Source organism: Salmo trutta, chromosome 36 (genome assembly GCF_901001165.1).
Source record: "Salmo trutta chromosome 36, fSalTru1.1, whole genome shotgun sequence".
NCBI classification, from domain to species: domain Eukaryota; kingdom Metazoa; phylum Chordata; class Actinopteri; order Salmoniformes; family Salmonidae; genus Salmo; species Salmo trutta.
In genome coordinates, this window is record NC_042992.1 from 28553238 (window position 1) to 28697416 (window position 144179).

General features: G+C 42.7%; 3 protein-coding genes across 9 annotated transcripts; 2 read left to right on the forward strand and 1 right to left on the reverse strand.

Moving 5' to 3' along the window:
• Nucleotides 1-22574: 22574 nt before the first annotated feature.
• On the forward strand, nucleotides 22575-68783 carry LOC115175784 (transcriptional repressor p66-beta-like). Of its 4 annotated transcripts, none has more exons than XM_029735296.1 (11): nucleotides 22575-22895; nucleotides 60176-60563; nucleotides 60864-61032; nucleotides 61227-61358; nucleotides 62015-62143; nucleotides 62839-63006; nucleotides 63312-63693; nucleotides 64254-64456; nucleotides 65034-65135; nucleotides 65442-65685; nucleotides 68602-68783. In XM_029735296.1, exons 2-11 carry the CDS (start codon nucleotides 60184-60186, stop codon nucleotides 68736-68738), a joined length of 2046 nt encoding a protein of 681 aa, XP_029591156.1. In that variant the 5' UTR covers nucleotides 22575-22895; nucleotides 60176-60183; the 3' UTR covers nucleotides 68739-68783. The 4 variants fall into 4 exon arrangements, with proteins under 4 accessions (XP_029591156.1, XP_029591157.1, XP_029591158.1 ...); XM_029735297.1 differs by having other exon boundaries at nucleotides 65442-65661; XM_029735298.1 differs by having other exon boundaries at nucleotides 22576-22895; nucleotides 60903-61032.
• Nucleotides 68784-74018: 5235 nt separating this feature from the next.
• On the forward strand, nucleotides 74019-81329 carry LOC115175785 (DNA-directed RNA polymerase III subunit RPC7-like). 4 transcript variants are annotated; one of them, XM_029735301.1, is made up of 8 exons: nucleotides 74019-74657; nucleotides 74770-74912; nucleotides 75264-75393; nucleotides 76115-76183; nucleotides 76561-76617; nucleotides 79036-79106; nucleotides 79250-79369; nucleotides 80155-81329. In XM_029735301.1, exons 2-8 carry the CDS (start codon nucleotides 74793-74795, stop codon nucleotides 80239-80241), a joined length of 654 nt encoding a protein of 217 aa, XP_029591161.1. In that variant the 5' UTR covers nucleotides 74019-74657; nucleotides 74770-74792; the 3' UTR covers nucleotides 80242-81329. The 4 variants fall into 4 exon arrangements, with proteins under 4 accessions (XP_029591161.1, XP_029591162.1, XP_029591163.1 ...); XM_029735302.1 differs by having other exon boundaries at nucleotides 74019-74362; XM_029735304.1 differs by lacking the exon at nucleotides 74019-74657 and adding an exon at nucleotides 75070-75086 and having other exon boundaries at nucleotides 74833-74912.
• A 50974-nt stretch (nucleotides 81330-132303) lies between these two features.
• On the reverse strand, nucleotides 132304-136365 carry LOC115175786 (thioredoxin-interacting protein). The gene is made up of 6 exons (XM_029735305.1): nucleotides 135895-136365; nucleotides 135261-135336; nucleotides 135008-135155; nucleotides 134175-134534; nucleotides 133581-133883; nucleotides 132304-133468 (listed from the first exon to the last, which is right to left on the reverse strand). Exons 1-6 carry the CDS (start codon nucleotides 136148-136150, stop codon nucleotides 133421-133423), a joined length of 1191 nt encoding a protein of 396 aa, XP_029591165.1. The 5' UTR covers nucleotides 136151-136365; the 3' UTR covers nucleotides 132304-133420.
• Nucleotides 136366-144179: the final 7814 nt, after the last annotated feature.

The window sequence follows — 144179 nt, forward strand, 5'->3', positions numbered from 1 at the left end:
TTGTTAACACTGACCCAGCCATGCTCTGAGCTTTTCAACCACTTCAGCGGACAAATGTTGACATCGTTTTATGCTTGTGAACTATTTTATCTGACTGTAGAGATGTCAGGTAAATATGTATTTTTTTCCTGACTTCATTAAGACATCAGGGAAATATGTAATGTTTTAGTTGTTATTTGAATGGTGAGATTACATACACTACATTCACAGTGAGGACGGAATGTGTCAAACTCCTGCCTTTATCTGTAAGACTATGTGCTAGCAAGACAACCCTCAATCTATCAAATCAAATCAAATGTTATTAATCACATGCTTGGTAAACAACAGGTTTGGACTAACAGTGAAATGCTTACTTATGGGCCCTTCCTAAAAATGCAGCGAGAAAGAAAATAGAGAACTAATAGAAAAGTAAAACACGTAATATGGTCAAACGCCCAACCCCAACCCGAGCACGCCGTTCTGCCATCTCTGGTCTTTTGGCCATCCCACCCCTACGGGAGGGTAGCTCCCGCTCAGCCCCATCCAAACTCTTCTCTGTCCTGGCACCCCAATGGTGGAGCCAGCTTCCCCCTGAAGCTAGGACAGCAGAGTCCCTGCCCATCTTCCCGAAAGCACCTGATACCCTACCTCTTCAAAGAATATCTAAATGAATCCCCCTCCTCCCCTCGACCACCCCACATTATTTAAAAAAAAAATTACTTTCCTGAACCAGAACTTGACTCCCCTGTCCCCTTTCTAGCTCAGACTTTGCTGATAACTACTTTATTGAGGAAATGTGTACTTACCATGCCTGTGATATGTGGTTGTCCCACCTAGCTATCTTAAGATGAATGCACTAACCGTAAGTCACGTTGGATAAGAGCGTCTGCTAAATTACTCAAATGTAAATGTAACGTTTTTATAATAAAAGTAATAATAAATACACAATGAGTAACTTGGCAATACTGTATACATGGGGCACCAGTATCCAGTCGAAGTGAAGTGCAGGGGAACAAGGTAATTGAGGTAGATACAGTGCCTTGCAAAATTATTCATCCCCCTTTGCATTTTTCCTATTTTGTTGCATTACAACTGGTAATTTAAATAGATTTTTATTGGGATTTCATGTAATGGACATACACAAAATAGTCCAAATTGGTGAAGTGAAATGAAAAAAATTACTTGTTTCAACAAAAAAATATATATATTTAAACGGAAAAGTGGTGCGTGCATATATATTCACCCCCTTTGCTCTGACGCCCCTAAATAAGATCTGGTGCAACCAATTACCTTCAGAAGTCACATAATTAGTTAAATAAAGTCCACCTTTGTGCAATCTAAGTGTCACATGATCTCAGTATATGTCACGCCCTGACCTGAGAGAGCCTTTTTATGTCTCTATTTAGGTTTGGTCAGGGTGTGATTTGGGTGGGCATTCTATGTCCTTTTTTCTATGTTTTTGTATTTCTTTGTTTTGGCCTGGTATGGCTCTCAATCAGGGACAGCTGTACATCGTTGTCGTTGATTGGGAGTCATACTTAGGCAGCCTGTTTTCCTTTGGGGTTTTGTGGGTAGTTGTTTTCTGTCTTGTGTGTGTTCACCTGGCAGAACTGTTGGCTTTTCGTTTTCTTGTTTGTTTTAAAGTGTTTCATTAAATATAATTATGACCACTTACCACACTGAATCTTGGTCCCCTCTTCCAGACGATCGTTACAGTATATATAAGTTGAGGAGAAGTACAGATCAGGGTTGGGTTATAAAACATATCCGAAATGTTGAACATCCCACGGAGCACCATTAAATCCATTATTAAAAAATGGAAAGAATATGGCACCACAACAAACCTGCCAAGAGAGGGCAGCCCACCAAAACTCATGGACCAGGCAAGGAGGGCATTAATCAGAGAGGCAACAAAGAGACCAAAGGTAACCCTGAAGGAGCTGCAAAGCTCCACAGCGGAGATTGGAGTATCTGTCCATAGGACCACTTTAAGCCGTACACTCCACAGAGCTGGGCTTTATGGAAGAGTGGCCATAAAAAAAATAAAAAATAAGCAAACACATTTGGTGTTTGTCAAAAGGCATGTGGGAGACTCCCCAAACATATGGAAGAAGGTACTCTGGTCAGATGAGACTAAAATTGACCTTTTTGGCCATCAAGGAAAACGTTATGTCTGGCGCAAACCCAACACCTCTCATCACTCCGAGAACACCATCCCCACAGTGACGCATGGTGGTGGCAGTTTTTAATCGGCAGGGACTGGAAAACTGGTCAGAATTGAAGGAATAATGAATGCCGCTAAATACAGGGAAATTCTGTTCCAGTCTTTCAGAGATGGAGGTTCACCTTCCAGCAAGAGGACAATGACCCTAAGCATACTGTTGAAGCAACAATCAAGTTGTTTAAGGGGAAACATTTACATTTCTTATGATGGCCTAGTCAAAACTCAGACCTCAATCCAATTGAGAATCTGTGGTATGACTTAAAGATTGCTGTACACTAGCGGAACCCATCCAACTTGAAATAGCTGGAGCAGTTTTGCCTTGAAGAATGGGCAAAAATCCCAGTGGCTAGATGTGCCAAGCTTATGAAGACATACCCCAAGAGACTTGCAGCTGTAATTGCTGCAAAATGTGGCTCTACAAAGTATTGACTTTGAGGGGGTGAATAGTTATGCAAGTTTTCAGTTTTTTGTCTTATTTCTTTTTTGTTTCACAATAGAAAATATGTTGCATCTTCAAAGTTGTAGGCATGTTGTGTAAATCAAATGATACAAACCCCCCAAAATCTATTTTAATTCCAGGTTGTAAGGCAACAAAATAGGAAAGATGCCAAGGGGGGTGTATACTTTCGCAAGCCACTGTATGTACATATAACTGGAATAAAATGACAGGTAATAAACAGTAGCAGCAGCATATGTGATGAGTCAAAAAAGGGTCTATCTTTTGGCACTAACAGAATCTATATACAGAATCTGAGAATTGCAATAAAGCATAAAGATTCACTGTATAAATATAGTTCTACCCCAGGTTGTATTCTTTACCCTTCAGCTCAGCTGCCTGTGGTATGGATATGAATTCCATTCCAATAATGATTGACAGCATGGCTTGGCTACCTGCATTACTTTATTCCTTGACAGACAGTCACTGCACTGCAGTGATCAAACTTTCTGAAATAGACGGGTTAGCTGACAACATCACAAAAACGATGAGCACGCTTCAATGGTGCAGAAGTCCATGTGTTGTTGTGATTCTGGATGGCCAGATAGCTAGCAACAATGACAAAAATCTGCCATGTGGGGAATCGTAGGTGGCTAGTTTCCGATAGTTTTATCTTGTCCTTGTTACCATGTCTTGTTTTGAGGTGTTTTGACTTATGTCACATCTATGCTAATATGTCTAAAATTCACTAACTACAGTAGCTAACCAACAACTGTAACAATGTATTTGAGAGACAAGTGTACATTGTACAAATGTATTTCTGTTTTCAATAAACATTGGAGATTAAATACAGTTTACATGTTGTCTGTTTTGCCCTATAGTTGAGCACGTGTCGGTTTTGTCGCCTGGCACCTACTACTATACCCCGTTCAAAGGCACTTAAATCTTTTGTCTTGCCCATTCACCCTCTGAATGGCACACATACACAATCCATGTCTCAATTGTCTCAAGGCTTAAAAATCCTTCTTTAACATGTCTCCTCCCCTGCATCTACACTGATTTAAGTGAATTTAACAAGTGACATCAATAAGGGATCATAGCTTTCACCTGGATTCACCTGGTCAGTCTACGTTATGGTAAGAACACTCAGTGTATTTGTACACTCAGTGTATTTACATAATTGTGTCACCCATTAATATTCCAACCCTATCAATATCCTGTTATTTGCCATAGATTTGAATAAGGCCGTTATGATTGTCGTCATTTCTCTTTTCCACGCTGTTTCCCATCACCATAAATCTCTACAGAGAAGAAGATGGAACTACACAGTATAAGGGTATCTGTGGAAGAGGGTGAGATAGTTACGTTTAGGCTTATATAGTAGGCTGCTGTATCTCCGGTATCTTCCATTCACTCACTCATGGTGCACCATTCAATTTCATACCACCACAGATAGATTGCTATTGAATTTAAAGAAAGATTCACCCATTTGAAATGTTATATCGTATTTGTTCATCTCGGAGCGATGTTCTATTGATTCCCGGGGTCCTTTAATATTTTCATGTATATCTGAGCTATTCACCGTTCAAGCAGGCAGAAATATAGCCATATGACACGTTTTGTGTCATATCAGAGATGCACCAATACGATATAACATTCTAAATGGGTGAATCTTTCCTTAAAGTCCTCAGCAGTCTTACTTTCTCATGGAAGATGCATGTGGATTTATGCAGCTTTAAGATGCATGTAGGCTGTAGCTTTAATAAAAATGGGGATCAATACCTGGTTTCGCTTTACAATTCCAATAACGCAAAAATATGTATTATTTTTAGATTACAGTATAGGAACCCTTTCAGCAGTCAGCACACTTAAAGCTTTTGGTTGTTTGTGCTATATTGGTTCAAATAATGTAGGTGTACGTTCCCTGACAGAACCTGTATGTAACTTATTATTTCTTGGAATAGGAAGAATGCATCATTCCAATCCATGTACTGTAATTCTAATGAATGACTTCAATTGCAAGTGATGAACTAATTGGGGTTTAAAGACAGCCCTCTATCTCCCATGGCTATTGAATACTTGGGTTCCTGAGTGGTGCAGCAGTCTATGGCACTGCATCTCAGTGCAAGAGGCATCACTACAGTCCCTGGTTCAAATCCAGGCTGTATCACATCTGACCATGATTGAGAGTCCCATAGGGCATTGGGTCCTATAAGGAAATATCCAACCAACAACTTTGATAGTGTCCACCTGTACTAGTATCATCTATTAAAGGTATGAGATTGAATCATACTTAAAATTAATTATATGGGTGCCTTTAAGGGAGAGTGGGGTGAGTTGAGTCACCCTTGTTTCTAGGAAACCGTACACAAAATGTATAATTTGTTCAAATATTTAGGAAGAGGTCATCATTTCATGGAGTCTGTGAAGGAATAAACCACATGGAAAAAGTGGAAAGCATGTTAGATACAAAAAAACAAATGTATGTGCTAGAGGTTTGCTTGTGTCTAAACCAAAGTAAATAATACAAAAAATGTTCTATACTGTAAATCGGTTGGGATCTCTATAAGCTTCAATATGAGCTAAAATTGTCAAAATGTTTGCCTTAGGGTTAGTTGAGCCAATGTTTGAGCCAATGACAAGTTGAGCAAAGTGAAGTGTTTTCTTCCCAGGCATAATGCAAGGCATTGTCGCTAGGATATGAGGTAACAACACGACCTGGCCTATGTTAAAAGTGTTTTTAAAAAGTACAAAGTTTGTGAGGTGTTAAGCCTGTGTTAAGATTTTGCCTAAAATGATTAAAAGACAAAAAAAAGCGATTGTGATTGGATTGAATTTGAGAAATAAAGATATAAAAATAAATAAAGAGAGTTGCACACTATACAGTATATATAAACTCGCAGTAAATGCATCACTGTGCCTTCTTAATGCTTTTTATTAGGGAAATAAAGATATCCTGTTGGGGCTAGGGGGCAGTATTTGCACGGCCGGATAAAAAACTTACCCGATTTAAACTGGTTACTACTCTTGCCCAGAAATGAGAATAGGCATATAATTAGTAGATTTGGATAGAAAACACTCTAAAGTTTCTAAAACTGTTTGAATGGTGTCTGTGACTATAACAGAACTCATATGGCAGGCCAAAACCTGAGAAGATTCCATACAGGAAGTGCCCTGTCTGACAATTTGTTCTCCTTCTGTGGCATCTCTATCGAAAATACAGCATCTCTGCTGTAACGTGACATTTTCTAAGGCTTCCATTGGCTCTCAGAAGGCGCCAGAAAGTGTAATGGAGTGTCGGCAGTCTCTGTGCTAAGTACAGCAGCTCTGTTTGTTACTGGTCAGGCTGAGGACAGTGACACTGGAGATGCGTGTTCATGAGAATTCTCCATGTTTTTCTTTCAGCCTTTGAATGAATACAACGTCACCCGGTTGTAATATTATCGCTATTTTACGAGAAAAATCACATAAAAATGTATTTTAAACAGCGTTTGACATGCTTCAAAGTACGGTAATGGAATATTTTGAATTTTTTTGTCACGAAATGCGCGTCACCCTTCGGATAGTTACCTGAACGCATGAACAAAAGGGCGGTATTTGGATATAACTATGGATTATTTGGAACCAAAACAACATTTGTTGTTGAAGTAGAAGTCCTGGGAGTGCATTCTGACGAAGAACAGCAAAGGTAATCCAATTTTTCTTATAGTAAATCTGAGTTTGGTGAGGGCCAAACTTGGTGTGTGTCAAATTAGCTAGCCGTGATGGCCGAGCTATCTACTCAGAAAATTGCAAAATGTGCTTTCGCCGAAAAGCTATTTTAAAATCTGACACCGCGATTGCATAAAGGAGTTCTGTATCTATAATTCTTAAAATAATTGTTATGTATTTTGTGAACGTTAATGAGTGAGTAATTTAGTAAATTCACCGGAAGTTTGCGGTGGGTATGCTAGTTCTGAACAAAACATGCTAATGTAAAAAGCTGTTTTTTTATATAAATATGAACTTGATTGAACAAAACATGCATGTGTTGTATAACATAATGTCCTAGGAGTGTCATCTGATGAAGATCATCAAAGGTTAGTGCTGCATTTATCTGTGGTTTTGGTTTTTGTGACATATATGCTTGCTTTGAAAATGGCTGTGTGATTATTTTTGGCAGGGTACTCTCCTGACATAATCTAATGTTTTGCTTTTGCTGTAAAGCCTTTTTGAAATCGGACAATGTGGTTAGATTAACGAGAGTCTTGTCTTTAAAATGGTGTAAAATAGTCATATGTTTGAGAAATTGAAGTTATAGCATTTATGAGGTATTTGTATTTCGCGCCACGCGATTCCACTGGCTGTTGACTAGGGTGTGACGCAAGCATCCCACCTTGCCCAGGGAGGATATATATGGTTTTAAAAGGGTAGTGGTAATATTTAATTTAGTACAGGCGGCTGAACATACCCTGTCCAACGGCTCAATTTACCCCTTACCCGGGCAAGTTGTGCCAAGAGACCACTTTTTTGGGGGACAATATGTGTTTTCAAAACTGTAATGTTTACATGAATTCTGATTATTTCCAGTAATACACAACATCCTGGAATATATGTAGACATCTTTGTTAGAAAGAATACTACATTTTCCTTGACCGAGATATGCTGAACGTAAAAAATGGCTCAACTTACCCGACTCTCCCCTACTTCCCAAATACGGACCTTGTGCCCCTGGCTATTCTGTATTCTGCCCCACTGTCAATTCACTGAAACCAGCAGGGGTAGGTTATCAGCACTATGGGAACAATGCAGCAAAGCATCCACAGCCATCAGTACCTGCCATCAGAAGACTCCGCTGGTGCTGAGCTTGCAGGTTTACAATTAAACGTGAATACCATTCAAAAAGGCATGAGCGCAAAAGGCCCCTCTGCGCGACTGCTACAGGTTGTTCTGTTACTAAACTGAGTATTTCAAGTAGTTTAGACACGAGACAGTCAATAAAGACGAATTAATTCATATGGGATGTTTCACTATATGGGAATTCAGTTTATCGATCTTTTCTACATGCAGCCTGCCGCTGTGCATGGAACTCAAGGCATGGATAATGTTCCTAAGGTTTTGACAGGCCGGCAATTATATAGCAGACAAAAACATACGTAGGCTATGTGAGAGATACATTTTTGTTAGTGTCCACTCCTTACGGGTTCCTATTCAATGTTTCAAACTCCCCAAAAATATTTAGATGTTAGGAAATGCAACCCAAGAGACAAATGACTGAAGGATTTTATGATTATCAAGAAGCATGCTTACCCAATTAGTTTGGCATGACACAGTTGAAAAATGAAAGAATTCCAAAAATCCAATGCTCTGCCTCAAGCCCCATCAATTCACTCCTCTTCCAAAAACCGTGAGAATGCCTTTTTTTCAGAACTGTTTGGCTAGTCCTTATGTTTCCATCTCCCAAAAATATGAAAAAAGCTCTCACTCTCAAGTGGCGGTGGTCACTGATCGCTCAAATCCTAGTCCTGACAATTCCTAGTCCTGGCAAGTGTCACGGTATTCCTCAGCTGTCCAAACTGACGCGAGTCAAAATATTGAGTTCATGCATGTACAATATAGTGCACTTCCCAACAGCGCACACTGTAGGGTAGGCTACTAAAAACACCGAAAGAGCGTGCGCATTGCACTGCGACAAAGACCAACCTGCCAGCATAGAGAGAGAGAGGAGCTGTCCGGACACCAAGTACTGAAGCGAAACTTTTTAACCATATCGCGCAAACATGATAAAGCACCTCCAAATGTTAATCCATATACATCGAAATTCACTATAACAAATAAAAAACATTAAATGAAGCTCTCAATTCATATGCTAATAATATGGGATTAATATTCACATAGCATCACAGCTCAATTTTCTTATCAGGAGCAGAGAAAAACGAAAGAAGTCATGCATCCTGACGGTTCATTCATTCTGTAAGAAATTGTCAAATCTATTGGCAAAGACGTATAGACTCCAGTACAGTCCGCTATTCGAGTCTTATCTCACCAACACATGCCGCCTCCCCCTCCCCATCACACCGGCATCGTCACGCACCAATGGCATCTCTTCAATTCTGAGGCGACAATTCCCACCTGACCTCTCAATATTTCACTGCATTAGAGACAACAGGACCGCCTGCGGTAGCCAAATCACCCTGAAAATCCATAATTTCATGTCTCTCAGAGGCAATTATTCTATTTTAGGAACTTTTTTATCACCCTTTTGGTGACAGGAAATATTAAGAACTCTTTCAATCTAGAAAAAGGTGTGAATAAGGCACCTAGTAGACGTTGCCGTTTGACAAGATCTAAGACCTGTTTACCCTTCCCAAATTCCAACCACTGCCATTAGCGTTACATTTTTCATGAATTTTTAAGAAATGTTAGATTTTTTGTTGTTGACATTTTGACATTACAGAGTATTTGGTGTAGATCGTTGACCCCAAAAATTACACAATAATAAAATGTGAAGAAATCCAAGGGGGTGAATACTTATGATACCCACTGTATGGGCCTATATAAAATTGTCCAATTGTGGTTGTTCACTTATGTTATTATGTGTGTGCGCATTCATACATGTGTGCCTGCACAACTTTACAGTATGTCAGAGAGTTTGATGCTACTTGCCACACCCATGAGCTAACTAGAAACAGAAATGAAATATATTAATGTTATAATCATAGAGAAGTTATTTAAATAGATGGGGAGATATTCGACGCAACAAACTCACACCAGGCACACTGGCAACGTGTGGCACAGATGTCATTGTCCTGATTAAAAAGTGATTTCCTTAAAGAGCACTCTTTCATTTTCCATTTGTCCTGTAGGTCAAAGGAGTTCTACTGCTGTAAGGTGATTAAACCAAATGGCTCCCGTGGACAAGACAGCCTGATTAGTAATAATTGCTGTCATCTAAGTTCGAAGGTTGATGATTAATAAAGGCCTTTTATGTCATGTCCAGTGCGCCGAGTTCCCACAGAAAAAAACATCCACAGTTAGACATTTTGTTCGAAAGCAAATGCACGGAATGCGGTAGATGTCAACTATAGAGATGATTTATCATGACAACCAGCGGTGTAAAGTACTTAAGTAAAAATACTTTGAAGTACTACTTAAGTCGTTTTTGGGGTATCTGTACGTTACTTTTCTATTTATATTTTTGACTACTTTTACTTTTACTTCACTACATTCCTAAAGAAAATAATATACTTTCTACTCCATACATTTTCCCTGACACCCAAAAGTACTCATTACATGATAAATGCTTAGCAAGACAGGAAAAATGGTCCAATTGTAACGATCGTCGTATGTAGTGGACCAAGGCGCAGCAGGTTGAGTGGTCATTCTACTTTTATTAGAACACTTAAATGACAAAACCACGAACAAACACACAGTATTACAGGCTAAACACAGCAGTGCAAAAACAACTTCCCACAAAGGACAGGTGAAAACAGGGCTACCTTAGTATGACTCCCAATCAGCAACAACGATGTACAGCTGTTCCTGATTGAGAGCCATACCAGGCCAACACAAAGAAATACACAACATAGACAGAGCATAGAAATACAAAACATAGAACATAACCAAAAACCCCGGAATACTCTAAACAAACATCCCTCTACATAAACACATATCCCAACAAACCCAGAACCACATAAAACAAACACCCCCCTGCCACGTCCTGACCAAACAAATAACCACTTTACTGGTCAGGACGTGACACCAATTCACGCACTTCTCAAGAGAACAAATCAAATCAAATCAAATTTATTTATTTATATAGCCCTTCGTATATCAGCTGAAATCTCAAAGTGCTGTACAGAAACCCAGCCTAAAACCCCAAACAGCAAGCAATGCATGTGAAAGAGGCACGGTGGCTAGGAAAAACTCCCTAGGAAAAACTCCCTAGAAAGGCCAAAAACCTAGGAAGAAACCTAGAGAGGAACCAGGCTATGAGGGGTGGCCAGTCCTCTTCTGGCTGTGCCGGGTGGATATTATAACAGAACATGGTCAAGATGTTAAAATGTTCATAAATGACCAGCATGGTCAAATAATAATAATCATTGTAGTTGTCGAGGGTGCAACAAGCACGTCCGGTGAACAGGTCAGGGTTCCGTAGCCGCAGGCAGAACAGTTGAAACTGGAGCAGCAGCATGGCTAGGTGGACTGGGGACAGCAAGGAGTCATCATGCCAGGTAGTCCCGAGGCATGGTCCTAGGGCTCAGGTCCTCCGAGAGAAAGAAAGAAAGAGAGAAAGAGAGAATTAGAGAGAGCATATTTAAATTCACACAGGACACCGGATAAGACAAGAGAATACTCCAGATGAAACAGACTGACCCTAGCCCCCCGGCACATAAACTACTGCAGCATAAATACTGGAGGCTGAGACAGGAGGGATCAGAAGACACTGTGGCCCCATCCGATGATACCCCCGGACAGGGCCAAACAGGAAGGATATAACCCCACCCACTTTGCCAAAGCACAGCCCCCACACCACTAGAGGGATGTCTACAACCACCAACTTACCGTCCGAAGACAACAAGTGGCCATTCATACTGCTTCTGATCTGGCAGACTCACTAAATACAAATGCATAGTTTGTAAATTATGTCTGAGTGATGGAGTGTACCCCTGGCTATCCATTTTAGAAACAAGAAATGGTGCCACCTGCTTTGCTTAATATAAGGTATTTGAAAGGATTCATACTTTTACTTTTGATACTTAAGTATATTTCAGCAATTACATTTACTATTTATACTAAAGTATATTTAGAACCAAACTCTTTTTGACTTTTACTCAAGTAGTATTTTACTGGGTGACTTTCACTTTTACTTGAGTAACTTTCTATTAAGGTATCTTTACTTTTACTCAAGTATGACAATTGGATACTTTTTCAACCACTGATACCAACAACTTTCATCTTGAGAGTAGAGAAGAGTAGGGTCCACTGCACACACAATTAAAATGCTTCTTTAGATTTTCATTACTGACGTATCAATTAAAATAGTCAATGTGACTTTCGGCTGGGCCTTTCTCAAGGGAAGCTTTGGAAGTGCACCATAGATGCAGGAAGTAGGGGTGCTGAGGGTGATGCTGCACCCCCAGATAAATCCGAATACAAAATAAATAAATAAAACATTTAGAGAATGTTGTTTTTCTTCACAAAATTTGTGCACTTACCTCCCCCACCCCTAAACATCTTCCTGCTGCCATGATGTGCACCTTACTCTCCTCTATAGGCTACTCTCAGCGTTTATTAGCAGACTTGACTGCTTTTGAAATATACAGTCAAAATGGTTTTGTAACCCTACAGAGGTATATGTAGGCCTAGTGAAGGATTATGGAAGTTGGGAAAATGTTTGTTCTTCTTTGTTTTTCTACTTAGATCTGATAGATGGGTATTTCATGAGTGCAATAGTTTTTTTTTTAAATTAACGTTTATTAATTAAACTTTTATTCACTTAACTCTATTTGTCCATTGCGAAATAGACATTTGTATTTATGCTGTTTTATGCTTTTTTTCAACACCCAAGACACTACATATAGCCTACACTGAAACGAGAGGCTGGAAAGAGCCACAGCTGTAAATCTAAATGTAATGCAGGCCTAATCTCTCTGCTCTCTCATCTGAAAAGACAGGACAAGTGAAGGAGCATGGGGGAAGCCTACAGAGACTGCTTTATTGTGACTTGAGTAAGAGACTATTGAGATTCACCCATAGGGTTGACTAGGGAATGAAGAAAGCCAAAGGACAATACTGACCTCTGCTGTTAAGATTTATAAGGTGCAGCTGGGTGAATGCTCTTTTAAAAAAAAATCTCACATCGTGACACCAGGGCCCTGTTCAAATACCTTTTTTCTTTTTTTTAAGGGGCAAGTCCAATTCCTCACACATTTTTTTGTTTAATGGATAGGACAAAAGTAGAGAGGAAAGAGGAGATTGTGCTGAAATAGCAGTGGACCTGATGACTAAAATGTAAATGAATTCAAACCCATGATGCAGCAGTACACAAATTCCTATAAAGTGTATCCTTCACTGGTCTGTAAGTGGATAGGTAAACAATTATTTTAATATGTCAGATTAGCAATTACATTGAGGAAATTAGGCTGCATTATTACATTATTAATCAAACAGAGCCCAGATATAGTTAAAGGTAGGCACCAAGTTCCAATGTTTCATTTATCTTTCATTTCATATTCATACCAGGCCTCAGATATGTTTTGACCATTTTCATACATACAGTGCCTAGTGACAGTGCTCAATCCCTTGCACAATATTCCCATTTAGTTGCCTTACATTTGTAAATTCATGACATTTGTATTTCTTTTCAGCATTTTCTTTCTCCACACTCGCAGATTCTCTTCATGTAAGTTATTTTTTATTCACAGTGGTATTTAAAAATATATATACATTATTTCACCTTTATTTAACCAAGTAGGCTAGTTGAGAACAAGTACTCATTTACAACTGCGACCTGGCAAAGATAAAGCAAAGCAGTGCAGCACAAACAACAACACAGAGTTACACATGGAATAAACAAACATACAGTCAATAAAACAATAGAAAAAGTCTATATACAGTGTGTGCAAATGAGGTAGGATAACGGAGGTAAGGCAATAAATAGGCCATAGTGGTGAAATAATTACAATATAGCAATTAAACACTGGAGTGATTGATGTGCAGAAGATGAGTGTACAAGAAGAGATACTGGGGTGCAAAGGAGGAAAATAAATAAAATAGATAACAGTATGGGGATGAGGTAGATAGATGGGCTAATTAAAGATGGGCTATGAACAGGTGCAGTGATATGTGAGCTGCTCTGACAGCTGGTGCTTAAAGCTAGTGAGGGAGATATGAGTCTCCAGCTTCAGTGATTTTTGCAGTTCGTTCCAGTCATTGGCAGCAGAGAACTGGTATGGTGACTGCTATGGTGACCAGTGAGCTGACATAAGGCGGGGCTTTACCTAGCAAAGACTTATAGATGACCTGGAGCCAGTGGGTTTGGCGACGAATATGAAGCGAGGGCCAGCCAACGAGAGCATACAGGTCGCAGTGGTGGGTAATATATGGGGCTTTGGTGACAAAACGGATGGCACTGTGATAGACTGCATCCAATTTGCTGAGTAGAGTGTTGGAGGCCATTTTGTGAATGACATCGCCAAAGTCAAGGATCGGTAGAAATGGTCGGTGATCTGTTTGTTAACTTGGCTTTCGAAGATCTTAGAAAGGCAGCGTAGGATAGATATAGGTCTGTAGCAGTTTGGGTCTAGGGGGATGACCGCGGCAGCTTTCCAATCTTTGGGAATCTCAGACGATACGAAAGAGAGAATGAACAGGCTAGTAATAGGGGTTGCAACAATTTCGGCTGATAATTTTAGAAAGAGAGGGTCCAGATTGTCTAGCCCGGCTGATTTGTAGGGGTCCAGATATTGCAGCTCTTTCAGAACATCAGCTATATGAATTTGGGTGAAGGAGAAATGGGGGAGGCTTGGGCAAGTTGCTGTGGGGGGTGCAGGGCTGTTGACCGGGGTAGGGGCAGCCAGGTGGAAAGCATGGCCAGCTGTAGAAAAATGCTTATTGAAATTCTCAATTATCGCTGATTTATCGGTGGTGACAGTGTTTCCTAGCCTCAGTGCAGTGGGCAGCTGGGAGGCGGTGCTCTTATTCTCCATGGACTTTACAGTGTCCCAGAACTTTAGGGTCGCAAGCAACTCCTTTAGTTTGTGTTGCAGTCCATCCCTGCAGACAGGGTTATGTAACCCTCACAAGCTCACAATGTATGCACACTGTTTGTTTACATAACTTCAGCCTTGTGTGTCAGACTACAAGTAGATCCTTGGTCACATGCCCTGTGCTATTGATAGCGTGTAATCCTCTGTTTCACACTGAAAGATTATTTCATACTTTGGCATTCCTTGTGATATAGAAAAGAATAGTAGAAATATGTTTCCCAAACCACATCATCCTCCAGGATATTACAGCAGTTAGAGTATGCAATTATTTTGGAGTACATCGTTAGATGTAACTTAGATTCTGCCACTCATATTTAAGGTGATAAAGAGGGTGCAATAATCCCCAGTGTTTCTTTAGGGGTTAGTTGTAATGGACCTCTAATTACAATTAAAGGGACAGTAGCTCCGGCTGAATTTTACCACTGATTTGGTGTGAATGAATGAATGAAACCACTCGTACACGCATACACAGAGCAATGGGTGCAAGAACTGAGAGTCCACGAGAGCTGTGATAGGGTAAGGCAGTTGTACTAAGCTCACGAAGCATTTTAATTCTTATTATTACATTCTTCAAGAATCAATGGTCATATCATTCATTTAAATAAGCATTGCACAGCAGGAAATACCCCAGTGTCCCCTTTAATCATGTAAAACTTAATATATAGTATATCAAATTCTAAAAGCACGTGGCCTTATTGTATAAGTATACGTTTATATGTACGTATGTACGTACTATTTATAAGTAATGCTTTATTTTACAGCCCAGCTTTTACCAGGTAGTTAGAAAGCATCTGTAATAATGGTAATAACATAATAATGACATAGACTGACTAGGCGACACTTCGGTTTCTTTGAGATGCAGTGGCACAATACAGGGTCGATAGCTTGCTTGATATGTGGAATGAAGTGTGTATCATTGTTTTCTCTTGATATTAATGTTGCATAACAGTCTGAGGACATCCATATTCATGTCCAAACATTACACAGTAGACTATTAATTAGTGGATCACATTGGTAAGGAGGAGAAGACTGGAACAGTAGTGGATACAGCTTCAACCACCAATGGTGTTCTAGAAGTGGACATCTTGTGAAAATCTCCCTGTGACGCATTTGCACAAACACACCTACAATATGGAGGACAGGACCATCCACACATCCTGCTGAATACAGGTTGAGTATCCCAAACTCACTCCAAACTCACTCCACACACACACACACACACACACACACACACACACACACACACACACACACACACACACACACACACAAAATGAGAAATGTAGATTATGTGTGCTACTGATTGAACTCAGCCAATAGCTCCTGAAGAGGAAGATCACCATGGTTGGCGCAGTTAGAAAGAACAAGCCTGAGCTCCCCCTGCACTCCTCGCAACAAGGGGAGGGAGGCCTTCTCATCAAAGTTTGCCTTCACCCCCACCACCACTCTAGTTGCGTACCTCCCAAAGAGGAACAAGAATGTTGTTCTCCTAAGCACACTGCACAAAACGGCTGAGATCAGTGATTGTGAGGGCAGGAAGCCAGCCATCATCCTGGACTACAACCACAACAAAGAGGCGTGGACAACCTGGACAAGGTGATTGGAACTTACAGCTGCAGGAGGATGACTGCCCGCTGGCCCCTGGTCATCTTCCATAACATCATTGATGTGTCCTCATACAATGCCTTTGTGATATGGAACAAGATAAACCCTACCTGGATGCCTGATAAGCAGAACAAGAGGAGGGTGTTCCTGGAGCAGTTGGGAAAGGCACTTGTAACCCCACACATTCAAAGAAGGGAGCACCTCCCCCGCACAGCAGGCTCTGCAGCGCCTGTGAAAGCTGTTCAGGTGGCTGAATCTTGTCCTGATCCACCTGAGGCTGTAGCTGGGGCAGGCAAGAGGAGGAGATGCCAATTCTGCCCCCCAAAGAAGGACTGTAAAACAAATACTATGTGCTGCACATGTGATAAATACATATGGAAAGTCCATGCACACACACTTGCATACTGTCATACATGTGCTACTGTAATTAGAGTTGATTGATTTATGCTCTTAACGTTTTAGTTTTTTATCTATTATCTTATTTTATTCTTATTTATTGTTGTAGTGTATACACCTTGTGGGTGGGGGCAATGGTTCAAAAAATGGGAGAAGACTAGTATGTTGTAGTTGAATTCCTCATTGTACAGTATATAAGAATATATCACTATGTTGCCAAAAATGTTCAAGACTTATTGTTTCCCTTCAATAAAATGCATTCAAAACTACTCTCTGCACATTTCTGCTACTTTCTTAGGCTATACAAATACTATCTCTTGCAAAAAATGTATGTTTACACCTATGCAGTACATTTAGCAATAATAATACTAATAATAAACCTCTACTTTAGTAAAGAAAACAATTATGACAGGTGTGTTGTAATAAAAACGAGTGGTGTCCACTGATTAAATGCAGTCTTTCTGCACTGTGAAGAGGGAAAACCCAGATATTCACAAAGTTTGTTTCTTCATGCAAATTCGATTTGGGGTTTAAAATTCAACTAAGTTGCTTTATTTTAGGGGTTTAGTGAAGGCGGGTCATTTTTGACCATTAGGATAAGCGGAGGATGGAGAATGTTAAGACTACACAAGGGTTAAAGGAATTTATGTAAAGGAATGCAATGCCAGAATATAGCCACTAAATGGAGAACTCACCTGGAATCTTCTCATATGAGTTCATGTATTTGAATCCCCAAATCGACCACCTAGTCCCTAGCAATGGGTTGCTACATATCATTGGTCCCTAGCCACTCCTGTAAATCTGAAAGGATCAGATGGGTTTGAGACAATATGATAATTGCATCACCTTACTCTGGGTGGAATTTTCAGCACAGTGCATACAGTACATTTATTCAATGATTTTAGGTCTACAAGAGTGCCTAGGGGTAAGGAGATAAGAGTTGATTTGGAAGCCAGCAATCCAGAGGTCAACAGTCTTTGTTGTCAGACCTACAGTATGAGGCGAATGCTTTCAGTGTCAATCAGCAAGACAATTGGACTATTGTGTCAATGTGAGTTATACTATCTTCTCTTCAGGTATAAAGTTTATTTGCTATTTTATATTTCCTATGTGTGCATGTGCGTGTGTGTCTATGCATCTGTGTCTGTCTGTTTGTCTACTGTATCTACTAACTGTCTGGAACACCACTTGTTCCTCTCTCTAATATCTGACAGTCTCACCAAAGTGTTTGCTACCTTATCCATATTTTGTAGTATGGGTTTTAAATCAGGAGTTAAACCTCGTAATCTACTTAGAGTCAGTATTTAATGTGGGCTCCATGTTGACACACCCAACTTAGAGGGGGCAGGATTATAGATTGAATTTGGGCAACCATAATGAAGTGTTTTTTTGGCAGACTGGACCGGGGCCAGTTGAAACCCACATCCACCCTCAGATCTCCCTCTGTGTGAGTTTTTTCCCTTTCTACCCTATTGTAGGTTGAAGAGAGGTTAATGTCGGATTAGGCCAAACATCACATCTAATTGTGGTGTAAAAACATATCTCCGTGTCAGCTGGAGCGATGCAAGGGTTTAAAGCCGTTCGAAACATTTCGTCAAACGGGTGTTAAAGAGCGATGACAAAACCCAACTTGGATCTACAGAGGGTCTTGCTAAAACAGTCACTGCAGCCGCTGCCAAGAAAATCTGTCTGTCAATTAGATGTGAAAAAATACCTATGAAGGGCTGAGAAAGCAGATATTTTTAACCACATTCTTTTAGACTCCCCATCTCAATCTAATATTCAGCGGGAAAAACGACCTGACGTTATTGGTGGCCCAGTGTAACTGTATTGGTGGCCCAGTGTAAGCATGATTTGTACCTGCATGGTAAAGCAACTGCCAGACAACCATGTGAGTGGCAGAATGTACCTGTACTGACTGCAATTCTCATCAGCAATCAATCAAGGTTGGAGATCACACAGTTGTTCTTTTCCAGGCATGCCAATCGCCTATTAGCCAATGACCCAAACTATTTTATTGGAATGTCAGGGGAATCTCCAGTTGTGTAAACAATGAATGTGGCTGGGATTCAATGCAAGGTGCTGCACTATAACAGACGTTAAAAGGTCATTTAAAAGGGGATTGTCGGCTGTATAGTTCCCTTAGATTGAATCCCGGCCTACGTCTTCCGAATTGTTGGGAAGGGCAAGGGTTGTGTTCATTAGACACCGAACTGACCAATGAAGAAGAAAATTGACTAAAATAGGGAGGGACTTCCGGTACTTGTCCATTAACAATCGCTTATAAAATGTTCCCCAAATTAACATGACCTAGGTTACACTACTGTGTATCTCCCTCTGTATCTGCAGTGTTTTGAGCGGTCCCTCACCCATTTAACTGTAATTTCCTGTCATGTACTCAAGAACCCCCATTTCATAACCCGTAATCCCCACATCATGTGATGGAGAGCTTTGGCGTCAATGGTCATGTGTCCTTTCATATGGGATCAGGAGTCACTCAGTGTCTCTGATGAAAATACTTTGAATATGTGTTCTTCCTCCCTTCATTTGAGGAGTCACTGATCTGACATGACTGCGAAGGTGTAAGTTCTGTGCAGCCATGTAAAACAAGACTTCCCCTCTCTTCCTTTTCACACCAAAATGGCCAACCATTAGAGAACATATTGTTGAACCACAGTGGACATGTGTGAAATTGATCTCTAATCTATTTAATACCTAAATCCAGTGAATGATCCGCATTGTAGGAATTCACCACTGAATTATCAGGCCAGCTTCACAGAGTAAGTAAAGTGTTGGTGTTTTTCAAGAAGGATTTGCAGGGAAATGTGAAGCTTTACAAACAGCATTTGTTGGGCCAATAGTTGACAAATGCAATATTCAAAAGGAAAGGGTTATAAGATTCATATCTAAATGACACTGTTGGCTTAAGCAATGTGCATTAACGCACTGAGATTAAATAATGCACGTCAGACAGCATCCTCTCTCAAAGCAAGGTACAATGAATCATAGGATATGCAGTACAGTGCGGTTGGTGGACTACTGCAGTGTTGCAACCCTCCAGATAACGTATCTGTTTTCTGTTGATCTCTTGTCCAGTTGCAGTGCCCACCTTCACATGAATGATTCAGAGCAGGCCCCGGAGAAGAACACTCTGACTGTCACGCTTTGTGCCCTGCATGGTCCTCTGACAGTACAGCGGTTGCATGGATGTTAACGGAGACATTCGGCGCAGGGGACTATGTCGCATTCCGTTCCTACTGGTATGTTGTACATACAGTTGAAGTCGGAAGTTTACATACACTTAGGTTGGAGTCATTAAAACTCATTTTTCAACCACTCCACAAATTTCTTGTTAACAAACTATAGTTTTGGCAAGTCGGTTAGGACATCTACTTTGTGCATGACACAAGTAATTTTTCCAACAATTGTTTACAGACATATTAATTCACTGTGTCACAATTCCTGTGGGTCAGAAGTGTACATACACTAAGATGACTGTGCCTTCAAGACATCAGTCAGGAAGTTAAAGCTTGGTCACAAATGGGTCTTCCATATGGACATTGACCCCAAGCATACTTCCAAAGTTGTGGCAAAATGGCTTAAGGACAACAAAGTCCTTAAGTATTGGAGTGGCCATCACAAAGCCCTGACCTCAATCCTATAGATATTTTGTGGGCAGAACTGAAAAAGCGCGTGCAAGGAAGAAGGCCTACAAACCTGACTCAGTTACACCAACTCTGTCAGGAGAAATGGGGCAAAATTCACCCAACTTATTGTGGGAAGCTTGTGGAAGGCTACCTGTAAAGTTTGACCCAAGTTAAACAATTTAAAGTCAATGCTACCAAATACTAATTGATTGTATGTAAACTTTTGACCCGCTGGGAATGTGATGAAATAAATAAAAGCTGAAATAAATCATTCTCTCTACTATTTTTCTGACATTACACATTCTGAAAATAAAGTGGTGATCCTAACTGACCTGTCACGACTCCCGCCGAAGTCAGCTCCTCTCCTTGTTTGGGCGGCGTTCGGCGGTCGACGTCACCGGCTTTCTAGCCATCGGCCCTCCATTTTTCATTTATCCATTTGTTTTGTCTTGTTCCCTGCACACCTGGTTTTCATTCCCCAATCACACTGCATGTATTTATTCCTCTATTCCCCCTCATGTCTTTGTGTGAAATTGTTTTGTGTTACGTGTCAATTTTGACACGCCAGACTGGTGTTCGTATATTCCGTGTTTTGTCACGAGGTATGTTTATTTGTTTGAACATAATTATTGTGACTGTTTGCGCGTTTTGCACTTTTGCAAATTGGCTGGAGGTTTCTCCTGCCTCAATAAAGTGTGCGCCTGTTCACAACTCTCTGCTCTCCTGCACCTGACTCCGCTACCAGTACGCACACCATTGACATGACCAAAGATAGGGAATTTTTACTAGGATTAAATATCAGAAATTGTGAAAAACTGAGTTTAAATGTATTTGGCTAAGGTGTATGTAAACTTCCGACTTCAACTGTACATACCATTGCACAACCCACTGCCTCATGTATAATACAAACTTTAATTAAGTAGTCGTGGAGGGAAATTACCACTCTAGAACACAAAGCAGGCTCACGAAAATGGCTTGACTTCCTGTCTTTGTGGGGTATTTTTGGGCAGCAGTGGTAGGTCACTTCTGGGAAAGGCTCTGAATGTGTTTCAATAATACAATACAATACAGTTAGAGAGATGACCAGGTGACTGTACTGTACATGTTGTATATTGACTGTATGGTTACATGTGTTGGCCAAGTGCCAAGCGAGGGTTTCTTTGCATGCCGCTAGAGGGCTCAGTTATCGCTGTTGCAAAACATTGTAATGATTTTAACAGTGAATATCAACACAATCGCGATTAATATAGCGTAAACTGCGGCTCTGTAAGCCTGCATAGGGTTGCAAAGCTACCGATCATATATACCAAAGTTACCGGAATCTTCAGTAATTTTGGTAATTAACAGAAAATCTATAGAAATCTATCGTAACATTGGTAATTTATACTTGAATAACTTTTATAAAACGTATTCCATATAGCACTCATGTTTATGTGTCCATATTGTCCATGAGTTTAAAGAGCGGCACTATTTTAAATTACCTCTGCAAGTTGTCCAACTATTGACTTTTTCACAACTGCCACTATTTTGACTCTAAAACATTGACAACAAACACATATTTACATAGTAAAATAAATGAAAGTGTGTAAAAAATATAAAGGATATTTAATGCTGAAAGCCTCATATTAAGAATCAATGGTATTTACAAAATGTATGGTTTATATTTAGGATAATATTTTACAGCTTTGTCACTGATAATTTTTAACTATCATTTTATTTATTTATTTCATATATTTTACATGTGATATGACCAGAGAGAGGGCCCGAGATAATTACAGACACCTGTACTAATCTGACGTACCCAAAAGGGACACTACATGTCATGTGCTAGATTACATAAAATCCTTGAAAGATACCAAAATTCTGGTAGTTTACTGGTAAACTTCGAAAGTTTCCAGTAATATACACTCACTTTTTTTTGTAAAGAACAATATCGCTTGCCTTTTACGCACGACCTAAAGTGGAGTTCAACAATACTTCGATCCAAATCCATGCTTTAACAATCCTATTTTTGTTCCAAAGATGCATATTGAGACATTTACTTCGATTAGGCTATAGTTTGTTAAGTAGGTCAGGCATCTTATTGTTCGTGCCTCAACGCAGAGAGGCTATACATTATTGATCGTGTCATCGTTCATCCATTCGCTATCACAATAATCGATCTTATTTCTATTGTAGCCTAAAGGATACAGATGTGACATGATATTGTCTATGAATATGCATTATACGTAGGCCTTGTATATAGACTATATATTATTTTAGACAATTCCTAAATTGTTTTAAACATGTTACAATTTAAAAATAGATAAATGATATAACAAATTGATTTATCTTATTTACGCTTTTACGCATATGATTTACTGCGGTATAGACAGACTATCAAGCGTTTGATCGGGTGTTCTTCTTGGTAGAAAAGCGATTCTACAAGTTACGAAAATACTAGAGCAGTAGAAAGGGCATTGTTCCTCGGAGATCCAGTCGATGGCCATCGCTGAATGAAGAGGGACTTAACACGGTTGTCCACTCTTTATCTGTCAATGTAGTACGCTTGCCTTGTGCTGCGGACACGGCGCCCATAACAACCCATTTAGTTCCCATAATTTAAGTGCTTTTTGTCCCCTCCCCTCTAGACATAGACAAAAACACACACCTTATAATAATAGGGGCGCGCCTCCGACACAGCCGACGACCAATAACCCGTCTGTCTGGGCTGAGACCAAGGGGATGAGCGCTCGTTTAGGCCCAATCAGAGCTTTTGTGTTGCCTGCCGGTGCCTGGTCGTGAGGAGCTACTGCAGCGCTTCAGGATCGGAAAGAGAACCCTGAGCTTGTGGAACCTGAGGGGTAAAGGCGAGTCAGGTGAGTCCGAGGATATGGATGAGGCCTAGCTAAAATGGAATATCATTTTTGAAATTGCGGCGGCAGGATTTGGATTCTTACGGATGGTAGATTGAACTCTACTTGGAGTAGTAATAATCACATCCAACGTTATGGGGGTGACTCGGGGGTAAATGTGGCGCAAAGACAAACAATACCATAGCATGGTTCGTATATTGATGCAAGTTTATTTGCAAGCCATCAACAACCAACGGTTCAAAGTGACTAATCAAGGTCTGGGATAATTTGATAGGTATTTTTTTATACATGTCGCGCATTGTCATAAAGAATTCATGTTAAAGAAACGAACATTTTTAGAGAAATATCAAAGATGCGGGCAATAGCAACATTGTAGTGAATGTCTCAAATCCGTTTCATTGTTTCATCTCGCGTCTCTAGGGGTTAACTCGTATTGGCGGAGAATGCGCTGTGTGCGCCCGGCAGGCTACACAAGCAGTGCATGTGCACACGGTGAAATCCTCTAAATATACACACATTTTTCGCTTTTAAACCCCATTGTATTAAGATTTCCCGTGTGTACGACCAATGTAGCGGTACTTGTAGACACAAGACCAAGCGGTAGTTTCACAGAGCTGTGTGGAGAGCGCAGAGAGTAGCCAAAGCTAGTGTGCATTGTAGTTGATGGCTGTACAATTAGGGAAAAAAATCCGAAAATGCATCAGCCATGTATGTAAGTGAGGACGTGCTCTCAACTGGTTCCATATGCACGCAAATGGCTGCCTGACGCTGGACATGTAAGACTTCAAATTTAATTCACGCGAATGCATGTATTGATTGTGACCAACGGGCAGCCACTGATAAACGGCAGTAGATGCCTAGATGACGTTAGGAAAAAAGAAACGCACATTAGTTAATATGTGCTGGCTATTATTCTCGGTGCAGCAGAAAAGTCAATAGTGAGAGAGCGCCTAATTTATTTATATAGGTAGTTTGGGTAGAGCCAAGGCTACTGAACCGGGACAAGCCGAACTGTCTGATACTCATGCGGCTTTGGCAACATTTCGGGGTCCATATGTAGAGTCTTGCCAGGCAGCTGTTGGAAGAGACTAAATTGCAATTGTTCCCAATGAGAATAGTCCTAAACCATTAGATTAGCCTATCGATGGTTAACAGATTGCCAAAAGACTGAGATTGAATTACATTTCAATTATTCTACTCTTCCCTCATTGAATTACTTTCTAAGAATGAATCTGACCGCGGGAGCTCTAAGTGTCTATATAGGTCTAAATACAGGCTACAGTTTACGGAACAATGTAAGGAAAAGTCTCAGCGGAATTGAAGACTGCTGTTAGTTGGAACACAGGTGGGCCCATTCTGAACGACGGAGGGCCCATTCCCAAAAGTTTCAAATATACCCTATGTCTGTTCAATTTTGGGGTCTCAACTTCAGAATTACGCAGGGGTATTCAGGCGCAATGTCAAGTTATTTTTTAGTTAAAACTTCAGCCAAGAGGAAGTATTTTCTTTCAATCATATATGGAAATCAGAGATGCATAACCAACTGTATCTTTACCAACCCAAGATATGCAGGAATGAAGGATAAACACATCTAAACATGTATCCTTCAGACAACAAGACCCACGATGAAGATTTTATTTGTTTACTTACTTTTCCCTTTTTCTTTATAAGACTACAATACATTTGAGATGTATTTCAACCTGTGCTTTGCCACCCACCAGACACTAAATTCTACCATAAAAAAAATATAGAAGTACAGTACTTTCTGAGCCCTAGAAAGTCCACTGCTCATTTCTGTCTACCTTTCTCTCTCCCTTTCTCTATGAATGAAAGTCTGCAGTCTATGAATGGTAGTCCCTGGTGTTGAACACTGTCTAGCAGTATGAATGAACGGTTACGGCACTGCTTTGTCAATGATGGAACAGCCATGGCCATGTCCTCCAATGTGTATCACTCTACCATCCATCTGCTCCTTCCCACACTGTATTCGTATGGAGAGACCTATGGCCCTGATCACACTCAACTACGTGGGGTAGAAGAGGAATCCATTACAAATGTCTTATCATTTTTTGGGGTGGCTTTAGCATATTTGTGAATGCTGTCCCTGATATAGAGCATCGGTAGTTCATAATCAAGGAGGGTTTACTCAGTTTAGGTAGTATGTGACACACAATGTTTTTAATTTATTTGCGGTTCTTTAACACAATTGATGTGCTCCAGCAGACTGTAGCTGCCCATGAAGGGATTTCACAGTGTGCACACTTTTAATTTCCATGGTGCCTTATCGCAACTGACTGCCTGGCGTAGCAATGCCCATCAGGCCTCCGTCACTCATCCTCCTGCATTTTTGATGCGACGTTGTGCCAAGATTCAACTCTGACAAATTCCCATCGTACAGATTCACTTCCACAAAGAAAGGTCAAGCTAATGCCTTGATAAACGTTACACTGTTTGGTTTCTGTAGATGTGTATCATGAATGCAGTATTTCAGATCTATCACAAATCATGGCTAAGCCAGTCCCCTTGGCTCAATGGAACTTACAGATGCCATTTTTATAATCCGTTAAAACTATCAGCCTCTGCATCTCATTTAAGGATAAGCAACTGCTTCCTCTCCTGGGAACAAATCTGTTCCAAACAAACATGGCTTATAAAAAGATTTTAGGCCTATATCAGACAAACTGGACAGTTTATGTAGGCTTTATCATTTTTGGAGGGAAAGATCACAACAGAACTCAATGTATGTGGCCTTGGCTCTGCTTCAGGATCATTGACCTTGGTCAAAAGAAAAAAGGTTAGAAAATAGACAGGCTTCCCTTTAAACACCCCCTTTGTTCAAAACACAACAAAGTGACAGGCTCTAAATAAGCGACCAGTGCACCTGCGGTTGGGTAACAATAGACCAGGTGCCCTCCACTGATGTACTTCGGATGCAGCCACAACGACCCCTGATGAAAGGAGCATGTTGTGGTGGAGTCTCTTGAATGTTGACTATCCTATTATTGATCTCATGACCTTTTATAGGAAAGGTATTTTTCTCACGTGGTGTGGGGAAAAGTACAATGTTGATTGCACTCACCCATTGATTCAGACACTCAGTGCTTGTTTCAAGAGACCCTCACTTTTGGTGTGTGTGTGATGACCCTACCACTGAGTTGGCATGTCCAGATTGACTCAATGGCCCTGGGTTTGGCAGGAGACTGGAACTCTCACAGATAAAGCCTGTGTGCCTTGACACCAGCTATTCACCAGCTGTTGGTTCCTGTACCACTGCACATTGACTTGGTACCAGTACCCCATTGTATATAACCTCGTTAGTTATTTTATTTTTCTTATTTTTACTTTTTCCAGAACTATTTTCTTACTTTAAAAACTAATCTGCATTGTTGGTTAAGGGCTTGTAAGTAAGCATTTCACGTTAAGGTCTACCTGTTGTATTCAGCGCAGGTGACAAATAGAATGTGATTTGATTCTATACAAAAGCAGAGTCATGACAACACCATTACCTCAGACTTTCCTACGACAGTGTACAGGAAGCTCCCCTGCAAAATATCAACAGAGATTGTGCCACTTATTGTTCTGGAGAAGCTATGGTCCAGCGGCTTTCCCACTTAAGTTTTTATCAGAGATGATTTTATGAAGGGGTAGGGTGAAGGCGGTAGCCTTAATTTTTTATTTAAAGGATGTCAAATTTGCAGTTGAGTCAGTCAGCTTTGGTACAACTAGCTTTGCTATGTTATTGTCCAGCATTCAAGTAGGCCTATGTTATTTAAGCTCAAACACATTTGCAGTGCAAAAGGATTGTCATACCCAGCACACAGCCTGTGATATCTTCTGAAAGCTGCTGTGTCCAATGAAATGCCTTCCTTGTGTTTTCAGTCGTGGAAGAGGGATCCTTAGAGGGACCCCATTTTAAAATCTATGCTCATTTAGAGGTCCATACATACTTGAAATTAAGATATAAACGCTCTCTGTTTGAGGGGAGCGAAATCTGTATAATTGCATCTTAATCAGGAAAATGAAGTTGATTTAAGAATCCGCCCAAGTGAAAATCCTTTGAGGGGGAGAAGCCTTGTCGTCAGTAGCTTATTGATTGATATGTGCGATGTTAATGAATGAATGTGAAGTGTAGCGATAAACAAGGAATCCATCTCGCATAGCAACGTGTGTAAAACGAAAGGAGAGTGCAGAAAAATGTCCTCGCAGGCTTCTCATTTCTTTCTGACATGTCCAGTAACAATGTTTTTCAAACAATAACGCAGTTGATTCACAATGCGATTGTGCACATTGCAGCCTGTACGGTAAACTTAGTATTGAGAAGATCACTGTAATGCCGTGTTGGTTTTAGCCATTTTCTCGCTGTCCACAGGTCATGAAAGGTCAGCACAGCCAGTGATGTCCCCTTATTTGCATATATAGTTTATGGTTCAACCTTTAACCTATGCTGTCCCTTGAAATAATTAGAATTGAAACCAGTCCCGGTTCAAGTTGGTGAGTATCAATGAAAAAGACTTCAGTTTTAGTGAGAGCCAGGGCATTCCCAAAGAGGAGTTTCGAGGCATGCATTGGGGGATACCCTTGCTTGTAATGTGGTTTCTTTTCAGTGTAAGTCCTGAACCAAAAATGTGTAGGTTATATGAAATCCCCAACAGCTGCAGGCTATACATACTCACACATAGCCATTGGTTTACCGAAAACCATTGTTTGAATCTGGAAGTGAGATGGGAAAGTAATTGGCTAGACTTTCCCACAGATATTACACAGGTATTGCATTGGCCTATTTGTTGTCAGTCAAAGAAAAAGGTACCTTTTACTACTCACCTTGGAACGCCCCTTTTAACGGGGCCTTAGCCAGCAAACCCAGAAGAAGAGTATCAATTTAATTCAATAGCAGCATGGGATGTAATTGGTTTGCGAATGGGTCTCAAGAATGCTTGGTTTTGCATGTTAAGTGTGTATGTTTGGCGTCACGGCCTTGTTAACACCTGAATGGGGGTGGCTTTGTTGTTCAGTGGGCTTCACGCGAGGCTGATTAAACCCTGTGCAGAAACAATCAGCCCAGATGAATGGCTCCCTGCGACGCTTAATTAGCGGGCCTCGCCAACGTTTTTGCTCGATAAGCAAAACGCAGCTGTGGAACTCATGTGGAACACGTGGTCGCCAAGCATCACCGGGTCCCAGATGACTCATACCCTTTCAGACAACTGCATACCACCCTGCATCTCACTGCTGGCTTGCCTCAAAAGTAAGCAGGGTTGGTCCTGGTCAGTCCCTGAATGGGAGACCAGATGCTGCTGGAAGTGGTGTTGGAGGGCCAGTAGGAGGCACTCTTTCCTCTGGTCCCAAAAAATTATCTCCCAGTGCCCCAGGGAACTGATTGGGGATATTACCCTGTGTAGGGTGCGGTCTTTCGGATGGGACATGAAATGGGTGTCCTGACTCTCTGTGGTCACTAAAGATCCCATGGCACTTCTCGTAAGAGTAGGGGTGTTAACCCCGGCGTCCTGGCTAAATTCATACCATCGTGGTCACCTAATCATCCCCAGCTTCCAATTGGCTCATTCATCCCCCCTCCTCTCCCATGTAACTATTCCCCAGGTTGTTGCTGTAAATAAGAATGTTTTCTAAGTCAACTTATCTGGTAAAATAAGGCATAAATAAAATAAACTGTGCCTACCCGAACCTTGCTGTGCTGGAATATATATTTTGTTTTCACATTGTCCTTTCCAGCACAGTTCCAGCAAAGATGGTGGATGTGTAACCAGTTCAGCCCAGCACAGTTCAGCTCAAATGTGTGAACAGGGTAGCCTATAATTGGTTCGATCAGACAAAGTGAGACCTTTTTGAATGACTCCTTTCATAAGAACATTTTTGGTCCACGGGGGTCCTAATGCCACTGTGTGCTCTTGTGTCGAACCTCTGCCATTGTGTCAGTGACCATAAAGGTTAAATGCGTATGGCACCATGGTGGCTAATTGGCACCGTTGTTCTGGATGAGTAGTTTCGCCTCCCAGTAGGCTTTCACATCATCCCCATTTCTGGGTGTTCCCGTGTTTGATTAATTGTGTTTTTTGTTTGTTAAGAGCTTAAAATGAATTCACTGCAAAGGTAGGCTGGGAGGTGTGCATGAAGGGGATGAGTTGGGAAAATGGAAGGCTGATGGACTGAAGGAGAAGTGGTGTCTATGCATGGTCTGGTTATCATTTGCATGACACTCAAATTAAGATGGATTGACAGTGGGAAGAACATGGAGGGATAACAACAAGGTTACATGGAAATTCTACTTTTTACATGACCATGTATAAAATACTGCTTTATAGACTTGTAGCATCCCCATGTAGATGAGGGGAAGAGACAATTATGCAACAGTACCCCCTCAGACTTGGGTTGATGAAGAGGGGGGGTGATGTGTAGGTAGGTTTTGTATGCAGGAATTGCTATATTGGACTCAGATTCTTAAGTGGCACTACATATTGACATAAGTAACTCTTCCCACCTGTCAATGAGAAGGTGTTTCCCTTCTTTTATCACTTCCCAGATCCGGCAGGGAGTAGAATCTCACATTTTCTTGTGGTAGATTGTGTGGCTGGTGTGCTACACTACTGTAACTCTCCTTTTGTTGCACTGTGTACGTTTAACATCTTAAAAAAATAATAATAATAATTTGAAAATGACTTGGACGTAGTTACGTCCTACAAAATCATTTCAATTTCATCGTGTGCCACGTCTTGTTAAATGAAGTGAATTTAATTGTCACTTTCCACAATGTTTTTTTTTGTCCACCAAAATATACCTTTCACACAAATCATACCACTTTGACGCTGTGACCTTTTGTGGAACGTGTATCCTGCCACGGCTTTGGCCTTTTCCCGCTCTTTTGACCTTTTTTCCCCAATGTTGAACTTTTCCCAATGTTGACAGTCAGGACGTGTCCTGGCTGTCATGTGTATCAATCCCTGTCATCCAAACACTGTCCCCTTCACTGATTTGTAGAGATGTCTGTGCTCTTATGAGTCAGCCAGAAAAGGAAAGTAGTTGTAACAGAATTGTTAACAGTGAACACCAGTCCAGTACACTTATACTGTAGTTTTCATTTCTTTGCTCTCTGTGTCCTAGTGTAAAGAGAACTAAGGCCAAGGAGAAGGAGAATCTGTCAATAACTGTGCTGTTGTCTATGGCGTCCATCTCAGACTCTCCTTCAGGACAGAGTTTCTCAACGTACAGTGCATTCATAAAGTATTCACACCCCTTGACTTTTTCCAGTTTTTTATGTTAGACATATTTCTAAAATGGATTAAATTAAACAAAATCCTCATCAATGTACACACAATACCCCAAAATGACAAAGCGATTTTTGCAAATTTATTAAAAACAGAAATACCTTATTTACATTAATATTCAGACCCTTTGCTATGAGACTTGAAATTGAGCTCAGGTGCATCCTGTTTGATTGGAGTCCACCTGGGGTAAATTCAATTGATTGGAAATGATTTGGAAAGGCACACACCTGTCTAATTTAAGGTCCCACAGTTGACAGTGCATGTCAGAGCAAAAACCAAGCCATGAGGTTGAAGGAATTGTCCGTAGAGCTCCAAGACAGGATTGTGTCGAGGCACAGATCTGGGGAAGGGTACCAAAAAATGTCTGCAGCATTGAAGATCCCCAAGATCACAGTGGCCTCCATCATTCTTAAATGGAAGAAGATTGGAACCACCAAGATCCTTCCTAGTGCTGGATGCCCGGCAAAACTAAGCAATCGGGGGAGAAGGGCCTTGGTCAGGGAGGTGACCAAGAACCCGATGGTCACTCTGACAGAGCTCTTGCGTTCCTCTGTGGAGATGGTTGTCCTTCTGGAAGGTTCTCCCATCTCTGCAGCACTCCACCACTACACCAGCAATAACATCTGCTAAACGCATCTGTGACCAATAAAATTTGATATGAGTGGCCAGACAGAAGTCACTTCTCAGTAAAAGGCACATGACAGGCCACTTGGAGTGGACTAAAGGACTGTCACTAAAGGACTGTCAGACCATGAGAAACAAGATTATCTGGTCTGATGAAACCAAGATTAAAGTCTCTTTGGCCTGAATGCCAAGCGTCACGTCTGTAGTAAACCTGGCACCATCCCTACGGTGAAGCATGGTGGTGGCAGCAGCAGCATGCTGTGGGGATGTTTTTCAGCGGCATGGACTGGGAGACTAGTCAGGATCGAGGCAAAGATGAACAGAGCAAAGTACAGAGAGATCCTTGATGAAAACCTGTGTTGGAAGATTCACCTTCCAACAGGACAACGACACTAAGCACACAGCCAAGACAACTCAGGAATGGCTTCGGGACAAGTCTCAATGTCCTTGAGTGGCCCAGCCAGAGCCCGGACTTGAACCTGATCGAGCATCTCTGGAGAGACTGAAAATAGCTTTGCAGCGACACTCCCCATTCAATCTGACAGAGCTTGAGAGGATCTGCAGAGAAGAATGGGAGAAACTCCCCAAATACAGATGTACCAAGCTTGTAGCGTCATACTCACGAAGACTCCAGGCCGTAATCGCTGTCAAAGGTGCTTCAGCAAAGTACTGAGTAAAGGGTCTGAATACTTATATAAATGTAGTATTTCAGTTTTTTAATTCTTTATAATCTAGCTTTGTCACTATGGGGTGTTTTGTGTAGATTGATGAGGGGGGGAAAAAACTATTGAATCATTTTTAGAATAAGGCTATAACTTAACAAAATATGGAAGGCAAGGAGTCTGAATACTTTCAGAATGCACAATATGTGTTTGATTCCAGCACTAGCCCACCTGATTCAACTAGTCAATTCAGCCGTTGATTCATTGAATCAGGTGTGCTGATGAGTGGTGGAATGGAACAAATATGTGCAATGGTTGGGGCTCCCTGAGGACCAGGTCTGGAAACACTGTCTTCATGTGACTATATGTCCTTTACCTGTGCTACTCACTAATGCTAACGATAATACAGGGCTATGTCCTTGTTGTCTTTTAACCACAGCCCTCTCCCTCTCTCATATAAGCATGTTTATGCACTGGAACAGATTGCTATTCTGCCCCTTGAGATATTTCCTCATCATTGTCCTTTATGGCAGCATCAGCCGACCATGATGAGAACTACAGTTTTGCCTTCTGCGATAGGGCACCTTTGTGTGGTGGTGGCCAGACCTCAAATCTATTTTGTTTGTACAGTTAGGGGCGTCAGCCCACAGAAGGCATCGGAAACGAGCAAGATGTTTTCAGACGCTCCGTCTTTGTAGCTCCCTTCTCTCTTCCTGTAACCTATTTTCACCTGGCCCTGTATAGTGGGATCTTGTTTTGTCCTTTTGTGTATGTGTGTGAGTGGATACCAGTGAAGGCTCAGAGGAGGAAGGGGAGGAACATCCTCCTCAGTGAATTTAATACAAATTTTAAATTGTAAAACATTTAAAGTTATCATTTTTAGATAACTATACTAAATATAATTACTTGTCACCAAATAATTGATTAAAACACATTATTTTGCAATGAAGGTCTACAGTAGCCTCAACAGCACTCTGGAGGGTAGCACCATGGAGTAGCCGGAGGACAGCAAGCGTCCCTCTAAGTACATTGACTTCGATACAAATCCTAGGAGGCTTATGGTTCTCATCCCCTTCCATAGTAATTATGACAACTTCCAGAGGATGTCCTCCAGCCTATTAGAGCTCTTGCAGCATGAACTGACATGTTGTCCACCCAATCAAAGGATCAGAGAATGAATCTAGTACTGAAAGCGTAAGATACAGCTAGCTAGCACTGCAGTGTATAAATTGTGGTGAGGTAGTTGACTCAGAGAGTAAGACAATAGGTGAACAGTTTTGAACAAATTATTTTCTTCCAAAATAAAGGACAAGCTAGAGATTATTATTATTATTATTATTATTTTTTTTTTACACTTTTACTTACTTAGCTAGCAAATGCAGCTAGCTAGTTTAGCCCACTGAAACACCCTATTCAAACAGAGGGATGCTATGTTAGCTAGCTCGCTATGACTTTCCAACACAACACTGGAACTCTTCCAAGTCAAGGTAAGCTTTTGGTATTACTAAATTATTGCCACCGGTGTAACTGCTTACTGTACACTAACTTTACTGCAGGATTGTAGAGGGTTTACTAATGCGTTAGTTCTATTACGTTACTTTAGCTAATATGGTGGAAACGATGTAGGCTGTGTGTAGCGGTTTGGCTTGGAAAGGTTTTTTCGTCTGGTCACATACAGCTGATGTGTTGTGCATTGAAGTCCTCAAGCGAAGGGAAAATTTGAGAGGAGGAGAGATGTGAGACGGAATACAACGTGGCTACTATGAAAGTGAACTGTGTGATCAGGGGTGTATTCTTTCCGCCAATTCTGTTGAAAAAAGTTTCTTAAATGGAAGCCAACAACACAAAACGGGGATAAATATACCTGAATTTGTCCAATAGAAACTCTCGTTTGCAACTAATGATTACACCCTATATCGGCTAGATGCAGGCAAGAGCGTGCAAGGCATTATTGAATGTCTCTGTCTGTCCAGTTCCCTACTCGGGGTGCGTGGCCCGTCACCGACGCTCATTTAATGTGAGCGGTTTAGCAATCTCAGGGCTACCGATCCCTTCTTTGAGCAGTCCCAGGCATCCCAATTTTTCAAACATGTTTGATTTTATCGGAACAAAATCTGCAATGCTCTTGAAGTGTGAGATGTGCAGCAACAAGTTTTGATAATGGCGATCAGCAATAGCCAATGAGAGCTCATCATAGAAGCCGTGAGAGGTTGTTTCGCGTCACCCAGAATTTGTAGACTCTCGAGCAGGAGCCATGACTACTAGTATGTGTTTATACTTGCCTTTAACCAAAGCGTCTAATCAATCTAATCACATTTTTTTTTTCACAAGACAGCATGGTGGCATGGAGAATCTTCATGACCAAGTGAAGAATCTTGTAGTGTGTGACACCCCATCTGTGCCAGATCGTTGAGCGTGCACACCACTACATTGGCAAGACAAAAACATACAGGAAATACGGTCACTTAATGTGAGAGGCTCGGCGACGTTAGGATTTTGAAAGTTGTGTAGTGTGCACCCGGCATAAGATTATCAGTTATGTGATTCAAGGGGTTAGGGCTCACAGGGTTTAATGTAGAAAACCTGCCTGTGTGTATGTTTGGTTAAGATGTGTTTCTTGTGCCTTTTTGTGTGCGTCTATAGGCATGTGTTGATGTCTTCACTGAAGACATCGATACCCTCACTGCCCCATTTTACAAATCTCACTGCTACCTCCGTCTATCCAGATGGCCTATGTTCCAGCATTTTTTCCTATTGATGTTTTTGTTTAAACAACGTATGCCCCACCCTGTGGTCTGAAGTTCCGCAATGATCCCTTTTTGTCAAGATGCCAGGTTTAGAATCAGCGTCTTGCGAGTAGTAGCTTTTCCTCTTTCTGCCCTGAAAGCACAGGGGCTTCATTGCCCCCACTCCCCTCCCCCCCCTCTCCCTCCCAACCTCACTCTCACTCTTTCTCTCTCCCTGTCTTCATGTGACGCCCTGACCACTAACGGCTACATATTAAGAGATAATTCCATACCCTGAGGTTACAAACCGGCTTAGACTGGCTCTCTCGCATTTTGACTGCGCTGAGTACTCTGGGTAATAAAAAAAAAAAAAAGTGAACAGAATTGTAACTCTGCATTTTAAAGGAACAGGACATTAATTTATGCAAACAGTGATAAAGTTTGGGTGTTGTGTCTGAGAAACACACCGCCACATCCACAAATACATATGGTGGATTTAGTAGGCTACAGAGGTTCAACGCAGTTTGGTAATCGTGGGGGTAACCACACATTCTCAATGAACGAAACTCTATTCATGAGAGTAGACTTGTTTTCATGCTGAACCAGTGACTTGGGATGGGTCTGACTCAATGCCCTTTGTTCTACCCTTGCTTCTCCAATTCCTCCGTGAAGAGGCAGAGTACCTCGAATAGCAGTGTCACTAGTCAATGTTATGCAGTTACATTACTGAATTTAAATCATTTTATAACATTTGACATGCGTTTTTCTGGATTTTTTTGGTTATTGTTCTGTCTCTCACTGTTCAAATAAACCTACCATTAAAATTATAGACTGATCATTTCTTTGTCAGTGGGCAAACGTACAAAATCAGCAGGGGGTGAAATACTTTCCCCCTCACTGTATCAACCACAAAGACCCAGGAAAGTTTTCCAATTTATTTTATTTATTTTTATTTAACCTTTTTATTTAACTAGGCAAGTCAGTTAAGAACAAATTCTTATTTACAATGACGGCCTACCCCAAGGCCTCCTGCTGGGACGGTGGCTGGGATTAAAAATACTAAAAATAATAAAATATAAATATAGGACAAAACACACATCAACGACAAAAGAACACTACATAAAGAGAGACCTAAGACAACAGCACAGCATGGCAGCAACACATGACTACCCATCATGGTAGCAGCATGACAACAACATGGTAGCAACACAACATGGTACAAACATGATTGGGCACAGGCAACAGCACAAAGGGCAAGGTTGAGACAACAATACATCACGCAAAGCATCCACAACTGTCAGTAAGAGTGTCCATGATTGAGTCTTTGAATGAAGAGATTGAGGTAAAACTGTCCGGTTTGAGTGTTTGTTGCGGCTCGTTCCAGTCGCTAGCTGCAGCGAACTGAAAAGAGGTGCGACCCAGGGATGTGTGTGCTTTGGGGACCTTTAACAGAATGTGACTGTTGTCTATGGAGGATGAGGGCCACAGTAGATATCTCAGATAGGGGGGAGTGAGGCCTAAGAGGGTTTTATAAATAAACATCAACCAGTGGGTCTTGCGACGGGTATACAGAGATGACCAGTCAGTTTACAGAAGAGTATAGAGTGCAGTGATGTGTCCTATAAGGAGCATTGGTGGCAAATCTGATGGCCGAATGGTAAATAACATCTAGCCGCTTGAGAGCACCCTTACCTGCCGATCTATAAATGATGTCTCCGTATTCTAGCATGGGTAGGATGGTCATCTGAATCAGGGTTAGTTTGGCAGCTGGGGTGAAAGAGGAGCGGTTACGATAGAGGAAACCAAGTCTAGATTTAACTTTAGCCTGCAGCTTTGATATGTGCTGTGAGAAGGACAATGTACCGTCTAGTCATACTCCCAAGTACTTGTATGAGGTGACTACCTCGAGCTCTAAACCCTCAGAGGTAGTAATCACACCTGTGGGGAGAGGGACATTCGTCTTACCAAACCACATGACCTTTGTTTTGGAGGTGTTCAGAACAAGGTTTAGGGTAGAGAAAGCTTGTTGGACACTAAGAAGCTTTGTTGTAGAGCATTTAACACATTCTGGGGAGGAGCCAACTGACTATAAGACTGTATCATCTGCATCTGCATACATCCACACTCCAAGATGGCATAGCAGTCAGACATCCTTTGTCCTCGTCATGTATGTATGTATGTATGTATGTATGTATGTATGTATGTATGTATGTATGTATGTATGTATGTATGTATGTATGTATGTATGTATGTATACTGCTCAAAAAAATTAAGGGAACACTTAAACAACACATCCTAGATCTGAATGAAAGAAATAATCTTATTAAATACTTTTTTCTTTACATAGTTGAATGTGCTGACAACAAAATCACACAAAAATAATCAATGGAAATCCAATTTATCAACCCATGGAGGTCTGGATTTGGAGTCACACTCAAAATTAAAGTGGAAAACCACACTACAGGCTGAGCCAACTTTGATGTAATGTCCTTAAAACAAGTCAAAATGAGGCTCAGTAGTGTGTGTGGTCTCCACGTGCCTGTATGACCTCCCTACAACGCCTGGGCATGCTCCTGATGAGGTGGCGGATGGTCTCCTGAGGGATATCCTCCCAGACCTGGACTAAAGCATCCACCAACTCCTGGACAGTCTGTGGTGCAACGTGGCGTTGGTGGATGGAGCGAGACATGATGTCCCAGATGTGCTCAATTGGATTCAGGTCTGGGGAACGGGCGGGCCAGTCCATAGCATCAATGCCTTCCTCTTGCAGGAACTGCTGACACACTCCAGCCACATGAGGTCTAGCATTGTCTTGCATTAGGAGGAACCCAGGGCCAACCGCACCAGCATATGGTCTCACAAGGGGTCTGAGGATCTCATCTCGGTACCTAATGGCAGTCAGGCTACCTCTGGCGAGCACATGGAGGGCTGTGCGGCCCCCCCAAATAAATGCCACCCCACACCCTGACATTTCCACTGCCAAACCGGTCATGCTGGAGGATGTTGCAGGCAGCAGAACGTTCTCCACGGCGTCTCCAGACTCTGTCACGTCTGTCACGTGCTCAGTGTGAACCTGCTTTCATCTGTGAAGAGCACAGGGCGCCAGTGGCGAATTTGCCAATCTTGGTGTTCTATGGCAAATGCCAAACGTCCTGCACGGTGTTGGGCTGTAAGCACAACCCCCACCTGTGGACGTCGGGCCCTCATACCACCCTCATGGAGTCTGTTTCTGACCATTTGAGCAGACACATGCACATTTGTGGCCTGCTGGAGGTCATTTTGCAGGGCTCTGGCAGTGCTCCTCCTGCTCCTCCTTGCACAAAGGCGGAGGTAGCGGTCCTGCTGCTGGGTTGTTGCCCTCCTACGGCCTCCTCCATGTCTCCTGATATACTGGCCTGTCTCCTGTTAGTGCCTCCATGCTCTGGACACTACGCTGACAGACACAGCAGACCTTCTTGCCACAGCTTGCATTGACGTGCCATCCTGGATGAGCTGCACTTCCTGAGCCACTTGTGTGGGTTGTAGACTCCGTCTCATGCTACCACTAGAGTGAAAGCACCACCAGCATTCAAAAGTGACCAAAACATCAGCCAGGAAGCATAGGAACTGAGAAGTGGTCTGTGGTCTCCACCTGCAGAACCACTCCTTTATTGGGGGTGTCTTGCTAATTGCCTATAATTTCCACCTGTTGTCTATTCCATTTGCACAACAGCATGTGAAATGTATTGTCAATCAGTGTTGCTTCCTAAGTGGACAGTTTGATTTCACAGAAGTGTGATTGACTTGGAGTTACATTGTGTTGTTTAAGTGTTTTTATTTTATATATATATATATTTTCTTCGCATATCTTTTTAGATATTTTTTTCTAAAAACTCCAAAACACTCCTGCAACCCGCCTCACCAATTTAAAAAAAAAAATTTAAATTAAAAAAAAAAAAAATCTATTCTGAAATCCACAACAGAAACTAGCCAGCGTTAGAACTCAGCTAACCAAGGTTGGCGGTCATCAGCTATCCCTTAGCTCGAAAAGCTATCGGCAGTTTTGTACAACGCGACTCAGACCAGAGCATACTGGACCTATTTTCTCTCCATATCCCCAGATTTCTACCACAAGCTCTGGACAATTACACCTGGATCTTGCAGCTAGCTAGTTGCTATCCGAGTGACTATTGGCTAATGTTGGTCCCGAAGCTAACATCAATTATTCCGGAGCTAGCCAGCTGAAGAGTTCCATCAGCCACTTCTGGGTTACAATCACCTATCCAGACCCGTTTTACTGCCGATGCGGAGCCCCATCGGGCCTTCACGACTGGACTACCGACGTTATCTGCCCGAAGGAGTTATCCAACTGGCCCCTCCGTCGAGACGTAGCCTGAAAGCCCATCTGCGGCCAGCTAATGTTAGCTGTCTTATCGGCTGCTATCTGAATAGGTCTATCGGCCAATTTTCTTGGGCCACTATAACTATACAGTGGGGGGAAAAAGTATTTGATCCCCTGCTGATTTTGTACATTTGCCCACTTACAAAGAAATTATCAGTTTTATAATTTTAATGGTAGGTTTATTTGAACAGTGAGAGACAGAATAACAACAAAATAATCCAGAAAAACGCATGTCAAAAATGTTATGAATTGATTTGCATTTTAATGAGGGCAGTAAGTATTTGACCCCTCTGCAAAACATGACTTAGTACTTGGTGGCAAAACCCTTGTTGGCAATCACAGAGGTCAGACGTTTCTTGTAGTTGGCCACCAGGTTTGCACGCATCTCAGGAGAGATTTTGCCCCACTCCTCTTTGCAGATCTTCTCCAAGTCATTAAGGTTGAGGCTGACGTTTGGCAACTCGAACCTTCAGCTCCCTCCACAGATTTTCTATAGGATTAAGGTCTGGAGACTGGCTAGGCCACTCCAGGACCTTAATGTGCTTCTTCTTGAGCCACTCCTTTGTTGCCTTGGCCGTGTGTTTTGGGTCATTGTCATGCTGGAATACCCATCCACGACCTATTTTCAATGCCCTGGCTGAGGTAAGGAGGTTCTCACCCTAAATTTGACGGTACATGGCCCCGTCCATTGTCCCTTTGATGCGGTGAAGTTGTCCTGTCCCCTTAGCAGAAAAACACCCCCAAAGCATAATGTTTCCACCTCCATGATTGACGGTGGAGATGGTGTTCTTGGGGTCATGGGCAGGATTCCTCCTCCTCAACACGGCGAGTTGAGTTGATGCCAAAGAGCTCCATTTTGGTCTCATCTGACCACAACACTTTCACCAGGTGTCCTCTGAATCATTCAGAGATTCATCATTGGCAAACTTCAGATGGGCATGTATATGTATTCTTGAGCAGGGGGACCTTGCGGGCGCTGCAGGATTTCAGTCCTTCACGGCGAGTGTGTTACCAATTGTTTTCTTGGTGACTATGGTCCCAGCTGCCTTGAGATCATTGACAAGATCCTCCCGTGTAGTTCTGGGCTGATTCCTCACCGTTCTCATGATCATTGCAACCCCACGAGGTGAGATCTTGCATGGAGCCCCAGGCCAAGGGATATTGACAATTCTTTTGTGTTACTTCCATTTGCGAATTATCGCACCAACTGTTGTCACCTTCACTAAGCTGCTTGGTGATGGTCTTGTAGCCAATTCCAGCCTTGTGTAGGTCTACAATCTTGTCCCTGACTTCCTTGGAGAGCTCTTTGGTCTTGGCCATGGTGGAGATTTGTAATCTGATTGCTTCTGTGGACAGGTGTCTTTTTTACAGGTAACAAGCTGTGGTTAGGAGCACTCCCTTTAATAGTGTGCTCCTAATCTCAGCTCGTTACCTGTATAAAAGACACCTTGGAGCCAGAAATCTTTCTGATTGAGAGGGGGTCAAATAGTTATTTCCCTCATTAAAATGCAAATAAATGTATAACATTTTTGACATGTGTTTTTCTGGATATTTTTGTTATTCTGTCTCTCACTGTTCAAATAAACCTACCATTAAAATTATAGACTGATCCTTTCTTTATCAGTGGGCAAACGTACAAATTCAGCAGGGGATCAAATACTTTTTTCCCCCACTGTAACTATTTTGCCAATTGGATTGGTTCCCTCTACCACACGGAACCCCACTAATTTACCGGCGGAAACGCACGAGGTGGCTAAAAACAGACCATCTTCTGCCAACTTGCTACCCATGGCCCGGCTAGCTGTCTGAATCGCCGTGACCCCAACCAACCTCACTACTCACTGGACCCTTATGATCACTTGGCTAAGCATGCCTCTCCTTAATGTCAATATGCCTTGTCCATTGCTGTTCTGGTTAGTGTTTTTGGGCTTATTTCACTGTTGTGCTTCTAGCCCTGCTCATTATACCTTATCCAACCTCGCAGTTCCACCACCCACACATGCGATAACATCACCTGGTTTCAATGATGTTTCTAGAGACAATATCTCTCATCATCACTCAATGCCTAGGTTTACCTCCACTGTATTCACATCCTACCATACCTTTGTCTGTACATTATACCTTAAAGCTATTTTATCGCCCCCAGAAACCTGCTCCTTTTACTCTCTGTTCCGGACGTCCTAGACGACCAATTCTCATAGCTTTTAGCCGTACCCTTATTCTACTCCTCCTCTGTTCCTCTGACGATGTAGAGGTGAATCCAGGCCCTGCAGTGCCTAGCTCCACTCCTATTCCCCAGGCGCTCTCTTTTGATGACTTCTGTAACCGTAATAGCCTTGGTTTCATGCATGTTAACATTAAAAGCCTCCTCCCTAAGTTTGTTTTATTCACTGCTTTAGCACATTCTGACAACCCGGATGTCCTAGCCGTGTTTGAATCCTGGCTTAGGAAGACCACCAAAAACTCTGAAATCTCCATCCCTAACTACAACATTTTCAGACAAGATGGAACGGCTAAAGGGGGCGGTGTTGCAATCTACTGCAGAGATGGCCTGCAGAGTTCTGTCCTACTATCCAGGTCTGTACCCAAACAATTTGAACTTCTACTTTTTAAAAATCCACCTCTCAAAAAGCAAGTCTCTCACCGTTGCCGCCTGCTATAGACCACCCTCTGCCCCCAGATGTGCTCTGGACACCATATGTGAACTGATTGCCCCCCATCTATCTTCAGAGCTCGTGCTGCTAGGTGACCTAAACTGGGACACGCTTAACACCCCAGCCATCCTACAATCTAAACTTGATGCCCTCAATCTCACACAAATGATCAATGAACCTAGCAGGTACCACCCCAAAGCCGTAAACACGGGCACCCTCATAGATATCATCCTAACCAACTTGCCCTCTAAATACACCTCTACTGTTTTCAACCAAGATCTCAGCGATCACTGCCTCATTGCCTGCATCCGTAATGGGTCAGCGGTCAAACAACCTCCACTCATCACTGTCAAACGCTCCCTGAAACACTTCAGCGAGCAGGCCTTTCTAATCGGCCTGGCCCTGGTATCCTTTTTTTGAAATGCCTTCCTCACCATCTTAAATAAGCATGCCCCATTCAAGAAATGTAGAACCAGGAACAGATATAGCCCTTGGTTCTCTCCAGACCTGACTGCCCTTAACCAACACAAAAACATCCTGTGGCGTTCTGCATTAGCATCGAACAGCCCCCGTGATATGCAACTTTTCAGGGAAGTTAGAAACCAATATACACAGGCAGTTAGATAAGCCAAGGCTAGCTTTTTCAAGCAGAAATTTGCTTCCTGCAACACAAACTCAAAAAAGTTATGGGACACTGTAAAGTCCAAGGAGAATAAGAGCACCTCCTCCCAGCTGCCCACTGCACTGAGGATAGGAAACTCTGTCACCACCGATAAATCCACAATAATTGAGAATTTCAATAAGCATTTTTCTACGGCTGGCCATGCTTTCCACCTGGCTACCCCTACTCCGGTCAACAGCACTGCACCCCCCACAGCAACTCACCCAAGCTTTGCCCATTTCTCTTTCTCCCAAATTCAGTCAGCTGATAGTCTGAAAGAGCTGCAAAATCTGGACCCCTACAAAATAGGCGGGCTAGACAATCTGGACCCTTTTCTTTCTAAAATTATCTGCCAAAATTGTTGCAACCCCTATTACTAGCCTGTTCAACCTCTCTTTTGTGTCGTCTGAGATTCCCAAAGATTGGAAAGCAGCTGCGGTCATCCCCCTCTTCAAAGGGGGGACATTTTTGACCTAAACTGCTACAGACCTATAGCTATCCTACCCTGCCTTTCTAAAGTCTTCAAAAGCCAAGTCAACAAACAAATTACCGACCATTTCGAATACCACTGCTCCTTCTCCGCTATGCAATCTGGATTCAAAGCTGGTCAAACAATACTGTGCTGCCGTATTCATCGACCTGGCCAAGGCTTTCGACTCTGTCAATCACCACATCCTCATCGGCAGACTCAATAGCCTTGGTTTCTCAAATGATTGCCTCGCCTGGTTCACCAACTACTTCTCCGATAGAGTTCAGTGTGTCAAATCGGAGGGCCTGTTGTCCGGTCCTCTGGCAGTCTCTATGGGGGTGCCACAGGGTTCAATTCTTGTGCCAACTCTTTTCTCTGTATTCATCAATGATGTCGCTCTTGCTGCTGGTGAGTCTCTGATCCACCTGTATGCAGATGACACCATTCTGTATACTTTTGGCCCTTCTTTGGACACTGTGTTAACTACCCTCCAGACGAGCTTCAATGCCATACAACTTTTCTTCCGTGGATCCAACTGCTCTTAAATACAAGTAAAACTAAATGCATGCTATTCAACCGATCGCTGCCCGCACCTGCCCGCCCGTCCAACATCACTACTCTGGACGGTTCTGACTTGGAATATGTGGACAACTACAAATACCTAGGTGTCTGGTTAGACTGTAAACGCTCCTTCCAGACTCGCATCAAACATCTCCAATCCAAAGTTAAATCTAGAATTGGCTTCCTATTTCGCAACAAAGCATGTTTCACTCATGCTGCCAAACATACCTTCGTAAATCTGACCATCCTACTGATCCTCGACTTCGGCGACGTCATTTACAAAATATCCTCCAATACCCTACTCAATAAATTGGATGCAGTCTATCACAGTGCCATCCATTTTGTCACCAAAGCTCCATATACTACCCACCACTGTGACCTGTACGCTCTCGTTGACTGGTCATCTACAAGACCCTGCTAGGTAAAGTTCCCCCTTAACTCAGCTCGCTGGTCATCATAGCAGCACCCACCTGTAGCACGCGCTCCAGCAGGTATATCTCTCTGGTCACCCCCAAAGCCAATTCTTCCTTTGGCCGTCTCTCCTTCCAGTTCTCTGCTGCCAATGACTGGAACGAACTACAAAAATCTCTGATACTAGAAACACTTATCTCCCTCACTGAGCGGAAACCAGATTGCATACCAGAGAGAGTACTATAGACATCAAGAAAGCCCATCAGTTGATTATTGACAAGTTATTCCAACACTTTTTGATAAACAGGGAAAAATAGAAATGGGCCTACAACAGTTAGGAGCAGCTTGATCTCCCCCTTTATTTAAAGGACAAACTATGGCTGCCTTCCAAGCAATGAGAACCTCCACAGAAAGGAGAGACAGGCTTGGCAATGATAGGGGAAGCAACCTTAAAGAAGAAAGGGTCTAAATCGTCTGACCCAAATGTTTTTTGGGGGTCAAGTTTCAGGAGCTCCTTTAGCACCTCGGATTCAGTGACTGCCTGCAGAGAGAAACTTTGTAGCGGGGCAGGGGAAAAAGAGGGAGAAGCATCGGGGATTAGAAGGAGTGGAAGATGAGGAAATGTTGGACGGGCAAGGAGGCATGGCTGAGTCAAATAGGAATCCTGACTTCATGAAGTGGTGATTAAAGAGCTCAGCCATGTGCTTCTTGTCAGTAACAACCACATCATCAACTTTAAGGGACATGAGCAGCTGTGAACAGGAAGGTTTATTCTCCAGGTCTTTAACCGTTCTGGAAAATGGTTAAAGTTCTCTCTCTTGGGTTTAGAACCACAGAGAGAGAACTGCTCCTTAAAGTAACTAACTCTAGCCTTCCGGATAGCCTGAGTGCATTTATTTCTCATTTGCCTGAACGAAAGCCAGTCAGCCTGAGTATGCGTGTGCCGAGCCTTTCGCCAAATGAAATTTTTGAGGTGGTGTAACTCTGCAAGATGGGGCTGAACCTATTTTTTTTTTATATTTTATTCTCATTTTCTTTATGGGGGTGTGTTTGTTAACAATACCATTGAAAATATCAAAAAAGAAGGTCCAAGCGTCTTCGACAGAGGGGATCAAGCTGATTCTATACCATTTTACAGAGGCCAGTTCATGAAGGAAGGCTTGCTCATTCATGTTTTTTAGCAATCGTCTATGACAAATCAGGACAGGTCGTTTCACTGAGCAGCCATTACAAACACAGGCTGTAAAACAGTGATCACTAAGGTCATTACAGAAAACACCAGACTGATACCTATCAGGATTATTTGTGAGGATAACATCGAGGAGAGTAGCCTTTCCTAGGTGTTTGGAGTCATACCTTGTGGGATTGGTAATAATCTGAGGAAGATTTAGGGAGTCCCATTGCTTTAGGACTTGGTCAGGTGGTTTTAAGCAATGCATTGCAAAGAACTGCACCTATTGGTAGATGAGTAAATGTATAAAAAAAAACAAATTGAATATCATGGAGCATGGGGAAGTTATTATTTACACTTTGGATGGTATATCATTACACCCAGTCACTACAAAGATACAGGTGTCCTTCCTAACCAATGCCAGAGAGGAAGGAAACTGCTCAGGGATTTCACCAGGAGGCCGATAGTGACTTTAAAACCATTACAGAGTTTAATGGCTGTGATAACTGAAGATGGATCAACAACATTGTAGTTACTCCACAACACTAACCTAATTGACAGAGTGAAAAAGAAGGAAACCTGTACAGAATACAAATATTACAAAACATGTACCGGTTTGCAACAAGGCACTAAAGTAATCCTGCTAAAAATGTGGCAAAGCAATTCACTTTGTCCTGAATACAATGTGTTATGTTTGGGGCAAATACAACACAATACTGAGCACCACTATCCATATTTTCAAGCATAGTGGTGATGGCATCATGTTATGGTTATGCACAGACAAAACCCTAGAGGAAAGCCTGGTTCAGTCTGCTTTCCACCAGATACTGAGAAATGAATTCACCTTTTCAGCAAGACGATAACCTAAAACACAAGGCCATACCTACACTGGCGTTCCTTACCAAGAAGACAGTGAATGTTCCTGAGTGGCCGAGATGCAGTTTTGAATTAAATCTACTTGAAAATCTATGGCGAGACCTGAAAATGGTTGTCTAGCAATGATCCACAACCAATTTGACAGAGCTTGAAGAATTAAAAAAATAATAATAATGGGCAAATGTTGCACAATTCAGGTGTGGAAAGCTTTGAGACTTACCCAGAAAGACTCACGGTTATAATCACTGCCAAAGATGCTTCTACAAAGTATTGACTCGGGTGTAAATACTTTTGTAAGTGAGATTTCTGTATTTTATTTTCAATAAATTTGCAACAATTTCTAAACATGTTTTCACTTTCTCATTATGGGGTATTGTGTGTAGATGGGTGAGGGGAGAAAATTTATTTAATCCATTTTGAATTGAGGCTGTAACACAACAAAATGTGGAAGCATTCATACCCTTTGACTTATATCTGAAGGCACTGTAGACCGGAAAACAGCATGGTATTTCAGTGGAGACCGCTATGGAGTTGTTTTTTGATTATTCTTCAAAAAACTAATATGACATTAGATCATTTTGGGTAAAATGTATTAACACTTGGAAAATTGTCAGCTAAATATTCACTCCTCAGTACCCAATCATTTTTTCCCTGGTTTTCCTGGAAGGGCTGAATAAAAAATATGTTCCATTGAAATGAATGGAGTGATTTCCCATTCAGGTTCAATGTAGAGAAGTTACTGGAGCTGAAGGTAGTGTAACCAATGTCATCATGATCCCAGTACATACTAAACGGGTCCAATATGTTGGTTGTATTGTGGAATATGGTGTTTAGGGTAACACTATGAATATCCCACACCTGTCTTTGAGATGACACATTTTGTTAATGGGCATTCTTCCCATCTGATCTTTGTGGCCATGGGTTGTCATTTATGCTTTTCCCAAATTGAATAAGGGAAACTAGCCTATGTAATAGGGCCTCGGATGAGCTAGTGTATGCTCGCCTTGTGCAAGGGGAAAAAACACATTGTTTGGTGTCCTTTCAATAGGCGTACAGTTGGTCTGTATTTTGGCCTGACCTGCCTTGCCTTCTTTATAACGTGTGCTCCAGCAGTGGATGACTGGTTCTGTGGGAACCGTGACCCATTTGAGCTCTGGATCCATTTGTTCACTGCTAGATAACCTAAACTCATTGGGTCCTTGACCCATTTGGTCTGTGATTGGTAACCATGACCCATTGGGTTCTCATCTGTTGCCGTCCGTATAGTAGTCTCCGAAAACCCACACTGTGAGGCAGACTTATTGTTGAAGACTTATTTTGAAGGAAATCCTGTGTTGTGTTCATTTGGCACCAACTGGAAGAAAACTGACTTAACTGAAAGGAGGGACTACATGGACATTTTTTGTTTTACGTTGCAAAAATATTTCAAACATATATTTTAAAACTGATGAACACAGCCATGGTTGAGGAATCATTCCTCTTCCAGATAATGTTGCTGCTGCTTACCATGGATGGTCCCTCAAGGCCACTGTCTAGCTCCGCCATGTTAGTCAGCTACCTCGGGGCTCACGTTTGTGCATTTTGGCTCTTTGTCTCCCAACTTCACACCCCCACATACTTCCTCCCCTTTGCCCCCAACCGCTGCCCAGCCCCATCTCCCCACCCTCTTTACCACCACTGCCATCCTCCTCCTCCCTAGCCACCCCTCCCTCTCTCCCTCCCTCGGGCGACAGTATAACAGGAATTGATTAGTGGCATGGCTTGAAAATAGAAGGGGGTCGGTTGTCGTGGCAATGACCACAATGAGCGGTTGTCTTGTTTAATGAAGACCAGAGGTGTGTTTAAGTGTTGTGCCTGAGCGGGGGGGGGGGGGGGGGGGGGGGGGTGAACGGGAGGTGTGTATCGTACGCGTCTCGCCTCCCGCATCATTTGGTGTTGAGTGTCTTTTGATGTTTGGTGTTCTGTAGATGAGGTAGACTATGGCTCGTATTTTATGTTGGTGTGCAGGTGTGCACATATGTGTTTGTATGTAGCTAATTCCGTGTGTGTGTGTGTGTGTGTGTGTGTGTGTGTGTGTGTGTGTGTGTGTGTTTTATATTTATTTGGAAGCCCACCTCCCCATGCCATTTTTATGTGGATGTTGTTGCTTCTGAGATGTGAGACTGCATTTCTCTGTCAGTCTAGCTCTTGATAGGCTTACTCAACCGGAGGGGATATAAACAAGAACCACCAATATGAAATAAGATGCTGTAAGTCTGTCAACATCTCACAGTTGCAGTGCTTACTATTGGCTTCAATCCCACATCTTGTTATCTATAACTCCTGAGCAGTTCTAGCCAACCAATTACAACTCTGTGGCCATGGGCGCCATCCGCCTAATTGGCCTCATTAGTGTCAGAAACTAACCGTATGCAAATTCTGGTCATATTCCCAGCAGCCCCCAGATCTGAGTAATATACGGCAGGGCTGCCAGTGTGTGGGTTGATCAGGATGTAGGTCCAATTAATACATTAACCAATGAGCTTAACCGCTGCGCTCCTGCCCAGACCTTCCATTGGCTTTTCAAAATTGCTGTGCCGTGTTTTCTTTCTTCCTGTTCCCAGACATATCTTTATCAGCACAACAATTGTGATACGGTTGGCCTCAAATTCCCTTTCAACAACAAACATTGTCGTTGTAGAATACCAATAAGTATTTTAGTAATTTGCTAGCAGTTTGTTGATTTCATGGCAACTAAATCACCTAATAATGTGACACAAAACTAGCTGCCAGTGATGAGAACCTGCGTTGGACTTAAATGGGCTCATGTCACTGCTCTGTCCTAGGCTGTATTAACGTTCTTTATCTAAATGTATGCAGGTGACCTTTACCTGTGATCTGTATGTACCGTACCCACAGCACTGACAGTTCTTCCAGAAAATATGGATTTTAAATGTGTAGATTTTATTGTGTTGATGGATTGTATTATTTATTTGTAAATGGTTTCAAATAAGTCAGCATTAGCTGCTATTGATACCATGTAATGTTGCCTTATTGAAATTGTAGCTTTGTAGCTCAGAATCAGTTTATCCACTACAATCACCAGTCTTGTTTTTCTTTTGTAGTTGCACAACGATTAGCGCAAAAAAGCCAAGCTAACAGTATACCTCCCAGCAACTCTTAAAGCTAACCAGTGCGTTGTTCCAAGTCCCTGCCTTGCCTTAGTGTTCCAGTGAATTTGTTAATAATCATTTTTAACAGATTTGGTGACTGATAAAATGGGGTTGCCTACATCTCTTCTACATTTGCTTGAAGTATGGGATTTAGAAGTTCTCGCTTGTATGCTTCCACCACTGTTTTTCTGCTCACAACATTTGCAGATCCAGTAGTGTTTTTCAGTTGTGTAATCTTTTCTCTTTGCATACAACTGCATCAAGAGATTCATTCCAATCAGAAGACCAATGCCAATCATAGTATTGATTTCTATCAACTAGTTACCGTTTTGTTTTATGAACTCATCAATCAATGTTGATTTTTGGGTCACCAATCCTGGAAACCAATACAAGGTTAGATAATTACTAACAAGGAATGGGTTTCGGGCTCTTGTAGGAAAGCTCTGTAGAAACCAAGCTTTGGCCTCAAATGAAGCACTGGGACTCCACATCTCTGGCATTTTGGCGCTGCGAACCGTAAGCTCAAGTTCCCCAATAATGCATTCCCCTTAACTATAAGCACTATAAAAGTAAAAAGGATGGATGGATCATCTGCAAATGCTATTAAACCGAAGAGATTTTATTGAGTGAAATGGAGGGAAAGGCCTTCTGCAAAAATAGGACTTCTGCAACCCCAGCATTTCTGACCCTTTATGGTGTTTTGTCACCTGCGATAGTCTCCTGTGGAGTTACGAGGCACAGGAATGGCTGCAGTATGAGATCATGAAGCCAGTGTCTGCTGCTGAAGTAATATTTCTGCTTTATGTGCCCTTGGGGATGTCGCACTCTCATCTAGTGTGTTGTCGCCTGTGAAAGCGAGCTCACTGTGTCTCGGCTCTGCTTTGCTGAACCCCATAGGAATGCTATCCTAATCACAAAGGATTGGCTGTTTGTCGTGCTGACCTTCAACCCCGAGCAGGGCAGCTAAACCACTTTAAATCTGGACTTTGTCTCCATTGTGCTGAAATGCAGGTCTGCCGCCGATTTTGAAAATCATAAATATCCCTCAGAAGTTCGGAGCATACAGCTACACTAATGAAAATAGGCCCTTATCTGATCCCTTGATACTAAGGTCGTAAACAGCCTGTGGAATTCAGAGGAACTCAAAATCTGAGGATACGTGAGGGATGCTCGTGGGTCACGGCCAATTTTAAATACACCAGTCACGTGTAGGAAGCATTTTTCAGCAACGGAAATCTGTCAAGTGATATGACCTACACATGATGTCAGGTGTACTAAATTTCCAATAGCTTTATTGCAATGTTCAGCTGGTTAGTAAATGTTCACCAGTTTCAGAAAGCTTCATCGGATGTCTTTCAGAAATCCATTAATCACAATGGAAAGCCAGTATTTCTACGTTCCTTGCAGTTTTATATTTATCTGTGGCACAAGCACAACAACCTATGTCTATGGTTACCCTACTATGGAACTGGGAATGTGGAACCGGAGATTGGTCAACCATCAATGGCCATGGGCACTGAGCTCAAATGAAAGATTTCTGCCCTATAGCCTCAGAGAAACTGACTCAACACTTCTCTTTTTCACTTCACAGTAGTGATTAGTGCTATTTGAAGTCAGTTTGGTTTCCATTCGATTATTTTTAAATAAATCACGGTTTTCGCTTTAGATTATTTGGGTTGAATGCTGTCACACAGAATAAAACAATGAATACATGTGCATGATGGTAGTGACTGCCCATTGCTGCTTGGGGATGTCGCACTCTCATCTAGTGCGTTAACCATCATTTATTCACTTCACTTTAATAAAATATTTCAGTTGTTGTTTGTTTGTTTTATTTGATGACTTATTGGATTCCAAGTCATCATCATGTCTATAGAGCTGCTGCCTATGCTGTCTGACAAAATCACTATTTTGTAGTTCTTCGAAGTACAGTGTCTTCGGAAAGTATTCAGACTCCTTCATTTTTTCCCCCAATTTTGTTACGTTACAGCCTTTATTCTAAAATTGATTCAATTCTTTTACCTTTCCTCGAAAGTGAGCTCAGGTGCATCCTGTAACCACTGACCATCCTTGAGATGTTTCTACAACTTGATTGGAGTCCACCTGTGGTCAATTCAATTGATTTGAACATGATTTGGAAAGGCACACACCCGTCTCTATATAAGGTCCCACAGTTAACAGTGCAAAACCAAGCCATGAGGTCGAAGGAATTGTCAGTAGAGCCCCAAGACAGGATTGTGTCGAGGCACAGATCTGGGGAAGTGTACCAAAAAAATTCTGCAGCATTGGAAGGTCTCCAAGAACACAGTGGTCTCTATCATTCTTAAATGGAGAAGTTTGGAATCACCAAGACTCTTCCTAGAGCTGGCCGCCCGGCCAAACTGAGCAATCGGGGGAGAAGGGCCTTGGTCAGGAAGGTGACCAAGAACTCGATGGTCAATTTGGGTGAGCTCCTTAGTTCCTCTGGAAATGTGAGAACCTTCCAGAAGGACAACCATCTCTGCAGCACTCCACCAATCAGGCATTTAGAGTAGAGTGGCCAGATGGAAGCCACTCCTCAGTAAATGGCACATGACAGCCCGCTTGGAGTTTGCCAAAAGGCACCTAAAGGACTTCCAGACCATGAGAAACAAGATTCTCTGGTCTGATGAAATCAAGATGGAACTCTTTGGCCTGAATACCAAGTGTCACATCTGAAGGAAACCTGGCACCATCCCTACAGTGAAGCATGGTGGTGGCAGCATCATACTGTGAGAATATTTTTCAGCGGCAGGGACTGGGAGACTAGTCAGGATCAAGGGAATGATGAACGGAGCAAAGTACAGAGAGATCCTTGATGAAAACCTGCTCAGGACCTCAAACTGGGGCGAAGGTTCACCTTCCAACAGGACTACGGCCATAAGCACGCAACGAAGACAACGCAGGAGTGGCTATGGGACAAGTCTCGGAATTTCCTTGAGTGGCCCAGCCAGAGCCCAGACTTGAACCCGATCTAACATCTCTGGAGACACCTGAAAATAGCTGTGCAGCAATGCTCCCCATACAACCTGACAGAGCTTGAGAGGATCTGCAGAGAAGAATGGGAGAAACTCCCCAAATACAAGCATGTGCCAAGCATGTAGCGTCATACCCAAGAAGACTCTAGGATGTAATCGCTGCGAAAAGTGCTTCAGCAAAGTACTGAGTAAAGGATCTGAATACTTAGGAAATATGACATTTACATATTCTTTTGAAATAAATGACCAAAAACCTGTTTTTTTTCTTTGTCGTTATGGGGTAATGTGTGTAGATTGAGGAGAGAAAAAAACAATTCAATCAATTTGAGAATAAGGCTGTAATTTAATGAAATATGGAAAAAGTCAAGTGGTCTGAATACTTTCATGAATGCTGTATACCAACTATCAATCACTTAGATCATGCGAAGCAACAGCTGCTCTCTATATCCCCTCACAATCGCACATTCTTCTGTCTCTTCAGTACCAGGCATAAAAGAAACACAGACCAGACAAATAGATGCACAATGGATTATGGTAATTGTAGTTAATTACCACGTTTTGTGCGCTAAACTATGTAGAATATTGGCCACATCTCCCTACTACATTGCACAGTTCAGGCTGGATCTAATGTATCAACAAAAAATAACAATGTGCACATTGAACTCTCATTAAAATAAACAAACAAAATGGAGTTCAAATAATTTAACCAATTTAGGTCAAGTTAATTTTATAAAAATAACCGAAATGTTGGTTAATCGCTCAGCATTACTTCACAGACCATTATCTTAAACAAATAGGCACCTATTCCTCAGCCGCATGAACTGCCATGAAGAAATGCCATGAAACGCTGTAATACAACTTTGAAGTCTGTGGATTATGCAAGCTAGTTAATAAATTAGACTCCTCTAATTTCAGCATATGTACATAGTAGTGGCACTGTCCCTCCAAACCACATAAAAGGCCAAGTGGGTATAGCAGGACTGGCTCATGCGTTTCCAGAAAGATCCCCAAGCCCAGCAGTCACCCGCATCCCCAGACACTTGCAATGCTCACCCTGTCTGACCCTGTGACAAGGCTTTAATATCTCCTAACTGGGTCACAGCCCACAGCCTTGTGATTCCATACCACAAATTCCATACATTACTTAAAGGCCTAACCGTACGTAACTTTTATAAGGCCATGAGGATAACTGTTATGATACAGATAATGATAATAACAAATATATGCATTTCACAAGGGTAAGTGTCCACTTGGGTTATGGCGACCGCGGCCATTTTGTATGCCCGTAACGCTCGCTTGGCATCCGATGCGGTGAAGAGGAAAATGATTAATTGAGCCAATTGAGCTGGTGGGTGATCAGATGAGCTGGATGGGTAGAGCCAGAGATTTTTGGGAGTTTGGCCAGGATCACAGGATGGAGATGAGGGGGCGGGGTGGGGATGGCGAACACCCCCCTGTGCCTCTGCGATAAGCGCCCCCACCATCACATGAATCGAATTGTTACAAGGAATGAAATTAGAAAAAAGAGGAAGATCTCATAGTCTTGTGTGAAGTTGAGTCAGAAGGAGGTAAAGAATTTCCCTGTCTTCTCCCTCAGTCTCTCTTTCTCTCTCGCCCTGGGTAAAAGATGCGGTGCCACCAGTGTGTTGGGGACGGTGAGGTGCAGGAGTTGCATCAGCCAAATTAATTGTCATGATTCAGATCATGCGTGAAATGAGCTGCGGATTCCACCGCGTGGTTGCAAATGGTCTTATTACTATTGTACCCCACCATCTGGCATTTGTCCTGTTTGGTCAACTCTCCAATCCAGTTGTGCCAAGCAGCATAGGACGTATGGACGTTATGGTGTCTGGAGGTGGTGGATTTTTGGCGTGTGTGTGCTCTGATCTGATCGACAGGCAGCAGTGGCGTGCGCATAAAGAAAATGGTGTGTGTCGGTGGGGGGATGGGCGGTGGGGGGAATTAAGGGTTGGCATTATGTCAGGGTAGCGTGTCAGAGCGCTCATCTTTTTTCTGCTCTATCTTCCTACCCACCCCCTACCTCTCTTCCCCCCCCCCACACACACACACACACTTAGATAAGGGTAGTGTAATGAAAATGCATTCCTAAAAAAAAGCCAGTTGTGTGGGTCAGTACCTTCGAGGGGCCCCCAGAAAGTAAGCGTGTGTGTTTATTTTTACAACTACGGGGAGAGGGAAAAAAATGCATACTTTTTTGGGGGGAGGGGTGCAGGAGAAGGGAGGGGTCGCTTATGCACACTTCTTTGTGGTGTGGCACAGCTGTAGTAGAATGCCGAAGAGGAGGGGGAGGGTGGATGAGGGGGGTTACAAAAGAGTGCCTTATGTTGGCATGGCCTGCTAATTCCCTGTGTGCTGAATTTTAGGAGGCCCCTCTTGCCCTCCGTCTCCTCACTCTCACTGTGGTCCGACTATGCTACGTGTGTGTGTGTGTGTGTGTGTGTGTGTGTGTGTGTGTGTGTGTTGCTGTGGAATCCCTCTGGATCAATGGCGACGTGAGGTGAGGAACTCTGTACAGAGAGAAGGGTGGGGGTTAAAGGAAAAATTGCGATTTGGGGTAAAGGGGATGTTCTTTTCTCAAATTGTCTCTCCTCCCTCTCTCGCTCTCCCTCTCCCACCGTCTCTTTCTTTTCGATTCCCTTAGCTGCTGCTGCATTGGCTGGCAAAGTGCCCAAAGCTGTGAGTCTGTCATGGAGTGCGCGTGTGCAGGAGGGAGGGGGGAGCTGGGGGGGCGTGGCAGAGGGGGTAGGGAGGCGTGGCAGAGGGGGAGCGCAGGGGTGTTCGTTTTAGGCGGAAGGATAAGGGGGAGAGAGTTGTTGGGTAGAAAGAGTCTGGTTTGTGTAGCAGCTGACTGAAACAGTCATTATATTATGTAAAGGCGGACGGGGGCACTGTGGGGGGGGGGGGGGGGACAAGACTGACGTGCACCACAGTAGCCACTCTGATTGGCTCGGGCCAGTGCCATTGTTGGCCATGCACGTGCTTGTGCTTTCTTTTTTTCCCTTCTTCTTCCTCTGTCTCTTATTAGAGGTGGGTGGCTTGGCATGGAGGTTGCAAGGGTGTTTATTTATTTTTTTACGTGAAATGGAGACTGTGATTCGCATCATGCCTTTGAGGCATCCAAAATGAAACGAGGCGAATGTGCACTTGCATTGCCCCGACACTCCCCGAGTCCCTATTATTGAGGAGGGATAGTAGGTTATCATTAAAGATTCCACTTTTTTTTAAGGAACTGCTTCAGATGTGGAGATGATAATATTGAGATGTAACAGAATGACAGGCTGAATGGATTTAATGGTGCCAGACAGAAGAATAAGATAATGCTATAGATGAGGGGGAATGATAGAACGACACCACAAGGAATAATCCGCTATCAGGGAAGTGATAAAGTGATTAAAAGGGGCCAATTAAATCTCTATTTGAATTCCAATTGAGGAGGCTCTCGCTACATGACATTTTTTGTAGAGTTAGATGTTGGGCCCTTGGGATTAATTAGTGATGGTTCCTGTACAATGCCGCAAGTGAACTACTATTGCTGATGGCTCAGTCTTACAAAGGTCAGTTCAAAGCAGGTGTTTGCGTACTGTGGCCCTTTTGAGGGACAAATAAATCTAACGAGTTTCAGTGTTGGAAGTTGAGAACATTTTGGACTCTAACTTGTAGAAAAGAGTCTCTGTGCTCTTCGAACAATGCACATTTCAGTAATTTTGTGCCAAGCTTTTGGTCTTACAAAGACCTTTGTCCGAGTATCTGATTGTCTCTAATAGTTTTTAAAACAGAATGGGGCTGTTTTTGAGAAGCCAGATAAACAGACTTTCCCTTGAGGCGCTTGACCTCTAAATTGCCCTTCACTTGGCGAGTGTGGTCTTGAGAGTTGTGTGTTCAGGAGCTCAGTTCAAGATCCTTTTGTAACACAGTTCGATGTCTGACTCCATGTTTGTAGGTAAACGTGATTTTGAAACAGCCCCATGCATAGATGAGACGCTCATCTATGCTTTGGAAGGTTCTTTGTGATAAAGTTATTCTATTTTGGCAGTTGGGATCCATTTGTCTTTGAGACCATTAACATTTGGACATTACTTTACTGGTGGTGGGCACTAGTGGTGGAGTCTTTCTTCGGTTTCAAGTTTTGTGAGACTCATTTGAACCAGGACTGAAACCTTGGTGCTAAAGCAATAGGCTATAAACGGAATACTTCACAAGAAAGTAGACTGTTGGAATGCATTGTGAGGGCCAAGGATTCCTTGGAACACAGTCACCAGTCTTTGGTGGAAGTCTGCTCGCTGTTGACTTTCTGTCAAAGGTCCTTCTGATGGTGTATCTGGAGACTGTGTTCTTCTTACCGTACCTCGTCAAACGCCTCCATCTCTGTGAGGTCAGATGCGAATCAGACCCCATCAGTCAACATGGCTGAACACAGAGCAGTTAGTCTAGCAGCCTCTGTGCCTGTCACCAAGGGGAATAAGGTCAGAGCGTCAGTGGTAACACTGTACCATAATAATGCTACTGTATAACTTATAGGCCCTGACGCTTTCCTCGTGAAAAGGTATTATTTTTCATTTACACAACAGAACTGGAAGGGTAACAGTTATGACACACATGGACTCCTGTTGTGATGGGGAAGCGTCATATGACTGAACACCTGCATTGAGGTGGTATGTGTGAGTACAGACGAGGCATCATCCACGGTGCTACTACTACAGCACTGTTTGACTGTTGGTGCAGTGCACTCATATATGCATCACTGAAGGCCTCCTCTGTTATTAAGAATGAGCTTGGCTCTCTGCGCACATTGTCTGAATACGAATCTAGATAGTTTATTAATTGGGATGGTTTTTCATCAGATGCTGTCTATCTGCAATGGAAATCCATACAGATATGCTGCCAGGGGCAAACCTAGAGTTTTTTTTGTGGAAAATCCAGGAAATACCTTAAGATTATAACATAGCCAGCCATACATTCATAGATTTAAATGTACTCAGCAGGTTGTCACCAACATCTTGTGTTTATACTAGCCTTTGAAGTGCAGGTGTTTATTTTATGTATGTGTTTTGCTGCTTTTTAGCATTGTTGTTTTATCGAATGTTGTATTTTGACTGCAATTGTCACGACTTCCGCCGAAGTTGGTGCCTCTCCTTGTTCGTTCGGTGGTCGACGTCACCGGCTTTCTAGCTGCCACTGATCTACGTTTCTTTTTCTATGTTGTTCTGTCTTGATTGTACACACCTGGTTCCCATTAAGTTATAATTTATTCCCTATTTAACCCTCTGGTTCCCACATGGTTTTGTGCGTGTTTGTTCTTTGTTTAGTGTTCAAGATTTCTGTGAGCTGGTGTGTCTTTTCCCTGCGTGGAAATCATTGTTGTTTTCTTTCGAGTAAAGTACATCTTTTACTCAGTTATGTGTCCTGCGCCTGACTCTGTCCTAACCGCTGCACACTGACATTTGACAACAATCTTATGTTTTGTCTACTTGTAGACAGTGGATAGGTTTTTGTAAGTTCATTTCTGAATTGTGTGCTTATTGTTCTTTTTACCTCAGAAAGTCCTCTCTATGCAGAGCAAGATTTCTAGGAACCGATGCAGACGTCAGAGCACTCACTGTGCAGTGCAACACCTGATAGTAATGCACTTAATCTCAGGCTTGCTATCTATGCTGACTGGAATACAAATGTATTGGGCAGATAGGGAGTTGCCAGCAGACAAAAGCCGACGCACACTGTCTAGTGTGTCTGTCCTCGGGCCATCCATAGCCCACCCAAGCGAGCTTAACCTAGTGTGACTAGCACGCGCACACACATGATCATTTAGATGACTTGTACGTGACATGGTCAAACCTGAGCAGACTGTATGTATGCACACAATTTAACTCAGGGGCACTTGAATGCGTATGACCTCATGCTCATATGTTCTCCACCTACATTGAACATCCACTATCTAGTATGATCTGGATTGAAACTGGCCTCTGATAAATGTTTCCTCCTATGTGCATATCATAGGACCTTTCTTTGGAATCTAGATTTTACGGCTGTACTGTAACTGTGCAGACCGAGGGCTCCTTTCGCGTGAATTATAAAGATGAATGTGCAAAATGTAAAATCTGATATTGTGCAATTACTGTCTGTTTAGAGGCTTTTTGCACTTCCAGCTTTGCATTCCTGACGCAGGCTTTTGATTGGACCAAATGCTCAGTCAGCCTACTTATAGCAACCAGTCACATGACAAAGCCGTGTTTGTGAGAGGTCATTGGTTGCCACCCAACCAAAGTCTTCCTCACTGGTATGATCCTCATAGAAGGGAAAGGGGGATACCTAGTCAGTTGTACAACTGAATGCCTAGAACTGAAATGTGTCTTCCACATTTATCCCAACCCCTCTGAATCAGAGAGGTGCGGGGGGGCGCCTTAATCAACATCCACGTCATCAGCGACCAGGGAACAGTGGGTTAACTGCCTTGCTCAGGGGCAGAATGACAGATTTTTACCATGTCAGCTCGTGGATTCGATCCAGCCACCTTTCGGTTACTGGCCCAAACCCCACACAATGGAATTCATCAAGCATCCCCTAAAGCAGGGTTCCCCAACTAGCAGCCCGTGGGCTGAATTTGGCTCACGGGTGATTTTATTTGGGCCGCCAAGTTTTCTGAGCAAAAAACATTTTTTATTTGTTATTGTTGAACTTAAAAGACTCTTAAAAACACCAGCAAATCTGCTCCATGGGATTTGAATTTTGGGAATCTGCCCCAAAGTATTCCCACACATAATAAAGAGATGTGATCGTATACAAATGTAAGCAAGGTTTGAAATGATTGTTTTAGTCAAATATTCTATCTGTTTGGCTTCTTGCGTCCAATTTGCAGTCTACAAATTATTTGTAATTATTTTCTGACCCCCTGACCATCCCCTAAAAAAATCTAGTTGATGATCCCTGCCCTAAAGAGATGTCTTAAACAACAATGTAGGTTACTTTAAAATGCCAGATCAATGTTTAACACACTTTCGTTTTACTTGTGTGTTCCTTCTCATGCATTCATTTGGTGAATAGGAACTTGTTTTAATATGATGACATGAATAACCGTCATCCACTTATTAACATAATTGTCACTTAAGTCACAGGTCAATGCACCTGATGTCATCTGGTGATGTTGTGAAATAAGAATACCCCCATTCACTCAAGGTGAAAGAGTTCACTTTCAGATTCACCGACGAGGATGAGAACTCTGTAGGCCTTCAGATATACACTGCTCAAAAAAATAAAGGGAACACTTAAACAATACAATGTAACTCCAAGTCAATCACACTTCTGTGAAGTGGGGGTTGTGCTTACAGCCCAACACCATGCAGGACGTTTGGCATTTGCCAGAGAACACCAAGATTGGCAAATTCGCCACTTGCGCCCTGTGCTCTTCACAGATGAAAGTAGGTTCACACTGAGCACGTGACAGAGTCTGGAGACGCCGTGGAGAAAGTTCTGCTGCCTGCAACATCCTCCAGCATGACCGGTTTGGCGGTGGGTCAGTCATGGTGTGGGGTGGCATTTCTTTGGGGGGCCGCACAGCCCTCCATGTGCTCGCCAGAGGTAGCCTGACTGCCATTAGGTACTGAGATGAGATCCTCAGACCCCTTGTGAGACCATATGCTGGTGCGGTTGGCCCTGGGTTCCTCCTAATGCAAGACAATGCTAGACCTCATGTGGCTGGAGTGTGTCAGCAGTTCCTGCAAGAGGAAGGCATTGATGCTATGGACTGGCCCGCCCATTCCCCAGACCTGAATCCAATTGAGCACATCTGGGACATCATGTCTCGCTCCATCCACCAACGCCACGTTGCACCACAGACTGTCCAGGAGTTGGCGGATGCTTTAGTCCAGGTCTGGGAGGAGATCCCACAGGAGACCATCCGCCACCTCATCAGGAGCATGCCCAGGCGTTGTAGGGAGGTCATACAGGCACGTGGAGGCCATACACTACTGAGCCTCATTTTGACTTGTTTTAAGGACATTACATCAAAGTTGGATCAGCCTGTAGTGTGGTTTTCCACTTTAATTTTGAGTGTGACTCCAAATCCAGACCTCCATGGGTTGAGAAATTGGATTTCCATTGATTATTTTTGTGTGATTTTGTTGTCAGCACATTCAACTATGTAAAGAAAAAAGTATTTAATAAGATTATTTCATTCACATCTAGGATGTGTTGTTTAAGTGTTCCCTTTATTTTTTGGAGCAGTATATAACATTTAAAAAAAATCCCCCATTTGAAAGACATGTTGACTTTAAGGGGTGAATATTAGTGCAATCAAGCGGTGAATATGACTGGTATCGTCTAAATGTAATGCTTGTGTAATTAGTTAATTCGATGCTGTCAGGGAGTTGCCTGATTGGGTAGTTAGTCAGTGGGTGGTCAGGAAACTAGCAATCCCACACTCTCAATTTTACAAGCACGCACGCACACGGAAAGAACAACTAACCCTCTATTTTCACTATAAAATACCTAGCTGCAGGGTGAGACTATTCGTTTTGATGTGTTATCTTCACATAGGCTCACTATACCATGGTTCATAAGTATCTGTGAAATGCTTTAAAATATCTGGTAAAATTGAATGAAATTGCATTGAATTGAACATCACGTTCCTCCCTCCCTTCCTTAGTTTCCAGGATGGAGCGGATGTCTGAGGAGGCGCTGAGGCTGAACCTGCTCAAGCGGGGTCTGGAGACGTCCGAGGAGCGCGAAGAAGCCCTGGCCAAGCGCCTCAAGATGGAGGGCCACGAGGCTATGGAGCGCCTCAAGATGCTGGCCTTGCTCAAGCGCAAGGACCTGGCCGCGTTGGAAGGGGCGGCGGTGGCTGCCGGGTCCCTGGATGGCAGCAAAGGGGGGCCGGGGGGGAGCCACCACCACCACCACCAGAGTATGCTGGCAGGTGCGGCGGCGGCCTATGAGGAGAAGATGAACGGGAGGCTGGGGGGCCACGGAGGCCCCAGTAAGAATGGCAAGGAGAACATGGTGGACGAACCAGTGGACTTCAGCGCCAGAAGAGGGTAAGAATCATGATTTAAAATGGATGTAGGACAGGGGATTCGTGGGAAATTGCAGATTGAAATGAGTTGTTCAGAAGATGTGGACTTTGGAAGTGCATTTAGTTGGCATGTAAGGCGTTTTTTTTTTTTTTTTTTTTTTTTTTTTTTTTTTTTTTTAAACCAAAACACCTTATACATGTACAATGCATATTGTTGTAACCTGTTTAGTATTGTGTTACTCGGTGTAGCTCTATGTAGTGGAGGCAATGCAGTGTAGCTCCATGTAGTGCTAAACAGAGTCCACCATTCATCCTCTGTTAGTCATCATTCGTCGCTGATCCCGCTCTCTCCCACCTCCAGCGACGTGGACCGTGAGCGACACACCCCGTCCCCGGACGTGATCATCCTGTCGGACAACGAGGCATCCAGTCCCAGGGGGACGCCCCACCCCGGAGAGAGGCTGCACCAGGCCAATCTGGAGATCTTCAAGGTACGTTGTCGCAACTTAGCCTGTGTGGTCTAGCGGTTAGAGCCGCTGACCCCGGCACTCAAGTAGACCAGAGTCTGTGTGGGTTCAAATCCACTGCCCTTCATACTCACACTCCTCCAACCTTTCCTGTCAGTCCTGTCAGCCCTTCACTGTCCTATCCATAAACGTGTGAGTGTGTAACGTATGTGTTCTAGGGGAAGAATGGCGACGAGCGACAGCAGATGATCAAGGCTCTGAGGGAAGAGCTGCGTCTGGAGGAGGCCCGTCTGGTGCTGCTCAAGAAGCTTCGGCAGAGCCAGATCCAGAAGGAGAACGTTGTGCAGAAGGTTAGTATCAGCGTTGACACCAATACAATTCCATATTTCATTCTCATTTCAGAAAGTAGAATGAAATATCGTTATAGAAAATGGCAAATGAGACCCAGCACCCTAGTATGTGACAATATACTGGTGTTTTGAATTCCTTAGCCAACTGCCTCACTTTACATTGGATAATCAACTGGTAACAAAAATCAAAAAGGGCATCAAATATTCTAATGGCTACTGTATCTCACAAAATACAGGCTAATGCCACTCTTGGTTGAATGTATAGCCACCTAAACAGCCTGATACTAGTACAACCTCTACTCACGGTGTAAATGTGAATGGCCCCGCAGGTAGCAGTGTTACCTAAGGCCCCTATTTGAGGTAGTAGTGAAACTGTGCTGACACACAGACTAAACATCTCAATGTCAGAGCAGGAGTAAACATAGCATAGATCTGTTATAGGGTATCAGTGACGTTATTGTGTGCGGTTTGTGTCTCTGTTTGAAAGAGTGTGTGTGTGTGTCACATTCTTCTGCCAGACCAGACCTGACCTTACTATTTATGTTGTATCATAACTTATAATATATTGCAGCAATTTATTTATCATCTTTATAATGTTCTCTATTGTATTTTATTGTTTTTATTTAATTCAAACTATTCTATTCCAACCAATCCAGGTACCTGTGGTCCAGAATAGCCCCTCTTCGGTGCAGCCGTCCCCCATCCACAGTTCACAGGGGATGGGAAAGCTGCCGGTGCGCCCTGGCATGCACACCCCGGAGCCCCAGAACCTCCGCACTGCACAGGTGTGTGTGTGTGTGTGTGTGTGTGTGTGTGTGTGTGTGTGTGTGTGTCTTTCTGTCCTTTGTTTATTGCAGTGATTTAGGCAGTAGCCTGACTGGAACACAACCTATACCCCTGGTCTGAGTCAAACCTGCAATCCACAGCTCCAAGAGCATTATCGCTCCTTCAGTTGGAACGTCTTGTAATGCATTACATAGGCAAATCTATTTCACTACTCTTTGGATCATGTTTGTGTTTTGAAAAGCATATGGTTCCTGGTTAGGTTTATCTTACATCTATATATGGAAGACAGTGCTTTGATCCCTGATCCCTTGAATTGGACTGGGTTGGTCAGGTCAGCTGTTTATGTAAGCAGTTCACATTGACTGTCTGAACTGTGAAGGTATGGACACGTAAGTATCTATTGCCCTCTAGTGACAACAAACGGTACAGCACATACCCATTACATTCGTGGCTGACTGGCTCCCTATATTTCAATGGCACACTCAGTGTAGCAAATGTGGATTCCTGGTCAATTCATTTGTGGAATTAATTCAAATGTATCCACATTTTAATTGTTACCCTCTCATGGTTCTCCCCATTTTATTAACCCTCTTCTCTCTATCACTTTCTCACCTTTTTCTGTCTCTCTTCCTCCATCCCTGCTGGACATCCCTTCTCTTGATTTTCTCTAACCTTTCCTCTCCTCCCTCCACAGGGTCACACAGTCATCAGGTCGGGGGCCAACGCCTCCCTGCCCCCGATGATGATGTCACAGAGGGTCATCGCCCCCAACCCGTCCCATCTGCAGGGCCAGAGAATGCCCTCCAAGTCTGGCATGAGCCGCTCCAGCACGGGCAGTATGAGCAACATCAGCTACCAGCAGGTATGGTGCCAACCCTCTGCACTCCACGTTTCAGCGAACTCCGGTTGCATTCCGACTCTCTACCCTTCACCCATGAGTATCCACTCAGTCACTCCCCCTCCTGCATTTAAAAGCATTGGATCAGTGCAAGCATGGCTGGAGGAAGTTTCCACCATATTCCTTGTACCACTACATTCATTGAGCATGTGTAAAAGTCATAAAGACCACCCAGAGGACCATTCTGTGTGAATAATAGCAATCACTTCAACTTGTCTCACGGTCTTTCCGCTGTGCCCCTTTTCCCTTGTGCGTTGAACGCACCACAGGCCACTAGCCAGCAGGTGACGGCATCTCAGCGTTCGGGCTCCTCTGCAATCTACATGAACTTGGCCCACATGCAGGCGGCGGCTGGTGGCGTGGCCGGCGTGGGGATGGGCAGCAGCGGGATGGGCGCTGTCAGCCCTTCCACCATGTCGAGCGGCACAGGTGGCGGCGGCAGCTCCGGCGTGAGTTCCCTGGCGGACCAGGCCAGCAGCCAGGCGGCAGCCAAGCTGGCCTTGCGCAAACAGCTGGAGAAGACCCTGCTGGAGATCCCGCCTCCCAAGCCACCAGCCCCACTCCTGCACTTCCTGCCATCGGCGGCCAACAGCGAGTTCATCTACATGGTGGGCCTGGAGGAGGTGGTGCAGAGCGTCATCGACAGCCAGGGTGAGCCACTGGACAGGCACCGCTCCAAATCTCACTGCATCCCAAATAACTACTCATTATATGATCAAGATTATTGATTCTGCGCCTGAATGTGCTTGAAGTAACTGTCCAGTGAAAATCAAACTTTTAATATTCTTTTAACTTATACCCAAATAATGATGTTAACACGTCCTATACTCATATTTGTGGCAAAAGTATAAATTGATGGGAAAAAACCACTTAAACCCCAACTCAAACTTGTATCTCAAATAGACTGTTTAAAAGATGCTTGCTTTTTCCTCATAAAGGATGATGTCATCCTCATGATGATGAGCTGGTTAATCACCGGTCTACTTGCATGCATATTTGTAATGACCGGTATACGCCCACACCATTCAAACACATAAAAGCTGCTTTTTAACATACTTAATTAAACAAATTTGGAAGGAAACTATTTTGCTCATATTGTAATTAATTATAGGTAATATTTCACTGGACAGTAACGTTTTAAACTGACCCCCTCAAGTTCATTTTTAAGAATCAAAACCTGTAATAACTGCCTCTTTCCTGCCTCTCATCAGGTAAGCTGCGGGGGGCGCTGTCACGCATGGAGCCCTTCTTCTGCGCCCAGTGCAGGATCGACTTCACCCCACACTGGAAGCAGGAGAAAGGCGGGCGTATCCTCTGCGAGCAGTGCATGACGTCCAATCAGAAGAAGGCCCTGAAGGCGGAGCACACCAATAGGCTGAAGAACGCATTCGTCAAGGCCCTGCAGCAGGAGCAGGTCAGCTGTTTAATAAAGCATGGATTAAAGAGAGACACAACAGGCTTTACAGCAGGGTTAGGTCAAATATACTAGTATGCAGGAATGTTACAAACTACGTGTGTTTTAATGATAAGTACGTTTTGTGGCTGACCTCTTTTGACAGCTGTCAGAGGGTGAGACATTATTATGTTCTAGTACCCTGAGCTGTCGGCGTAAACCAATTGACTTTTTCCACTTGACCACTGACATTCTCTGACTGTTGAAAGCTTTTTTACAGAAGTGTGTGCAGCTGTCCTTTTGTACTTGAATTTCTTGTCTGTTTCTCTCCCTGTCCCAACCTTTTCTTCCCATCTGTTGTTCATTGTCTCAACCCCCCCCCTCTCTCTCTCTCTCTCTCTCTCTCTCTCTCTCTCTCTCTCTCTCTCTCTCTCTCTCTCTCTCTCTCTCTCTCTCTCTCTCTCTCTCTCTCTCTCTCTCTCTCTCTCTCTCTCTCTCTCTCTCTCTCTCTCTCTCTCTCTCTCTCTCTCTCTCTCTCTCTCTCTCTCTTTCTTCCTTCTCCCCCCCCCCCCCCCCCCCCCCCCCCCATGTTCAACAGGAGATTGAGCAAAGGCTGCAGCAGCAGGCGGCCCTCTCCCCCAGCACGGCTCCGACTGTTCCCAAGGCCGAGACCATGATCCGACATCACGCCCTGCGTCAGGTAACAGGCCTACACTAACAAACCTTAAAGTGACAAACCTTCATTTGTTGGTTGTTGTCAGACCTCAAAAGTTGTCCATTATTTTTTTTTATATTGAAATGAGTCTTTGGCCCACCCCAATCTGTTACGTATATGCCTCAATCAACCATCTATAGGCCCCATTTAAATCTGGGGTGTAGTCCGTAGTTTGCAGCGTTTGTAGACTGTACTCTGGCACAGTATCATTACCAAAACCATTTTGGTTGGACCGACATATCTGGAGGTCACTGATTTCCTCCACCTCTCTCTCACCCTCTGCTCCCTCAGGCTCCCCAGCCTCAGGCCTCCATGCAGCGGGGTCTCTCCAGCTCGGCGAGGGGCGTCCTCTCCAACTTCGCCCAGGCCTCCCAGCTCTCCGTGGCCAGCGGCCTGCTGGGGATGACGGGGAAGCAGCGCTGCGGAGGAGGAGGCGGCGGCGGAGCTAGTGGCGGCGGTGGCAGCAGTCGGATCCAGCATGATGGCCGTCGCCAGATCTACAACATCCCCGGTGGGTTTTTGAGAACCCCTTATGGTAACACTTCAATTAGGCCTAAAAGCCTGCAGATATAATGCTATTATGTTAGAAGTCTGGTCCCTTGTGCATATACAGTGCATTCGGAAAGTATTCCGACCCCTTGACTTTTTCCAAGTTTTGTTACATTACAGCCTTATTCTAAAATTATTTTTTTTTAAATTGTCCGTCAATCTACACACAATACCCCATAATGACAGGTTTTTAGACATTTTTGATAATTTATTTTAAAAAATCACATTTTAAATAAGTATTCAGACCCTTTACTCAGTACTTTGTTGAAGCATCTTTGGCAGCGATTACAGCCTCCAGTCTTCTTGACTGGAGGCTGAGAGTTTCTCCCGTTCTTCTCTGCAGATCCTCTTAAGCTCTGTCAGGTTGGATGGGGAGCGTCGCTGCACAGCAATTTTAAGGTCTCTCCAGAGATATTTGATCGGGTTCAAGTCCGGGTTCTGGCTGGGCCACTCAAGGACATTCCGAGACTTGTCCTGAAGCTACTCCTGCATTGTCTTGGCTGTCTCTCTGTACTTTGCTCAGTTCATTTTCCCTCGATCCTGACAAGTCTCCCAGTCCCTGCCGCTGAAAAACATCCCTACAGGATGATGCTGCCACCACTATGCTTTACCGTAGGGATGGTGCCAGGTTTCCTCCAGATGTGACGCTTGGCATTCAGGCCAAAGAGTTCAATCTTGCTTTCATCAGACCAGAGAATCTTGTTTCTCATGGTCTGAGAGTCCTTTAGGTTCTCCAAGCAGGCTGTCATGTGCCTTTTACTGAGGAGTGGCTTCCGTTGTCCTTCTGGAAGGTTATCTCATTACCACAGAGGAACTCTGGAGCTTTGTCAGTGACCACTGGGTTCTTGGTCATCAAACTGACCAAGGCCCTTCTCCCCCGATTGCTGTTTGGCCTGGAGGCCAGCTCTAGGAACAGTCTTGGTGGTTCCAAACTTCTTCCATTTAAGAATGATGTTGGCCACTGCTTCTTGGGGACCTTCAATGCTGCAGAACTGTTTTGGTACCCTTCCTCAGATCTGTGCCTCGACACAATCCTGTCTCGGAGCTCTACGGACAATTCCTTCGACCTCATGGCTTTGGTTTTTGCTCTGATGTGCACTGTCAACTGTGGTACCTTATATAGACAGGTGTGTGCCTTTCCAAATCATGTCCAATGCATTGAATTTACCACAGATGGACTCCAAGTTGTAGAAACATCTCAAGGATGATCAATGGAAACAGGATGCACCTGAGCTCAATTTCGAGTCTCCTAGCAAATGGTCTGAATTTCGCTTTGTCATTATGGGGTATTGTGTGTAGATTAAGGAGGAAATGTTTTTATTTAATCCATCCATTTTAAAATAAGGCTGTAACATAACAAAATGTTGAAAAAGTCTGAATTCTTTCCGAATGGACTGTATATAATTGGTCCCGTGTGGCTTGGTGCTTGCAAATGTCCGTGTTGTGGGTTTGATTCCCACGGGGGACCAGTATGAAAAGTACGAAAATGTTTTCACTCACTTCTAGAAGTCTCTCTGGATAAGAGCGTCTGCTAAATGACGTAAATGTGTTATTCTATTAAGTTATGTTTCTCTATGTAGCAAATTTGAAACATTTTAAACTGCTTCCAAATGGCTTTTTAATTTAGTCACGATCATGAGATAATTATGATAATATGGGGGTAATATGTGCTTATGACAAGTCTTAAAATGTATTATAACAGCATTATAATGCATTATACCTGAAGGTGTTGCCCAAATGGTTAGCATTCAAAGAAAGAGTATGAGTGTGACACGATGGGCTTTTTTCCAAAGATGGCCATACAGAGAGCATACATCAAATAATTATTGCAATAAAACTTGTCATACCTATCATTGTCTAACAAACATCTAATCTCAGGTCAGGTGGACAGCAGGGTTGGGGTTAATTATACAATTTACATTCTATATAATTAAATTCCCTCTCCCTGTAAATTTGATTTCACTCAATTAAAATTCCAGTCAGTCTTTTAATTCAGAGGGAATTCAAACCCTCTCAATTCCAATGTTAGGTTATTCAAAAAACAATAATTCCACAAATTCCAATTAAATTCCCTCAGGCTGATCATGTCACTGTTCAGACAGCCTAGCTATACTGGACATATAGAAATCCAAGTTGAAATAATTTGTAAACAAATCCTGCAGTCAATTTCTTGTATTAAGTGCATTAACTGTGAAATGTACAAATATATTAAATTCAATTCCAAATATTTGTTTTACAATTTCAATTGAATTAAAATGTACACAGTCAAATTCCATAATTTGAAGATTGTTGAAATTGTAATTGAATTCAACGTAAATTAATTTAAGTTTTACATTGGCGTTTCAAATGAAATTGGAATTGACCTGATCCATGGTGGACCAAACAGACACAGCAGACTCTGGAACATTTGTTAATGTTTTAAAATGTTTTATTATTAAATGTGTCCCTCTTTCTTCCTCTCTCTTTTTTTCCTCTGTGTTTTCTTGTCCTTTTAACTCCCCTTTCCTTGTTCATTCTCTCAACCTCTTGTTTGAACTCTCTCGGTCTCTTTCTCTCCTTCTCTATTATTCTTGATCTCTCTCTCTCTCTCTCTCTATTATTCTTGATCTCTCTCTCTCTCTCTCTCTCTCTCTATTATTCTTGATCTCTCTCTCTCTCTCTCTATTATTCTTGATCTCGCTCTCGCGCTCTCTTGCGCTCTCTCTCTCTCTTGCTCTCTCTCTCTTGCTCTCTCGCTCTCTCTCTCTTGCTCTCTCTCGCTCTCTCTATCGCTCTCTCTCTCTTGCTTTCTCTCTCTCTCTCTTGCTTTCTCTCTCTTGCTTTCTCTCTCTTGCTTTCTCCTTCTCTCTCTCTTGCTTTCTCTCTCTTGCTTTCTCTCTCTTGCTTTCTCCTTCTCTCTCAGGGTTGAACATTGCCTACCTGAACCAAGGAGGGGTTGGGGCCAACAAAGGCTCCAGCTTAGCGGACCGCCAGAGAGAGTACCTGTTGGACATGATCCCGCCACGCTCCATATCACAGTCCATCAACGGACAGAAATGAACCCCCCTTGTCCCCACCCTCCCAATCCCCACCCCAAGGGCCACCTTCCACACACCCCCCCCCCCCCGCCACCATGCCCTCACCTCCCCCACCCCATTGCATGCAGTGCCTGTCCGTGTGCCTACCTAAACTAACCCATGAGAAACGACACAATCAGCCTGAGAAACGACACAATCAGCCTGAGAAACGACACAATCAGCCAGACAAAAGACAACCAAACTGTCAGTGCATCTTCTCGACTTTCTTACTATAGCAAAATTATTTCGAAGACTCAAATAATTTGTACTACTATTATTGCTGTTGTTACTACTATTATGATTATGATTATTGTTACCGCTTCAGTTACTATTGCTCTTATTAAGCTTTTCTATTGTTATGCTACGTAGAGCGCCTCACTTTCAATTCATACCCTTTTATTTATTTTGGGGGGAGGTAGGGGGTACTGTTGCAGGGCTGCTTTAGGATATTTGTTTTTCTTTTCACATATCATTTTATTTTAGTTACTCCCCTGCTACACTCCATATGTACGGTTCTTTAATTTAAGATTTTTAAAGCAGCAAAAGAGATGGGCATACCGCTATGTGAGAGAGAGCTCATGCGTAATGAACCGGATCCACCGGGACACTGGTCCAATGACTGACTGCCCTGCTTTGAGTGGACCAGCAAAGATAATGGATCATAACCAGAAAGCACTATTAATATTTTTGTTTGACACAGTATTAATGGGAGCGAGAACAAGGACAGGATCCACAAAGTGCGCACTAAGGTGTGGATAAATAGATAAACAAATCAATGAAATAAGCACAGGAAAGTCCACCGGTGTTTGCGGTGAGAGAAAAAAAATACATGCCGTGTCACCAGTTGAGTCCATGGCCTGCAGAGAGGAGGAGCATGGCAGCCATTTTGGAGTCTGGCGTATCGTCCCATCTCGGTGCTCGGCACTGGCCTGAAAACGGGGTCATGAAAGCTGCACCCAAGATCCCTCATTGCCCCTCAATGCCTCAAGTCCAGAGACTTCAACCCTTTCTAAACCCAACTTCCTTGTGGTACCGTGAGGGGAACGGTGAGGACTCGAGCTGGAGGTGGCGGTGGCACGTTTTTAGTGTTCTTGTTGTTGTAGGGTTTCTTGATTGTCGGTTTGCGTTTTTTTTTTTTGCGGCGTCTCTAGAAAAGGCTGTGTATCTCAGAGGTACTTGCCCCAGGAGACGATAATTATCAAAAAATTGTGAACAGATTGAAACTATTCAAATATCTATATGGATTATGTATCGATGACAAGCTTGAGAGAAAGGAGACTGATATGGATTTATCTTTAAAATGGGAGAGACGTGGATCAATCATCGTGTTCAGGCAATGCACACGAGATGCCTCATTCTCGAGGAGCACTTTTCTTATTATGAATAAAAGAAATAAATAAAACGTTTTAAAAAGAGAATAAGAATGTTACAATTCACAGGTCCCCCAAGGTGCGGATGTCATCTGATTTGTCTACAAGAGAGTCGGGAGAGAGACCATTGTCCAGAGTGTTCATGTGGACTGTATCAGATGACTTTCAATTGGTTAACCCTCTTACTTTTTCAATGATTTGAACAAGTTCGTTAACGCTGGCAGTGACGAGTGATTTTGTCCATTTTTGCCCCCCATTGACCTTTGGGACGTCGGTCATATGAGCATGGTCTCACACGCCTGTCAACACTTACCACTGCCAAGTACATTTCACCAGCAGCACTTTCTGTGTTTGTTTGTTTTTTCGGTTTGGTTTTGTAGTCCCCTAGACTCGCTAAGCCAAGTTTGCTACAGGTCATAAAATACATTTAAAGCAGTGTTCAGTCAATGTGCAGTATTTCTCAGAGAGAGGTAGACCAGCGGATCTTCAATTAATTTGGGGTTTGTCTGGCTGGCATAGGAACTAAGTATTTACATGTGCGTCCATGTAGAAGCTATAGGGGGTTTATGGCTAGTGTTGGGAAGATCAGACAGGACTTTTAGTTTGTGCTAGGTTCAACTTCACAGGTTTCAGTCTTTATTTCAGGCTTTTAGAGGATTGTTGAATTATTTACTGCTGTAACTGCTATAAACCATATTTTCAATTTTACCTCTCACTGTATCAGGAATTTAGGTCAACCGTTGAATGACGTAGAAAATGTGCATCTGTAGGCCAATGGCTCAACAGCGTATTATGTCAGTATCTGGTCAAGTAGGTTGTAGAATCAGGGGTTAGGGTACATCACCGTCCTGATGGCCATAGAAAGACTTAAGTAAAGCCAAAGGACCATGGAAAGATCCATGGCAACACTGCAATAATATTGGCACTTAAAAATGTCTCACCTGTATTGTTCACTGGCCTCCAGAGTTGTGGAGTTTGAGGTTTGTCATCCTCTTACACACTGACAACCTGTAAGGTTTGGCTGAGAGATTATGGCATTACAAACACTGTTCGAGTGGAAGCTTTGAGGTGCTGAACCAATCAAGGTTGATTCATTGAAATGGAGTAATCAACTGATTTAGATCAATCTTATGATGGGTAACGCTCTACTATCATTAGGTGTGCACAGTTTAGCAGGCCTGACATGACAGAGGCTTACGTTAAATTGGATGCGAGCTCTGCCCACTAGATACAGATTTTGTGTATCAAGTCAAGTGGACACATGCAGTGGCCTATGAAATCTCAAGTCCCCTTTCCTAGTTCTCGTAAGTTATTTATACAGAACACACACCAAGTTATTTATGAAACTACCTTTTGGTTTGATTGGCAGGTGCAATATGTAGATGTGAATGGAAGTTTACATTCAGAAGAGATTTGTTTTTGTTGCTTGTACAATTGTCAATCAATTCCCTCTTTTGTGGTTGGTTAGAATAGGATGTCATGACTTTTTTTTTAATATCGGGGAACATTTTCGTTCCCATCCCCTCATATGTTTGATTCGGCTGTCTCGTTTTTCTATGTCCTTTTGCTATGAAGCTGGATTTGTATATTGAAGCTCCTTTCTCTCTCTTGTTCTCTCTTGCAGACTGATAGACGCATTCACACACCTTTTGTAATTTCAACCACAATCTTTTTTTGAAATGTCAAATGTTTTAGGGTTTTTAAATGTCCTATTTCTGATGTCTCAATTAAGTATTTTTGTTTTGTTCTATGTTTTAAAGAAAAAAAATCCAATTTAATCAAACATTTTATTGACAAATAAAAATTACATGATATTTGCTATGTCAGAACTAATAATGACTTATTGTACATAAGCTTTTTTTTCTCACTTCGATAAAAAAATAAAATGGTATATTGTGTAGAAAAGCAAACAAAAAGCCATGAATATAGTGAAGCTTGTCATTTTGTTTTGTGATCACTGTGTATTATTGTGTAACAAATGTGCAAAATGTATGGGATTATTATTCTTCCTTCTTTTAGACACATTTTTTTCCCCGAATGTATGTTTTTTTTTGGGGGGGGGGGGGGGGTTAAATAAAAAAAATGTTGTGTTTGCCGGAAAAGTGATCATTGTTCTGATGGAGTTTGAATCCATTCCACAGGCTTCGAGCTTGAAGAATGTCAGGTTTGTTGTATGTATGTTCTATTAGAAACTCAACACTGTTCAGTGTATTTATTACTTTGGATAAACCCATGCAGACTTCATTTGTGAGGACGTGGCATGATCAAACCACTGACAGACAGTATTACCCCGGAGGAGTCATCACATCCACAGATCTCACTCAGAAACAGCTCTGTGTTTTGTTGATTTCAATTTCTGTACTGAACTACGGGACTAACCATGTCTGAAATGACAGGTATAAAAATTACATTTTCTTTCTTCCATATGAAAATATGTTCATGTGTTCCATTGGAAAATATAAATTGAATAAAAAAAGTTACATGTTTTATTTGTTTTTACCTTTTTAAAATCTAGTGTACTAGGAGCTGTTGGAGATGAGAGAAATCTTGCCCTTATCGCCTTTGTTCTGGTCAACATTTGTTTTGGGGGAATTATCATGTAGTTTCAAACTGACAATATTCAAACTGACTCCCATATAAGTGAGTTCAAGAATAAGGTTATGTCTAAAACATTCTAAGGCAGATAAAGCTGCCCATCAAGACAGTGTTGTAGTTATGGGGTGTACTAATTGTGATGTTATTCTTATGGAGGATTGATCACATTTCCTGGCTAAACAAATGTATTATGTTATTGTATTGGTATCCTTCAATGTACTCTTGGCATATTAGTTATTGTTGGAAATACAGGGAACTTTTTGAAGGGGGGGTGTATTCATTGCAAATAATTTTCTACATTTGAAGCGAATATGCTGAAGTTTTTATTTTATACATATACAATGAACCTCAGTTTAAACATTGCATAATGTTGATGTTGTAAAATACATTTGTGAGAAAAAAAAATTCATTGAGTCATTATCAATCTGTATCAATTGAATGGACATCTGGGGAATGAGTGAAAAGAGAATTCATTTTTGTCCTAGAAAATAAATCCCTTTTTTGTTTGTTTTATTTCAAATATAAATCCTGACCTTTTGCACATACTTGATATTTAACTGTCTTCAAAGAAAAATGTAAAGAAAAAAATATTAATGCTGTTTGAATACTGCCAGTTGATTAATAACGATTATGCATTGACTGAAAAAATAAGCTAATTTTGGAGGAAATAACTTTGTAATATTTATCTCTTGCAAGCTATGTTTAATAAAGGATGGAACGATTTACTTCTGGATTTTATGACTTGTGTTCTACAAAAACATTGTTTTCCTGTGAAGTCTATAGGGGTAGATGTGTAAAGTAATAATTTGGCATTTACATGCCATTTAAGAGGCTAACCTTTTCAGCAACACAAGCACAAAGCTTACATGCAAATATAAAATGCACTCCAAACTAAACAACATACCTGATTAAGAGTTGGGTTAAATGCGGAAGACGAATTTCGGTTGAATGCATTTAATTGTGCAACTGACTAGGTATCCATCCATCCCCCTTTCCGTCAGTTTCTTACTCAAACAATCCCAAATCTTATAACGTACGGAATAATAGTGCTTCCTGGTGGCAGTGGGGAGCATGAATATGTTATGAGCCGTTTTTCCTTATCGCTCAGACAGAATAATTCATAAATGAACAACTGCTAAAAAAAACGCTACCACATTTTTGTGGGGAAATTGTATTGTGCTAGATTAAAGTAACAATTATTCTATATAAAAAAAAAGGTTAAATTCTAACGTTATACCAGTACAGACAGTAGGGTGGAACTATTGCGTACAGAATATGTTTCCTGAGACATTCAATGCCGACGGAACACACGTGGACTCCAGTTGAAAACATCCGGCAGTCTGTGCACGTGTGGGCTTACTCAGAAAACAGTTTTCATATTCTACAGTATAATAAGCTATGTATGTGTCAAGAGGAAAAACAACATACGTTATTTTGCCTGCACTGTAATCGTCAGCTAGCCAACGTTGGTTACATCGCTATCAAGCCAGTGGATCTGGTCATCAGACGGGCAGACTGCAGCATTTCTAAAGTTACTACTAAGTTAGCTAGCCATTCAAGATATTTGGGTTGGGCTTGGTTGTTATACTGTACGTTTCAGGGCTTGCCTCTATATTTCACGATCTCAACTGACACATTGTAGGTACGTGAAAAAGTATAATGTCATAGAATAGCTGCGAAATATAGCTAGCTTGAATGCCAGCCAATAATAGCTACCTGGCTATGCAAACAAGCACAGTGCTGCACTGGAGAGGTCACTGGCCGGCAGTTGAAATATCATAGCTAAGTACTGTAGCTATATATTTTGCTTGCTAAGGATTGGGTGTAATCATGTGTGAAATTAACTCTCGATATTCCAAGACCATACAGAAGAGTCAGTAGGGCCAGGGTGAAATGCGATAGCTAGCTAGCTAGTTACTGGTTATCTGTAAACAAAGGTAATTTGGGAGCCCACTCTCAAATGCGAGTTAGATATCCACAATACTGACTGCTATGTGTATTTGTTAGGCTACGTCTATCTGTTTCCCCCCCCTGTTTTTCCCCTTTCAGCATTTAGCAACATACTCATCCCCATGGCTGGAAGAGGCAGGGGTCGTGGAAGAGGACAGATGACCTTCAACCTGGAGGATGTGGGCATAGGAAGGGGGGACAGCCTTCCCCCCACCACCTTTAAGCCCTCACCCCTCTTCCCTGTGAGTGTGCACATGGAGTCAGGGCTTGAAAACACAGTCTGGACTCACCTTGCCACAATTGCTTATAGTGCTCTTGAGCGTCACAAAATGAAAATAATGACTGTTATCTAATATTGCTAGTAACGTAATGCGTAAATGTTTTGTTTTTCTCTTCAAGGCATTTTTCTCTCTGAGGTACATGTACAGTATGATTTGTATGGACACTGTCTGGTTTAGACACATTATATAGCCTACCATCCTTTAAACGGTTTGCAGTATTATGAAATACTGTATAGTAATTTAAATGTAGTAACGTGTTTGCTTAGTGCTAGTGTTGTTGTCTCCTGATCTGTTCCCTCTCCTTAACCTCAGCCCATGCCAGTCCAGCCTGTGCCCCTGCAGACAGGAGAGGAGGTGGAGTACATGCTGGCTCTGAAACAGGAGCTGAGGGCCGCCACCAAGACCCTGCCCTTCTACATCAGACGGGCTGCTCCCAAAAGAGGTAGAGTAAATTGCAATATCAGGACGATTTCAGCAACAACTAAGCGTGAGGCTAAACTCTTCTGCCGTTTTGGTCCCATAGCTATCACGTTGTAGCAATTGAAGTTCACATGCACAGATACTCACATGCAACGTCATATCGCATAGTCTCAGTTTAAGCGGTGGAGAAATCATAGAATGTTATTAACCGTGATTGAGCTAGCTTCCAAAGTTGTGTGGTTATAATTATTGGTAAACTTTTAAAGAATGTTGCAAGCATTTGTTACGTCATTTGTTGGTGTGGATGAAGTGAAATATGTTTTGTCATAATTAAATAGGCTTCCCAAAGATGATACAATTGCTGTAATTAGTAGCCTGATTAACAGCTGTCCATGTAAACCGGATTGTAAGGGCAAAGCATGTAAATATTTAAATCAAACTGTTCTATTAGAGCATTCACAATAATCGTATTGTTGAATGCTTGTAAAAAAGTACCCAGTTATGGCGGCTGTTATGTCAGAAAGCTCTGACGAAGGCCGTTGGGCCGATACATAAGCTTATTAAATACCAGTGATACTATCAAGAGCAGTGTGCGGTTTCCTTCATCCTGTTTTAATGGCTGTTATGTCAGACAAATGGTATGGTATAGAAGGTTTTGTAATTGTGTTCTACATGTTTTCCCTGGTTGGTATTATATGAATAGGAAATTGTTAGTTATAATCTTGTTGCTGTTTCCCATGTAGATGTTGATCGTTACTCTGATAAGTACCAGAGCGGAGAGCCCAAGGACAGCGCCATCGAGTGGAGCCCAGGTGAGTGATGATGGGCTGGTTTGTGGAGATACAGGCTGTTAGAATCTGCACTCAACTGATCACAGAACAGTTGTCTCTTTTATGAACTCTTTAGTTCCCTGTACCACTTTCCTACTGCTAGTGTTCTTCAGTGGCACCCCTAGCCTAGCCAGACTGAGTCCTATTTCTGGTATTTTCTTTTGATGCAGTTTTGGTATATGTCCAGCTGATGGTGCCAGACAAACAGTCAATTTCTTGTTTGAACTTATCTGATTTTTAATCTTGTGCTGTGGTGTCATTATTCCTAATACTTTGAATGTGATGCATTTCTGGTGTGTTTTATGCAATGCGTATTTTCTATGGTAACACGTTTCTCCCTTTTTATGGTTCTGTTTCAGACTGGAGCAGATTGCCTAAAGAGCTTTGCATTAAAGTGAGAGAACCTCAGGGTAAAAGTGAGTACTTTATCTAAAGGACTTGTGTGTGGAATTCAAACTTTGTGTAAGCCATGTATTGTTTTCAATTGATATTTTTTTTCTCAGATACTCAGTGAAATTTCATTTACTTATTTACTTAGCTACTTTGGCCTTTGAATTCCTTGTGAAACATATGCCACTATTGAACTGATTCCAACCTCCTTCTGTCAAGTCCCTAATCAGGTTTTGAGTTTAAGTGAGGTCTGTAAGATTTTTACATTTTTTAAGTTGACGCTCATTTATTGCATTTCTATACAATTATTATTTTTTTGAATGCTATTTGGAGAACAGCAAAAATGACCCCAGACACTATCACCTTGGCTACTGTAGGTTAATTTAACTCAGTTGATCTACAAATTCATAGCCTATTAGTTATATAGTTGTAATGTTATACCCCTGAAAGGGGGGAAATATGAGAAATTATTCACACTGACACGTACCATCAGTGACGAAACGAAAACGTATGACATTTTTAGAACAGTATTATTTTCATTTTAATGTCGGCCTATAGGGAAGGTAGGCCATGTGGAGATGTTCATATTGAAACAAATAATATTATTTGTATTTAACTTGTTTGATAAGATTAGTACAGAATTTCTTGACCCAAAGTTTGGGAACCACTGTACTAGCCTCTCTCTCTGCTTGCTTCCTCGCTGTCTCTGTCTCCTCTGCTTCTCCCTGCATGCATTGCAGCCTGCCTCAGCCTCACCACTGAGCGCCACATGCCCACATCACTGTCTATCTCAGGTTCCCTACTCTCTGTAATACAAAGTTATTATGAGAACTTATTGACATATTTATTGCTCCTGCTGAGGTAGGCTCCATTTTAGCATTAGCTTCTTACTTCATCCTTCTAACTGGCTAAGTAATACTAGCCAGAGCCCTTCAACATTACTACAATAGAATTCTCTACAGGCATCTACCCACCTGACTGACATAAGCGACTATTTACCAGTTGTGAGTCAGTTTTTGTTTGTTTGGGGGATGTCTGTAGACACGGCAGGAGTCGCTGGACGTTTTTGTTGCTTTTTGTCTAGTATCTTGTTGCCTACTAGAGCCGGCCTGTGGCGCGAGACGGTGGAGTTAGCCTTTTGAGAGAGTGGTGAATATGCTGCTAAAAAGGCAAATCTGGGGAACGCAGGCGAACATAACCAACAAACAACTGTTCATGATTCCACTCAGTCGCAAAGAGGCAGGCGCGATTAGAACTCTGTCAGATCAAAAATATAACTGTTCTGAGATTTGATCAAAGCTGGGAGCAATATTTAGACCCGTAATTGATTTTCTTTATTGTGTACCAAAATAAATTATATATATATACACATACATATACACACACACACACACAGTACCAGTCAAACGTTTGGACACACCTATTCATTCAAGGGGTTTTCTTAATTTTGTAGAATGTAGAATAACACATGGAATCATGTAGTAACCAAAAAAGTGTTAAACAAATCAAAATATATTTCAGGTTTTTCAAAGTAGCCACCCTTTACCTTGATGACAGCTTTGCACACTCTTGGCATTCTCTCAACCAGCTTCATGAGGAATGCTTTTCCAACAGTCTTGAAGGAGTTCCCACATGCTGAGCACTTGTTGGCTGCTTTTCCTTCACTCTGCAGTCCAACTCATCCCAAACCATCTCAATTGGGTTGTGGTCAGGTGACCGTGGAGGCCAGGTCATCGGATGCAGCACTCCATCACTCTCCTACACGTTGGGAACCACAGATGATGCGGAGATCATCCGTTCACCTACTCTGCGTCTCACAAAGAAACGGCAGTTGGAACCAAAGGTCCTAAATTTGGATATACCGATCCTGTGCAGGTGTTGTTACACATGGTCTGCCACTGCAAGGACGATCAGCTGTCCATCCTGTCTCCCTGTAGCGCTGTCTTAGGCGTCTCACAGTACGAACATTGCAATTTATTGCCCTGGCCACATCTGCAGTCCTCATGCCTCCTTGCAGCATGCCTATAGCACGTTCACGCAGATGACTAGGGACCCTGGGCATCTTTCTTTTGGTGTTTTTCAGAGTCAGTAGAAAGGCCTCTTTAGTGTCCTAAGTTTTCATAACTGTGACCTTAATTGCTTTCCGTCTGTAAGCTGTTAGTGTCTTAATGGCCGTTCCACAGGTGCGTGTTCATTAATTGTTTATGGTTCATTGAACAAGCATGGGACACAGTGGTTAAAGCCTTTACAATGAAGATCTGTGAAGTTATTTGGATTTTTACGAATTATCTTTGAAAGACAGGGTCCAGAAAAAGGGACGTTTCTTTTTTTGCTGAGTTTAGTTACGGCCATGCTTCTGTCCTGCGGCATTTGTTGCCACGTCAGTTCAGATTTTTTTTATTTGCTTACTTTTGGGCTAACCATGTTCCATTCTTCTCTTCTAGGACCTACACCTCAAGTTAAACGGACAAAGAAACCACTTGTAGGAAAAGAGGAGATTCTCACCAAGCTAGAGGTAGGATATTACAGAAACGACTAACCTTTCTTCGAAAGGAGACTAAGGATCAGAAATGTAAACCTTTTAGTTACTCCTAATTAGGGGGTAATTTGCATATACCCTGCCCTGGTTTTGATGTTTCTTGGTAACACACTCTTCAGACTCTCGAAAAGAAAGAAGAGGCGGTGAACTCTGAGGAAGAGCAGGACGAGGAGAAAAAGAAGACAAACGAGGAAGAAGAACAGGCAGATGAAGAGGACTATGAGGAAGACTTTGAAGAGGTAAGGGGTAATGGCGACTGATGAGGCCCGTCACATTTTGTACCTTGTTCCGCTTTGAACCTGTTTGTTATGGTCAGGGATTTAGTCGTAAAAGAAATTGTGAAATTCCAGTGAAGATGATGGTCGGCGAGTAAAGCTAATGCTAACAACGCTAATTTATCGTAATAGCTACTCAAAAGCTATTTACAAAATAAAGAAGGTGTATAAATGGTGTCTAAGGTGTGTTTAGGCTCCGTAAAATCCCCACCTTCTAATCAGAAGTTTGTTAGCTGGTAACAGCCATCTTTTGGTCAATAAAAGACGAAAATAAAGATATTGCCGGGCACATTGGCCAACAGCTGATGAAATACATATCTTCTATAAGTCACCATGGCTATGCATGGAGATTGGTTCAGGTTGTCCTTTTTAATCCTCTGTCCGCTCATCCTGTCTATCTTGAGCTAGCGCTCTAGCTAGCGAACTTGCCACATTCTATCAACTGGGTCCAGCCTTCAAAGTTTCCCGTGCCATTGAGTTTGTGACAGACACATCTGTATTTATGCAGGCCATAAGTGTTCTATGATCTTTTGCTAGATTAATCTCCGCAAAAGAATACTGACAGAAATGTCATACAAGTTCACAAAGGAAGAATATTTACATGAAGTAAGATGCCGCCGCCTTGAAGAGAAGAGAAGCGACACTGACAAAGATGTTGACAAGCCAGTGCATCCGGGGAGCCATTGTTCACTTGGTAGGCTATCATTCCTCCTTGCATAGCTCAATAATCATCATCATCTGTGTTTCAGGATACCGACTACATCATGTCTTACTTTGACAATGGAGAGGAGTTTGGAGGGAACAGTGATGACAACATGGACGAAGCCACCTACTGAGAGACCGCAAGAGTGCTGATAACACTGAATAGACAAAAAGAGACAGGTTTGAGTTATCCTCCCTGTGGACGGAGTTACAGTATTCTAATTACTTGTGGAGTCATTGGCCATGGGAACAAAGACATTGACCGGTATAGTCTAAAACATGGAAAGAACAATATGCTGCTATCTGATAACCTAGATCCAAGACATGGAAGGTGGCGACTGCTGGTGGAAACAGTGGCTCAATGTAGACATCTAGAGAGAATACTCAGACGTTTTCTTATTGTGTGTGGTGATTTAAAGTGCCAAAGATACTAACTAGTCATACTGACTGTTCCCCTTTTCTTCAGCTATGTTGAGGTAGTAATGGGAGCTGATGTATTTACAGGCTATTGATGCCTTTTATAACTTTAATCGATTTTATGGTTTTAATTAACACGTACAATTGCAGTAGTCTATGGTTTTTAAAGTAAAGACGTGTTTTAGAAAGGTATTTTAGCTTTTGTAATTCCTTGGTGTAACAGTCTTTTTAAGTGTATACGACAATCGAATGTTGGCTAAGACATTGAAAACAATAGTTGCAATCCAAAAAAAATGGGTGTATTTTAAAATATTTTTTCCCTGTAATGTCAAATTATGTTATGGAAGTTGACAATTTGAAAGTGTTGAATTTGAGTCTAAATACATTTTAAAGAACCAGAGTATATATTTGTTTGTATCAACCAACCAGCAGATGGCATATTACTCCAAGGTAAATCAGGTGTGGTGTATGTTCACTGTGTGTAGTTGGTAGGTTATGCAGTTGACAAAACAAGTTATTCACCATTGCCAATTTAAAAGGAGCAGGGGTGGAATTGTGTGTAAACTCATGAAATGTAAAAGGTGTTTTTTGAGCTGAATTCCTGGTAATTTATAGTGTTTTTTTTGTTTAATTTTTATTCTACCTGTAAAAGGGAGTGATCCTCCATTTCCTTGAACAGCGTTTAACATCCTGCCGTCCAAGGTGAAAAGACTACCCTTAAAATGTAAGCATAGTCTAGGGCAGAAAGTTTACATTGTGTGACTAGCTTTGAAAAACATGCTTTTTAAAAAAAATCTGAATATCAGCCCTGTAAGTCTTCTGCTTTTTAACCATTTGATTTTGAGAAATTCTATATCTAAACAACCTCAATCACACTTAAACGAGTTGGGTAGCCTCAAGGTTAAAGTGTTGGGCCAGTAACTGAAAGGTCACTGGTTCGAATCTCAAGGCCGACAAGGCGAAAAACGTCATGCACGTATGCAAAAGTGTTGCCTTACATGTTGACGTGGTCCCTCTGCGGTTCCCTCATTAGAGCATAGCTAAGCTATGGGGATATACACTGAGTGTACCAAACATTAGAAACGCCTTCCTAATATTGATTTGCACCCCCCCCGGTTTTGAGGGGGGGGCCCTCAAAACCGCCTCAATTCATTGCGGCATGGACTCTACAAGGTGTCGAAAGCGTTCCACAGGGATGCTGGCCCATGTTGACTCCAATGTTATTTCAAGTTGGCTAGATGTCCTTCGGGTGGTGGACCATTCTTGATCCATACAGGAAACTGTTGAGCATGAAAAACCCAGCAGTTTTGCAGCTCTTGACACAAACCGTTACCACTGGCACCTACTACCCTAGCCCGTTCAAAGGCACTTACAGTTTTTGTTTTGCCCATTGCACACATACACAATCCCTGTCTCAAGGCTAGAAAATCCTTCTTTTAACTTGTCTCCGCCCCTTGATCTACACTGATTTGAAGTGGATTTAACAAGTGACATTAATAAGGGATGATAATTTCACCTGGTCAGTCTGTCTTAATGTTTTGTATACTCAGTGTATGTTTTCATCTAGTTGCTAAGGGAAATGATACCTATTGCTACTGTGTCGGGACCTAGTCCTGGGGTTGGTTCCTTTTTAGGAACAGAAGACTGTGTAGTCAGCAAAGGCTGTGCGCAACAATTCAACTGCTTGTGTGTGTGTGTGTGGCCCCTGGCAGATTTTTTTAAAGGGATACTTTGGGATTTTGGCAGTGAGGCCCTTAATCTACTTCCCCAGAGTCAGATGAGCTAGTGGATACCATTGTATTGCAAATGTTTTGGGTGTGGAATTAAACGTTTACAGTAGGCCTACTCTAAAGGCAAGGGAAAGACATGTAAACAGCACGACTTCCTCAGATATGTGTGTGAACTAACCATTTGAGCAACACGTTGCTTCATATCAGGTCAACGTTGTTTGCCTTACATTGTATTGCCTATGGTTTTGTGGTTTAGCCTGAGGTAAGGAGTGCAGTTCCTCCAAAGTTAATAGTTGCTGCAGTCTTTTTGGCTTTCAGTTCAAGTTATCTAGTGTCACATCTTCTGAAAAGTGAGTAATATTATGTACTGAATAAAAATATAAACGTAACCGACATCAGTGGTTTAATGCTCACCTTCGATGGCCACCGGCACGCTGGAGAAGTGTGTTCTTCAACTGTACCGGGCCGATGGCGTTGCGGAGGCGAACATTTCTGATGTCAACGTTGTGAACAGAGTGTCCCATGGTGGCGGTGGGGTTATGGTATGGGCAGGCATAAGCTATGGATAACAAACACAATTGCAATTTTAATACACAGAGATACTGTGACGAAATCCTGAGGCCCATCCTTGCCATTCCTCCTCCGCCTTCACCTCATGTTTCGGCATGATAATGCACGGCCCCATGTCGCAAGGATCTGTACACAATTCCTGGAAGCTGAAAATGTCCCAGTTCTTCCATGGCCCACATACTCACCAGACATGTCACCCGTTGAGCATGTTTGGGATGCTCTGGATCAACGTGTACGACAGCGTGTTCCAGTTCCCACCAATATCCAGAAACTTTGCACAGCCATTGAAAAGGAGTGGGACAACAATCAACAGCCTGATCAACTCTATGCAAAGGCCAGATACTGACTGGTTTTCTGATACACACCCCTACATTTTAAGCTATCTGACTGTGACCTACAGAAGTATATCTGTATTCCCAGTCATGTGAAATCCATAGATTAGGGCCTAATAAATTTATCAATTGACTGATTTCCTTATATTAACTAACAAAGTAAAATCTTTGGAGTAAACTCAAATTAGGGGAGGGGTGGTAGGCTTAGGGGAAAATAAAGTACAAATCTTTAAATGTAATCTTTGAAATTGTTGCATATTGAGTTTATATTTGTGTTTAGTGTAGGATGAGTTTCACAACAGCATGTAGCAAATGTTCTCCTTTGCATACACAGATCTAACCCCTGGCAAAGATGTCCCCTCCTGTTGTTGTCAACTCAGCTCCTAGAGCTGGAGTGTTCTTGTCATTCAAGAGTTCAGTATCTGTGCCACAGCCATTGGTAAACAAAGTCAAAGCTCAGTGGGCCTTTCTATTCATGGTGGCAGCCCCTCCCACGGTCACATATACAGACGGTGCTCCTCTGTCGGTCGGTTCTGTTTACAGACCTGCATACCTCACTTGCTCTTCTTGCCGGATGACTCCTGCAATGTGTTTTTCTTCCTGAGGGAAGACGGTATACCGTACATGCGTGGCCCACACACAGTTTTGTTCTGTACACTATGCGGCATGGGTATTTCTAAAACAACATGAAATGGTGAAAAACGTTATTCTTACGTAAAACTTATCCTATGATCTCCACTGAGTTGGTAGTGCAATTATAATACTGCTGGGGATTAAACGGTTCTCATTTTGGACTTGTACAATACCAGTCGAAAGTTTGGACACCTACTCTGTCAAGGGTTTTTCTTAATTTTTACTATTTTGTACATTTTATAATAATAGTGAAGACATCAAAACTATGAAATAACACATGGAATCATGTAGTAACTACAAAAGTGTTAAACAAATCAAAATATATTTTATATTTTGAGATTCTTCAAAGTAGCCACTCTTTGCCTTGATGACAGCTTTACACAATCTTGGCATTCTCAACCAACTCCGTGAGGTAGTCACCTGGAATGCATTTCATTTAACAGGTGTGCCTTGTTATAAGTTAATTTGTGGAATTTCTTTCCTTAATGCGTTTGAGCCAATCAGTTGTGTTGTGACAAGGTAGGGGTGGTATACAGAACATTGCCCTATTTGGTAAAAGACCAAGTCCAAATATTTACCTTATTTATCTAGGCAAGTCAGTTAAGAGATTTAACCTACATAGATGAGGACATGTAAACAAACAGCCTCTTGACTGATTCTGAAGAGTTGGTCAACATAATCACAGAATACTCCTTCAAAACAAGGTTGTGTTCATTTGGCACCAAACAGAAGAAAACATCCTGAAATAGGGAGAGAATACCTTGGTCGAGAGCAAGTCATTTTAGTTTTCAGTTGCAAAATATTTACTGTTGCATGTCCCCAATGAACATAACCCTGGACTTGTTCACCACACACCTTCCATGGGTATCCCACTGGAATCGAGCCATGCTGCTCCCCCATGAATCAAGACCATGGGACGTAACCAGAGAGGATTCTACTGTCTGGTCAGGGCCGGCCAAGCAGGCGACAATTTACAGCTCTTGACAGCCCCTACATTTTAACTGCCTGCAAGAATATCAGCCTTATGGAGTGGCCTGTGGCCATAGTGCTGGCACCTACACAAGACAGTTTTTACAATGGGGCACACTTATTTCTTTGTCCACGACCTTGTGTTTGAACAGTGTATAGGTTAGTCCCTGTTGACCTCTTACATGTCCTCTTCCATGCCGTCCCTGGGAGGGGTGCGTCACTTGAGTGGGTTGAGTCTGTCTGGGTTGGCGCGTGGTCTTGCTGTCTGGGTTGGCGCCCCCCCTTGGGCTGTGCCGTGGCGGAGATCTTTGTGGGCTATATTCGGCCTTGTCCCGGGATGGTATGTTGGTGGTTGGAGATATCCCTCCAGTGGTGTGGAGGCTGTGCTTTGGCAAAGTGGGTGGGGTTATATTCTACCTGTTTGGCCCTGTCTGGGGGTTTCATCGGATGGGGCCACGGTGTCTCCTGACCCCTCCTGTCTCAGCCTCCAGTATTTATGCTGCAGTAGTTTATGTGTTGGGGGGCTAGGGTCAGTCTGTCACATCTGGAGTATTTCTCTTGTCTTTTCCGGTGTCCTGTGTGAATTTAAATATGCTCTCTCTAATTCTCTCTTTCTCTTTCTTTCTCTCTCTCGGAGGACCTGAGCCCTAGGACCATGCCTCAGGACTACCTGGCTTGATGACTCCTTGCTGTCCCCAGTTCACCTGGCCGTGCTGCTGCTCCAGTTCCAACTGTTCTGCCTGCAGCTATGGAACCCTGACCTGTTCACCGGACGTGCTACCTGTCCCAGACCTGCTGGAACCCTAACCTATTCACCGGACGTGCTACCTGTCCCAGACCTGCTGTCCCAGACCTGCTGGAACCCTAACCTGTTCCCCGGACGTGCTACCTGTCCCAGACCTGCTGTCCCAGACCTGCTGGAACCCTGACCTATTCACCGGACGTGCTACCTGTCCCAGACCTGCTGTTTTCAACTCTCTAGAGACAGCAGGAGCGGTAGAGATACTCTCAAAGATCGGCTATGAAAAAGCCAACTGACACTTACTCTTGTGTTACTGACTTGTTGCACCCTCGACAACTACTATGATTATTATTATTTGACAATGCTGGTCATTTATGAACATTTGAACATCTAGGCCATGTGCTGTTATAATCTCCACCCGGCACAGCCAGAAGAGGACTGGCCACCCCTCATAGCCTGGTTCCTCTCTAGGTTTCTTCCTAGGTTTTGGCCTTTCTGGGGAGTTTTTCCTAGCCACCGTGCTTCTATACCTGCATTGCTTGCTGTTTGGGGTTTTAGGCTGGGTTTCTGTACAGCACTTTGTGATATCAGCTGATGTAAGAAGGGCTATATAAATAAATTTGATTTGATTTATGTCTCCTACCATGCTGGTCATTTTATCAGCAAGATCACCTTTACTGTAAGTGTGAAAGTGGTATTGCGGTTAGCCTTCCGTTAATGGTGGGAGAGAACATAACCAGAAGATGATGTGCTGTGTCCTCTACTGAAACCTTTTGGGTGGATGGGTGTCTACAGAGAAAAGGAACTCTTAGAAAAGTAGACTCGCACATCAGAGTTGTGTATAGGGACAAGCTGGAGTGTGATAGTGCAAAGCATCTGACTGTTTCTTTTTTTTGTCATTGTGGTTTCCCGTGGATATGGCCCCACCATCCTCACAGTGGCAGTATACTCTTCTGAACTATGTTCAAAACAGTTCATAGGAGAGGAGCTTGTTGTTTATCTCACTTTCACCTGCCAACCATGGAAACTGTGGGGTTACGCAACACACGTTGCTCTGCCTTTATTTGAAGTAATAACCATCATATGTCATCAAAAGAAATACATTGCATTTACCACAATGTCTGTAGATATGGCTGTACAAGGACGAAGGAGCATCCAACTCTAACCGTAGTTGTGAGGTTCACTTGAATGGTGCATTTTGTTACATTAAAGAAGTTTGTTATTGTGTCCTTTTTTGTCCTTCATGTTTCTTCCAGGCCCTTCATTCAGCAGGGCCTTCCACCATATGTTTGTGTGTGCGTGGCAGTGTGCGCATAAGCTACCTTCAACTTTACGGGGGTTAGAGTGACTGTCTATGGTATAGAGTTAAACAGTGGTCAAAGACTGTCAAGGGCAATCCCAATGTGTGTGTGTTTATTTGTTTTTTTGCTTGCTAGTTTGTTTGAAGCTAAAGCCATACGAAAGACCTACATGAAATCTTGGACAACATGAAAAGACACTGTTTGTGTACCTCCTAAGGCAACACATTGTTGTAGTGACAGAAACTGAGACTACACCATTCTAGGGCAAGAGCTGTTTGAATGTATGGTATATCTGTTGGCCTAATCACAAGCTTAGTGTTTATATATCAAACCCCGATCATTAGGCCTACAGTACTTCAGTGTAATTGGCTACTTCAACTATTTCAACACATTTGGTTGGTCCTGGTAGTAGACGATACCTTATTGTGTTTAAATAACACCCCAAAAAACGAAACGTAATTACTAGGGAAATAAAGTTAGGCATTTTCAGTAAGAGAATATCTTTACATTTGCATTACTTATTTGAAATGGAAATTGACGCAGCCCTGATTAAGGTTAAATCCGGTGTGTATCTTGGTTACCAAAGTAACCCTTTGGTTCGAGGCTAGTTCTGCAATGTTGGTCTGTCAGAGGCTTATCTTTCTGCCTGGCTGACCCAGCTGAGTTCTGCTGAGTTACACAAGCGGGTTAGGTTCCCAAGCACCTGTCACGCTTGGAGGAGCTCATCACTAATCAATAAGATTGTTGCCTTGAATACTCTCTTCTATATCCACTGTGTTGAGAGACTAGCTTTGACCAAGGTAGGTGCGGTTTGTTACCATGGTAAAAACAGTGGAGATTGACTGACTTGAAGTGAGGTAATGGTCCTTTAGGTTGATGAACTGAAGGACTGAGTAGCTGCTCGTCAATAGTGTACATGCAGAACACACTAACCAGTATGTTTGCCCATATTCTCAACCATAAGGTCCATAGTAGAGTTTTGATATGTCCAAGGATGGTGTGTTAGTGTAACATTAGTACCTATATTTCCCAATGCCTGTACTTTCCAAGATTTCTCAGGTCAAGTGCACAGACGTGCCGCAGCTAGTCTCGCAGCTCATTCGCTGGCTCTGAGAGGCTCTTTTCACAGGTGGCCATCCAATAAAACCACCCTCTTTTAGCCACCGCTGGTCATCCAATCAGGGTCCCGCAATTATCCAAGCGCTGGCACTGACCCAATTGGATGCTTCTTTCACCATTGGAGGCTAAGCCGGTCCTGGTAGCATGCGGGATAACCGGATGGGCTTATCCGATTTTGTCCTTCTCATTCTACGTCACCCCCAGGTCACCAAGTTCTGACCCCGTCCTTCAGGTGACACCACATGGCGCAGGTTTCCGCCACACTGCCAAAACGAGCCAGGTGAAAGTAGAGGATGGAAGAGGAGGTACTTATAGGACCAGTGCTAGGCTTTGCTTTAATCCAGAGTTGGAAAGATTAGAACGCAGTAAGTAAAAAAGAGGATTGGGCCAATGAGAATGAAAAGGGTGCACATGTCACAACTTCCTGTTGTGTCACTCCAGACTGGGGGAGAGCTGAGCAGAAGGAGAGAGGAAGAGGACAACAGGAGTATTATAGCAAGGTGATCCCTATGAAGTGTGCCTAAACCTACGTTTACTGACGCCATAGTGTAGATTCATGCTTTTCTGGTCTGTTGATGAATCTGTTCTTCCCTAATCTAGCGGCAGGAATAGGGAAAACAGGTTAAAACAGCCATGATTGTCCGCCGGACCATTACTACCCTTGTCCGAGCCTCGTAAGAATCAATTTAATGAGGATCTTATTTATGTCCTAAAGGACTGACATACTATTGCAGTTCTGTGGCTGTGAACAATGAATTCAGCTTTCAGCCATACCTATGGAAAGGGAGTATTACAGGGTAACCGAGAGCTGTTACTCTGCACTAGAACTCCTGACCTCTTAGTTATGAGCCCTACATCCCACATTTCAGGCCACAGGCTGAATCGAATGTCTAGCACGGCGTTTGAAATATGAAGTCTTCCACTTTGGCCACATCAAAGTTATCCCCATATGACCCCAGAGCAACAGCTCCAAATGACACCAGTCAATTTTGTGCCGTTAATTGTTTGATCCTCTGTCTAACTGTGAGGAGAGAAACTGGTGGGTATTGTGTCTTTATATAGTGAAAAAAAATCTGTGTGTTTACAGAGAGCTACTTGCTTGTCAAGAGGCATCAGTCTAATTTCCATATCAACTTCAAGTTTTGCTGTCTCTTATGTCATGGCTTCAAAAAATATCAATCTGAAGTGAAGTTTTGTGTGGCTGACAAAAAAGTATCTCTTGTCGGGTATATTTGGCTCAGCCAATGTATTTTTAATCTGATAGACTCGGTCTTGTAATTGGTTTAAAACAAAATGGAAAACCGTGACCTCTGCTGTTTTATGAACATAGCCACTGGTGATTAACACAGGTTTCCTCCTACTTTAGTTTATCTCACAGAGTAAGAGAGGTAATCTAAGTGTAATAAACAAATCTAAATCTAGGATTTATCAGGTTCTCGCGAAAGCCATCAAGCCACAGATGGATTATAATGTTTATGTCCTGTAATCAGTTTATGCTGATAAGGGAGCATATGTGGTCTTTTCTTGCTGAGGCTGACCCTTTTTTCCTCCGCTAATTCGGTGTGGCGTGTCTCCTGACTCCCACAAGACTCCCGGCCTACAAAACACTTCCTGTTTCACCCACAGCACAGATCAAGCCATTCGACAGTGTATCCAGTCCGGATGGACCCTGACTGTGGGAGGGTCTGCGTTACACTTCCTCTGTTTGTTCGTTTTACAGCTATCGCTTCCTCACAACTTCCTCTGGAGTGGGCTTGCTACCCTGAGACTGCATGCTTTATTATTTCAACAAACAAAGAGGATATTAGTGTTTCATTCTTACAAAGATGTCAGTAAATATTAAATATATTTCTTATCAAATACCTCCTTGTAATAAACGGGGCATATGACGTAAAACCGGTTTCACACTTTCCCTTTTCTCTGTTTCTCATGTTTCCTCTGCTTCGGATATCTAATAACAAATGTACTTTATTTCTAGGTTATTATATTACTATGTTGTACTGATCCAGTATCTTATTTACTATATTTTCAACATCAAAGGTTATGTTCTTTATGGAAGAATCACTGATCCGATGAAGCCCTTGTCCCCCAGTTCTCATGATGACCTTTAAACTTCCTGGATTCAACCAATTACTGTATGCTCTAAACAGTCTGCCATGGGAACAGCCTGGGGCCTGGGGCAGCTAACGCAAGATACACTTTGTTGAAGCCCTACCAGCTGTCAACACTTCCTATGTGTGAGCATGTGGGCCCTCGATAGGACTTGATGGCAGTGTACTTCCACAAGAGCAGCAGATCACTGAACTCTAATGCTTATGAATGAGGAAGTTAATGCTGACGTTGTTGCTACCTATAAGGCATAGACCTATCAGGGCACTACATTATATATAATCTATAGTGCTGTGTATTGCGTAGTCATTTGAACTCATTGGCATATTGTACATACTATACCTTTTGTGGTGGATCTGGACATTTCACATGGCTGTAGGGTTATGAATGTTATGTAATGGATGTAGGACTAAGCTAAAGGAACATTACATGTCATCTTTAATAGGAAATGACTGGAAGTACAATGATATTGACAGAATCGAACTGTACTTTGAAGGGCAGACCTCTGAAGATTGATGTGCCATTGTCTTTTGAAGGGTTGTTGCATTGCAAAGTGAAGCACACTCCATCTTATCCAACCAAACTCAAAAGCCGTTTACAGCCATTGGTATCAGAGAGCCTATGCAATATCCATGACAACAAAGCAGGCCAGAGCCATTTAAATGATTTTAGATGAGAACATAGAGAAACAAAACAACAATATGCTGAAATCTAGCATTTAGCCATAACACAGTACGATACTCGGAACAAGCCAAGGTCAGTAGTGTGTGGCTAAAGTGATTGGTTTTCTTCCATCCTTTGGGAGGATTCAAGTTTTTCTTTTCTGATGTCCTTCCATACAGAACAAAGACTCAGCAGCTGCATCTTAGCAGCATCCACCTGGACAAATCTGCGTCCTTCTGCATCCTGAAACACCTTCTGTAATGTAATGCAATCATTCAAACAAATGAAAGTATAGTCTACCCCTTTTTTAATGAAAAACATTGTCTGTCTACTTGTTTCCTCAAATGGCTCCTTCAAGACCTATACCTCCTTCAATTACACTTGTACAGAACAGAGGCATGGGACTCCCAGGTCTGTTTCTCTGACGTCCAGCCAAAACCCTCCATGCTCTGTGTCCTCTTTATTCCTTTCATTAAAGCTTCTCTCTACCACTAAGAGGGCCAATCTGTGATATATCGTCATTCTGTTCCTTTGCCAAGCCCATGTCAACAAGTTGACACTGAGATAGCGCAACCCTAACCCATGGTGAGACGGTGGGGACATCCATGCTCCGTACTGCCACAACCAGCAGAGCTCAACAGGCCATGATTGATGCTATTATTAGCCTAGGGTAGAGGGACCGTGTTATGGTATAGGGAGAAGGGCATTTCCCTGCAAGGCATTGCAGCTGCATCGTTAGAGTGCACATTTAGTGGTAATGGAACTCTGGCACATGCAATGCTGTTTAGAGCTTAAAGATGTCCATTGAAGTTTTACTGTTGAAAAGCGATAACCCATGTATAAATACAGTAAAGTAGGCACACTAAAGGGTAAAGAAAATATGTTTTTGAGCAAAATTGTGTTTTTTTTAGACACAGCTGCAAACTTCAAGGAGTTGATCTCATGGGTATTCGTGATGTCATCCACTTTTTGCTATGTCATGAGGATACCTGGACCAGCTATTGAGACGGGCCTTTTTTAAAGTAAATCAGGTGATAAATGAGCTGAAAAAGAGACTGGAGAATGACTTTAAATGGGTAGTTTACACCAAAATCAAAGTTTGTAAGACATCTAGAGATCTTTAATGTGGTGTATTTTCAGGATATCTCTATTTTCTAAGTCCTCTACTATGGCGATCCAGCTACCGGTATGTGACTCAATCCCAAATTAATGGAAAAGGCCATTGAAATGCAGTTGCATTACAGTTGACTGGCGTGTTTTGCAACCCTATCAACAATCAAGCAATACAGTAAGTCATTATCAGATAACTAGTGCGGAGCAGCACTTTGCGAGGGGAGTTAACCTCGTGGTATCTCTTGTTTTGTTCTCTTTCGCCTGGTATGCTGAAGCTTCAGGTAAACAGCACATTCTGATCCCTCGCAGAGTGTGGGAGGAATGTGTTTGCTCAGCCTCACTGCTTGCTCAGCCTCGCTCTGCGTGCCTCTGCATGTCCACAAACACACATGTGCACTCATACACCACATGCACGCACAACACATGCGCACACACACACACTCTTTCCCTTTCTGTGTACATTCGTTAACGATCTTGCCCGTGACGTTTTGATTCTGTCTTCTAATTGTCTTAAAGGAGAAGCAAGTGTTTTTCACACATTTTCACAGTCTGAATACTGAGAGTATTCAGGTCATAGATAGGCTTACTGTATCTCTGCATGTATACTGAATTTTACTGTGCAGAGCAGCTGACTTTACTCTTTCATTACTATGATCCAGAAAATGAGTGATAATAGCCGGTTTCCCAGACTTGGATTAAGCCTAGTCTAGTTTAGGACTAGGCTTAATCTGTGTCCGTGCGAAACTGTCCTTAAAGAGTTTAACCTGGCAAGTAGCTACAGATTATGTCTGTGTGTTGTGGGCGGAACAGCAGGTACTTTCTCTTCCTTCAGCAGAGAGCACGTACATGACCCCATTTGAGACATGTGACCGCAGTATCTCAAATTCCACCAGCCCACATCCTGCTTATATCTTTCCCCAGTCCTTGTGTTGTGTTTTCTCTTTTACAGTTTTTCTGTGTTAGCTGATCATGTCGATTTTTACGCAGCCTGTGTCTCATGTCTATATGTAAGTCAGTACAGTCCTTGACCATGAAAGTACCTTCTATCTGCGGTAAACAAAGAAGACGTCAAAGAAGACGTCTTCTTAGTTTAGTGCTCCGGGAAGTAGTGGTTCAAAACGTGCAAATGTAAGGTAAAAGTGGATGACGTGAAAGAGATTTGTTGAAACAATATGCTATGTTACCTTTTGTAGCATATGCAGATTTATGTAACTATTTAACTGTGTATGATTTCCACACCCCTTCGGAGCGAAAAGAGACATGTGGTCAAGGGATTCCTCACCCTCATGACTTGAGCGAACATCTTGTCTCCCTCTTCATTAAACCCCATTTTGCCATGGCAGGTCTTGCAACAGACGTGTTTGGAGTAATTATTGAACATTTTATGGTTCAGAATTTACTACAGTGGGTACAGTCAAATAAATGGGCAAGGGCCTAGTTTGGGTTTCAGACGAGTTCCGTGTTATGCCATAGATAGGTTGGTTGTTTAGCAACAAAACAGACGCGTGCGCAACTAAAAACAGACAGGGTTGGCTTAGATTGTTTACAACGTATATTATTGAAAACATAAATACGTTTGCACAATGAGCACTTGTCTCTCAAATACATTGTCACGGTTGTTGGTTAGCTAGCTAGCTAGTACATTTTTGCCATATATGTGACATCAGTCAAAACACCTCAAGTCAAGACATGGTATCAACAACACGATAGTCTAGCTGAAACGAGCCACCTACGATTCCCCACATGGCAGCTTCTTGTCATTGTTGCTAGCTATTTTGCCATCCAGAATCACAACAACACGCGGCCTTCTGCCCCATTAAAGAGCGCACATTGTTTTCGTGACGTTGTCAGCTAACCTGTCTATAGAAAGAGCATATGCTAGAAGACTCAGCCCATTTAACTGACGCATGTGTGTCCACTCAATCATGGAAGATGTAGGTCAGTGTCTGAGTTACGTGGACCATTGTACCTTCTACCCAGGGGAGATAGGGAGATTGGAGTGGGGCCCAGGGGTGTAGTGCCATAAGAGTGTGGGAACAGGGATTGATGTAGCAAAATTCACTGGGAACCAGATAAACCAGTTCTTCACATTTACTCTAGCAAAATTCACTGGGAACCAGATAAACCAGTGTTTCACAAGAATGAAAGAAATGGGAAGAAATATTTAGTAACCTTTTAGTAGTGCACATTGAGTGGAGGGGGTAAGAGACATTAACTAGCTTTCATTTCTAGCACACCTTGTTCTTCAGGTCCAGTCCATTTGAAGTTGGGCTCCAACGTAGGAATGGGGAGCTCACTCTTAAAACAAAGTTAGTCAGTCATTAGTGGTATGAGGGAGGCCCTGGAGAAAGCCTCTCTTCTAAAAAAAAGTACTGTCTCAAGACCAGAGCCTGAACTGAACTGCCTGCAGGGGATGCTTACATGCACTCCTCGCATGGCAGCCGCATGCACACGCCCTTCAGCCAATCAGAGAGCGAGTGATAGCGCCTGTCGGCCAATGGGGGCTCACCTCATTTTTGTTGAGGATAAGCAGAGAGGAAAAGATTGAGTTCACCTCATGCGAGGGCCTGTTGTACCATAGCAAATGTTCTGAAGGTCATAAAAATGATCTCACCTCATAGAGTATGTGATGAGTTTATTTGATAAAGGCTATTAGATTCTTCTAAAACAATATAACCTTCACATGTTTAAATCCACTTTTAACCTGTGATATATTCATGTTTTAGCCCATTCTTTATCACCATCAATTCCATATACATTTCAATGAGTAATTCCCAATTTAATCAGTGTAGTTTGTACACGCATCTGCTTTGACTTTGATCATCCCTGCCGTGAGATCCTATACTGCTATCAGATCAGCTCTTCTTTCTAAGCATTTACACAATGACCTAATCAGTTTCCTATTTCAGAGTCAGACAAGGCTATACTGGGAATGAAAGGATCAATGCTTGCATAAGAGAAAGACAGTTACCCTATACTGGCGCTTCTGTGACTCTAGTTATCTAATGCCCGTGTCTACTGGATTGACAAAATGTTGGTCAAGTTAACATTCACCTATCCATCAAATATCTTGTGTGTCATGTAGTCTACATACAGTAGGACTACCTCACTAATTTGTCAGGCAAATTGTTATAGGTGAAAAAGGTCTTAGGGGTAGTCTCGGGTCTGTATTTAGAATGGTCAATAGTCAAACTTGTTGAACAGGAATGTGATGTAATGTAAAGCCAGCACGCCAAGTAAGCCTTTGCATTTATCCGGACATGCTCTCCCTTGGGAACATGAAAGAGAAAAGCACAGAAAGGAAGACTGCAAAGTTTGATGAGGGATTTTAGAGACAGAAATTGTTTGCCCGGCCAGTGTGATGGCTTATGGCGTTCTTTCACAGATCAGGATTCATTGTTATTTTACACATGCTTTTTACTCACACACGCTCAACCCTTCTTTTTACAATAAATATGTTATATACACTGCTCAAAAAAATAAAGGGAACACTTAAACAACACAATGTAACTCCAAGTCAATCACACTTCTGTGAAATCAAACTGTCCACTTAGGAAGCAACACTGATTGACAATAAATTGCACATGCTGTTGTGCAAATGGAATAGACAACAGGTGGAAATTATAGGCAATTAGCAAGACACCCCCAATAAAGGAGTGGTTCTGCAGGTGGGGACCACAGACCACTTCACAGTTCCTATGCTTCCTGGCTGATGTTTTGGTCACTTTTGAATGCTGGCGGTGCTTTCACTCTAGTGGTAGCATGAGACGGAGTCTACAACCCACACAAGTGGCTCAGGTAGTGCAGCTCATCCAGGATGGCACATCAATGCGAGCTGTGGCAAGAAGGTTTGCTGTGTCTGTCAGCGTAGTGTCCAGAGCATGGAGGCGCTACCAAGAGACAGGCCAGTACATCAGGAGACGTGGAGGAGGTCGTAGGAGGGCAACAACCCAGCAGCAGGACCGCTACCTCCGCCTTTGTGCAAGGAGGAGCAGGAGGAGCACTGCCAGAGCCCTGCAAAATGACCTCCAGCAGGCCACAAATGTGCATGTGTCTGCTCAAACGGTCAGAAACAGACTCCATGAGGGTGGTATGAGGGCCCGACGTCCACAGGTGGGGGTTGTGCTTACAGCCCAACACTGTGCAGGACGTTTGGCATTTGCCAGAGAACACCAAGATTGGCAAATTCGCCACTGGCGCCCTGTGCTCTTCACAGATGAAAGCAGGTTCACACTGAGCACGTGACAGACGTGACAGAGTCTGGAGATGCCGTGGAGAACGTTCTGCTGCCTGCAACCTCCTCCAGCATGACCGGTTTAGCGGTGGGTCAGTCATGGTGTGGGGTGGCATTTCTTTGGGGGGCCACACAGCCCTCCATGTGCTCGCCAGAGGTAGCCTGACTGCCATTAGGTACCGAGATGAGATCCTCAGACCCCTTGTGAGACCATATGCTGGTGCGGTTGGCCCTGGGTTCCTCCTAATGCAAGACAATGCTAGACCTCATGTGGCTGGAGTGTGTCAGCAGTTCCTGCAAGAGGAAGGCATTGATGCTATGGACTGGCCCGCCCGTTCCCCAGACCTGAATCCAATTGAGCACATCTGGGACATCATGTCTCGCTCCATCCACGAACGCCACTTTGCACCACAGACTGTCCAGGAGTCGGCGGATGCTTTAGACCAGGTCTGGGAGGAGATCCCTCAGGAGACCATCCGCCACCTCATCAGGAGCATGCCCGGGCATTGTAGGGAGGTCATACAGGCACGTGGAGGCCACACACACTATTGAGCCTCATTTTGACTTGTTTTAAGGACATTACATCAAAGTTGGATCAGCTTGTAGTGTGGTTTTCCACTTTAATTTTGAGTGTGACTCCAAATCCAGACCTCCATGGGTTGATAAATTGGATTTCCATTGATTATTTTTGTGTGATTTTGTTGTCAGCACATTCAACTATGTAAAGAAAAAAGTATTTAATAAGATTATTTCTTTCATTCAGATCTAGGATGTGTTGTTTAAGTGTTCCCTTTATTTTTTTGAGCAGTATATTTGTAAAAATATATCAGTCTTTTACATTAATCTTTTGTAAACCATTTTATACTAAAATATATTGTGTGCCATGGTTTTATGGATGTGTTTCAGAGGTGCCTAAGCCTAATTGTCATAAAAGCAGGTCTATAACTGATCACTGTTTCCTATAGCAGCTAGCTAACACATGGTGGCCTGGATTCTCTCAACCAGCTATAATACAAGCAGAACAGAGAGGAGAGAAGAGAGGGAGGCTTGCTTGACTCAGGCCCCTAGAACAGAAACAGGAAATCCACAAGTGGGAGGGCAGGGGTGTCTGGTGCAGGGTGTGGTGAACACGCGCTGACTGAATGGTAGCCCTCGTGAACAACCGATATGACCAATCGCAATGTGAGTGATCAAGTGGCTGAGCCAATGAGAAGCCCTATAAAGAAACCAGAGAGTGTGAATACTGAGTTGAGTTTCATGGTTTCATACCATCAGAGGGTCTTCTGTGATGAGACAATACTCAAATTTAGAACAAGGGCAGGATAGTCTGTTGCAATGTTGTGCATTTTTGCGGAAAGGAAAGTTAGAACACATCTTCCAATCCAGGGGATGGTAACATGACCTTGTTTTTCCTTTTTGATGATGGAAAAAAGTTGACGAGGCTTATTTCCAAAGGTATTCAGAAAGTGAATAGAGTTACAGGGAATCATTATTGTAATTTGTGTTAACTGGGTATCATCCTGGCAAATCTTCCCACAAAATGTAATATTCTATTAATTTTATGGTACTTGCTTGTTTCAGAATATGGAATGATTACTGAAGAGAACGACATACACCAAGGACTCCAAACTCTGATTCAAGAGTGACCAACATATAGTAACCACACAATGGGCACAAATATTGTGTCTGTGTGTCGGTGACTGAAAGTTAGCTGCAAAATTAACTATTACTACAGTAGCTTCAGCGTACACGGTTTACCAGTGGTGGAGAAAGTATTAAATTGTCATACTTGTGTAAAAGTAAAGATACCTTAATAGAAATTGACTCAAGTAAAAGTAAAAGTCACCCAGCAAAATACTACTTGATTAAAGTCTAAAAGTATTTGGTTTTAAAAATACTTAAATATCAAAAGTAAAAGTGTAAATCATTTCAAATTCCTTATATTAAGCAAACCAGACGGCACAATTAAAAAAAAAAAAAATGTAATTGACGGATAGCCAGGGGCTACCTCCGACTTAATTTACAAACAACGCATTTGTGTTTAGTGAGTCTGCCAGATCAGATGCAGTAGGGATGATCAGGGATGTTCCCTTGATAAGTGTGTGAATTAGACAATTTTCCTGTCCAACTGTAAAAAGTACTTTTGGGTGTCAGGGAAAATGTATGGAGTAAAAAGTACCTTATTTTCCTTCGGAATGTAGTGAAGTAAAAGTTGCCAAAAATATAAATAGTAAAGTACAGACACCCCCAAAAAAAGACTTAAGTAGTACTTTAAAGTATTTTTACTGAAGTGCTTTATACCACTGCAGTTTACTAGCCTGGTCAAGTGTGGAAACTGGATGGGGTGTATTTCCTTTTTTCCTAGAAGACCGGCTGCACATATCTTGGCAAGAGACCAGTGTAAGTGTGCGTGTGTCAGGAAATCTTGAAGCACATGCCATAGTAGTCAAGGCATACCAGAGCAGCACTGAGCAGGGAAGGAGAGCATTGCAGCAGACAGAGTAACCTTGTTTGGTCAGAGAGAACGGCTAAGAGAACATTGGGTACTTCTCTCAGCTTTACAATGCTGGCCAAGCTTTTGGTCACAACACAATACTTAACACCGACAGGTATAACATATTATGATCCATTTATAATGCACTGTAAGACTTGTTATCAGCACGTATGACTTCCTGACTAAATAACAGCCATTTTGAGTACAACAATTTGCTACATAGAGAGACATAACATAACATACTGTACAATACAGGAATCCTTAAAATAATAACACATTATAAAGGCTCATAAATGGTTATAACAAGTTATAAAGCTTTATGTCTGTCAGTTTTATGTGAAGTAGGTCAATTTAAACCATCGTCTCCCTTCAATATCACTGTAACATGAATAATGCATTTTATAGTTTCCGACAGTTTATCAAATGACTGACCACTTCTGTTACAGAAAAGCTATAGGGAACACAAATAATCAAATCAAAACAAAACAAAATTGTATTTGTCACATGCGCTGAATACAACCGGTGTAGACTTAACCATGAAATGCTTACTTACAAGCCCTTTCCAACAATGCCGAGTTAGAAAGTACGAAAAGATTATCAAAGAAGAGAAAAATAAAAAAGTAAATGGTAACACAATAAAATAACAATAACGAGGCTATATACAAGGAGTCATTGTGCAGGTGTACGCGGTAGTTGAGGTAATTGAGGTAATACAGTGCATTCGGAAAGTATTCAGACCCCTTGACTTTTTCCACATTTTGTTACGTTACAGCCTTATTTTTCCTCATCAGTCTACACACAATACCCCATAATAACAAAGCAAAAACAGGTTTTTAGACATTTTAGCAAATGCAATGAAATATGACATTTACATAAGTATTCAACCCTCTACTCAGTACTTTCTTGAGGCCCCTTTGGCAGTGATTACAGCCTCGAGTCTTGTTGGGTATGACGCTACAAGCTTGGCACACCTGTATTTGGGGAGTTTATCCCATTCTTCTCTGCAGATCCTCTCAAGCGCTGTAAGGTTGGATGGGGAGCGTTGCTGCACAGCTATTTTCAGGTCTCTACAGAGATGTTCGATCGGGTTCAAGTCCAGGCTCTGGCTGGGCCACTCAAGGACATTCAGAGACTTGTCCTGAAGTCACTCCTGCATTGTCTTGGCTGTGTGCTTAGGGTTGTTGTCCTGTTGGAAGGTGAACCTTTGCCCCAGTCTGAGGTCCTGAGCGCTCTGGAGCAGGTTTTCATCAAGGAACTCTCTGTACTTTGCTCCGTTCATCTTACCCTCCAGCCTGACTAGTCTCCCAGTCCCTGCCACTGAAAAACATCCCCACAGCATGATGCTGCCACCACCATGCTTCACCATAGGGATGGTGCCAGGTTTCCTCCAGACGTTGCGCTTGGCATTCAGGCCAGAGTTCAATCTTGGTTTCATCAAACCAGAGAATCTTGTTTCTCATGGTCTAAGAGTCTTTAGGTGTCTTTTGGTAAACTCCAAGCTGGCTGTCATGTGCCTTTTACCAAGGAGTGGCTTCTGTCTGGCCACTCTACCATAAAGTCCTGATTGGTGGAGTGCTGCAAAGATGGTTGTCCTTCTGGAAGTTTCTCCCATCTTCACAGAGGAACTCTAGTGCTCTGTTAGGGTGATCATCGGGTTCTTGGTCACCTCCCTGACCAAGGCCCTTCTCCCCCAGATTGCTCAGTTTGGCCGGGTGGCCAGCTCAAGGAAGAGTCTTGAGCTGTGTTCAAATACTCATACTAACCACACTAACTGTACTATTTGTGAGTATATATTAGGCTTATTGGTCATTGTATGGATATAGTTAGTATGCCAAAAGTTCCCGGATGTCGTACTACATTCGCCAAAATACGAAGTATACAAGCAGTGGACAATATTTCTGTGTTTTTAGGGCCTATAATGCAATTCTTCAGGAAATGGGCGTCGCTTCACAACATTTTCAGATTTGAAGAAAATGGCATAAAAATTCCAACGAGGGATAAAAGCTGTTCAGGAGCCTTTTAGTCCCAGACTTGGCGCTTCGGTACCGCTTGCCATGTGGTATCAGAGAAAACATTCTATGACTTGGGTGGCTGGTGTCTTTGACAATTTTTAGGGCCTTCCTCTGACACCGCCTGGTATAGAGGTCCTTAATGGCATGGAGCTTGGCCCCAGTGATCTACTGGGCCGTACACAATACCCTCTGTAGCGCCTTGTGGTCGGATGCCAAGCAGTTGCCATACAAAGCGGTGATGCAGCCAGTCAAGATGCTCTCAATGGTGCAGCTGTAGAACTTTTTGAGGATCTGAGGATCCATGCCAAATCTTTTCAGCTTCCTGTGGGGAAAGAGGCGTTGTCGTGCCCTCTTCATGACTGTGTTGGTGTGTTTGGACCATGATAGGTCCTTAGTGATGGGGACACTGAGGAACTTGAAGCTCTCGACTTGCTCCACTACAGCCCTGTCAAAGTGAATGGGGGTGTGCTCGGCCCTCCATTTCCTGTAGTCTATGATCAGCTCCTTTGCTGACTTTGAGGGAGAGGTTGTTGTCCTGGCACCACATTGCCAGGTCTCTGACCTCCTGCCTGTAGGCTGTCTTATCGTCATCGGTGATCAGGCCTACCACCGTCGTGTCATCGGAAAACGTAATGATGGTGTTGGAGTCGTGCACGGCCAAGCAGTCATGGGTGAACAGGGAGTACAGGAGGGGACTAAATATGCACCCCTGAGGGGCCCCCGTGTTGAGGGTCAGTGTGGCGGATGTGTTGTTGCCTACCCTCACCAACTGGGAGCGGCCCACCAGGGTGTCTGGGATATGATGGTGTGATGTGAGCCATGACCAGCCTATCAAAGTATTTCATGGCTACAGATGTGAGTGCTACGGGGCAAGTTCTCTTTACACTAGGACACATACAGAGAGCAAAGAAATGAAACTACAGTATACAACAAAAACTTCTTTGAACAATTTTAACTAAATTAAAGGTTAGATTCATTTGATATTTTGAGTGTAAGATCAAGCTGATAAACAACAATGACATTTTTTCACAGCATTTTTTGTTCATATTTACCTAAGGTGCCAACCTGAGGAGGGCACTGTATATACTGGAACCAACTTACAGATCGCATTCACTGTTCTCCATAAGTTGCATTGCATGCGCTCAACGGACGTTCTCCCCATAAGAATCAGGACAGTGAATCATTTTAATGAGTTTGGTTTTAGTAAAATTCTACAAAAAACAAGCAATCTGTTGTGTTTTTGGGGTTTTTCAACAATAAATAAATGTAAAATGTAATGATATCATAAAATCGGCAGGATAAAAAAGACAACGCATTGCTGTTGAACCAGCCTTCGTTAAAGTAGGCTTAGGTGAAGGGTAACCTACAGAGTGCTTGGGTTTAAAAAATATGAAACGGAAAACAAACCTTTGTTACAGGAAAATAACTTATAAATACGAGGTTCACCAATATTCACCGAGATCCTCATCTCTTGTTTCATGATGGACATGGACACATGTAGCCTACAATCAAGGAGGGGTTTTTACGCATGTCTAAAGCATGGTTAAAATAATGTACGCCTGCCTCCAATACATAGATAAAAAAAGGACTGTCCGTTCACTGTTTTACCCCTCTCAAACGTTATCTTTTATCTTTTGTTGATTAAGATTTATTTCCAAGTGGTTTCATGAACCAAACACTATCGGTGGACTTGATTAGCCTACTTGATTACATTGGGCAGGACAAAAATAAAACAGCCTTCATTGAGAGGAGGAGAGGCTATTCTTGGTTTTGAATCAAACAAAACGAAAGTTTTATGTTTATAAATACAAAGTAGCCTATACAGGTACCAAAAGCACATCTTGTTACATGCGTATATGGGCAGTGCGCGCCATGACTGGATAGGCTGCATTTCCGCTGTCAAAATTCACACCATAACCAACTGTGTTACCACCAAAATCACTTAAATATCCCAACCAGCGCTGCCTGAAATTAGCACTTTGGATCATGTTTTTAAGGTCACATCTGAAATATTTCCATCCCTCCCATCTGAGTGCAAGCAAGTTGATGTTAGACAGGTAAATTGCCGAACCTGGCATTAGGGCTGGAAAATGCCAGTGTGCCAGTTTTTACATGAAAAAATTCCAAACTAACGTGCATTTGACACTAGCACTGCCTTAATGCTAGCTGAAAATCGAGCCCTGGGTCAGGGAGAGTTTGAAAATGTCAGTGAAGACACTTGCCAGTTGGTCAGTGCATGCTTTGAGTACGCGTCCTGGTAATCTGTCTAGCCCTGTGGCCTTGTGAATGTTAACCTGTTTAAAGGTCTTACTCACATTGCCTACCGAGAGCGTGATCACACAGTCATCCGGAAAAGCTGGTGCTCTCATGCATGGTTAAGTGTTACTGGCCTCGAAGCCAGCATAGAATTTATTTCGCTCGTCTGGTAGGCTTGCGTCACTGGACAGCTCGCGGCTGGGTTTTCCTTTGTAATCTGTGATAGTTTGCAAGCCCTGTCATGACCAACGAGCGTCAGAGCCTGGATATGGGCCTGGCTCGGGATAATCAATATGTCCTTCGCCTCTGACTCAGTGAAGTAGAAGTCCTCATCACATTCTATTATACATTTTCCCCTCTGAAGAGCAAACCAAAACTTGAAGGGCATTGTAGTGAAGACTTTGTGTTTGTTACAAGTTAGGTCTGTCAATTCATCCATTGTTCATTGTGAAACAATTGAGTGCCCCTATTGGATATGCGTGGATGGTAGATGGTAAGGTGACGAGTATATTCCACGTACAGATGTTCTAAGATAACAGCCAGAGGGAAAGAGTCTCTCCGAAAGTACATTGGTTTCTGATATTTGCCATCACCAAGGACTTCCTATTTCACATGCTGACTCAACTCGTTTCTGATTGGCCAGAGAGCTAAATCACTTGCAATGCAATTGGCTGAGACCAGTTTCACATGGGCTGCCACGTGCACTCTGCATGCACAGCCCTTCCCAGAGCTCTGGGTCATGCTGGATTTATAATCATGAAACTCTTTATGAACATGAACTGGCAAGTAAGGCATCACCACAATGATTTCACCCTTCAGGAATTTTCATTAAGCAAACACATACAAAAGGCAACATCTTCAGCTTTGTCATACACATCCTCATTTGTTCAGTTGTCCTTTCTCTTAAAAATACAAGTTCAAGACTTATAAGACTTATCTAGGTTTTGAGTTCTGTTTTTCTTACAAAGTTATATAATGTTTTGTGAGATTGACTTGCTGTGACAGACCAAAAACATGAATGAGAGAGGTGGTGACTGCTAGAGCCTGAGGCAAGTAATATTGCAAAATAAGAAAGTAATTAGTGGAACAGAAAGTAAAGGCAAAATGAGAACCAAAATCCCCCTTCACCACCACTCTGTCACAGAAACAGAGTTCTTTGAAATTCCTCAAGAGAGAAAACTCCAAGCCAACCAGACAAAACAACAGTTAAACTCCAACATGTGTCACTAAGAGGTAGTGGCTACTCGAGTGTTCTCCGTTAGCTGACCTAAAGCGTTTTTTTGTTTTTTTGTTTGGGTGTCCAAGAGAACTCTCTCTACGAAGCCCACACCTATAGCAGATGCCATCCTGTTCACCTCTGTAGTCTCTAGGCCATGCACACCTCAAGGTGATTCTGTGAAGACAACCAAGACTGATACAATAAAACCATTAGTATGTTTACTTCGTGTCTCAATTTCTTTTGCCTGCGGCCAAAGAAATCTATGAAACTCTAGACATGCTCCAAACTGTCAGGAGCCAAGCAAGTGTCTGGGACATGGCAGCCAACGGGAGACTGGATGAACAACTCCCTTTAACCAATCAGAGCTCTAATAAAGAGCGTCTGCAATACCTTTAGCTACCTGAGATAAGGATCAAACTTCCCATGCTGTCTTCCCATGCTCTGCTACAAGACCATGGTGCTTGCCTACGGAGCTGTGAGGGGAACGGCACCTCCGTACCTTCAGGCTCTGATCAGTCCCTACACTCAAACAAGGGCACTGCGTTCATCCGCCTCTGGCCTGCTGGCCCCCCTACCTCTGCAGAAGCACAGTTCCCGCTCAGCCCAGTCAAAACTGTTCACTGCTCTGGCACCCCAATGGTGGAACAAGCTCCCTCACGACGCCAGGACAGCGGAGTCAATCACCACCTTCCGGAGACACCTGAAACCCCACCTCTTTAAGGAATACCTGGGATAGGATAAAGTAATCCTTCTAACCCCCCCCCCCCAAGAAAGATATAGATGTACTATTATAAAGTGGTTGTTCCACTGGATATCATAAGGTGAATGCATCCAATTTGTAAGTCGCTCTGGATAAGAGTGTCTGCAAAATGACCTAAATGTAAATGTAAATGTTTTTCCTCCAATTACCTCAAGAGACTCACCAATCATATACAGTTGAAGTCGGAAGTTTACATACACCTTAGCCAAATACATTTAAACTCAGTTTTTCATCATTCCTGACATTTAGTCTTAGTAAAAATTCCCTGTCTTAGGTCAGTTAGGATCACCACTTTATTTTAAGAATGTGAAATGTCAGAATAATAGTAGAGAGAATGATTTATTTCAGCTTTTATTTTTTTCATCACATTCCCAGTGGGTCAGAAGTTTACATACATGCAATTAGTATTTGGTAGCATTGCTTTTAAATTGTTTAACTTGGGTCAAACATTTCGGGTAGCCTTTCACAAGCTTCCCACAATAAGTTGGGTGAATTTTGGCCCATTCCTCCTGACAGAGCTGGTGTAACTGAGTCAGTTTTTTAGGCCCCCTTGCTCACCCATGCTTTTTCAGTTCTGCCCACAAATTTTCTATAGGATTGAGGTCAGGGCTTTGTGATGGCCACTCCAATACCTTGACTTTGTTGTCCTTAAGACATTTTTCCACAACTTTGGAAGTACACTTGGGGTCATTGTCAATTTGGAAGACCCATTTGCGACCAAGCTTTAACATCCTGACTGATGTCTTGAGATGTTGCTTCAATATATCCACATAATTTTCCTACCTCATGATGCCATCTATTTTGTGAAGTGCACCAGTCCCTCCTACAGCAAAGCATCCCCACAGCATGATGCTGCCACCCCGTGCTTCACGGTTGGGATGGTGTTCTTTGGTTTGCAAGCCTCCCCCTTTTTCCTCCAAACATAACGATGGTCATTATGGTCAAACAGTTCTATTTTTGTTTCATCAGACCAGAGGACATTTCTTCAAAAAGTACGATCTTTGTCCCCATGTGCAGTTGCAAACCGTAGTCTGGCTTTTTTATGGCGGTTTTGGAGCAGTGGCTTCTTCCTTGCTGAGCAGCCTTTCAGGTTATGTCGATATAGGACTTGTTTTACTGTGGATATAGATACTTATGTACATGTTTCCTCCAGCATCTTCACAAGGTCCTTTGCTGTTGTTCTGGGATTGATTTGCACTTTTCGCACCAAAGTACATTCATCTCAAGGAGACAGAATGCGTCTCCATCCTGAGCGGTATGACAGCTGCGTGGTCCCATGGTGTTTATACTTGCATACTATTGTTTGTGCAGATGAACGTGGTACCTTCAGGCGTTTGGATATTTGGGCTGATTTCTTTTGATTTTTCCCATGATGTCAAGCAAAGAGGCACTGAGTTTGAAGGTAGGCCTTGAAATACATCCGCAGTTACACATCCAAATGACTCAAATGATGTCAGTTAGCCTATCAGAAGCTTCTAAAGCCATGACATCATTTTCTGGAATTTTCCAAGCTGTTTAAAGGCACAGTCAACTTAGTGTATGTAAACCTCTGACCCACTGGAATTGTGACACAGTGAATTATAAGTGAAATAATCTGTCTGTAAACAATTGTTGGAAAAATTACTTGTGTCATGCACGAAGTAGATGTCCTAACCGACTTGCCAAAACTATAGTTTGTTAACAAGAAATGTGTGGAGTGGTTGAAAAACGAGTTTTAATGACTCCAACTTAAGTGTATGTAAACTTCCGACTTCAACTATAAATAGGCTTTCTAACGTCGCAAACATTTTTATAAGGATAGTGATGCTGTTTGTAGAGTTGTCATATATCTTTCTAAAAATTAAAGTAAAGGTTGATGAAGTCAAATCTAGAACCAAAATGTGAATTGACCCTCTGTTTTAATCCCATTTGACTGGTCGTGAACTTGGCACTGTGACAGTGATTGCAGGTGTAAAAATACTTTCTCCTACAGTATGCCGGCGCCTCAGAGCACTAATGAGCACTGTATAAATTTAGCCCCCACTAATCTAAGGATTTCAATGGCTTAATCAACAGGCTGCTATCTGACAGTGTGCACACTTGCCCTGTCCCTGTAAAGACATTCCAGCACCTTTAAGTATAGAATGGATGGCTCAGCAATAATTTGCAATGCACATTTAAAATAGATGGAAAATATTCAATTATATCATATTAATATTGTCTGGTGGTGCGGGTAGCACTAGCTAGCTTTACACTTATTTCCCTGGGGTTCAGTGGAGTGGAGTGTCTTCTCTGTGACATAATTCTCAGATTAGTTTCCTGAAAGGCACAGTGTACAAAACATTAGGAACACCTGCTCTTTCCATGACATAAACTGACCAGGTGAATCCAGGCAAAAGCTATGATCCCTTATTGATGTCACTGTTAAATCCACTTCAATCAGTGTAGCTGAATGGGAGGAGACACGTTAATAAATAAGGATTTTTAAGCCTTGAGACAATTGAGACATGGATTGTGTATGTGTGCCATTCAGAGGGTGAATGGGCAAGACAAAAGATTTAAGTGAATTTGAGCGAGGTACGGTAGTAGGTGCCAGGTGCACTGGTTTGAGTGTGCGAAGAACTGCAATGGTGCTGGGTTTTTCACGCTCAACAGATTACTGGGTATCAAGAATGGTCCACCTCCCAAAGGACATCCAGCCAACATGACTAAACTGTCGGAAGCATTGGCGTCAACCTGGGCAATGAATTGAGACTGTTCAGATGGTAAAAGAGGGTGCAACTAAATATTAGGAAGGTGTTCCTAATGTTTTGTACACTCAGTGGTCCTTTTTCTCTTGACGACCCAAACGCACACCACTCACAGAACCGCTTTATTTGATGAATTTGGTTTGCTCATAGACACAGGATTGACTGTCAAATTTATGTTATACTTATTACTCTATAATGACTGAGCTTTTGTGAAAACGCACCGGTTTTCTTATAAGCTCCTGAGATAGGCTTCTTTACTGGACCTATAGACTGAAGTGGATTTTTATCAATTTATAACCATGCAGTTTCTGCGTATATCTCAATGCACATATTTTTCATTGATTACGGACAGAATCATTTTCACAACTGTCTCAGAAATATAATCCACTTTGTTCCTGAGGATTATTATCTTGCCAACTGGGTGAAAGGGAAGATGGTAATAAGATCAGTATAGATGGGGCTACTAAGTAATCCTTGTTTTGATATAATTCTCTCAGAAAGATCCCAGAACAGGTTTCATATTACGTCCTCTTGTCGCAGGACATGACCTTGTTTGTTCCACCTCTTGGCTTCGCTTGCCATTGAACGTTCCAAAACAAACACGTTTACACCACATGTTGCATGTCTCCCAGAGTGCCTCGATAAAAAATTATTTAAGAGAAATGTTGATGTCGCTGGCTCCCCAGCAGGTGATGGAAACTGGAGAACAGGTTTATCCTCTCACCTTTGTTCCACATGGCATAATGTAACGTAGAAGGCTCATCAGGCCAATTTCCCCACTCACACAGTTCACATACTGTACTCCCAGCTCATGCTGCTCCACATTACATTCAGTTCCATTCGTGATGCTGACGATATGCCTCTTCAGAATGCAGAGATTCTAATACTGCTTGATTCAAAGTTGTTTGATTTTGTAGCATTTAAGGGCCAATCCACAGTTGAAACATTAACAAAGTGACACCACGCCTCTGTTTTGGTCAAAAGCTGACGGATGGGGCTGGAGAAAATGTAACTACTCTCAAATTCATAGACTGCGCTATGGATGCAAGGACTGACAATCCATGATTAAAAAATATATAGTTTTAACAATTTTCTGAGGCTATACAGGGTTTGTTTACATTTGCTATGTTTACAAAACAAACAAGTTTATATTCTGGGTTCTGTTATATTCTTCAAGAATCAATAGGTATATATCATAAATGTATAGGTCCAAAAATGTATGTAGCAACTGCAGATTGCCGCTTTAAGATGAATTTAGTTATTTCCATGGTCTAATACTATCCAGGTCTGTACCCAAACAATTTGAACTTCTACTTTTAAAAATCCATCTCTCTAAAAACAAGTCTCTCACCATTGCCGCCTGCTATAGACCACCCTCTGCCCCCTGCTGTGCTCTGGACACCATATGTGAACTGATTGCCCCCCATCTATCTTCAGAGCTCGTGCTGCTAGGTGACCTAAACTGGGACATGCTTAACACCCCAGCCATCCTACAATCTAAGCTTGATGCCCTCAATCTCACACAAATGATCAATGAACCTACCAGGTACCACCCCAAAGCCGTAAACACGGGCACCCTCATAGATATCATCCTAACCAACTTGCCCTCTAAATACACCTCTGCTGTCTTCAACCAAGATCTCAGCGATCACTGCCTCATTGCCTGCATCCGTAATGGGTCAGCGGTCGAACGACCTCCACTCATCACTGTCTAACGCTCCCTGAAACATTTCAGTGAGCAAGCCTTTCTAATTGACCTGGCCCGGGTATCCTGGAAGGATATTGACCTTATCCCATCAGTAAAGGATGCCTGGTTATTTAAAAAAATGCCTTCCTCACCATCTTAAATAAGCATGCCCCATTCAAGAAATTTAGAACCAGGAACAGATATAGCCCTTGGTTCTCTCCAGACCTGACTGCCCTTAAGCAACACAAAAACATCCTGTGGCGTTCTGCATTAGCATCGAACAGCCCCCGTGATATGCAACTTTTCAGGGAAGTTAGAAACCAATATACACAGGCAGTTAGAAATGCTAAGGCTAGCTTTTTCAAGCAGAAATTTGCTTCCTGCAACACAAACTCAAAAATGTTCTGGGACACTGTAAAGTCCATGGAGAATAAGAACACCTCCTCCCAGCTGCCCACTGCACTGAGGATAGGAAACTCTGTCACCTCTGATAAATCCACTATAACTGAGAATCTCAATAAGCATTTTTCTACGGCTGGCCATGCTTTCCACCTGGCTACCCCTACTCCGGACAACAGCACTGCACCCCCCACAGCTACTCGCCCAAGCCTTCCCCATTTCTCCTTCTCCCAAATCCAGTCAGCTGATGTTCTGAAAGACCTGCAAAATCTGGACCCCTACAAATCAGCCGTGCTAGACAATCTGGACCCTTTCTAAAATTATCTGCCGAAATTGTTGCAACCCCTATTACTAGCCTGTTCAACCACTCTTTCGTGTCGTCTGAGATTCCAAAAGATTGGAAAGCAGCTGCGGTCATCCCCCTCTTCAAAGGAGGGGACACTCTTGACCCAAACTGCTACAGACCTATATCTATCCTACCCTGCCTTTCTAAGGTCTTCGAAAGCCAAGTCAACAAACAGATTACCGACCATTTCGAATCCCACCGCACCTTCTCCGCTATGCAATCTGGTTTCAGAGCTGGTCATGGGTGCATTTCAACCACGCTCAAGGTCCTAAACAATATCGTAACCGCCATCGATAAGAAACAATACTGTGCTGCCGTATTCATTGACCTGGCCAAGGCTTTCGACTCTGTCAATCACCACATCCTCATCGGCAGACTCAATAGCCTTGGTTTCTCAAATGATTGCCTTGCCTGGTTCACCAACTACTTCTCTGATAGAGTTCAAAGTGTAAAATTGGATGGCCTGTTGTCCGGGCCTCTGGTAGTCTCTATGGGGGTGCCACAGGGTTCAATTCTTGGGCAAACTCTTTTCTCTGTATACATCAATGATGTCGCTCTTGCTGCTGGTGAGTCTCTGATTCACCTCTACGCAGACGACACCATTCTGTATACTTCTGGCCCTTCTTTGGACACTGTGTTAACAACCCTCCAGACGAGCTTCAATGCCATAGAACTCTCCTTCCGTGGGCTCCAACTGCTCTTAAATACAAGTAAAACTAAATGCATGCTCTTCAACCGATCGCTGCCTGCACCTGCCCGCCCGTCCAGCATCACTACTCTGGACGGTTCTGACTTAGAATATGTGGACAACTACAAATACCTAGGTGTCTGGTTAGACTGTAAGCTCTCCTTCCAGACTCACATCAAACATCTCCAATCCAAAATTAAATCTAGAATTGGCTTCCTATTTCGCAACAAAGCATCCTTCACTCATGCTGCCAAACATACCCTCGTAAAACTGATCATACTACCGATCCTCGACTTCGGCGATGTCATTTACAAAATAGCCTCCAATACCCTACTCAATAAACTGGATGCATTCTATCACAGTGCCATACGTTTTGTCACCAAAGCCCCATATACTACCCACCACTGCGACCTGCACGCTCTCGTTGGCTGGCCCTCGCTTCATACTCGTCGCCAAACCCACTGGCTCCAGGTCATCTACAAGACCCTGCTAGGTAAAGTCCCCCCTTATCTCCACTCACTGGTCACCATAGCAGCACCCACCTGTAGCACACGCTCCAGCAGGTATATCTCTCTGGTCACCCCTAAAGCCAATTCCTCCTTTGGCCGTCTCGCCTTCCAGTTCTCTGCTGCCAATGACTGGAACGAACTACAAAAATCTCTGAACCTGGAAACACTTATCTCCCTCACTAGCTTTAAGCACCAGCTGTCAGAGCAGCTCACAGATCACTGCACCTGTACATAGCCCATCTATAATTTAGCCCAAACAACTACCCCTTCCCCTACTGTATTTATTTATTTATTTATTTTGCTCCTTCGCACCCCATTATTTCTATTTCTACTTTGCACTTTCATCCACTGCAAATCTACCATTCCAGTGTTTTACTTGCTATATTGTATTTACTTTGCCACCATGGCCTTTTTTTGCCTTTACCTCCCTTATCTCACCTCATTTGCTCACATTGTATATAGACCTATTTTTCTACTGCATCATTGATTGTATGTTGTTTTACTCCATGTGTAACTCTGTGTTGTTGTATGTGTCGAACTGCTTTGCTTTATATTGGCCAGGTCGCAATTGTAAATGAGAACTTGTTCTCAACTTGCCTACCTGGTTAAATAAAGGTTAAATATTATATATATTTTTTTAAATCCATGGAAATTGCATGAAGCTGGATCCTATCCTGGTGAGGTGGGGACATGTTGACAAGGTTGGTACTATCATTAAAACAATGCCAATCATCATTAGTTGGTGATGAGAGGGTAATAAATGCTCACACATAATGGGGAAGTGGTGATGGAAGGGAGGAGGGCAGGGTTTGACCTGGCCTCACTTGACGCTCCCTCGTGTCTCGTTTCCCCTGTCTGTAGTTACCTGGACTGCTATTTTGACAGCTAGGCGTTTGATTGGCCAAGGGGTGAGGGTAAGGAGGTGAGAGGTATTGGAGTCAAGTCCAAAGGGGAGTCTTGCTCTATTCTAAGAATAGTTGCAGGTGGAGTAAACAACAGTGTTGGGTTGCTAATTGGGTGTCTGTAGGGGCTCACTAGGGCACTGACCAATGGGACTGCTTGGCTATGTTGGTGGACAGAGGAGCCAACAGTTAAATGTAAATGGCCACTGCATTAATTATGCGTTTTAATCAATGTGTTTTTACATTGCTGACATGATTGTTATCATAGTATATAGTGCATTTGATTTCAGAATTTTCATGTCCACTGTGTAATTGCATTTTGTAAAAAAAAATATTAATAAAGAACGAATTGCATATATATATTATTTTTTTACGTCATATAGTGTGTGAAGTATGCATTTCTATGAACATATATTGTCACCATTATTCCTTTCAATTCCAATCACATTTATTTTCAATAACAGCCATTTGAACCTTACCTCTTCAAATGATAATGGTGCCTGGTGGTGTGCAGGGCCTGCGGGGTAAGGGATAAAGCTTTCAGCGATGAGTCTCCCGAGCGAAGAGGCTACCTCCGACAGCAAACTGCACAAACCTTGCCACGCTTGATGTATTAAACTTTTACAATAGCCAGTTGGCAAGCATGCTACAGTATAATGTCTCTTTTGCCAGTCAACCTTTTTAAACACATCTGTTGGAGTGGCTTAAACAAAGGGATGGAATGGACACTGCTAAGATTTGAAACATGCTCACACAATTTCATGTTGACACTGCATGGATGATAAACACAGTTGAAAGGAAGGGTGGGGGCTTTGGCAGAGAGTTTCCATTTACAAGGCTGGAGACTTCGCAAATCGCGTTATCACATTTTCTAACACGTCTCCCCCCAGAGCATCTGACCAAATTACATGAGGTTTTAGTTCTGGGTTAACCGAGATTACGCTAATGCTAACCGTTTCCTGTCTCCGCCAGGTTTAGGGCCTAAGATTAGAGGTATGCCCTGGCTAGGTCATGCAATGGACAAAGGGAGCGAGGGATCGAGGATTACAACGCTCTCACACTCTTTATTTATAACCTGCTTGTCTATCTGAGTGCACAAATGCAATGCCATGGAAAAAGTTCACAGAAATCAGAGTGGAAGAAAGTAAGGAGCTGCTCACAAACTAAACTGTTTATATTAGCAGATAAGCAGTCCACACAGATAAGGCTTTGTACTTTATAAAGTACTGGTTACTCCCAGTGCCCTATATTTCCCATTGAGTAACACTGTTTACAGCACACGCTATGTACATATATGCAATTACAGGTTTTGTTTCAGGATAAATACACGCAACAGTTTTCTAATGACAGCAATGTTGAAACATAGCAATAGCATGTCGATTTTGGACATCGAGTTGTCCTCTTCATAACCTGGTATGACTATGTGAAAGACGTCCATAATGTAACACCGGAGATATCTTTCCACACTTGGCTGAGAAATAATTTCTGTCATATGCCAATGGAACATAGCGAGACTTCCAGTAGTGTTTTTAAGAACTGGCTCTAGTGTTAAGTTGTTTTTAAGGGGCCTTGATCATTTGCAGACATGTCCAAAATACAGTGCCTTGGGAAAGTATTCAGACCTCTTGACCTTTTCCACATTTTGTTACGTTACAGCCTTATTCTAAAATGGATTAAATAATAAAAATCCTCAGTAATCTGCACACAATACCTCATAATGACAAAGCGAAAACAGGTTTGTCGAAATGTTAGCCAATTTTTTACGAATAAAAAAACAGATACCCTACCTTTAAATAAGTATTCAGACCCTTTGCTATAAGACTCAAAATTGAGCTCAGGTGCATCCTGCTTCCATTGATCATCCTTGAGATGTTTCTACAACTTTATTGGAGTCCACTTGTGGTAAATTCGAGGCACTCACCTGTCTATATAAGGTACCACAGTTGACAGTGCATGTCAGAGCAAAAACCAAGCCATGAGGTCGAAGGAATTGTCCATAGCGCTCTGAGAGAGGATTGTGTTCAGGCACAGATCTGGGGAAGGGTACCAAAAAAAGTCTGCAGCATTGAAGGTCACCAAGAACACAGTGGCCTCCATAATTCTTAAATGGAAGATGTTTGGAAACACAAAGACTCTTCCTAGAGCTGGCCACCCAGCCAAACTGAGCAATCAGGGGAGAAGGGCCTTGGTCAGGGAGGTGACCAAGAACATGATGGTCACTCTGACAGAGCTCTAGAGTTCCTTTGTGGAGATGGGGGAACCTTCCAGAAGGACAACCATCTCTACAGCACTCCACCAATCAGGCAGTCACGTATACTCCCTCTCCGGCCTCTAGGTCATCAGGCTGCTAATCATCCCGCACACCTGTCACCATCGTCAAGCGCACCAGCGCCTCATGACACTCACCTGGACTCCATCACCTCCTTGATTATCTTCCCTATATCGGTCACTCCCCTTGGTTCATTCCTCATGTATTATTGACTCTGTTTCATGTCTGTGTGTTGTTTGTGTTTCGCGTTTATTGTTTTGTTTATTTATTAAAACACTCACTCCCTGTATTTGCTTCCCGACTCTCAGCGCACTCGTTACACAGGCCTCTATGGTAGAGTGGCCAGATGGAAGCCACTCCTCAATAAGAGGCACATGACAGCCCGCTTGGAGTTTGCCAAAAGGCACCTAAAGACTCTCAGACCATGAGAAACAAGATTCTCTGGTCTGATGAAACCAAGATTGAACTCTTTGGCCTGAATGCCAAACGTCACGTCTGGAGGAAACCTGGCACCATCCCTACAGTGAAACATGGTGGTGGCGGCATCATGCTGTGGGGATGTTTTTCAGCAGTAGGGACAAGAAAACTAGTCAACATCGAGGGAAAGATGAACAGAGCAAAGTACAGAGAGATCCTTGATGAAAACCTGCTCCAGAGTGCTCAGGACCTCAGACTGGGGTGAAGTTTCACCTTCCAACAGGACAACAACCCTAAGCACACAGCCAAGACAACGCAGGAGTCTCTGAATGTCCTTGAGTGGCCCAGCCAGAGCCCAGACCTGAACCCGATTGAACATCTCTGGAGAGACCTGAAAATAGCTGTGCAGCGATGCTCCCCATCCAACCTGACAGAGCTTGAGAGGATCTGCAGATTAAAATGGGAGAAACTCCCCAAATACAGATGCGCCAAGCTTGTAGTGTCATTCCCAAGAAGACTAAAGGCTGTAATCTCTGACAAAGGTGCTTCAACAAAGTACTGAGTAAAGGGTCTGAATACATATGTAAATGTGATATTTCAGTTTTAGATTTTTAATACATTTGCAAACATTTCTAAAAACCTGTTTTTGCTTTGTATTTATGGGGTATTGTGTGTAGATTGAAGATTGATGAGGGAAACAAACAATTTAATCAATTTTAGAACAAGGCTGTAATGTAACAAAATGTGGAAAAAGTCAAGGGGCCTGAATACTTCCCGAATGCACTGTACATGTGGGTGGTATCCCCCATTACATAACACTGGATCACTGGTCAGCCAATCGATTGTGAGATAAACAGGGGCCGCTGACAGCTCTGGTGGTGGTCAGTCAGCTACAGAGATATACAGTATATAGCTGTCAAGAGATGGTACTTGTTTTCATAACGCTGGCTCTGGGGTTGGGCTGTGGGGGTTGTAGTTGAATAGTTGGGTTACAGACCAATCTCTCTTCTACACTGCGATTATAAAATACTCAGAATCAGGCTGTGTTTGAATTGCCTTCTGCTGTACCCACCCAAACTACAAAAAATATTTTAGTTGCGCAATTTTACATGTAACTAAAGTGTTTGGTGCAGTATTTCGCAAGTATTGTGATGTGTGGTCTTATGTAAACAAAATCGGAACTACTGGGCAGGTCTGTCTCAATGTCTATAGATGGGTTAGCTGACAACGTCACGAAAACAATGCGCACGCTTTAATTGGGCAGAAGTCCATGTGTTGTTTTGATTCTGGATGACCAGATAGCTAGCAACAATGACAAGAAAGAGAGCAATCACCACAGCTGTTCACCCCATGTTAGTGGGCAAATGGACATCGTGAAATCAAAATCCAACCTTCATTTACCCATTGTGATGCACGGATGTTCCAAACTCTGTTTTAGACGAGACTAACTTTATGACCAAAATTATCATATTTACACTTTGTAGTCAATTTTGACTCTAGAATAACTGTTTCTGACTCATATCGATGCCACATACAGTACTCCAGTTTCAAAGGGATTCATTGCTTTAAGTCCAGGGACTCTGAAGTCTATTTTGTGTGTTCTTATTTAATTGCTTACATATACACTGAGTATACCAAACATTAGGAACACCTTCTTTATATTGAGTTGCAATAGTTTTTTTCTGTCAATGACGTTTGGCTTGTAGATGTGATGTGATTGGTGTGAAGCCAAATCCAAACTGTCTTCCTTTGAAGTTTGCTAGCAAACGTGCAATCTTTGGACAATAAAATAGATGACCTACACGGAAGATTAAACTACAACCGGACATTCAAAATTGTAATATTTTATGCTTCACGGAGTCGTGGCTGAAAGACAACACAATCAACATTCAGCTGGCTGGTTATACACAGCACTGGCAGGATAGAACAGCGGCGTCTGGTAAGACAAGGGGTGACGGACTATCTATTTTTGTAAATAACAGTTGGTGCACGATATCTAAGGAAGTCTCAAGCTATTGCTCGCCTGAGGTAGAGTATCTCATGATAAGCTGACCACACTATCTACCTAGAGAATTTTCATCTGTATTTCTCGTAGCTGTTTACATACCACCACATTCAGAGGCTGGCACTAAGACAGCATTGAATGAGCTGTATTCTGCCATAAGAAAACAAGAATTTAAGCAGGAGGCACCAGTGACTAGATCAATAAAAAAAGTGTTCAGATGAAGCAGATGCTAAGCTACAGGACTGTTTTTCTAGCATAGACTTGAATATGTTCCGGGATTCCTCCGATGGCATTGAGGAATACACCACATCAGTCATTGGCTTTATCAATAAGTGCATCGATGACATCATCCCCACAGTGACCGTACGTACATACCCCAACCAGAAGCCATGGATTACAGGCAACAAACACACTGAGCTAGAGGCTAGAGCTGCCGCTTTCAAGCAGCAGAACTCTAACTAGGAAGCTTATAAGAAATCACGCTGTGCCCTCCGACGAATCACCAAAAACGCAAGTGTCAATACAGGACTAAGATCGAATCATACTACACCAGCTCTGATGCTCGTCGGATGTGGCAGGGCTAACAAACCATTACAGACTACAAAGGGAAGCATAGCCGAGAGCTACCAGACGAGCTAAACTACTTCTATGCTCGCTTCGAGGCAAATAACACTGAAACATGCATGAGAGCACCAGCTGTTTTGGAAGACTGTGTGATCACGCTCTCCGCAGCTGATGTGAGTAAGACCTTTAAACAGGTCAACATTCACAAGGCCGCAGGGCCAGACGGATTACCAGGACGTGTACTGTGAGCATGCGCTGACCAACTGGCAAGTGGCTTCACTGACATTTTCAACCTCTCTCTGTCCGAGTCTGTATAGCCAACATGTTTTAAGCAGACCACCATAGTGCCTGTGCCCAATAACTCTAAGGTAACCAGCCTAAATGACCACCGACCCATAGCACTCACGTCTGTAGCCATGAAGTGCTTTGAAAGGCTGGTCATGGCTCACATCAACACCATTATCCCAGAAACCCTAGACCCACTCCAATTTCCATACCGCCCCAACAGATCCACAGATAATGCAATCTCTATTGCACTCCACACTGCCCTTTCCCACCTGGACAAAAGGAACACCTATGTGAGAATGCTATTCATTGACTACAGCTCAGCGTTCAACACCATAGTGCCCTCAAAGCTCATCACTAAGCTAAGGACCCTGGGACTAAACACCTCCCTCTGCGACTGGATCCTGGACCACCATTTACCTCATGCAGCGCAACACATCTCCTTTGCATAGAGTTGATCAGGCTGTTGATTGTGACCTGTGGAATGTTGTCCCACTACTCTTCAATGGCTGTGCAAAGTTGCTGGATATTGGCGGGAACTGGAACACGCTGTCATACACGTCGATCCAGAGCATCCCAAACTTGTTCAATGGGAGACATGTCTGTTGAGTATGCAGGCCATTGAAGAACTGGGACAGTTTCAGTTTCCAGGAATTGTGTACAGATCCTTGCGACATGGGGCCATGCATTATCATGCTGAAACTTGAGGGGATGGCGGTGGATGAATGGCACGACAATGGGCCGCAGGATCTCATCACGGTATCTCTATGCCTTCAAATTGACATCGATAAAATGCCATTGTGTTAGTTGTCCGCAGCTTATACCTGCCCATACCATAACCCCACCTCCACCATTGGGCACTATGTTAGCAACGTCAGCAAACCGCTCGCACACACGACGCCATACACGCTGTCTGCCATCTACCCAGTACAGTTGAAACAGTGAAGAGCACACTTCCCCTGCATGCCAGTGGCCAACGAAGGTGAGCATTTGCCCGCTGAAGTCAGTTACGACACCAAACTGCAGTCAGGTCAAGACCCTGGTGAGGATGACGAGCACGCAGATGAGCTTTAGAGACGGACTATTTCTGACAGTTTGTGAAGAAATTCTTTGGTTGTGCAAATCCACAGTTTCATCAGCTGCCCGGATGGCTGGTCTCAGACGATACCGCAGGTGAAGAAGCCGGATGTGGAGGTCCTGGGCTGGTGTGGTTACACGTGGTCTGCGGTTGTGAGGCCGGTTGGATGTACTGTCAAATTCTCTGATGGACATTCCTGCAGTCAGCATGCCAATTGTACGCTCCCTCAAAACTTCAGACATCTGTGGCATTGTGTGGCAAAACTGTGTGGAGAAACTGCACATTTTAGAGTGTTCTTTTATTGTCCCCAGCACAAGGTAATCTGTGTAATCATGCTGTTTAATCAGATTCTTGATATGCCACACCTGTCAGGTGGATGGATTATTTTGGCAAAGGAGAAATGCTCACTAACAGGGATTTAAAGAAATTTGAGCAAAACATTTGAGAGAAATAAGCTTTTTGTGCGTATGGATTATTATTATTTCTTTATTTTATCTCATGACACATGGGACCTACACTACATATTGCGTTTATATTTTTGTTAAGTGTACATAGAATGTTCCCCTAAAGCCTCTAAAGTTCTAAGCTGTTGGGGGGGCTGACATGGAATTGTTTTAAGATGGTTTTACCATGGATCATTTAGCGATTTGATTTTGAATTTTAGATTGATGGATTTTGATGGGGCAAGTGGGGAAACTTCAGGCTGAGGAGTATGTTTCACACAACCAAATCTCCATGTGCTACACAGGCAGGTAGGGACAAATATCACAGACGTACAATTATGCACGCAGACATGTTTTTTTACTTGTGTGTGTTGTGTACTGCAATTTAGCTTTTAGCTGCCAAGCACAGTCTACATGTAAAATGAAAAAAACTACTATCTACAGCTACCCTTTGGACTCCCATCCAGGGTTTTAACCAAGCCCAGCTATGATATTTGTCACTGACTATTACCAATGTGCTATTGTGTGAATGATTGCTGAGAGATCTCCACTTAAAAACTAAATAGATTCACTGTTGCTATTGAAGTCATTCCAATGGGTAGGTTTAACAGAGCAAACGTGACCATAGTTGATCACTCGTGTATGCTCATATGATGCTATTTAGGCCTACAGTGGCAAGCAGAAGTATGTGAACTCTTTGGAATTACCTGGATGTCTGCATAAATTGGTCATCAAATTTGATCTGATCTTCATCTAAGTCACAACAATAGACAAACATCGTGTGCTTAAACTAATAACGCACTAATTATTGTATTTTTTGGTCTATATTGAATGCATAATTTAAACATTCACAGTGTAGGTTGGAAAAAGTATGTGAACCCTTTGGCTAATGACTTCTCCAAAAGCTAATTGGGAGTCAGGAGTCAGCTAACCTGGAGTCCAATCAATGAGACGAGATTGGAGATGATGATTAGAGCTGCCTTGCCCTATAAAAAACACTCTCAAAATTTGAGTTTGCTATTCACAAGAAGCATTGCCTGATGTGAACCATGCCTTGAACAAAAGAGATCTCAGAAGACCTAAGATTAAGAATTGTTGTCTTGCATAAAGCTGGAAAGGGTTACAAAAGTATCTCTAAAAGCCTTGATGTTCATCAGTCCGTGGTAAGACAAATTGTCTATAAATAGAGAAAGTTCAGCACTGTTACTACTCTCCCTAGGAGTGGCCGTCCTGCAAAGATGACTGCAAGAGCACAGCGCAGCATGCTCAATGAGGTTAAGAAGAATCCTAGAGTGTCCGCTAAAGACTTACATAAATCTATGGAACATGTTAACATCTCTGTTGACGAGTCTACGACACGTAGAACACTAAACAAGAATGGTGTTTATTGGAGGACACCACGGAAGAAGCCACTTCTGTCAAAAAAAACATTGCTGCACGTCTGAAGTTTGCAAAAGTGCACCTGGATGTTCCACAGCGCTACTGGCAAAATATTCTGTGGACAGATAAAACTACAGTTGAATTGTTTGGAAGGAACACAACACTGTGTGTGGAGAAAAAAAGGCACAGCACACCAACATCAAAACCTCATCCCAACTGTAAAGTATGGTGGAGGGATCATCATGGTTTGGGGCTGCTTTGCTGCCTCAGGGCCTGGACAGCTTGCTATCATTGATGGAAAAATTAATTCCCAAGTTTATCATTTTGCAGGAGAAAGTTAGGCTATCTGTCCGCCAATTGAAGCTCAACAGAAGTTGGGCTATGCAACAGGACAACAATCCAAAACACAGAAGTAAATCAACAACAGAAATGCTTCAACAGAAGAAAATACGCCTTCTGGAGTGGCCCAGTCAGAGTCCTGACCTCAACCCGATTGAGATGCTGTGGCATGACCTCAAGAGAGTAGTTCACACCAGATATCCCAAGAATATTGCTGAACTGAAACAGTTTTGTAAAGAGGAATGGTCCAAAATTCCTCCTGACCGCTGTGCAGGTCTGATCTGCAACTACATAAAATGTTTGGTTGAGGTTATTGCTGCCAAAGGAGGGTCAACCAGTTATTAAATCCAAGGGTTCACATACTTTTTCCACCCTGCACTGTGAATGTTTACATGGTGTGTTCAATAAAGACATGAAAACGTATAATTGTTTGTGTGTTATTAGTTTAAGCAGAATGTGTTTGTCTACGGTTGTGACCTAGATGAAGTTCAGATAAAATGTTATGACCAATTTATGCAGAAATCCAGGTAATTCCAAAGGGTTCACATACGTTTGCTTGCCACTGTATATAACATTTTCAAAGTCATCAACAGCTATCGTTCCAATTCAACCCAGAATTCATCTAAAGATAGACAATACAGTTTCAAGCTAGGGTTTCAAGCTCTGGTTGATTTCAAAATGTAATGATATTTAGTGATATTGTGTTTGGTTGTCAATGCAACCACATCAACATTTAAAGAAGATGTATCTACTGCTTGGATAGTTCCATCTGTACCACTGACTTAGTCTGGCTTTATTTCCAGTTTGTCTACAAATTAATAATTAATGTGTTGAATTCACGTCTCATCTCAACCAAATCAAAGTTGAAGAATAGGACTGAATCAAATCAGACTTTAAAGTGCATTTAAAGTTTGATTTGATTTAGTCCTATTCTAGGACGTGAATTGAACATATAAATTATTCATTTGTAGAAAAACTGGAATTGAAGCCAGACTAAGGGATCTATTCAATCTGTATTGCTGAAGTATTACAGACTGCGTGATTTCCGATTGAGGGTAGATATGCAGCGTTGAATGCAGTCTCCGCTAATGCGGCAACATTGGCTTTAAATTTCAATCCTGCTGTAACGCTGAACATCCACAATACAGATTGAATAGAGCCCTAAATCAGTGGCACAAATGTAACTATCCAAGCTGAAGATAAATCTCCTTCAAATGTTGGTATTTGGTTGCGGGCGGCAGGTAACCTAGTGGTTAGAGCATTGGGCCAATAAACAAAAGGTTGCTAGATTGAATCCCCGAGCTGACAAGGGGATCTGTCGTTCTGCCCCTGAACAAGGCAGTTAACCCACTGTTCCTAGGCCGTCATTGTAAATAAGAATTTGTTCTTAACTGACTTGCATAGTTAAATAAAGGTTTAAAAAAAGTATCAAAAGTAAATGTAACTGCAAAAATATACTGCACTTAAGTATCAAAAGTCAAGTAAAAGTATAAATAATTTCAAAGTGCTTATATTAAACAAACCAGACGGCACAATTTTCTTATTTTTTTAATTTACGGATAGCCAGGAGCACACTAGAACACGTAGGCATGATTTACAAATTAAGCATTTGTGTTTAGTGAGTCCACCTGGTCAGAGGCAGTAGGGATGACCAGGGATGTTCTCTTCATAAGTGTGTGAATTGGACCATTTCCCTGTCCTGCTAAGCATTCCAAGTCTAACGAGTTATTTTGGGTGTCAGGGAAAATGTATGGAGTAAAAAGTACATTATTTTATTTTGGAATGTAGTGAAGTAAAAGTAAAAGTAGTCAAAAATATTAACAGTAAAGTACAGATACCTCAAAAAAACTACTTAAGTAGTACTTTAAAGTATTTTTACCTAAGTACTTTACACCACTAGAAATGACTCACACACCACTGGCCACAGATGTCAATTCAATGTCTATTCCCTGTTGGTTCAGCGTAATTTCATTAAAATTAGATGGAAACAACATTGATTTAACCAATGGGACAGTTCACCTGAACAAAAATGTATGCTTTACCCTGGTGAGTGGGCTGTCAGAAACATGTCCCCTTCCTTAACCCCGTGGCAGCAGAGCTGTTATAGGAGGCAGGGTCAACAGCAAGGGCATGAGATGAATGACCTGAGGTCAAAGGCTGAAGAAGGTTAAAGGTTAGTGACTCATCTGAAAAACCTTGGTCCATCCCCATACCAGATATTTTTTCATGGTGACTTTTTGCACATTCATTGCCATACCCCTGACCAGACATTATCGACTTTGAAGGTTGCTGTAAATTGTTGTTCAGGTATATAAGATGTTGAAGTTGGCATGGCACCGGGGGGATGGCTGCCGTTTTATGGGTTCTTAACAAACCGTGCTATTATGTTTGTTTTTTCACATTGTTTGTAACTTATTTTGTACATAATGTTTCTGCTACCGTCTCTTATGACCAAAAAAAGCTTCTGGACATCAGAACAGCGATTACTCACCTTGAATTGGATGAAGAATTTTTCTTTAATGAGTCGGACGAGAGGGATTTACTCCAGACACCCGAACAGGCCCTCATCCCCGTCATTCGCAGGAGAAAGAGACAACAGGTTTCGCGGAAGGAGATCGGGGTGCCATGTGAGGATACGGCGACAACTGCCTAATCTGCCTTTGCTATCGGTACTATTGGCCAATGTATAATCGCTGGATAATAAAGTGGATGAACAAAAAGCATGTATATCCTACCAACAAGACATTAAAAACTGTAATATCTTATGTGTCACCAAGTCGTGGCTGAACGACGACATAAAAAACATACAGTGCCTTGCAAAAGTATTCATCCCCCTTGGCGTTTTTCCTATTTTGTTGCATTACAACCTGCAATTTAAATTTATTTTTATTCGGATTTCATGTAATTGACATACACAAAATACTCAAAATTGGTGAAATGTGAAATGAAAAAAATATCTCTACAATTCTACAATTTTTTTTGTTTAAGTGGTGCGTGCATATGTATTCACCCCCTTTGCTATGAAGCTCCTAAAAAAGATCTGGTGCAACCAATTACCTTCAGAAGTCACATAATACATTTAATAAAGTCCACCTGTGTGCAATCTAAGTGTCACATGATCTGTCACATGATCTCAGTATATATACACCTGTTCTGAAAGGCCCCAGAGTCTGCAACACCGCATAGCAAGGGGCACCACCAAGCAAGTGGCACCATGAAGACCAAGGAGCTCTCCAAACAGGTCAGGGACAAAGTTGTGGAGAAGTACAGATCAGGGTTGGGTTATAAAAAACTATCAGAAACTTTGAACATCCCACGGAGCACCATTAAATCCATTATTAAAACATTGAAAGAATATGGCACCACAACAAACAAGCCAAGAGAGGGCCGCCCACCAAAACTCACAGACCAGGCCAGGAGGGCATTAATCAGAGAGGCAACAAAGAGACCAAAGATAACCCTGAAGAAGCTGCAAAGCCCCACAGCGGAGATTGGAGTATCTAGCCATAGGACCACTTTAAGCCGTACACTCCACAGAGCTGGGCGTTATGGAAGAGTAGCCAGAAAAAAGCCATTGCTTAAAGAAAAAAATAAGCAAAAATGTTTGGTGTTCGCCACAAGGCATGTGGGAGACTCCCCAAACATATGGAAGAAGGTACTCTGGTCAGATGAGACTAAAATGTAGCTTTTTGGCCATCAAGGAAAATGCTATGTCTGGCGCAAACCCAACACCTCTCATCACCCTGAGAACAACATCCCCACAGTGAAGCATGGTGTTGGAAGCATCATGCTGTGGGGAGGTTTTTCATCGGCAGGGACTGGGAAACTGGTCAGAATTGAAGGAATGATGGATGGCACTGAATACAGGGAAATTCTTGAGGGAAACCTGTTTCAGTCTTCATGAGATTTGAGACTGGGATGGAAGTTCACCTTCCAGCAGGACAATGACCCTAAGCATACTGCTAAAGCAACACTTGAGTGGTTTAAGGGGAAACATTTAAATGTCTTGGAAAGCCCAGACCTCAATCTAATTTAGAATCTGTGGTATGACTTAAGGATTGCTGTGCACTAGCGGAACCCATACAACTTGAAGGAGCTGGAGCAGTTTGGCCTTGAAGAATGGGCAAAAATCCCAGTGGCTAGATGTGCCAAGCTTGTAGAGACTTACCCCAAGAGACTTGCAGCTGTAATTGCTGCAAAAGGTGGCTCTACAACGTATTGACTTTGGGGGGGTGAATAGTTATGCACGCTCAAGTTTTCAGTATTTTTAACCTTATTTCTTGTTTGTTTCACAATAAATAATATTTTGCATCTTCAAAGTGGTAGGCATGTTGTGTAAATCAAATAATACAATAATCAAATTTAATTCCAGGTTGTAAGGCAACAAAATAGGACAACAAATATCTAGACCACCTTTACTCCACACACAGAGACACATACAAAGCTCTCCCTCACCCTTCATTTGGCAAATCTGACCATAATTCTATCCTCCTGATTCCTGCTTACAAAAAAATTAAAGCAGGAAGCACCAGTGACTCAGTCAATAAAAAAGTGGTCAGATGAAGCAGATGCTAAGCTACATGACTGTTTTGCTAGCACAGACTGGAATATGTTCCGAAATTCTTCCGATGGCATTGAGGAGTACACCACGTCAGTCACTGGCTTCATCAATAAGTGCATTGATGACATCGTCCCCACAGTGACTGTACGTACATACCCCTCAGGGGTGCATGCTCAGTCCCCTCCTGTAATCCCTGTCCACTCATGACTGCACGGCCAGGCACGACTCCAACACCATCATTTACTTTGACGATGACACAACAGTGGTAGGCTTGACCAGCAACAATGATGAGACAGCCTATAGGGAGGAGGTAAGAGACTGACCGTGTGGTGCAAGGACAACAACCTCTCCCTCAACGTGATCAAGACAAAGGAGATGATTGTGGACTACAGGAAAAGGAGGACTGAGCACGCCCCCATTCTCATCGACAGAGCTGTAATGGAGCAGGTTGAGAGCTTCAAGTTTCTTGGCGTCCACATCACCAACAAACTAACAAGCACACCAAGACAGTCATGAAGATGGCACGACAAAACCTATTCCCCCTCAGGAGACTGAAAAGATTTGCCATGGGTCTGCAGATCCTCAAAGGTTCTACAGCTACCATTGAGAGCATCCTGACGGGTTGCATCACTGCCTGGTATGGCAACTGCTCGGCCTCCGACCACAAGACATTACAGAGGGTAATGTGTACGGCCCAGTACATCACTGGGGCCAAGCTTCCTGCCATCCAAGACCTCTATACCAGGCAGTGTCAGAAGATGGTCCAAAAATGTTCAAAGACTCGAGCCACCGTAGTCATAGACTGTTCTCTCTGCTACCGCACGGCAAGCAGTACTGGAGCACCAAGTCTAGGTTCAAGAGGCTTCTAAAAAGCTTCTACCCTCAAGCCATAAGACTCCTGTACATCTAATCGAATGGCTACCCAGACTATTTGCATTGCCCCCCCCTCTTTTACGCTGCTGCTACTCTCTGTTATTATCTATGCATAGTCACTTTAATAACTCTACCTACATGTACATATTACCTTGACTAACCGGTACCTCTGCACATTGACTCTGTACCTGTACCCCTAGCCTCGCCATTGTTATTTTACTGCTGCTCTTTAATTATTTGTTACTTTCTTGGGGGGTATTTTTCTTAAAACTGCATTGTTGGTTAAGGGCTTGTAAGTAAGCATTTCACTGTAAGGTCTACACCTGTTGTATTCGACGCACGTGACAAATCAAATTTGATTTGATTTTGAGTGGGGAATATGGGTGAAAGGCCTTGCTTTTCCCAGGACATGCAGAGCATGTTGCCAGCTGTGTACATGCAGTGTCCCTGTGTCTGGCTTTATAGGTTGAAAAGCTGCTGGGATAGGGTGCATAGTGTGACTGATTTGTAACTGTGCAGGAGTTCAGTGCTAATGCTTTGGTGCCTTGATGGAGAACACAATATCTGAGAAAAATATACTTTGTAGGAGAGGCTTTATTTCAAGGGAAGCAAAATGCTACAAAGCATTGAATATCATTAGAAAGTGTATATTTTTCACATTTTGTCAGTGAAACAGTGTTGTTATTGAAGACTTTGAACAATTGAACTATCCCCAGCAGCTTTTCAACCTAGGAAGCCAGACACAGGGACACTGCATGTACACAGCTGGCAACATGCTCTGCATGTCCTGGGAAAAGCACCCATATTCCTCACTCAAAATCAAATCAAATTTTATTTGTCACATGCGCTGAATACAATAGGTATAGACCTTACAGTGAAATGCTTACTTACAAGCCCTTAAACAACAATGCAGTTTTAAGAAGAACACCAACAACAAAAGGGCCATCTAATGATCACACATACATATTATTATAACCTGTTTGAGCATACAGCTATTGGTGTTAAATACACAACCGTTTTCATTTTGAGAATATAACCGAGTAATCTACACTGAAAAAAATATATAATGTAAATGCAACATGTAAAGTGTTCGTCCCATGTTTCATGAGCTGAAATAAAAGATCCCAGAACTGTTACACATGGACAAAAAAAATATTTCTCTCACATTTTGTGCACAAATTTGTTTACATCCCTGTTAGTGAGCATTTCTCCTTTGCCAAGATAACCCATCCACCTGAGAGGTGTGGCTTATCAAGAAGCTGATTAAACACCATTATCATTACACAGGTGCACCTTGTGCTGGGGACAATAAAAGGACACTCGAAAACGTGCAGTTTTGTCACACAACACAATTTCACAGATGTCTCAAGTTTTGAGGGAGCTTGCGATTGGCATGCTGACTGCAAGAATGTCCACCAGAGCTGTTGCCAGATAATTTAAATGAAATGCTGATGTTACGTCGTTTAATGTTTGTTATCTGTGTCCACTCTGGTCAGCTGACAGAGTTATCTATGTAGCCCCTCACCACATCTCATCTTTAGGGAGCCATGCCCTCTGCACATCATTCCCACATTAAAAAATACTACAGTTTAATATAGAATTCTCTAGTAAACTGTAGTATACTGTAGAACACTATACTACACACTGTAGTGTCCCTCGATCATGTGTAGTACTTGCTATATAATGTTGTATTATACTGTAGAATATTATAGTAAATACTACAGTATTATCCCCAAAAACTCTGTAGTAAGTACTACAGTAATGTCCGCAAAAACACTACAGTCCGCAAAAACACATAGAACAGATCTACCACTTCTTAAACTTGCTTGCAATTATAATGACAGATCTATAACTCATATTTCTATGTGAATTTGGTCAGGTCGCCCAAAAAGTTACATATTGCAGCTTTAACTGTAAATACTACAATATTAGTCTGCAAAAACACTACAGTACATACTATAGTACAGTAAAGTGAATACTATATTATTTATAACATTTCCTATAGTATTTTTTCATGTGGGTAGCTCTGTTATCTGCTGTTGATATTTCTTCCACAGCCACCATATTAGCCATACCCACTCATTAAGTTCAGAATGGGCAAGTAATGGTGACTCAATGGAGTGGAACAATCTCAAGGGAAACAGTCATTAACCGATATGCGTGGGCGGGTTTCAACCATTTCAGTTCGCCATCTGCTACTCCTTTGGTCAACCATTAACTTTGGGAATGTTTCCAGAAGAAGGTGGACATTACAGTTTTTTTAATCTGTACAATGCCACCCTTATCCTTTGACCATAGGGAAGTTGTATACACCTGTACATGGAACTGCCCACCCATGACATATGGCCAAACCAAACAGTTTGCCCATGTACATTAGTGCAGATGTTGGAAAAATGGTAATGGGAAAGCATGGCACGGCATGAGGATGGGCACTTCTACTACTAACGTAGCTAGTCGGTGTGACCTCACAGAGCTGTGTGAGGCCATGTGTCCACAAACGTGAGGGGATCCTGAATGGATACGAGGGATGGGCCCAGGAAAAAAATGTGTTAAGGTTTCCCCAGGTCATGTGACCGGTGACCCTATGACGTCTGAAGAGTCAGGCCTTGCGGATCTCAACTTAGGATCAACCTTATATGTTCAGACAGAAAGTGAAATCGAAGCATAGGCTTCAGAGGTTAAGTCAGAGAAGAGAGGGGGTGGAGCTGCTGGACAGAAGATAAGCGACGGCCCTTATCGCTCTACCCACAGGAGTAGCACTCAGGCACGTCAGCACCGAAAGAGCAGAGAATATGCTTAGGAAAAATGACCCCTGTTCATGCTTCTTGGGCCCTCAGTCTTGACTGAATCCATCACTGACCAGACAAGGGCACAAACAATTAAGGAGTCCTCTGCCTGTCTCCCTCAATGAAGTGTTAAAAGGCCAAATTACCAAAATAGTCTGGCCACAGGTTTGTAGGATAACCATCGCATTCAGGTAATATAAGCAAAATGACATGACTTTGGATTCCCACGCTAGACAGACAAAAAGGAGAAAACCATCTAATTTGGGACATAAACTCAGCAGAAAAAGAAATGTCCCCTTTTCAGGACCCTGTCTCAAAGATCATTCGTAAAAATCCAAATAACTTCACAGATCGTCATTGTAAAAGGTTTAAACACTGTTTCACATGCTTGTTCAATGAACCATAAACAATTAATGAACATGCACCTGTGGAACGGTCGTTAAGACACTAACAGCTTACAGACGGTAGGCAAATAAGGTCACAGTTATGAAAACTTAGGACACTAAAGAGACCTTTCTACTGACTCTGAAAAACACCAAAAGAAAGATGCCCAGGGTTCCTGCTCATCTGCGTGAACGTGCCTTAGGCACGCTGCAAGGAGGCATGAGGACTGCAGATGTGGCCAGGGCAATAAATTGCAATGTCCATACTGTGAGACGCCTAAGACAGTGCTACAGGGAGACAGGACGGACAGCTGATCGTCCTCGCAGTGGCAGACCACATGTAACAACACCTGCACAGGATTGGTACATCCGAACATCACACCTGCGGGACAGGTACATGTTGGCAACAACAACTTCCCGAGTTCCATCAGTGCTCAGACTGTCCAATAGGCTGAGAGAGGCTGGACTGAGGGCTTGTAGGCCTGTTGTAAGGCAGGTCCTCACCAGACATCACCAGCAACAACATTGCCTATGAGTGTAACCGATGTGAAATGGCTAGTTAGTTAGCGGTGGTGCGCGCTAATATAGCGTTTCAATCAGTGACGTCACTCGCTCTGAGACTTGAAGTAGGGTTTCCCCTTGCGCTGCAAGGGCCGTGGCTTTTGTGGCACGATGGGTAACGATGCTTCGGTGGGTGTCAGTTGTTGATGTGTGCAAGGGTCCCTGGTTCGAGCCCGGGTTGGGGCGAAGAGAGGGACGGAACCTACACTGTTACATTGGTGCCGTGACCCGGATCATTGGTTGCTGCGGAAAAGGAGGAGGTCAAAGGGGGGGGTGAGTGTAACCGATGTGAAATGGCTAGTTAGTTAGCGGTGGTGCGCGCTAATATAGCGTTTCAATCAGTGACGTCACTCGCTCTGAGACTTGAAGTAGGGTTTCCCCTTGCGCTGCAAGGGCCGCGGCTTTTGTGGCGCGATGGGTAACGATGCTTCGTGGGGTGTCAGTTGTTGATGTGTGCAAGGGTCCCTGGTTCGAGCCCGGGTTGGGGCGAAGAGAGGGACGGAACCTACACTGTTACATGAGCATAAACCCACCGTAGCTGGACCAGAGAGGACTGGCAAAAAGTGCTCTCCTCTAACGAGTCGCGGTTTTGTCTCACCAGGGGTGATGGTCGGATTCGCGTTTATTGTCGAAGGAATGAGCGTTACAACTAGGCCTGTACTCTGGAGCGGGATCGATTTGGAGGTGGAGGGTCCGTCATGGTCTGGGGCAGTGTGTCACAGCATCATCGGACTGAGCTTGTTGTCATTGCAGGCAATCTGAACGCTGTGCGTTACAGGGAAGACATCCTCCTCCCTCATGTGGTACCCTTCCTGCAGGAGAATCCTGACATGACCCTCCAGCATGACAATGCCACCAACCATACTGCTCGTTCTGTGCGTGATTTCCTGCAAGACAAGAATGTCAGTGTTCTGCCATGGCAAGCGAAGAGCCCGGATCTCAATCCCATTGAGCACGTCTGAGACCTGTTTGATCGGAGGGTGAGGGCTAGGGCCATTCCCCCCAGAAATGTCCGGGAACTTGCAGGTGCCTTGGTGGAAGAGTGGGGTAACATCTCACAGCAAGAACTGGCAAATCTGGTGCAGTCCATGAGGAGGAGATGCACTGCAGTACTTAATGCAGCTGGTGGCCACACCAGATACCGACTGTTACTTTTGATTTTGACCCCCCCTTTGTTCATGGCCACATTATTCCATTTCTGTTAGTCACATGTCTGTTGACCTTGTTCAGTTTGTCTCAGTTATTGAATCTTATGTTCATACAAATATTTACACGTTAAGTTTGCTGAAAATTAACGCAGTTGACAGTGAGAGGACATTTATTTTTATGCTGAGATTAGCTTTATAAGGTGAAGTGGTAAAAACCTGGGGACATGTGTTCTTTTGATCTCCCTCTATTTCCAAAACGCAATTGGGATCACTAGACATGGAGGTAACTTGAAAGGATAAAAGTACAAGCTTCCCAAAGACGATGAGAAAGGTCACAAAACCAATAGTGTATACACCATGCATAGCACGACTAAACTAAGCCTGCATTAACTCCACTCTCATTTGAAATGCCTTTCAAGTATATTTTCTAGCTAGGTAAACAGTGAGTATTTCGGTTTGTCTTGACCTATTTCATGAAGGGAATGTTTCCAAAGAATTGTGTTTATCCTTGTTCAGTTGGTAGGGCAGGGGAGGTTTTTACAGGCAAGGTAGGGATCGAAATCAATTGTGGATTTGCACAAAGTGTCATTTAAAGGCCATTTCCGATTGAGGAGCCATATGCAGCATTTACTGTTAATGGGGTAACGTTGCCTTCAAAACATGCATTGCAAAGTGCAATCGGATTGAATCCCAGTTCAAGTATATTTGCTCGTTATCGTGGTCTCTTGAAAAATTATTGTGCCAGATTTTAGTTCTGAAAGGTGCTACCTCCAATAGTCGTGAAGCTGTAGTTGCACAAGTTCAATAAAAAAAATAAGTCTGTATGACTGGTTATAAAATGGAATTTGGTGAAACCAAAGGTTTCAGAACCATTGTGTAAATACTAGGGGAAGAACTCAATCCATATCGCAGAAGATCTGCATAAAACATTTTCCCATTGCGCCAACATGAATTTACAGTGAATGCAGGAACATTGTCTTTAAATGGAGCTATAACGAGGATATTCTGCAATACAGATTGAATCCCACCCTAGGCTTTTAATTAAAATTCCCTTTCAGCAAAGGGATCATCTCTATAAGCAATTGTGGCCTGGTACCATTAACACTTGGCTAAACCGTAATGATTGTAGGTTGTTGTCATGCCATTAGATTTGTATGTACCACAAGACAAATTAATTTCAACTTTTTATTAATAGATATTAACCCATAGGGTCTCATACAAAAAAAACTTTTCATTTATGATCTGGACAAAATATAAAAGATGCATTGCACATTGTTCTCACAGATCAGTCTTACAGTCATTCAGTTGAGGCCTGCTTAGGCATCCCAGTGAAACACAGTCTAGGAGAAACCAAATATATTGCCAATAATATTCACATAAGTTCATTTGTCAACGTCTGATAGCATGTGCGAGGAGTCAAGACTAAATACACCCCAGTTTGGCTTAGTGATTCAGCCCTCATTTGGAATAAGAAACAATTTGAGCCCTTGCCATAATATATTGAGGTTTGTTTTGGACACTCAAACATAACAGAAAACTTGTTTTTTTTTCAACAGAAACAAACAAATCTAAACCAGGAGATCTCCTGTAGGCAGTTACAGAGCAATATGCATCCATAAGATAGTGCAATACCACATAGAATTAACATTTAAAAAAACACTGGTACAGAAAAATATATGGACTCGGCACAATTGTCCCTTGGGAGAATATATCTCTCAACATGCCGCAATTATCAAAAGCAAAAAATATTCTCTTAACATCTGTCTGTCAAACAAACTCCATAACAAAATTGCTTACTTTCATTCTAGAAATCAACAAAAATATGGTTCCTCAGATGAAATCCCAATTTTCATGAAATACAGGAATTATATGAATTGACTACACACTATGAAGGACAGACACCCAACAAGCAAAGAGCTTATTCATAATCAGTTGGGGACTTGTCAACATGTGCTTAACCCCGGTGGGAAACTAATCGACAAGACATCGCAAACCACAAGGTCTGCAGTGTCACGTTCTGAAACCAGAACAGCAACAGTTCAGAAGGAAACAGAACAAGATCAGCTTAGATGGCGCAGCAAAGATTGCCGACAGCGCGGGCACAAGAACACTTCAGCCTCTTGCCCTTCACATCCTCTTCCTTTCTCGATGCAGGGCCAGCTCCGATATCTGCCACATCACTTCTCAAAGTCCGTTCAACAAGTAGTTTGGCTCTTCAACTCAAGTGAGCTAAGTGCCGAAAGTGGCCCTTGTGCAGTGGACCAGAGTTCTGGAAGCGACAAGATAGTTCAGCAGACCTGCAGCATGTGAGCGTTTCCACTGAACTCCTCATCAACCTGAAACAGACGAGACGCTTTGTTAGATCACCTGCTCATCAATTCAATCACCCTTCAACTAGTACCATCATGGAGATATCACTTAATCACTGCATTTATTTTCGAGACTCACCTCAGAGTAGGCAGGAAGGTTCGGGAACTGGAATGCAGAGGCGTGCATGAAGATGGGGCTGTCGTCACCATCGTAGTCATTCAGCAGGGGCGTGAGGGGCTGGTCCAGGCGGCAGTCACGCGTGACGTCACAGTAGCTGGGGGGAGCAGAAGGCATGCGCAGGGACACCCAGCTGGCTGAGGCGTTGCTGACCGAGCCATCTGTGCTGCTCATGCTGTTGGTGCGGCTTCCCAGGCCGGCTGTGCCTATGACCAGCGGCAGCTCCAGGATCAGCTTTTCGCTGCCTGGGATGTGCATGTAGATCTGGGGGAAGAGATAACATTTGAAACCAGACTTGCCGAGTGGCCATTTCAAAAGGTTGCATGTCTAAACTAGTGCGGTCACTTGGCTAATCCCCTTATCCAACTAAGGGATCTGGCAGATTTACAGTAATGACCATAGTATTACAAGCATGTCTATGATGCGTTAGTTTGAAGGTTGATCCATACACTTAATTTCCCCAATGAAAGTTCTTTGCTACTAGAAACGGCTGCTTACCACCAAAACCATTAGCACTATGCTATTATGCTAGTTGGAGAGGATCAAGATGCTCACCATGAGGGCATACTCTACACGGATGATGTTGCAGCCCAGCATGGAGGGCTTGATCTTGGGCACCCGGATGGTCTTGCCCTGCCAGGCGTCGCACATGCCGGAGATGATGTGGTTGCCGCGCACTGAGGAGAGCTTCTGCCGGAAGACCTTGGTCCTGCCATTTGCCTGGTAGGTGTGCTTGGAGATGATGGCCGCCTTGGGGATCACAATCCGTGAGCAGGTGTTCTCAAACTTGGCGCAGATGCAGATGTCTTCACCCTCACAGAACCCCTTGCGGTCAATCTTGGCGTTCAGGGACACCTGGCCGTCAGGAATGAACATGCAGGTGACCTTCTTCTCCTTCATGCCACCTGTAGGAGACTGAAGAGAGGGCAAGAAAAATATAGTGGTTTCACAGGGGCTCACTTGAACAGATGTTTAGCCATGTTTTTTAGAGCTCCAATTCAATATCTCTATTCCTTTATGTCCACATAAATGCCAAGTTAACTTAATTATTTGAGGACTTCCAGGGTCTATGACCTGAATTGCATGTGTTCAAATCTGTCCATGCTTTAAGGCTTTACAAGGAAGGCAGATGCACAGGATATGACAGAGGTGCCCGACCTGAAGCTTTATTTCAGGACCCGACTAATCCCACATTTAAAATTATAGCTCAAGGGAAAAATCTGCGATACAGACTGCTCACTCTTAATGCTTTCAAAATGTCATATGTTGTGTATCAGAAATACTATTAAAGATGAGTTTCCTTTCAGACTTCAAGTGGCAAGTTAGCATGCAACTCAGCTATTTCTACTTTTGCAGTTCAGGCTGCGGTAAGTGAGAGATGAACTCACCAACAGATCTGGTGTGTTCACATCCAGGGGCTCCTCCACCTCAAAGTGTTTCTTGCACTCCAGGGCAGGCTGAGCAGGCCTCTCCATAAAGGCCTTGACGTAGTATTGGACATAGCCAAACTTGCCCTTGTAGGAAGACACAATCTGCCTTTGGGGAAACAAAAAGGTAAAGATAAGACAGAGCCACAGACCCATAGAGGAAGATGTATTGTATTGACTCAATAAAACAATACAGGCCAATGCAGAGACTTACCCTTGCTGGGGGAGCTCAAATCCAAACATGTACTCATACTTGTTGCCAGGTCTAAGGATAACTGATCCATCATGATCTGAAAATGAAAAGAAAGCTATTTAATAAAGGTGATTTATCTTGCAATTCCACTAATCAGGCAAAAGGTTGGTTTGTTGACTTGTTAGCTATGTTAACTTCCTGCCAAGCCTCGTGTTGGGGGTTTGCCAAGGACACCATGTCACTCTGCCAAGTATGGTGAAACATAGATACTAAATGCTTGACACCTCATAAGGGGATTCCCTGTATCGACTGACCATGCACTGCTCAGTTAATGCTGCCAGAATCTTTTGCATTGTTCAGTCAACTCTAAAATCAATGACTCCTCATAAGTAGTGGACACTTTCAGTCTAAATAACAGCAAATATAACTGCTTGGTAAACTGACCTAATAACGTTATTTCACATTAATCTGTAATTCGACCCTTACAGTGACATTTGAAATGCATGTCATAATCACGAAATTCATTTGAGTCACTAACCTTAACTAGCAAGTTAATCATCGACAGCAGCACCAGCTAAACGGGCATCCACATGGCTACACTTGAAAACAAGTTATCATATTGATTGCTTGGAAAAAAATTCTAGGAGGATCTTACCAGCTGGATGGTCATCAAGTTGAACAACCTCTTCGTATCTCAAGTACTCATTCTCCTCTCGGCATTTCTGCTTTCCTTTGGCATATTCCACTTTTGCGCATCCAACTCCGAGCACTTTCATAGCCGAGACTCTCGTCACCTCAGCTACTTCCACCAGGATCTTCCCGGCTACTTTGTCTCCACTGCAGTAAAAAGTCTTGCTAGGATCGCTGAAAATAACCTCGAAGGTCTTCACTGTCTTTGACATAACAACCATGTTGGCTATTTAATCGATATCCAAGTCGAAGAAGATTTGAACTGCAAGAAGTTCAGAGCTATTCCAATTCGAAGTTTAGTTCAATTAGACTGTCAATATGATTGAGTGAGGTTCAGAGGTCTACGATTGTGAAGCAGAGCAAAATGCTTGCTTTATAGCGTACGACTAAACTCATGTGTTACCTGCTCTCATGTTAACAGTGCGCACTATAAACCAAGGAGCGCAGCTTTTATATGAGGAGACCAGCCAGTGATTCACCAGGGTTGGCGATCACCTCAGCTGAGCATGTGGAAGCAGAATGCACATCATGGCTCAGCGCATGCACATCACTGTCATTGGTTGAAAAAGATGTTTGTGTGGTCTTTAACCAATCACCACCCGGGAACTGCGCGTGGACACCTCGTGGCTGAGAGGATAGCGCGAGTGCTCAGCAGCTGTAACGGATGCGGAGGAGTGGCTAGACAAGACGCTTGTCTGGAGAAAGAAATTAACTTCACAAGCCCGGGACAGGAATTGCCCTCAAATCTATAATGTGATTTAGTATTTTACAGCCCCATCGATTTACATTTTCCATCCTGTTAGTGGATAAGTGAGTGTTATGGCTCTAACTATTGTCAGTCGTGTTGGGAAAACAATTTGACAGGTGTTTGAGGCCAAGCTTGCTTTGGAATATTTTTGTAAAACCTTTTGGTCATATTTTTACATAGGCTTGGCCATGCCTTCAGTAGGCTTTCAAGGAAGCACACCGTGATTAGGTTCACAGTCAGACATGTCACTGCACACAACATAAAATGTACAATCATCCCCAAAATGATAAAGAAAGAACTACATACATTTTCCTCCGGTTTGTTATTCCATGAAACCCACTTAGAAAAAGTAGCCAGCACTGCATTTTAACGAGATTTATGAGGGGTGATGTTCAGTGTACATCCACTATTATCAAATCAACATCCAAAACGACATATTGATAACTAACATATGGACTCTAAAGTTCCGAGCATAGGCTGGCCGAATTAAGAAATCATTGGCCCCATGGCTTTGTTTTTTTCATGCAATTCTACGTAATTTACATGACAGAAGACAATAGCTGAATATTTTTTAATAACAGACAAATTACATAAATGAGTGGCTACTCTGACTGACAAACTGAGATCAATTGGTCTTGAATTCGTCAGGGCATGGGCTCCACCGGGATTTCGGCCCACGTTGATTCCAATGCTTCCCACAGATGTGTAAAATTGGCTAGATGTCCTTTGGGTGGTGGATCATTCATAATACACACAGGGAACTTTAGCTTGGAAAACCCAGCGCCGTTGCAGTTCTTGACAAAAACCGGTATGCAAATTGAAGGCGGGTGCCAGAACAAGGGGGAGTTCTTATAGAAGCTGGGATGAAATTTGTGCTTAATAGAATGTTTGTGTCATCATCGCAAATCAACTGCATTATACTTATAAAACACTTCAACTTCAACCAGTAAAATGGCTCTTTGGCTAGCTTTTGCTATTAAATTAGTTAACGTGACAGCCTATCCTATATCAATGACGTTAGCATTTTAGCTAACAACTGCTGCATCCAAAATAGTTATTTTGCAAAGATCACAAGCAAATATATCATCTTAACGACTGTTCAAGCAATAATCAAAACATCATTATAAGCGTATGATAACCCAACAAAGTCATTTTGTTTAGAAGTAATAAAAACGTACATCTAGGCTATGTTGAAAGGGGGGCAGTTGGCGATGGCTTTCTTACAGCCACATAGAGTCACACACATCTGGAAAAGAGTCTGGGCTTTCACCTGTTCAGTCTATGTCATGGAAAGAACATATGTTCTTAAATTTGTGTATACTCAGTGTATATCATAGGCTACAGTAGGCTACTAAATACAATTCCAAGTGGCACACTGACTCACCTAATGATGAAGGTGATCCTACTCATGGATCGTTGATGACCGATGCGCTCGTAATGGCAGTAGCGTACTATTACCTATCTCAAGATGCGCTACTTTGAAAAACAGTGCTGCTGTTAGCAAAAAAAATTGTTTCTAACGGTTCTACAGACAGATAAGTATTTTCAGCTGTATGCATTTTCTTTCCAAACTACGTTTTTCTCTCGGTTTCTGAAACCAGCCCTAAATATAATCCATAGATGGCAGTTCCCATTCAAGTCAGGACTGGAGTACATTGATTGCAAGGGCACCCATGAGTTTAACATTGGAATTGCCAGAGTAAGAGGTTACAAAACCCTTCTATGGGTTATATGTTTATAACCACAAGGCATGCTTTCCACCTGGCTACCCCTACCACGGTCAACAGCACTGCACCCCCCACAGCTACTCGCCCAAGCCTTCCCCATTTCTCCTTCTCCCAAATCCAGTAAGCTGATGTTCTGAAAGAGCTGCAAAATCTGGACCCCTACAAATCAGCTGGGCTAGACAATCTGGACCCTTTCTTTCTAAAATTATCTGCCGAAATTGTTGCAACCCCTATTACTAGTCTGTTCAACCTCTCTTTCATGTCGTCTGAGATTCCAAAAGATTGGAAAGCAGCTGCTGTCATCCCCCTCTTCAAAGGAGGGGACACTCTTGACCCAAAACTGCTACAGACCTATATCTATCCTACCCTACCTTTCCAAGGTCTTAGAAAGCCAAGTCAACAAACAGATTACCGACCATTTCAAATCCCACCGCACCTTCTCTGCTATGCAATCTGGTTTCAGAGCTGGTCATGGGTGCACCTCAGCCACGCTCAAGGTCCTAAACGATATCGTAACCACCATCGATAAGAAACAATACTGTGCTGCCGTATTCATTGACCTGGCCAAGGCTTTCGACTCTGTCAATCACCACATCCTCATCGGCAGACTCAATAGCCTTGGTTTCTCAAATGATTGCCTCGCCTGGTTCACCAACTACTTCTCTGATAGAGTTCAATGTGTCAAATCGGATGGCCTGTTGTCCGGGCCTCTGGTAGTCTCTATGGGGGTGCCACAGGGTTCAATTCTTGGGCAAACTCTTTTCTCTGTATACATCAATGATGTCGCTCTTGCTGCTGGTGAGTCTCTGATCCACCTCTACGCAGACGACACCATTCTGTATACTTCTGGCCCTTCTTTGGACACTGTGTTAACAACCCTCCAGACGAGCTTCAATGCCATACAACTCTCCTTCCGTGGCCTCCAACTGCTCTTAAATACAAGTAAAACTAAATGCATGCTCTTCAACCGATCGCTGCCCGCACCTGCCCGCCGGTCCAACATCAAATCAAATCAAATCAAATTTATTTATATAGCCCTTCGTACATCAGCTGAAATCTCAAAGTGCTGTACAGAAACCCAGCCTAAAACCCCAAACAGCAAGCAATGCATGTGAAAGAAGCACGGTGGCTGGGAAAAACTCCCTAGGAAAAACTCCTGAGAAAGGCCAAAAACCTAGGAAGAAACCTAGAGAGGAACCAGGCTATGAGGGGTGGCCAGTCCTCTTCTGGCTGTGCCGGGTGGATATTATAACAGAACATGGTCAAGATGTTAAAGTGTTCGTAAATGACCAGCATGGTCAAATAATAATAATCATAGTAATTGTCGAGGGTGCAACAAGCACGTCCGGTGAACAGGTCAGGGTTCCGTAGCCGCAGGCAGAACAGTTGAAACTGGAGCAGCAGCATGGCCAGGTGGACTGGGGACAGCAAGGAGTCATCATGCCAGGTAGTCCTAGGGCTCAGGTCCTCCGAGAGAAAGAAAGAAAGAAAGAAAGAGAGAATTAGAGAGAGCATATTTACATTCACACAGGACACCGGATAAGACAAGAGAATACTCCAGATGTAACAGACTGACCCTAGCCCCCCGACACATAAACTACTGCAGCATAAATACTGGAGGCTGAGACAGGAGGGATCAGAAGACACTGTGGCCCCATCCGATGATACCCCCGGACAGGGCCAAACAGGCAGGATATAACCCCACCCACTTTGCCAAAGCACAGCCCCCACACCACTAGAGGGATATCTACAACCACCAACTTACCGTCCGAAGACAAGGCCGAGTATAGCCCACAAAGATGTCCGCCACGGTTCTGACTTAGAATATGTGGACAACTACAACTACCTAGGTGTTTGGTTAGACTGTAAGCTCTCCTTCCAGACTCACATCAAACATCTCCAATCCAAAGTTAAATCTAGAATTGGCTTCCTATTTCGCAACAAAGCATCCTTCACTCATGCTGCCAAACATACCCTCGTAAAACTCACCATCCTACCGATCCTCGACTTCGGCAATGTCATTTACAAAATAGCCTCCAATACCCTACTCAATAAACTGGATGCAGTCTATCACAGTGCCATCCGTGTTGTCACCAAAGCCCCATATACTACCCACCACTGCGACCTGTACGCTCTCGTTGGCTGGCCCTCGCTTCATACTCGTCGCCAAACCCACTGGCTTCAGGTCATCTACAAGACCCTGCTAGGTAAAGTCCCCCCTTATCTCCGTTCACTGGTCACCATAGCAGCACCCACCTGTAGCACGCGCTCCAGCAGGTATATCTCTCTGGTCACCCCTAAAGCCAATCCCTCCTTCGGCCGCCTCTCCTTCCAGTTCTCTGCTGCCAATGACTGGAACGTACTACAAAAATCTCTGAAACTGGAAACACTTATCTCCCTCACTAGCTTTAAGCACCAGCTGTCAGAGCAGCTCACAGATCACTGCACCTGTACATAGCCCATCTATAATTTAGCCCAAACTACTACCTCTTCCCCTACTGTATTTATTTATTTATTTATTTTGTTCCTTTGCACCCCATTATTTATATTTCTACTTTGCACTTTCTTCCACTAAAAATCTACCATTCCAGTGTTTTACTTGCTATATTGTATTTACTTTGCCACCATGGCCTTTTTTGCCTTTACCTCCCTTATCTCACCTCATTTGCTCACATTGTATATAGACTTATTTTTCTACTGTATTATTGACTGTATGTTTGTTTTTCTCCATGTGTAACTCTGTGTTGTTGTATGTGTCGAACTGCTTTGCTTTATCTTGGCCAGGTCGCAATTGTAAATGAGAACTTGTTCTCAACTTGCCTACCTGGTTAAATAAAGGTGAAATAAAATTTAAAAAAATAAAAAATTGCAGTGGTGGGAAAAGTACCCAAGGTCATACTTGTAAAGATACCTTTATAGGAAATAACTCAAGTAAAAGTGAAAGTCACCCAGTAAAATTCTACTATAGTAAAAGTATTTGGTTTTAAATATATTTAAGTATCAAAAGTAAATATAATTGCAAAAATGTACTTAAGTATCAAAAGTAAAAGTATAAATTATTTCAAATTCCTTTTATTAAGCAAACCAGACTCCACAATTGTTTACGGATAGCCAGGGGCACACTCAAACAGTCAGACATCATTCAGAAACAAAGCAGTTGTGTTTAGTGAGTTGCTAGATCAGAGGTAGTAGAGATGACCAGGGATGTTCTCTTGATAAGTGCATGAATTTGACTTTTTCTGTCCTGCTATGCATTAAATATGTAACAAGTGTTTCAATAATACATCAATATTGCTACAAAGAGTACTTTTGGGTGTCAGGGAAAATGTATGGATTAAAAAGTACATAATTTTATTTAACAATGTAGTGAAGTAAAAGCTGTCAAAAATATAAATGGTAAAGTACAGATACCCCAAAAAACAACTTAAGTAGTACTTAAAAAAGTTTTTTTACTGAAGTACTTTACACCACTGCATATTTGGTGCACGATGCCCAAACTGTGGCCTTCCCAAAGGTAGGCATACTGCTAACTGCCAAAATAAAGGATACATTTTCCTGGCATGGTTAAGGTCCACTTGTAAAATTTATTGCCAAGGTGCATTGAAGCTGTTCTGGCAGCTCGTGGTGGACCAACACCCTTTTAAGACTCTTTATGTTGGGGTTTCCTTTATTTTTGTCAGATACCTTTATGTGCTTGTGATAAAACTTAATCCACAGTATTTTTTAAGGAACTATTGATCCTCTGTAGCTAAATTATGCTCTCTGGTGTATTTTGAACATTGAGAGCGGGCTCCTGTGGTTGAATAAAAAAATATTATAAAAAAATGAAATAACCTCATTTATTTATTTATTTGTTTATTCTTTTGCCTCTTGGGCCCAACCCCTGACTCACACAGTTTTTAAATTAATCAATTACCCAATCAAGGCAGGGCCCGCCAGTTACCCATGTGGGTCTCCTACCTCCTTTCCACCCCCATATGATGTTTAGCAGAGTGGCAGCAGCAAGCTGTCTACACTCATTGCGAGTGGGCTCTTGAGTCCTCCTGTGATTGGCAGTTGCAGTAAAAATAAATGACAAAATATATACTACATATATAATATATACAGTATATATAGAATATACAGTATATATTTCCTTTTTATACAATTGTTTTCTTTCCTCTTGGGCCCCCCACTGGCCTGGGCCCAGGGGCTTCAGCATAGGCCTACATGCATGTATGCAGGAGCACGCACGCATGCATGCACACACACACACGCTTAATTGCTTTGGGTTCTTTTCAACCATGACAAGGACTGAAGGCCCTGCAACCATGGGTCACAGGAAAGCTTTCTCAACAACTGTCATCTTTTTAGCATGTAGATCCTAGTGGGGGAAAAAAGTATTTGATCCCCTGCTGATTTTGTATGTTTGCCCACTTACAAAGAAATGATCAGTCTATAATTTTAATAGTAGGTTTATTTGAACAGTGAGAGACAGAATAACAAAAAAAAATCAGAAAAACGCATGTCAAAAATGTTATAAAATGACTTGCATTTTAATGAGGGAAATAAGTATTTGACCCCGCTGCAAAACATGACTTAGTACTTGGTGGGAAAACCCTTGTTGGCAATCACAGAGGTCAGACGTTTCTTGTAGTTGGCCACCAGGTTTGCACACATCTCAGGAGGGATTTTGTCCCACTCCTCTTTGCAGATCTTCTCCAAGTCATTAAGGTTTCGAGGCTGACGTTTGGCAACTCGAACCTTCAGCTCCCTCCACAGATTTTCTATGGGATTAAGGTCTGGAGACTGGCTAGGCCACTCCAGGACCTTAATGTGCTTCTTCTTGAGCCACTCCTTTGTTGCCGTGGCCGTGTGTTTTGGGTCATTGTCATGCTGGAATACCCATCCACGACCCATTTTCAATGCCCTGATTGAGGGAAGGAGGTTCTCAACCAAGATTTGACGGTACATGGCCCCGTCCATCGTCCCTTTGATGCGGTGAAGTTGTCCTGTCCCCTTAGCAGAAAAACACCCCCAAAGCATAATGTTTCCACCTCCATGTTTGACGGTGGAGATGGTGTTCTTGGGGTCATAGGCAGCATTCCTCTTCCTCCAAACACGAGTTGAGTTGATGTCAAAGAGCTCCATTTTGGTCTCATCTGACCACAACACTTTCACCAGTTGTCCTCTGAGTCATTCAGATGTTCATTGGCAAACTTCAGACGGGCATGTATATGTGTTCTTGAGCAGGGGGACCTTGCGGGCGCTGCAGGATTTCAGTCCTTCACGGCGTAGTGTGTTACCAATTGTTTTCTTGGTGACTATGGTCCCAGCTGCCTTGAAATCATTGACAAGATCCTCCCTTGTAGTTCTGGGCTGATTCCTCACCGTTCTCATGATCATTGCAACTCCAGGAGGTGAGATCTTGCATGGAGCCCCAGGCCGAGGGATATTGACAGTTCTTTTGTGTTTCTTCCATTTGCGAATAATCGCACCAAATGTTGTCACCTTCTCACCAAGCTGCTTGGCGATGGTCTTGTATTCCAGCCTTGTGTAGGTCTACAATCTTGTCCCTGACATGCTTGGAGAGCTCTTTGGTCTTGGCCATGGTGGAGAGTTTGGAATCTGATTGATTGCTTCTGTAGACAGGTGTCTTTTTTACAGGTAACAAGCTGCGGTTAGGAGCACTCCCTTTAAGAGTGTGCTCCTAATCTCAGCTCGTTACCTGTATAAAAGACACCTGGGAGCCAGAAATCTTTCTGATTGAGAGGGGGTCAAATACTTATTTCCCTC

Excerpts from the sequence above, each read along its gene's own strand:
- LOC115175784 (XM_029735296.1), top strand. The coding sequence starts at position 60,184 with ATGGAGCGGATGTCTGAGGAGGCGCTGAGGCTGAACCTGCTCAAGCGG. Across the intron at positions 61,359-62,014 it reads AGGAGAACGTTGTGCAGAAG|GTACCTGTGGTCCAGAATAG; the intron begins GTTAGTATCAGC and ends CAACCAATCCAG. Across the intron at positions 62,144-62,838 it reads AGAACCTCCGCACTGCACAG|GGTCACACAGTCATCAGGTC; the intron begins GTGTGTGTGTGT and ends CTCCCTCCACAG.
- LOC115175786 (XM_029735305.1), bottom strand. The coding sequence starts at position 136,150 with ATGGTTGTTATGTCAAAGACAGTGAAGACCTTCGAGGTTATTTTCAGC. Across the intron at positions 135,337-135,894 it reads ACTTGATGACCATCCAGCTG|ATCATGATGGATCAGTTATC; the intron begins GTAAGATCCTCC and ends TTTCATTTTCAG. Across the intron at positions 133,469-133,580 it reads ACCTTCCTGCCTACTCTGAG|GTTGATGAGGAGTTCAGTGG; the intron begins GTGAGTCTCGAA and ends CGTCTGTTTCAG.
- LOC115175785 (XM_029735301.1), top strand. The coding sequence starts at position 74,793 with ATGGCTGGAAGAGGCAGGGGTCGTGGAAGAGGACAGATGACCTTCAAC. Across the intron at positions 76,184-76,560 it reads CGCCATCGAGTGGAGCCCAG|ACTGGAGCAGATTGCCTAAA; the intron begins GTGAGTGATGAT and ends GTTCTGTTTCAG. Across the intron at positions 79,107-79,249 it reads AGATTCTCACCAAGCTAGAG|ACTCTCGAAAAGAAAGAAGA; the intron begins GTAGGATATTAC and ends CACACTCTTCAG.